The sequence below is a fragment of the Cinclus cinclus genome, chromosome 8 (assembly GCF_963662255.1).
Source record: "Cinclus cinclus chromosome 8, bCinCin1.1, whole genome shotgun sequence".
NCBI classification, from domain to species: domain Eukaryota; kingdom Metazoa; phylum Chordata; class Aves; order Passeriformes; family Cinclidae; genus Cinclus; species Cinclus cinclus.
Genome location: NC_085053.1, coordinates 4,015,715 through 4,148,886, shown reverse-complemented (window position 1 = coordinate 4,148,886; position 133,172 = coordinate 4,015,715). Strand labels below are relative to the sequence as shown.

Here is a 133,172-nt window from a genome sequence, read left to right as displayed (position 1 = left end):
GAAAGATGTCTGGTGATGAGTGAACAGCTTTTCTCAGGTTTGAGCTGGTGCTCTTCTGCTTGGATGGGTGAGAATCCTAATGGTGAGGACAACAGCCTTTTGGGTTCCTGTTTCCCAACAGCAGGCCTGAGATTTACAGAGCAAGGGCAGACCAGTTTCTGCACAAGTTTTTTAGTAAAATGTTGATAAAGGATGCCCCAAAGATGTTTTGGGTGTTATGAGAAATGTTGCCCCCAGACACAGCCTTTTGCAAGCCAAACAAAGTTCATGAAGCTCAGCACTTGTCAACTCCTTGGCTTGGCCAGAAGTACTGTGGAGGGATACCTTCTGTTCCCTTTCATTTTTCTTTCAACAGCCTATGCAAACATATTGCCTCCTTTGCATTGAGTAACTGTATTATCTGCAGTCAGCTTTACTTGTCTAGAGTTGAGGAGGCAGCTGGTGAAACACTAGGGCATTCCCTGAGGAGAGTAATCCTAAACCCAGTTATGAGAACACACCCAAAAAGATCAGCGCTGCTGCTGCAGCACTCCTCCCAGTAGGGACAGCAGAGTAGCCGTAAAACCAGTATGGGAGCTGGTAAAACTGGTCTGAGAGAAAAAAAAAAGGTGCTTCAGGTAGGCAGTATTGGTCAGGAGACCTCCCAGGCATGCAGCAGGCTGGCAGGGATGCTGGATGATAAAGGTCCCAAAGGCAACACTGCAAAACACAGCTCTGGATTTACCCTGGAGATGCAACTGAAAGGGTGGAGGTTTGGAGTGCTCCTTCTGATCTCCTCTCTCAGAGGTGCTGGAATACCATTGGGTATTTGCCTCTGTATGTTTACCCCTCATGTTAGGAAAAATTGCCAAGGCAGTCAGCAAAACCAAAATGTCTCTGAGAAATTGGATTCAAGCCAGGAAATTCAAAGGCAGAGTCCTTGTGAGATCCAGGCCATCAGTCTCACCTTTTACAAGGTGACATCTGCCATTAGAGTCACTCCCAGGATTTAACTCTTTGTTGCTGTTATTGAAAACATTTTTTAATATAGTTTTGGAGGCTCTTTTTGATATTTACTTTTGGGTTTGGATTTTTGTTTTTTTAGCCATTGGGTTCCCCTGCTTTCTGTAAATAGCTTTCTGACTAGCAGGTCTCAAGACTATCTCCATAAAGTCATTGAAATGTAGTGATTCCCATTGTTTTCAGTGGTAGCAACAGAATTGCTGTTGTTTAGAGCTTTCTTTCAGCCTGGCCATTGTGTCTGTGTGCATCTTATTTTCTATTGCTAAGGGAAAGGGAAGTCTCATTTCCTTTTCTTCCAGAGGGATCAAAAGCTTTATGGGTGAGTGTCTACAATGGACTTTCAGAAGTAGTAAGCCATAATACTGTCAATAGCACAACCCCATGCTTCACACTGAAGTACTGACTGATCCTTGAAAAGTCTTGCTGATGCCATTACTGACTGCTCCAGGGAGGAAAGAATTACACAGGCAAAAACTACTAAAGATCATGACTACTTATATGACCACTTATGTCTGTACATAATTGCCTTCACCACATCCCCTACACCTGCAGCCCTTGCAATGAGTGTGACACCCAGCACTTCAATACCTAGGGAAGATCTCCCTGATTTCTGAACTTTAGGATACCATTATGAGCTCTTGGAGACCCTCTGAGTGAATACCCTCTTTTCACTGCCCGGGTACATCCGGAACAGCCTCTGGCTCTTGAAGACACTCCTTTCCTGGGTCTACCTTGCATTATTAGTTCCACAATCCATGTATGCAGCCTAAGGGAAGGTTAGATGCTACTTACAGCAGATACCTACCTGTGTGTTGTATCAGGAAAAAGGACATGGAAAAAGTTTTCCAGTTCTAAAGTTCACTGCAGCTGGAACAGTGAACTTAGTTATCTTCTAGTTCTTGTTAGCACAAGATGTGCTCTAAAAATTAGTTTGATTTAGCCCAGGGATCAACAACACTGTGATTACTCTCAGTGGCCAGGGTGCAAGGGTGAAACAGGATAGATCAGCTGTGAGAGGTTTCTCTGTCTCCTCCAGTCAGCAGTGAGCCTTTGCACTGCCTGCAGGCCAAAATCCTGCAGTGAAGCAAAACTGATGATGGGTTCAGGACAGAGGGGAAAGTCTTGGTGTGGGGACATCTGCACCCTCATGTATCACACTCTTCATACCTGCTTCTAGAGGATTGCCGGTGTTTCCTCACTTAGTCTTAATGGAGATACGTCTGTCTGCCTTCAAAGGTACGTGGATCAAGCATGGAAAGCAAATATGACTGTCCTGGTTTGAAAGACATGTGTTTGCTAAGAAAGGCAGGAGGCTCTCTTTGGAATGGAGATTATTAAATTATTGTAACTTTGGAATTAAGTGAGTTCTCAGGCAAAGATATGGGGATAGGAATAACAGTTCTTTACCAATATATCTAACAAGACAAACAAAAACAAAAACAGCAGCTATGAGATTAACCACAAACAGAACAGTAACTCAGTCCCAGTCCTTTTTTGGCCACAGGCACCCTCTCCCTGAGCTGCAGGTACCAGTGGTGAACAGGGGCAGGTCCTGCAGAGCTGCAGGAGGGCTGGGGGTGATGGCAGCGCTGTCCCAGGGGGAGAGAGAGATGGAGGAGAGACCCCTCCACTCACGGTGTCGGTCCTGGTGCTCAGCAGAGTGCTGGATGATGGCAGGTTAAAGCGAGAAGGCAGCAGGGCAGGGTCCCACAGCAGGGGAAAATTCCACAGAGAGAAAAGGGAAAAAAACCAACCTCCAACATTATCCACCCCAAGTTGTTCCCATACGAACATGCTACATCAAATTAAAACCTTTAAATTATAGACATACATGTAGTTACAAATACAGGCACAATATCATAGATAGTTCACCCTAAAACAAGGTCTCCTTGGGGTATGCATCGGGTCTCACCATCCCTTTACATCACCCACCAGGTACAACCTGGTCCTTGAGTAAAATCAACCCCATGGATCGGATTATCTTTGGTGGAGGCAGAGCTCACCCATACAGTTTATCTTAGCATACCTCTCATGTGCACCATTGGAACCTCATCTCCATCTCAAGGGCTCAGACTGGGCAGGGCCTGCTCGATTAGTGGAACCTTGGGTGTTCACTAACCATGTGGCCTTTGGTAGATTAATCTCCCAGTTTTTGAAAGTCCCCCCACCCAGTGCCTTCAAGGTGGTTTTAAGCAGCCCATTGCACTGTTCCACTTTCCCAGCGGCTGGTGCGTGATAAGGAATGTGGTACACCCACTCAATGCCGTGTTCTCTGGCCCAGGTGTTTATGAGGCTGTTCTTGAAATGAGTCCCATTGTCTCACTCAATTCTCTCAGGGGTACCATGTCTCCAAAGGACTTGTTTTTCCAGGCCCAGGATGGTGTTGCGGGCAGTGGCATGAGGCCCAGGGTAGGTCTCCAACCATCCAGTGGTGGCTTCCACCATGGTCAGCACGTAGCGCTTGCCTTGGCGTGTCTGAGGCAGTGTGATGTAGTCAATCTGCCAGGCCTCCCCATACTTATATTTGGACCACCGCCCCCCATACCAGAGGGGCTTCACTCGCTTGGCTTGCTTGATGGCAGCACACATCTCACAGTCATGGATAACCTGGGAAATACTGTCCATGGTGAGATCCACCCCTCGGTCTCGTGCCCACTTATAGGTAGCATCTCTGCCTTGGTGACCTGAGGCATCGTGGGCCCATTGAGCCAGGAACAACTCTCCCTTGTGTTGCCAGTCTAAGTCTATCTGTGACACCTCTATCTTTGCAGCCTGATCTACTTGCTCATTGTGTCAGTGCTCCTCATTAGCCCGACTCTTGGGGACATGGGCATCTACATGACGGATCTTTACGGGTAGCTTCTCTACCCAACTGGCAATGTCTTTCCACTCATCAGCAGTCCAGATTGGTCTTCCCCTATGTTGTCAGTTAGCTTTTCTCCATCTTTCCAGCCAGCCCCACAGAGCATTGGCTACCATCCATGAATCAGTGTAAAGGTAAAGCTTTGGCCACTTCTCTCTTTCAGCAATGTCCAGGGCCAGCTGAACGGCTTTGAGTTCAGCAAGTTGACTTGATTCACTTTCTCCTTTGGTAGCTTGTGCAACCTGTTGTGTGGGGCTTCATACGGCTGCTTTCCACTTCCGGTTCATCCCCACGATGCGACAGGAACCGTCAGTGAAAAGAGCGTAGCGAGTTTCATCTGCTGGCAGTTGGTTGTATGGCGGGGCTTCATGAGCCCGGGTCACTTGTTCTTGCTTCTTTTCATCAGTGAGTCCAAAATTTTCACCTTCTGGCCAGTTTGTAATTATTTCCAAAATCCCAGGGCGATTTGGGTTTCCGATACGGGCGCGCTGTGTGATGAGGGCAATCCACTTGCTCCATGTGGCATCGGTGGCGTGGTGGGTAGAGGGGACCTTCCCTTTAAACATCCACCCCAGCACTGGTAGTCGGGGTGCCAGGAGAAGCTGTGCTTCTGTGCCAGTCACCTCTGAGGCAGCTTGAACTCCTTCATAAGCACCCAAGATCTCCTTCTCTGTTGGGGTGTAGTTGGCTTCAGACCCTCTGTAACTTCGGCTCCAGAATCCCAGAGGTTGGCCTCGGGTCTCACCAGGTACCTTCTGCCAAAGGCTCCAGAACAAGCCCTTGTTCCCGGCTGCAGAGTAGAGCACATTCCTCACATTTGGTCCTGTCCTGACTGAGCCAAGGGCTATGGCATGAGCAATCTCCTGCTTGATCTGGGCAAAGGCTTGCTGCTGCTCAGGGCCCCAGTGGAAATCATTCTTCTTCTGGGTGACCAGGTAGAGAGGGCTCACGATCTGGCTGTACTCAGGAATGTGCATTCTCCAAAAGCCTATGACACTTAGGAAAGCTTGTGTTTCTTTTTTGTTCGTTGGTGGAGACATTGCGGTGATCTTATTGATGACCTCAGTGGGGATTTGGCGCCGCCCGTCTTGCCACTTTACTCCCAGGAACTGGATCTCTTGGGCAGGACCTTTGACTTTGCTCCTCTTGATGGTGAAACCGGCTCCCAGCAGAATTTGGATGATCTTCTCTCCTTTCTCTAATACTTCCATTGCCGTGTTCCCGCACACAATGATGTCATTGATGTATTGCAGATGTTCTGGAGCTTCACCCTTTTCCAGTGCAGCCTGGATCAGTCCATGGCAGATGGTGGGGCTGTGTTTCCACCCCTGGGGCAGTCGGTTCCAGATGTACTGCACGCCCCTCCAGGTGAAAGCAAACTGAGGCCTGCACTCTGCTGCCAGAGGAATGGAGAAAAATGCATTGGCAATGTCAATGGTGGCGTACCACTTTGCTGCCTTGGACTCCAGCTCGTACTGGAGTTCCAGCATGTCCGGCACGGCAGCGCTCAGCGGTGGAGTCACTTCATTCAATGCACGATAGTCCACAGTCAATCTCCATTCTCCATCAGACTTGCGCACAGGCCAGATGGGGCTGTTGAAGGGTGAGTGGGTTTTGCTGACCACCCCTTGGCCCTCCAGCTCACGGATCATCTTGTGGATGGGGATCACGGCATCTCGATTTGTCCTGTACTGCCGGTGGTGCACTGTGGAGGTGGCAATTGGCACTTGCTGCTCCTTCACCTTCAGGAGTCCCACTGCAGATGGGTTCTCTGACAGTCCAAGCAAGGTGTTCAACTGCTTAATGCCTTCTGCCTCTACAGCAGCTATTCCAAAAGCCCACCTGAGTCCCTTTGGGTCTTTGTAATAGCCATTCCTGAGGAAGTCTATGCCTAGAATACACGGTGCCTCTGGGCCAGTCACAATTGGATGCTTCTGCCACTCTTTCCCAGTCAGGCTCACCTCAGCCTCCAGCAAAGTCAATTCCTGTGATCCCCCCGTCACCCCAGCAATAGAAACGGGTTCTTCCCCCACATGTTCTGATGGTATTAGGGTGACCTGTGAACCAGTGTCAACTAATGCCCTATGTTTTTGTGTCTCTGATGTGCCAGGCCATCGGATCCACACCGTCCAAAAGACCCAGTTTTCCTGTGCCTCTCCCTGGCTAGAGGCAGGGCCCCTCTAACCCGGGTTATTATTTCCTTCCTAGGCATACATACGAGAGGTTCCTTCAAGGGGATCTGACAAATCATCCTCCCTTCTGTAATACCCTGCATCTTTGTTATGGGAAGTTGAGGCTACCTTCACTTTAGTGGAGCTCCCTTGGTTAGTGTTTCCCTCCCTGAGTTGACGCACCCGCGCTGCCAGGGCAGAAGTGGGTTTCCCATCCCACCTTCTCATGTCTTCCCCATGGTCACACAGAAAGAACCACAGGTCAGCTCGTGGGGTGTACCCTCTCTCCCTTGCTGGGGAACGTTGGGCTCTAACTTTGGGACCAGTGACTTGCACTGGTACTGCAGGGGAATTGTTCCTCCTCACCTCCTCCCTCATCTCCCTCAGCTCCTCTTGGAGGCTCTTAATTACAGCAGAAACATGGGCCTGCATCAGGCTGTTGATCATGCTCAAAATTTCTAAGCTTGTTAGCAGCAGAACCCACTGTTTCTTGGTTGTCAACATTAATTGTTGCAATAAAGGTGGTGTATTGAGATGGTCCTAGGTTTGCCAGATTCCACAACATCTGCCCTATGCACCTGACCTTGTCAGGGTCATTGTCATGTTGTCCACCCCTCCCAAAGAGTACTTCCAGTATTGCTACTTCTCTCAGCTGTTGGATCCCCTCCTCAAGGGTCTTCCAGCGCATTCTATGGTGGTGCTCCTGCATTCTCTCTCTATGGACAAACTTCTCTCTTACACTCATTAAAAGCTGCTCCCAGAGGGAAAGGAGGCCTGGCTCCCTTACAGATACCTGATCCACGCCTGAGTCCTGGGTCAAGGGTCCCAAATTCCTTGCCTCTGTACCATCCAGCTGCACACCTGTACCCATAAGGTCCCAGACCCGCAGTAACCAAGCTATAAAAGCCTCATGTCCCCATTGCACAATGTCTTTCCACAGATTATGGAGACTTTCATACAACAGGGACTCAGTGATGATCTCAACCTTTGGCTCCCCCACTGGTTGTGAGGGCCCTGCTTTCTGATCCTTATTATCTAGGTGCTTTATTTTCATCTTAGACTTTCTAGTTTCCACAGGGATGACTGCTGCTGGCTGTGAGTACCCTTGCAGTTCAGCTGGAACCTGGGCAGATAGAATGTTTGTGGGTTCCACTGCTGTACCATCAGACTATTTAAGGCAGGGAAAGGGCTTCTCACCAGCTGGGGAAAGGGACTCCTTCAGCATCTGGCCCATGTCCTTCACTAGAACCCCCACCCATTCTGTGTGGTTCCTTTCTGAGGTGGGCTCTGGGGCAGGGTCAGTCTCTGGGGCAGGATCCCTATTTCCTGGGGTAGGTATCAGGGTTGTCATCCAAGTCCATCTCCCCATATCTCTGAATGCTAAATAGAACAGGCCTATCAGCAACACCAGCCACTGTATGGTATCATTAGCATTTAGAGATGATTTGAACCCTTCAAAAACTGGTGGAGTAGACCCAAAGAACTGGGTAAAGGGTTGGGAGAAAATTTTCCCTGGTGTCATTCCCTCATGGTATGTACCACTATTAAAGCAACCCCAAAAACATACAGTTAGAGTGTGATAGCCCTGAATCCATGCACCCGCCTTCCAGAGGAAGTTAAAAATCCATTAATTCCTCACCTTATCAACCCACAAAATGAAATGGATAATAGCCACAGTAGCCTTAGTTATAGAACCCATGTTCAAATACGGGATTGCAAATGGGAAAGATAAAGGTGTGACCACATGGAGCATGAACCAGGGTAAGCTGGACAACGTGATGCTGCCTAACACAGAAAAACTGAGGTAACTCAAGAACTGTTATTCCTTTTCCACCCTTTCCTCTCAATGCCCCCAGGCCCCACATTGGGCACCAAAATTTGTCCTGCTTTGAAAGACAGGTATTTGCTAAGAAAGGCAGAAGCCTCTCTTTGAAATGGAGAGTGTAAACCCCCCTCCCTCCAAATTATTATAACTTTGGAATTAAGGGAGCTCTCAGGAAAAGATACAGGGGTAGGAATAACAGTTCTTTACCAATATATCTAACAAGACAAACAAAAACAGCAGCTATGAGATTAACCACAAACAGAACAGTAACTCAGCCCCAGTCCTTTTTTGGCCACAGGCACCCTCTCCCTGAGCTGCAGGTACCGGTGGTGAACAGGGGCAGGAGGGCTGGGGGTGATGGCAGCGCTGTCCCAGGGGGAGAGAGAGAGATGGAGAGAGCTCTCCGCTCACGGTGTGGGTCCCAGTGCTCAGCAGAGTGCTGGATGAGGGCAGGTTACAGCGAGAAGGCAGCAGGGCAGGGTCCCACAGCAGTGAGGATGGCTCCTGAGCTGGGATGGCAGACATGGGGTGAGCGGTCATGGTCATCCTCCTCCAACTCCATGGGAAAAATGGGGCAAGCCAGCTCCTCCCTTCTCCTCTTCTGGCTTTTTTGGATTTTGCAGTGTTTTCCCCTTCCACACTCCCCCCATTTTCCCACTGCCACTAGGGCCTGTCAACAAGTTTCTTAGCATGATAATGGGGAAAATTCTACAGAGAGGAAAGGGAAAAAAACAACCCCCAATAATCACCCATTTCTGAGTGGCCTGAAACTTAGGCTGCAAATGAATCAGTTTCTTTGAGATAAGCTGTCTCCACCTATAGTCCTTAGTGGTTACTTTACACAAAGAAACTGGTATTTCTGACAGATGTAAATTTTGTAAGACTGACTGGCGTAATCTGCTCTTACTTTTCTGTATTTTTTTGACTCTAAAGCCAGTCACTGACAACATCCCAGCAAAGTATCAGTGCTGATCCTGTGCAAAGAGAGAAGACACACTACCCGTGGCATTAAAGGAAGGAGAAGCCAAGTACTGTCTGTAGATGAATGAACTTTAATAATAATGTAAGTTTCTGCTCTTTTGGGTACCTAAACCCTACTTAATACAACTCCTGAGTTTGTGACATTTGCAGCTGCAGCTCCATTTACCTGTGCAACAAGATGCTGCAGCCATGGTGTCCAGTGGCAGCACAGTCACAGAAATCATTAAGGATACTCTGCATGGATCATCTTGCAGGGAGACTGAGACTTCTTCCACACAGAGTGATCCATGGACTGCATGTCTGGAGGAAGTGATAGTCACCTCCCAGGCTCCAGGCTCCTTTCTGGGACTGTTGATGACTCATTAGGAAAATTGCTTCTACTTCCTTTTCTGAGCCTGGTGCTGCCTAATTTCCATTGGGTCCGTTAGTTCATTCAGGAGCTCAGCAAACCCTGCTAGCAAACTGCCACTCTGGCTTGGGAATTGCTGCTCCAGAGGTTATTAGGGAACTTCTTAAATAATCATTGCATTAACCTCTCAGCTAGTCAGTGATAGAAATGCTATTTCCCCCATTTTATAGCTGAGAAAAATGAAGTGTAGACAGATTCATCACCTGGTTACAGAGTCAATGGGAATGCTTAATGCCCCATAGATCTGAAAATTAGGCTGTCAGCAACTTCTAGAGTGAACCTGCTGCAAAGCCATTGAGGAGACCTGGTTCCTACCCACCAGGTACCCTCTTCACCAGTTTACTGGGAGAAACCAGGACACATCTGAATTTCAATTCCTGCAGTCAGGCAGACATGGGGATCTGGAAGAGATGGAGGAACAGAGCTCAGTGCTCCCTGCCCACAGCAGACATCTCCTCCACAGTGAAGAGTCTTGAGGAGGGGGTATGATGTACTTGGTGACCATGCTTTGATACAGGGATAGGAACTAATTTGTCATATAGAAACTCAGGTATGTATCTGGTCACCACCTGAAACTTGACTCAGAAAGTTTATTTTGTTGTTAAAATACACAATTTAGGTTAACTCAGGCTGCTTGGGATATGAGAAGAGCAGGAACTGTTGAGGACTGAGCTGCTTGGTGTTTTATAAATTTGTTTTCTAGTTCAACAGTGCAAAAGCAAGTAGTGCTAGGAGGGAGGATGCTTAGAGACATCTACTCTATTTAAGATTATAGAGTTCTTAAAGATTTTTTTTTCAATGCTTTATAGCAACACCTTTGCGACTGACAAGATGAAATTTGATGCCTCAGCCTTAGGCTAGCTCCAAGCTGACATAGGGATTTTAAGCAAAAATGGTTTAACCTATTTCAGAAATCAACAATCAACAAAAAATAAAATATTTGAATTTATTGATGTATTTAAAAAGTCAGATCTTTTAAGGCAGAAAAAAAAGCAAGAGGTATATGGTAGAAGTGTCATCTTTGCGCAGCAAATAATTACATCATTCTGGTCTTCTGAAGAGATGCTTTCACTTGATTGAGCTAAAATGAGTTTAAAATAATTTGGTGATTCTTCTGTAATACTGAAATACTGTCTTCAAAGTTTTCAGGCTCTACAAAGGCCTGAAGAGAAATGTCCATGGAACCGCTGTTTTAACATGTGTGCGCTGAAGCAAAGCTACAGAAGAACCTGACCTACAGCAGCAGAAATACCTAATTCACTGCTCAAAATTATGGAATTCCCTTTACAGAGGAAAAAAATAATAACATCTTATTATTAGACACCACACTGTAATGGATGTGTTCAGGGTAGAGTGAAGGTTTCCTTATGGCATGCCCTTTTGCTCCAAGAGTGTTTGACCTCATATTAGGAGTAGGTTTTCTAGGCAAATATTAACTAAACCCTCTGCTCAGTATAAGCATGGATAGAGATGGTTTCTCACACACACAGGCTTGACCCAGATTAACTTGTGCAACCCCAGGTCTGTCTTGGGATGCTGAAGGTCTGCCAAACTCTCTGGTTCTCATGCAGTGCAGTGGCCAGGCTCAGCTGTTCCTTACATGCTCCCATTGACACCCCCCAAACCTGGCCAAACTCAGCCCCTCTTGTCACTCCACTCAGCTGGTACACCATGTCTAAATACAACCACGACCTAATTACCTTCTTGTCTAACTTTAATAATAATTTTAATAAAGATGATTTAGTGTCTATCTCTGTCTAGGTTGATTTCTCTCCCACAAAATATGATGGTATTGATAACAGTAGTTATGTGTCCTTATAATATGAAACAAGTTTATTTAGTGGACTGCATTTGGGTCTTTGAACATGAGCACATGTTGCTATCTCTGAAAGCTCCCTTCTTTATTATTAAGGAAGTCAAAAGTCATAGAACCACAGAATGGTTTGTGTTGGAAGGGACTTTAATGATCATCCAGTCCCCCTTTCCATGGGCAGAGACACTTCCACTAGACGAGGTTGCTTCCAGCTCCATCCAGTCTGGCCTTGAACACTCCCAAGCTTGGGGCAACCACAGCTTCTCTGTTTCAGCAGAGAAGTAGAGGAGAGGCGGCATCATGCCAGGTGTCAAGACCTTGCAGGCACAAGAAGTGTTGCTTGCCTTGATCAGCCTCATCTGGGACCTCCACACACACATCCTCTGGCAGCTGGCCCGGGCACTATGTTTAAGGTCATTCCAGAACTTCGCTCCTCCCGAGGATGTAGAGTGATGATGCCTAACCCTCTTAGTGAGTGGGACCTGATGCCTCTGCTGTTAGTAGCTAGTTTCCACTTCTGCCTCATCTGCTGCTGCTTCTGGATGGGCCTAGGACCTGACTCTCTGCTGTGTCTGAGAGCTGGTGGACCCTGTTACCAGACTCCAACCCTCCCTGCTGTGCTGTGCTCTGGACCCCTTTTCCATGAGTCCCCTGCTGTGGGGTTACCCTGTGCTTCTGGCTCGTCCCCTGCATGGAGCAGTCCTCAGCTCCTTGGCTGCTTCCCCTGCTTGCTGTCTCTTTGCTAGGCTGGGTGGATGGCAGGTGTCAGGGGTTAGGGCTGCAAGAACCGCCCCCACAGGAGTCAGCTGTTGATTTGGAATAAGTTGTAGTTGGCTAATAGAAAGTCATAGAATCTTAGAATGGTTTGGGCTGAAGGGGACCTTAAAGATTATCTAGTTCTAACCCCCTGCCATAGGTAGGGACAACTTTCATTGGACCAGGTTCCTCCAAGCCTCGTCCAACCTGGCCTCGAACATTCCCAGGGATGGGGCATCCTCAGCTTTTCTGGGCAACCTGATCTAGTGTGTCACCATCCTCATAAGGAAGAATTTCTTCCTAATATCCCATTTAAATCTGCCCTCTGCCAATGTGATGCCATTCCGCCTTGTCCTGCCACTCCAGACTCTTTTCCAAAGTTCCTCTTCAGTTCTCCTGGAGCCCCTTTAGACTCTGGAAGAGGCTCTAGGGTCTTTCTGAAGTCTACTCTTCTTCAGGCTGAACACTCACAGTTTTCACAGCCTGTCTTCACAGGAGTTGATTTTCCTTTGTTTCTCTGTTTCTTTTTTAAACTAGTCCATAAAAAAAAAAAAACAAAACCTTTCTGTAGCCTTGTTACCCCCTCTGAGCTGCTGTAGCATCCCTGCATTGCCTCAGTTGGCCACTGGCACCCCGTCCCCTCCAGCCCTGTGTGAGGCAGGACACAATTTAGGCTGTCATGGCCAAGGAGAAGCTGGCCTCATCGGGAAAAACTTCAGCCCAGGAGCTGAGAGTGCCTTCACGGTAGCAGCACTCTAACATGCTGCTTTAGCATCGAGGCGATTAGCTGGAGAAGACATGGTTTTGAGAGCTGCTTCTTCTCAGTACCAGCGCTTGCCATCAGAGGGCAAACTCAGCCCAGGTGAAGATGCTCCGGACCCGGTTACTGCAGCCTGCTGCATCTCAGACTCATCTCTGCGAGGTAGTGACAAAGGCAAGAGGCCATTTACCGTCCTTCTCACAGAGGACAGATGCAGCTTCTCATCTCTGCCTGCTGCCGGGAAAGGCTCTGCTTCCCGGTTCCCTCGAGAGCAAATCTGGCTTTGCAGGAGCATCCCAGCCAGCAGCAAGAGGCAAGGATGGTGCTGTGATCTTCGAGTCAGAGCAGTGTAACACAGAAGGGATTCCCAGAAAGCAGCAGGTCTGGGCTTTAACATACCAAATAGGGTATAACCTTCTTGCTCCAGCCGAATTTGCATTTATGGCTGAGTATAGACTTTGAGCAGCGCTCAAAAAAATGTACTGGTTGGTGCTTGCTTTCTATCCAGCTTCTTGCTATTCTCCAGAGCCACTGGTGAGCATGGCTCTACAGCCCCAGCAAAACCAGTGGCATTAAAGTAACCTCTGTGGGAGTGGTGCCCCTCAGATATATCCTAGAGGAGCAAAGTGTTCTGTGCTGCGGCAGCTCTGACGTCTCCCAGGAGCCCTGTCTCCTGGCATGTGGGCCCAGCTGCCAGCCCAAAAGCCTCCATACTTCTCAAGGCATATGGGGAGGATTTACATCTTACCAGCTCTCCCCTTCGCCTCTTCCAATGAATCTCAGTCTTAATCCACACCCCCCTCATAGCCAAAGACTTCATTTAAAAAGCTGGAGGGCTTTTCAGAAGGGAATAATGAACCAGACGCTTTCCCAGTGTCTCTCTTTGTTTTTACAGCCCTGGATCTCCCCTGAGGACAGAGAGTCCTTTGTACTGCATGAGGTCTCCTTACAAAAAAAGGAGCCTGTGAGCAGAGCATCCTCCCATTGGGTACCACACCACATGGATCTTTTTTCCACCTGTCCTCCTAGGCATAGCCAGAATCAAATCCCTTTCTGTATATGAGGGACTGAGCCAAAAGCTTTAACCTTGGGGATGCATGGTGGATGTATGCCAAATTGCTTAGTGCCATCCTGCTGCCCGCCCTAAGTCTAACTGGAAGGTAAACAAAGGGTTAACCTGGTTGTCATCATCTCCCCTGCCCAGCTGATATTTGGAGTGAAACCACATTCCAGTTTAAAGACAGCTGATAATTGAATAAACTCTGCATCTTGAGTTAATTTAAAACCAAGACAGGAGCTCTCCCCATCAGAAATCAGTATGTTTCCTCTTGCAGGGATTTTTGTCCAGAGTTCATGCCGCAGCTGCTGCTTCCAGGGGATGAGTACATGCTTAGGAACAGTCAATTTTTGCCTGCCTTAAGGCTTTAAATTTAGGTCTCTATGTGCATAAAGGAGATTCCTATTTCTTTTCCTTGCTAAAGGTGAAATCTATGGCTGTAACCTCAGATGCCCTTAAAACCATTAAGCTTTAAGTAACTCACTGATGGTGTGTTGTCCAGCATCCTTGTCCAGGTAACAAGGAAAGGAAGGCAGAGGGTTGCAAATAAAGCTCAGGTGCCTTATTATATTTAGATCATGGTGTGAATGGAGGAAACCAATGAGATGCAGCTAATTGACATCATGCTAATTAAATATTGGATACTCTGCATGTACCCTTGCAATAAATCACTCCTAGTTTCAGGTGGGAAATGTTCTCATTGTCAATATACAGATATATTGTGGACCTGAAGAAAGTTGTTTCCTGCAAAATTGAGGCTGGTAATTTGTTTAGCTCTGTAAAATATATTTGCTTTGGTTCTTCTTTGTATTCACTGTTCGATGATACTCAAACAAATGCCTTTGAGCCTGGGAACCAGCAGCTTTTTGGCACGTGTTCCTTTTGCAAATGGGGGCATTCACACCAGAAATGCGGTTCTACAATTTCATAGCCACGTGGTGGGTAGGCAGGGATATACCATGCAATCTGTGCCCCATCAGAAATACCTGGCACTACTTGTGTTTCAATCTTCACTAAGCAAAATAATTGCATGGAGCTGTTTACTATCAATCTGCTGCCTGTATGTTATTAATAGGAGAGATGGAGTGAATAACTAGGACTAATGATTAGAGAAAGTTGTCATCTGCTAATGAATAATTTGAAGAGAGGCGGTGTTCAACAATTAAACTTACTGGCAAAAAAAATATTTATTCTGTTTTGGAAATGTGTTCTCTATTATGCCAATACATTGGCACCCACACACTGGGCCAATGTTCAGACTTCAGCTTTCCCCAGCCCCGTTTTTGGTACTTAAGCTAGTGTGATGAGATTTCCAGAGATGCTGGGGATCCCCTGCCCCACTGAACTTCCCTACCAGGCTTTGGAGCTGTGTGTCTTTAGGGAAGCAGAGATACCTTTCTAAAGTCCAAATCATGGTCTGACGATCACAGAATGGTTCAGGTTGGAAGGGACCTTAAAGATCATATTTTTCCAAATGCTTGCCAGAAGGCTGGAACACCTTAGACTGGATTGTTCCAAGCCCCACACAGCCTGGCCTTGAACACTTGCAGGGATGGGGCATTAAATTCATGGCTTCTCTGGGCAACCTGTGTCAGGGCCTCATCACACTCATAGTGAAGAATTTCTTCCTAATATCTAATCAAACCTGCCCTCTGTCAGTTGGAAGCCATTCCCCCTTGCCAAGTTATTTCATGGTCTGGTAAAAAGTCTCAATTTCTTTTAAGTCTCCTTTAGATATTGAAAAGCTGAATAAAGGTCTTCCTGGAGTTTGTCAGGCTAAGCAATCCCAATTCTCTCAGTCTTTCCTGAAAGGGGAGGCTGTGAGCACACATCCCCCACTGCTATCCCCAAGTCCTTGTCTGCAAGGCTGCTCTCAATCTGACTTTGGGCTCCTCTGTTGGATGCTGACAATCAGCTTGTGGAGATGGGTGAATCTTGGTTTTCAGAGGCCTCACAAATATTGGAAACTTACTGTGTGAGTGTGGAAAAACTAGCCACCATGGGAAGGCCAGGGAGCTGGGGCAGTTTACCGAGAGTAGGGGCTGAGGAGAGAGCATAGAAACAGACTCCAAATATATCCAAAACCATCCCAAAAGGAAAAAAAGAAACTGCCTCATGAGAAAAAGGTGAGAAGTGATTGGTTTAAACTGCAGCAAAAGAGTTATGAAAAATGGAGGAAACATCTTTCTGCCAGTAAAATTGGTGAAGCACAATGAGATATTGTGGGAAGTGCCTGTTCCTGGCAGAAGGATCCTCTATGGGAAAGGCCAAATGAGGTTTGCCCTGTGAACTGGGGTACCCTGTCTGTTCCTCTCCCACTGCTGGCTGTGAAGGTGCAGCTTTCCTTATGCAGCAACTGTAGGGCATAATGTATGAAGTGGACTCTGAAGAATATTCAGACAGTGGAAGAGATCTGCAGAGGTGCAGGTGGGAACCAAGAGGTAGGATTCATTTTATCTAGCTTAGCTGTCCAAAAGCTAGTTATTGCAGCAAAATCTATTGCCCAGTATCCCTCAATGACCAAAAGATTGAATGAGCAGCTATGTGAGAGTTATTCATCCCATCTGTGCCAGTGGTCTTAAAAACCTGGGATAAATCAGTTCCTGGATTGAACTGTAGCTTGTCTTTTCACTCACCAGAGAGGGAGCCTGGATGATTTTTCTGGCTTTACACAACAAAGCAAACCAACCAATATTACAGACATGTGAGGTGTGTTCAACTTGACCATCACAAGGATTTTCCATTGAACCACTCAGGTGAGGTCCCAGCTCTGCTGAACTTGTAAAAGCCCTCTCTGGACTGCATCAGGCTGACTGATGTCAATACACCAACCCTATGCACCATTCCTTCTCCTCAACCACCCTCTGCCCACCAACACTTTTTTGTTGAGTCTGGTTCTCACCAAGTCTGAGGCCTGCTGAAAAAGATCATTCTACAAAAGTTCAAATGTTTAAATCCATTTGCTTCCAGACAGGAACCATACATGGGGTGCTCACTATCCCAAAAGCTGTAGAGCCAAATAATTTTGTGGTGGGAAAGCCTGCCAGCATGTTGAAGGCTAAAGGAATTCTGTGGAACACATTCAGAAAGCAAATGATTGATTCATCATCAGTGGTGGAGAACTGATTCCAGGAATTATGCGTGTACCAAGCTGAAGCCTGTGGAGGCCAGGGGAAAGGCATCCTTGAATCCAGGTCATCAGTCAGGGCTGGGAAATGCATGGAGGCCCTGGTACAGGAAAACTTCCAGTGCGTGCTCATGCCTAACTAACCTCCGTTAACGTCAACGGTGATAAAATTAAACATGAGGTCAAGATTTTGGATAAGAGTAGTTTATGGCCTGGAGGCTTACATGGATGAGAAGGTCAGGCCAGCAAGCCAGGGCGTTTGATATTGATCAGTCTAATCAAGGAAATCCTGCGTAAGCTGCCACGTGAATCAGAGAATAATTGGGGATAACAGACACATCTGAGTAATTCGTGACCTACTGGCAGATGATTCATGCAGACAGGCAACATCCATCAGATGGATTATTCCTCACAAAGGTCTTCTTGGAAGGCTTGTGGGTCTGTGTGGGTGGCCTCACCTCCTCAAGGGGCTCATCAAGGGAGAAGCTGGGAGCAGGTGGGATTGTGGGGGTACCCCAGCACCCACTGCTGCATGGGGCAGAGCTTGTCGTTCACCCATCAGCAGCCCAAGAGCTTTGGGCAAAGAGAAATCTTCTGGATTTTCAAGCTGTCTTTGAGAAGAAATGGATTGAGATGAAGGGGTTGTAACTGTAGACACTACATCCTGTCCCTGTTCTGCCACGTATCTCCCATGTAACCTTGTCTGGACATTCTTTATACCTTACTTTCTCACCTGAAGCATCAGTGATGTCTCTGCTTTCTGTTCCCAGTGTAGACTGCAAGATCCATCAACTACATCCTAATGTTCACCAAGAGTCATCATGAAACAATACTGCAATACTGCAAAAAGCCTGGTTTGGACCCCTGAAACTGGGAGTTAAAGTATAAGACTCAAAACCTGGAGAAAACTAAGCACAGTCATCTCTGTTCACCACCAATCAACTAGTTTTTGAGTAGGGAATTTCCTACTCTAGGGACACGTTGCCATGGGATAAAACAGGTGCCTTGCCTCTCCAGCCTGGACACACAACAATGCTTTGGCATTACAGCTGTATCTGTGTTAGGGCTGTGGTTTGCCATACTGTATCTGAGATTCTACATAAGACAGGGAAGAGTTTGAGCCTGACACGATCAAATTCCTGTTTGACAGTGAATCAGCAGTGCCTTTTAAGAGCTTCCTTTGGGTGCACTGTACCTTTGCACCTCTTCATGGACCAGGTGATGCCAGGCAGTGACAAGTGTTCCAGAAACAGAAAGTTCCCATTCCCCTTAGGAAATAGAATCCAACCGTTTCACCTTGCTTGAAACCACAAAAGGGAGAGAGGACGGCCCCAAGGCATTGGCAGATGGGGCAGCAAGTGTTATGGGGTGACAGGGCTTGGATGCAGCTGAAGAATCGGGGAAGAGTCAAGGGACAAAGCTTCCTGAGATCCCATCAGGACACCTGCACTGGCTCCAAATGTCCAGGAAAATGGGCTCCAAAGCAATAATCTGTGGGAATGGTTCTTTGCCAGAAAGTCTTAAAATAATTGCAAGTGTAGCTGCAACCAGAATCAATAAAAGACCAGGAGAGAGAAGGAGTGTCTGCACTGTGTTTGCATGATCAGCATCAGGCCTGGAGATGCTAGAACAATGAAGAGAGGAAAAAAAGTCTGTTTTCTGCCATGTAATAGTAAGGGGAGACAGCATGTCAGGTTCCTGATGGAGTTTGGCTGAGGCCTCACTGTGCCAGGCTCTTGAAGAAGGTGCAAAAGGACTTGTAGGCATCCTGCTCATGCTCTTCTTCTGTGGGATGCCCCAGCACAGCCCTCAGATGAGGGTGATGGTACCAGCAGGATGAGCACCCTTCTTTTTCCCAAAGGGCTCCTGCTCTGCCTCGGAGATGGGAAGCAGCTCAGAGCAGTATGGAACTCTCCATCCTCACCCCAGCACATGAGCATGGACCTGACTTTTGTTAATTTCTCATAATTTTTGTGAATTGTTTGTATCATCATTGGTGCTCTGGACCCTCCTGCATGGGGACTGCACCCTGTCCTTGTTATGTGGCCTCTGTCTGCACACTCCAGCATGGCAGGTAACCTTCTAGTGGCTCCCACTTAGCTTTAAGAGTGGCTGTAAAAAGAGCTTGACAAGATCAAATACTAATATAAACGTTTTCTGAAGGTTGAAACTGATCTGCTCGAGGGCATTTGTGACTAGGAGATGCCAGAAGAAACCAAGTAACCAGTTCATTGTGGAGTAAATAACTGGATTTTAAATTCTCTCTGGGAAGGAATTCTGGGCAAGATGGGGAGTGGGGGGAATACTGGGTTAAGTGCTTGGGAAGCTGTTGCTCTCCTAAATCTTCACTTTGCTGCAACATATATTCAAAGCTGATGACAGATGACAAACAGGGGACCTTCTTTCCTGAATTTGTCTGAGGTGTGTGAAGCTTCAGCATCTACAGCATCCAGCACCCATGGTGTCCATGGATGGTGTAGAAAGTTTTGTCCCACTACTCATATCCTTTGTTGCCCCTTTTTTTGTATTTGGAGGGGCAGCAAGCAATTCCTTGGACCCTCAATGGCTGGAGGTGCTTTGGTCACAACCCTGAGTGTTGTCTCTTCCCACACTGGAAGAAAGGTCCTACCAGTAGAGCTACAGCTCCCTCCCACCCAGCTGCAGCATGGAACAATGCCTATCTCCTGGCATGGAGTAGCTGTATGTCAGTATGGACTTCTGGAGCTCAGTGCAATTCCACCCAAAACATGACTTCTGCCTCCTTCTGAAATGGGAAGGAGGATGTCAGGATTGTTCTTCCAGGTCAGGGATAGAGAGCTGTAGCATCAGCAACAACTTCTTAGTACCCAAATGGCTCATTCAAGCTCTTCCAGCATCCACATCCTCACCCTGACTGATGTTGGCTGTTCATGGGAACAGCAGTCACGTGATTGGGTCTTGAGGGCTTTATCCCTGTGAGCACCTGGGCCCAACTATCCCAATTTTCAGTCCACGCTGGTGGACAAAGGCTCCCTCTTCAGCAGCTTCTTTTTGCAGAATAGATCCTGAACCAAAAATGGTCTCAGCCCTGCTGACATCCACTGCAGCTGATGCATCCTGTTTTGAAGTGAGTCTGCCTGTGGGAACAGAGGACCACACAATCACCATCACACAGCTCTTGGACCAGGGCTGAATCCATTGACCAGCCATGTTTGAGCACAAATGTGGGCCTTGCCCCAAAGAAAGCCACGCAGTCGTGCTTTTGGGAAGAGTTGGCTCAGATCCTGCAGCCAAGCATCCTCAGGCTGCCTTGGGACCAGAAATCTCCAGCTGTCCTGTGTGTGATCCCCATCTTTGTGCTCCCACTCCTTCTCCCCCCACTCCTTCTCCCCCCACTCCTTCTCTCCACCATTCTCTCTCCACTGATGCATCCAGCATATAAAGCTGAGGTTTCTGAAAGATCTCTGAACCCAAAGAGACATTGAGGAGATGGAAAGAGAGGGAAAGAGAAAGAGGCTTTTTGAATATTGAATTAAGTCTGTCTCCAGTATTATTGGATTCCCATAAGAAGGCAGCCAGGGAGCCCACTGCTTTAATGTCCTACAAATATTTCATTGCTTGACTTAAACTTGGTGAAGGATGTTTCTCTGCACAAAACCAACTTTTTGGCTTGTGGGTTTCTCTCCAAGCATGTGGTTATTGTCCCTGCTCTTATTGAGGCTATGAAATCAACCTGGCTTGTGGACAGAGTCATCTGACACTACAGCAAGCTAAATTTGTCAAACCTAGATGGTCTTTTGGCATAATCTATCCAGGAATTTCCAGAAGACAGCCAGACATGACTCAAAATATCTTGGTGGCTCACTGGGTCAGACTGCATGAGTGCAGCAGCACTGATGCTCAGTACCTCTTCCCATCCAACCACGCTGATGTCAAAGAAGGTGTGTGGTCAGGGGGATCATTTCACCCCACTTCAACCTACCAAGTCGGCTGCAGAAGTGGGGAAACAAGTTGTGCTACCTGGTACCCAGTTGTAGGCACTGGCTTGAAGGGTCTGGGTTTGCCTTGGTTCCCCAAATTTTAGGTGCTTACCTAGAGCTTCTCTAGGTATTCCAAAGCACAAATTCCTCGGGCTGGAAATCTTTCCAAAATGAGTATTTTCGCAAAAATTTGTGGGTGTCCTGCTTTCAGGCAGGCTGCAAACCACATTCATCAATGCAATGGAGGATCCTGACGCGAGCATCGGTTGCCCACTCTGCACAGATGGAAATGGTCTCAAACACTGTGAAAACACTTGATTTTCTCTCTCCAGGATTGCTTTTAGGAACTGCTGCTCCCCTACTCCTACCACCCCATGCTTGGAACTTCCTCTTATATTACCCAACTCTTCAAGGTCCTGCTCAGAGATGGCGGTGGCAGGAACTTTCCCCTTGTTTATTAGATGAGCTCAGAGGTCTCCTATCCACGGCCTTTAACATCTCTCCTTGCTCTGCCTGGTGCTGTCTCACAGATCTAGAGTGATTTAAGTCTGGAGGAGGTTGGCTAATTCCATTGCTTTCTTCTCTTTTTTTGTCTTCTCTCTCTTCTGTGTCCCCCAGTCTAGAAATACTCTTCAAAGGCAAAGAGGGTAAATTAATGATAATTAATTGTTTTATTGTAGACAGGGCAGATAACACTGATAGATACTGAGATTGCCCAATACGTCCCATTGTGGAGCTGTGTTTCCCATTACTTAGAACAATGCCAAAACACAGACATTTAGGCAGAAATTGTCTCCCAGGGATTTGCCTCAACCTGAATTCCTGTTAAAGATTTCAGCCAAACTAGGTCAGTTTTTTTTCCAAGAGAGAAGACATGGGAAAGCCATTTGGTTTGCCTGTGGCCAAACACTCTTCCTGAATTTCCTTGGGAAAACTCTTTCAGCCTGTGCTTCACCTGAAGAGGCGAAATTAGGAGAGAGAGGACTCTCTTGATGGGGAGCTGCAAACCCTTCCTGGTTTCCTTTGAGGGACACTATGCCTTGTGCAGCTTATTTAAACTTCTAGAATTACTTTTCTTACTTTATATTTTCAGCAGTGGTCACACAACCCACTGACCAAGAGGTGCCCACCACATGGTGTGCAGGCTCATGCCGTGTCATCCTCCCTGAGTCATGTCTTCTGCAGGGTGGAGATCCTCCATGTCTCCTCCATGACTGAGTCTCAGCACTCTCCAGTCCATGGCTGTGGGATTGAACAGTCCCTACAGAACCCAGGATGGCAACAGACAGTGGGACAGAGAGCATGAATCCTACTTCTCCTTGCTTGGCACCTGCCTGCTACAATAGCTTATCCCAACAGTTTGTCTCTGGGGAAAGATGAGAAGGGAGGTGACAATACATTTTATGAGCAAATTTCTGATGACCATAGATCATAGAATTACAGACTGGTTTGGTTTTGAAGGGACCTTTAAAGACCATCTTGTTGCAATGCCCCTGTCATGGGCAGGGACCCTTTCCTCTAGACCCAGTTGTTCCAAGCTCAGTCCAACCTGACCTTCAACACTTCCAGAGCTGTAACATCCTCATGGGTGCTACACTTCCTACAAGGTGTGGAACCTCTCTTCCCCATGAGGCAGGAGGGCAGCACCCTGCTATTACCTGAGACAACCCCTGAGCCCCTCTGCAACATCCCAGGCAGAGACGGGGGGAGCCCGGGCACAGCTACCACTGTTGGTTAACCATGTGGCACAGGAGCAGTTTGATCTTTTCATCACAGATGACTATTGATGCCACTGGTCCCCTTTTGCAATTTAATCAGGAGAATCAAGAAGTTCTCTGGGTCAACTGGGCTCTTTGCACACTGAGGGAACAAGGTCCGCACGCTCCATGGCAAGCCTGGTGGCACATCCGGTCCTGATTACAACTGCAAATCCCTTCGGTGCCCACCTTGATTCTGCCCATCCTAGGCTTTAATTTTCTAGGAGAGTGACAACAGGTGGCTCCGGTTGACGTCAATGGAATTGCGTTAATGCTGCTGAAAACCAGGCCCGCGCCGTCTGCTCCAGCAGAGCCCTCTTGGAGTGGCAGCACACGGAGCCTTTTGGCATATATTAGGGTGGGTAAGATGGATTGCTCAGTTCCTAACTAGGACAGATAGATAAGGGTAATGGATGGATGCTCAAAGAGCAACCATGCTCTAGGCAGATGAATAAATCACTTTGATTATTCGTATATAAACGGGAGGTACCAGGAAGACTCAGCTTTCAGAACAGAGTATGTCCAATTTAAGCCCTATGATTGTGTTTAAGGATCTAAAAAACATTAAAAATGTACTTTGTTAACAGAGGAAACCCCACATATAGTGCTCCTGGGACAGAGCCATTGTCACTCAAGGCTTGGCTGAGAGCCCCAGTCCCTCTGGTCCTTTGGGAACCTCCATCCTGAGATACCCTGTGATACCTTTCCTAGGGAAGAGGAGGTTCCCAGGAAAGGGAGAGGGACAGTGCCTTCCTGCTGAGAGAGACTGACTGCAAGACCCGACTTCCAGCTGCCTACCTGTCTGCACCAGCCACAGACCCCCAGCTATCCTGGAAACAGGAGGGGTCTTCAAGACTTTGCAGTGCATGAAGTGCCCTTAATTTCAAAGGATGCTCAGCTCCGACATCTCCAGCATCTTGGTATGGGGTGGTGGGGGTGATATGGGTCAGTATGAGGGGCATACTCCAGCACCTGGAGATTGGGAAGTGGTTTGTTACAGGGCCACTACCAGGGCCACTACGTCTCCAGCCTGGCCTCTTCATGGTGCTGAGCAATTCATTTACAGCAGCCCACATGTTCAGTGGGGTGGCTACCACTAGCCTCTCAGGCTGAGACATGGGGACATCTTTCCTACCTAGAGCAGTGGACAGTGTGTACCTGGTTTCAGTATTTTTGGTACAGGAGTTGCAACTGTTTTCATGGGTGTCTGATCATGTTGGGATCCATGCTGAGCACTTGTGGAAATGCTACAGTGGCTGCAGATCAGACAAGAGGCTGCAGATCGTACTTCCAGCCTGTGTAGGAGTGGGGCAAGCTCCCAGGGTCCATACAGGGCCAGGGCCAGCCTTTCCTGCTGTAAGAGGAGCTCCTGGTTTGTTGCCACTGCAAGGCTGTGCCCACACTGAGAAGCTGCAAATATCTTTGCATGCCCTACACTAGGTTGAGAAAATCTTTTGGTATCTGTTGACACCCCACTCATCTCTGTCTTCCTTGCATATGCCCAAGTGAGTATGGCTTTATTGGAAGCTCCCTCTGAGCCTCCACCCACAAGTAACTGAGATGTAGGTCTGGTTTATGGGTCTCGGCTGTCCTAAGCAAACCACAAGGGCCAGCAATTTGACTCATCTCAATTACGCTTCCCTCACAGCACCAGCTGCCAGCTCGTCCTCAGCACCCAGCTCCAGAGATGCTTCTCAGCTCCCTCTGAGGGCTGAAGAAAGCCCTGAAAGACTCCAGGAACCAACCAGCGGTGTCTATCTTTCGATCCATCATTCTCACCATCCCTTTTGTTTGCCCTTAGCAACACAGCAAGCCAGATTGATGCTTCAGCCATTGCCTCCCAGAGCAGTTGGGGTCCTGGATGCAATTCTGCTCCTCTACCAAAAGCTGATTCAATCCCCTCCCACCAGGCAACCCCTCTTTCTCTGTCTGCTTGATGCCTTAATGTCCCTCTGATCAGAAGGATTCAGTAACATGGAATGGCAGATGGGGAACCAAGCATGAATATTAATTAACAACGAATTCCAAACAGAGGACCTTAATTACATTAAGAGTGCAGGCTCAGAGGCAGTGACTTATTTCCTGCTGAAAATCTGTTGACAGGTCATTTGCCACAGTGGTGTCAGTGCTCCTTAATGAATGAATACATACATTTCTAGTGCTGGTGTATGGGGGAAATAGGACCTTGTTTCCAAAAGTGGCAACACAAGCCTGCACACCAGCGAGAGGATTTCGCTCATGGTGAGGATGCCGGGAAATAGTGATTAGTATAATTACCTGGTAATCATACACCAGGAGCTCTCTCTGCTCGCGGAGTTGGAAATCCCCCGCATGAGCCAGACCTGCTGCTTTGTCATATGTGTTCTGGTCACTGGGGGGAGACCAAGAACCGCAGCACCTTCGCCGGGACCGGTGGGTACCGGGTCCCCGGCACGCTGGAACGCCCGGTGGGAGGGATGCGCCCTGTGCGAGGGATGAGCCCGGTGCGAGGGATGAGCCCGGTGTGAGGGATGAGCCCGGTGGGAGGGATGCGCCCGGTGCGAGGGATGCGCCCGGTGCGAGGGATGAGCCCGGTGGGAGGGATGAGCCCGGTGCGAGGGATGCGCCCGGTGCGAGGGATGAGCCCGGTGGGAGGGATGCGCCCGGTGCGAGGGATGAGCCCGGTGGGAGGGATGCGCCCGGTGCGAGGGATGAGCCCGGTGGGAGGGATGCGCCCGGTGCGAGGGATGCGCCCGGTGCGAGGGATGCGCCCTGTGCGAGGGATGAGCCCGGTGAGAGCGATGAGCCCGGTGGGAGGGATGAGCCCGGTGCGAGGGATGAGCCCGGTGCGAGGGATGAGCCCGGTGGGAGGGATGAGCCCGGTGCGAGGGATGCGCCCTGTGCGAGGGATGAGCCCGGTGAGAGCGATGAGCCCGGTGCGAGGGACGAGCCCGGTGGGAGCGACGAGCCCGGTGCGAGGGACGAGCCCGGTGAGAGCGATGAGCCCGGTGCGAGGGATGAGCCCGGTGTGAGGGACGAGCCCGGTGCGAGGGACGAGCCCGGTGAGAGCGATGAGCCCGGTGCGAGGGATGAGCCCGGTGGGAGGGACGAGCCCGGTGAGAGCGACGAGCCCGGTGTGAGGGATGAGGCCACACCGCTGCCCGCCTCGCTCGGAGCTGTTCCCTCCATGCGGCGTTTCACCAGCTCCCACGGGGCTCACGGAGGCCTCGTGGTGGTGTGCCGACACGTCTCAGCCTCCAGTGGTGCTGGTGCTTTGACGGCCTGGCAGGGGAAATGAGTCCTGTGAGGGCAGGAGGGTAGCTGGAAAACCCGTGTAGCCAAGATCCCCTTTCAGCCCAGGGGCAGCGGCAAGTTTGAAAAGCACGTTTTCCCCAGCGTGGTTTAATCCCAGGAAAAATACAGCCAATGCTGAAGACCTTCTTTACCAGCAAAAGGGTCTTTTTGTTTTAATCCCTCAAACTGGCCTGGGACAGCTGCCAAATAGCCTCTGACAGGGATAACTCTTTCCGTACTCAGGGATTTTGCTGGATGAGTTTGGTCTGAGGTTTACTGCACAGAAAACCAGCTTGAACTAAGAGGGTTGTGTAAGTGCCAGTGTGCCAGTATCCCAGCAAAACGAAGCTTCAGCTTTATCTTTCTTCTCAGCTGCCTTCAGTCTGTGGAGCAGCATGTTCCTCTACAGTTCCCGGTGGCAATGCTGGAGAGCTGTGCTCTGGCTAGGAGCAGCACTTAGGCACAGACCCTGTTGGGCAATGGGTAATGCTCAAGGGACTGCTGCATCCTTGGAGCTCCTCCTGCTTGGCCTAGTGCCCCCAGGCCTACTGAGGAGAAGTGTGGGGACATGGCATGTTCCCAGGGCCCTAGAGAAGGCAAGGAGGGAAAGGATCACTATAGGTATGGTGGTAGAGCTGCAGCAATAGGCACAGTGCTGTGGGCTGCAAGAAGGAGACAATGTGGGATCTTGACTGTGTGGCCACACTGAGCTCCAGGGGATTCTCCAGCAGCAGATTCAGTGGCTGGAGGCTTGCACAGGGAGGACATAGCATGAACAGCCTCTCCTCTTCATGTTTAACTGGAAAGACCTTGCCCAGTAGGTTTGCATCCAAAGGAATGGATTACTGATTTTACTGGCTCCCCACAGACTGGGATTCCTGCATTTTTCCTGTGCTCCTTGCTAGTACAGTGAGGATGGCAGAAGCTGGAAGTGCTACTGGCCAGCTCTGCCAGTGGCATGAAAGGGAGGTCAGAGATGGCTTTGAGTAACCCTTCTCAACCAGGGATCACTCATGCATCTACAGCTCCAAGTCATAGAAATAGCTGAGGGGAAAACCTGAGCTAGGGATAAAGATAAAACAGCTAATTAGTTCTTACTGAGCTGAGGTGAAGACTATGAGAGCAGGCAACAAAGATCCAATGGGTTGTAGCACCGAGGAAGATCCTGATTTGGAAGGGGTGGTCCTTGCCAGCAAGACCTTGTCCTGATGAAGGCTTTCACACTCATGCTTTGCCCTCTTCTGCTCAACAGCTGTGGTGAGCACTCTTGATTGAGAAAGTTTTATGGTGGCACCGGGGTTAAGATTGGGTAAAAAATGCTGCAAACATCTCAGGAGCAAAGCACCAAACATCCTTAGAAGGTGTCTCTGTGTTTGAGGTGGGCCACAGCGGTGGACCATCATCGCAGCATCATTGACAGAGACGCTGAAGTGCTCAGGAGTATGAAATCAAAGGTTCAAGGGCTTCAGCTAACTGGCTCAGCAGGCATAATGTGGCAGGACACATCCCAGTGCAAGTCCTACAGGAAATTGAGGTACCCACTCTGGTTGGAAAGGCTGTGTGCTTGGTGCCTCCAGCTCCTGCTTCATGTGTGGACTCACAGGTACCAGGATACCACTGGCCTGGGGGTGCATACCTGGAGGCACTTCCTACAACACATGTGCAAAACCACACTGAGGGCAACATCCAACAAACAAACTAAAAAGCAACTGAAAACTTGCTGGATAGTGGGTGGTGCCAGAGTTCATCTCTTGGTCTTTTTCCTTGTCCAGTGAAAAATAGTAGGTGTCATTTCCCCAGCCTGGGATAATCACTTTTTTCTCTTGCGTGAAAAGAATGTGTGTGTGGTGTGTATGTGCTCATCCTTTCTTCTACATTTTAACCAGGGTTCCAACCTGTCCCAAGGTGGGACACATGAATGACCTGGGTGGTGCAGATTCACAGCACTGTTGTGATCTAGGGGCTGTGAGCTTCCTTGGCAGCTGGCACGTGGCTCCATCCCTATCACTCCCCTATGGCTCCTCTGGAAAGTCTATTTTAATTTGTGTCTTCTAAAAATGAATGGGGAAAGCAGAGGTGTTTCCTTATTGTGATGAACTTGTCCAACCCCCAAATACTTGAAACCCTGCTGGCCAGCTTTTAAGAGCTGAGTCCGACTCTTTCATGCTTCTTTTTATTGGTCACTGCCAAATGACAAAGCAGGTTCTCTGCAAGGATAGAGGATGTCCCAATGACAGTGAGTTTTGGATCAACAATAAGGTGGCACCTCTAATTCACAGTAGCATAAATCCTGCTTTACCTTGAGGTAAAAGTTAAAGGCAGCCCATTGCCTCCACCCCAGCCACTGAGCTTATTTACTTCTGCTCCTTTTCTTCTTGCTGCAGCTGTTCCCTGGCTGGGGTCAGATGAAAGATCTTAAAATGTGAACTTAGAGGAACTGCTGAGCTTTGCATCTGTGCTGAGGTGGCACAAGCCATTTCTCCCTTCCCTTGTCCTTCAGATACCAGTGCCAGATTAAGTGTTCACTTCATGTCTTATCAGCTGGCTCTAGCAAATGGCTTTTCTGTCTGGGTGACACATGGAAAGTGTCTAAAAATGCAGGAGCAGTGTTATCAGGAAATGGTGGAGCTTTGTGCAGGTAATTGCTCTGACCCTCGTGCAAGGGAAGTCGTGCTCGATTAAGAAAGTGATGCTATCATGTGAGCAGCATTTCCAGCAGAGATTAACAAACAGGTGTTGGTGCGGGCACATGGATGATGAAAATGCAGCAAGATTGTGTCATTATTCCACCTGGCCACCAGAGCTGCCATGAGTGTAGCAGTGCTCTCCTGGAGCTCCCACCAGCAGATTTGGCTCTGCTGGGGTGGGATTTTGAAAGTCTGAGCAGGTTCCTGCTGTGTTTGTACCAACATGCTCCTCCCTTTGGTGCCTGCACAGCTCCTGTGGGATCCTGCCTCTGCTGCAGGCACAGGAGCTGCGTGGCATCCCTTGGTAAGTGCTTCCCACGGAGCTGGGATAGAGCTATGCTTGGACCATCCTGACTTAATGGGGCTGAAACTCCCCAGTGCCAGTACCAGAATGGAAGTGAGAAGCTAGATTCCATTTCCCGCCTGCTTTTTCATGTATGCTTTTCCTCCTTGGCTGCTAGAAGAGCTACATTACATAAAGGCAGATAACTCCCTGCTTTTTGTCAGCAGTTTGAATAATTTTCAATATCTGAGACACCCTGTCTGGCAAAGGTCACGCCCTGTTCTCTGGCAGGTTCTTAATTTAGCACCTGTAAATTCTTGGTGAAGTGTGAAACTCTGGGATGCAGGAAGAACCTTGGAGGTTGTTGTGTAGGGAATGTCTCCCTTATATAGAGATGTGACTGAACTGCTGAGCATCTTCACCATCATCACCTCCCAACTGGAAGTAAATGGTTTTTACTGGAAGCTTGCAAGAGCCATCCAAAGCACAGCTCTGCTGCAGCTCAGGGCTCAGCATGGTGTCCAAGGCTGCTCTGAAATAGCTGCATCTGATGGTGGTGCACTGAACTGGCTTCTAAGTACCTTAGTTGATGCCCCAATGACTGCCTGGCTAGTTGGCTTCCTCCATGGACTCCCTGCATTCCTGCTCCCCTGGACAATCTACAGGCTTCATGGCTTGGAGCACAGGGAGGGGGGAGGAGGGGGGAGCAGGTGTGAGGTGTGAGGATGATGCAGCAGACATATCCTTTGCTGTTATTTAAATTCATTCCTTGGCTCCATTGCCAAATGAGTTGAGGTCATGTACATGGCTTGTTAAAATCTTGAGGCATCAACAGCTGAATTCAACAGAGAAATTGTTGTCACCAAACTCATGAGACTGAACAGCACAGGGAAACCTTATTGGGTGTTGCAGGGTGATGGGAACCCAGTCTCCCAGGCTGTGGGGAATCAAGGGCAATGCCCATGGGAGGTCTCCATGATTGTGTCTCATCACTTACAATATGTGTCCATCTGCAAGGCACAAACACACAGGGGACAGGACTTTGGACAAGGGCATGTAGTGATAGGACAAGGGGAGATGACTTTTAAATGAAAGAGAGTAGGTTTTGATTTAGGTATTAGGAAGAAATCCTTCCCTGTGAGTGTGGTGAGGCCATGGCACAGGGTGCCCAGAGAAGCTGTGGCTGCCCCAACCCTAGAAGTGTCCAAAGCAAGGTCAGACAGGGCTTGGAGCAACCTGGGATAGTGGAAGGTGTCCCTGCCCATGGCAAGAGGGTGGAACTAAATTATGTTTACAGTCTCTTCCAAACCATTCTGTGACCCTTTGATTCTATGGCACTGGAGTTTTGCTGCAGGATTTTCCGTGTGCGAATGTGGACTCCTACCGGCACTGGCACCAGACAGCGGCTGCACACCAGGGCTTATCTCCAGACCTACCAGAAGCAGGAAACTCAGAAAGTTCCCAAACAAACCTCTGGTGCGGGAGGCCAGTGTCTCTGACCTCTGGGGGTCCCGAGTGTTTGAACAGGCTCCTAATCTGCTTGGGAAAAGCAGGAGAGCTGGGGAGGGAGAGGAGGGAGGGCTGGGGCTGTGCCCTGAGTGGGTCGGCTGTTGCTCGTGGCTTTGATTGCTGAGGCTTGCTGTCTCACGCTTGCAGGATTTGGCTGCCTGGCCGTGAACAAAAAAGCTGGATTCTCCCAGAGCCTTTATTCCCATGTCAAGATCACTGGTGGTTTCCCGAGGAGGAGTGGAGGGAGAGGAAGGCTTTTGTTGATGGCTTTTGACAGGCGTGGGGAAAAGCAAGGCTCGGCCTCTGCTCCAGTTAAATCCTAGAATCATAGAATAGTTTGGGCTGGAAGGGTCCTTTAAAGGTCATCTTGTCCATTCCCCCTATAGTGCACCCCACAGCTGCTCCTAACCTTCCCCCAGTGTGGACCGAACCAGCCCTGGGTAACCTCACTCTTGTGTTGTGACCGTCACAGAGCCTTCACTCAGCATCTCACTTTGATGGGGCTCCCCCTTTCCCCTGCCTCCTTCCAGAGGCTCCTGGCCCCCTGCTCCTTCCCAGCATCGGCAGCCTGTCCTATCCAATCCTCACCCAAAATAACCCTGACTGCAGAGACTGATGGCCCAGAGGGTCCAAAGAGCAGGGACATGCCAGGAAGGATGAGTGGGGAGTGGTTGAGGAATAACCCACCAAACTGACCCTCTCACACCCCTCTGCCCTCCTCCTTCCTCCCACCCAGCATCCTTTTACTTGCCCCTGAACATCATTAGCAGATCTGAACTGCAGTGGCACCCTGCCTGCGAGGATCATCTCCATGGAAGATCACAGGGCTATTGCATTCCTTAGCCAAGATTAAGCTATTCCTTAGCCAAGGCTAAGGCTATTGCATACCTTAGCATTGGCTCTGAGCTGGGATCTCTAACAGATGCCCACTCTGCTTCTCTGAGAGACAGAAAACATGCTGAGGGCACACTGCCACTAGTCAGTCACCCTGGAATCCCCACCTTATCCACAGAACTTTTCTCTTCACAGGTTCACAGGCAATGAAATAATCACAGTTAATTACTTTTTTTTTTAGAAAAAAAAATTACCCAAATGAAAGGGATTTGCTCAGTAGCCCACAGTGGTGCTGGGACGGGAACAGCATCCCAGCATGTCTCTTCCCCAGATGCTGAGCCAGCCCAGTGATGTGCCCCCATTGTCCTGCCATCCTCATCCTCACCAGCCCCACATTGGCAGGGATTGCCAGGGGAACCTGCCTGGGTGGAGAGTGCTCAGGAGCCAACATGGAATAATGATTCATAGTCTCAGCTTCCTGCTCCCGTAGTTCCTAAATCTGGACAGACTCAGGCTTGGACAGGCAGAGCAGGGGAAGACAGAGGCTTGGCATGGCAGAGAGCCTTCCTCTTCTGTTGCCCATCTTGCCCTGAGGAAGTGGGCTCCTTGGTGGACTTTGCAGATCCTGGTGCATCCCAACCCTGCAGACAGCAGAGCTATTTGTTTGTGTCATTCTGTCAAGGGAGCAGCTTAGCCCAGGCCAGAGCCTACATATAGAGTCCCTGCCTAGGTGCATTTCTAGAGGGTTTTGTTGCTTTGATGCTGGATTCATCCCAGCTAGGCTGTCCCTGAGGAGGCAGTGCTGCTGAACCTCTTGATACATTGCTGAGGGTCTTGCTTATTTGAAGTACCTGGGGAAGAATGTGTGGCAAGATGATAAACAGCCTCTTAATAAAGTCACCACCATTCAAAATTGGCCATCCCATGGGATCTTCTCTTATCAGGCCCTGGTAGACAGAGCTATCAGGAGCCCGGTTCATTCCTGAATGAATATGCACTGTAAGCAGCGGTTGCTGGCGTTGGCCCCAGGACAACACTTGCTGGGCCACCTCACCAGTGCCAAGTCCTGAGTTGGGTTGTCTCTATGCCCCCACTGCCATGGTTGGGCACTGGGTCAGTTGGTGCAGGCAGGAGAGCTGCAGACCTCACCACCGCCCCACAAGCAATGGGTGTTGGTGTTGTGCTTGGATGTGGTTCATGCCACAGATGTCCTTGGGAGTTGCTTGAACAACTCTGCATGAGCCATCCTTTCTCTGCCTGGCCTTGTTCGCTCCCTTGTGTCCTCCCTTCCTCTTCACACACTGCCAGCCCCGCCCTCACCTCTCTGTGTGCTCACACCCACGTTCCTCCTTCCCGGGCAGTAAGAGATGCACTGTGCTCACCCCTCCTAACCCTCAAATTTTCCAGCACTGTATTTTTCTATCTCCCCCTGACTAAAGGCAACAGTCCCCCACCCTTATTCCCATTACCCTCCCACCTTGAGAGGACAAAAAAACCGCCCAACCCCAACTCCAGACAGCCAGCTCCTGCCGTTTATTCTTAAAACCCTCCCTGCTGCATTGCTGGTTTGAAAGGCTGTACCCTGGAATGGGCCTCCCAGCTTTCGCTGGCAACCCGGCTTCAGACTGACCGCCACAGATAGCATTTGGGACTGAAAAAAAATAGTGAAAATGAAGCATTAAAAAGCTTTTCATCTCACTGAATCTACTTGCTGAAGTTTTCCTAGCCTCATATGCCATGTGCTGTTGTGAGGGAGTGCTGGGAACCAAGAGGAAACTTTGGAAGTTTATTTTCTCACCTGTATGCTTTAAGAAATTCTTTCCCGCAGTGCTGGTGCTGTACCCACTGGCAGAGGGTGGATGAGATACTTCTCACACTGCTGCCCACTCCCTTGGTGCATTCATAGGGGTTTTTTTGGCTTTTGGATGTGGTTTGCTCAGATAAGGCACCTCCACCACAACTTTCTGCGCGTCATTGTTTGGGAAAGGACAAAAATAAATAAAAGCAAGAAAAAGCAGAAAAATCTCTTGCCGAGAAGGGACTCTAAGACAACCTCTCCCCTTGCCTGGGGCAGGGTTGAGGGAGGGTGTCCCCTCCTTTCAGATTATTTTCCTCCCGTCTAGGTGATGGAGATGGAGGATGGAGGCGAGGTGGGAGCTACAACAGGAGAAAACATGGGCAGGGACACGACAGGTGCTGTCCCAAAATCCCGAGGGTGGGAAGGAGTGCCGAGGGGATCCAAAGCCCGGAGGGTTGTGTCTGCTCCGCATCCCCTCCCCGCCAGCATCCTGGGCAGCGCCCGGGAGGGCGGAGGGAAGGGAGGGCGATGCTCCGCTCGGGGTTTATTAGATTGGACATAATCATCTTTAAATAAGGGCAGCCCCCCCTCCACACCCCTCCTTGAGGTGGGGGGGGGGGGGGGGGAGCGGAGCGCCTCAGGGCTTTCTAGATAAGGGCGACTAACGCATCCCCCGCTCCCGCAGGCAGAGCCGGGCAGCGCCGGGAGCCGCGAAGGGTTCGCCGTGCCCCGGGAACCCCGGCTCCAGGCAGAAGGGGGGTCCCCGCCGCGGTGCTCTCGCCTTCCTTCTTCTCCTCCTCTTCCTCCTCCTCCTCCTCTCACAGGAGCAGAAGGGAGGAGAGCGGTGCCGGGGAAAAGTTGGGGGCAGCGGCTGCGGCGGGGGCGGGGGACTGTGCCCCGGCGCTGCCGCCCGCCGCCCCCCTGAACACCCTATTTCCCCCGCGGCCACTCTCCCCTCACCTCCCAGCCCCCAAACTTCGTTCCCAAGGAGGATGCTGCGCGGCGGAGCCCCCCTGGCCGCGCTGCTGCTGGCGGCGCTCAGCCTGGCCCGCGGGGAGACCCCGCCTGTCTCAGGGTGCGGGATGAAGGCTCCGAGCCGCCGCGCCGCCCCTCCGCATCACCCGTACGGGCTGTACCCGCAGGGTCCCGCCGCGCACGGGGCGCTCGGAGCCGCATCCTCGCGGGGCCGGAGACCGCGGGGAGCCAGGGGAGGAGAAGAGCCGGAGGGCGAGGAGGACGGTCGGGGCCGGGGCCGGAGCCGCGGGGAGAGGCGGCGGGACCGGGAGCCGCAGGTGCCGGACCCTCCCCGGGAGCGGCCGCTGCCCGCCCTGTACTTCTCGGGCGGCCGGGAGCAACTGGCGGCGCGGGCGGAGGCGCTGCCCGCAGTCCCGCGGGAGGAGTTCACCCTGGAGCTGTGGGTGAAGGCGGAGGGCGGACAGAACAACCCGGCCATTATCGCAGGTAAACCCCGGCAGGGAGGGATGGGGTCCCGACACCTCGCGACCCTCCTCAAACGTCCGCACGGGGGGACTCCCTGACTTCCCCGCTCTGGCAGTTTACACCCCGCGCCCACACCCGTGTTCTCAGCACCGCGGGCGTGGAATATTCCTCCTTCCCTTGAGACCAAGCCCTAAACCATCCCCTCCCCTCCGTTTCCACCCGCTCCGTCCTCCCAGCCCGTCCCCCTCCTCCCCCCCCCCCATCCCTATCTGGTTTTTCCGTCTTCCCTCGCCGGGAGCTGGAAGGTCCCTCTGGGGGATAGGCTCCCCCCTATCCTCCTCCCCTCCCTCCTCAGCCCACCAGGTCCCCCTGCTCGGGGCTCCGGGCACACCGAAGCTTTCCGGGGCTCCCGGCGGGTCCCCGGGGCGGTGGCCGCACGGTGGCAGCCGCGCCGCACTCAGCGCCCGGCCCCGCTCCGATCCCCCGGGCTGCGGCCCCGAGGGCTCTGCGGGACGGCTGTGGGGAGGGGGGTCGGCCCCAGGGGCTTATTCTACCCATAACTGCCCCCTCAAGAGCTTGCTAAGGAACAGGCGAGGGATGAGCGAGTCCTGTGAAGGGCAGCTGAGGGAGCTGAGAGGGTCTCTGCCCGGAGAAAAGGAGGCTCTGTGGGGACCTTATTGCTCTTCACAACCACCTGGAAGGAGAGTGTAGTTGTCAGTCTCTTCTCTTGAGCAAAACTAACAAACTACCTCAAATTGTGCCAAGAGACTTTCATATTTGATACTAAGAAAAATTCCTTCTCTGAAGAGCTGTCATGCACTGGAACAGGCTGCCCGGGGAAGTGGTGGAATCACCATCCCTGGAAGTGTTAAAAAATGCACAGATGTGGTGCTTAGGGACATGGTTTATCTGTGGGCCTGGCAGTGCTGGGTTAGCTGTTGGACTTGACCTTAAGGGCTTTTGTACAACCTTAATGATCCTGTGATGGAGAAGCTGAGGAGAAGGAGAAGATTGGCACACTGGCAGAGATGTCACCTCCTGCAGTGGTGCTTCATTCAGCTATGAAGTGTTTGTGTCTGGGTACCAGCTCGGCAGGGCAGTGCAGGGATGCTAGGAAGGGCTGGGAACAGATGGCAGTGCCAGGACATTTGAGGTCACCTCAGTGGGAGCTCCTGTGTTTCTGTGCTGCCCCAGCCAAGCTGACTGGGGAATCCCTCTCTCTATTCTTACTCTCCCTTGGCCGGTGACCATTCCACTGAACCTCCCTCTGCTTTGCCTGGTCCCTTTCACTGATTTTTCTCCTTGGTTATAGGGCAATAACCACATCTGTGCTGTGGAAGAGGTAGGAGGGACGGGCTGGAGTCTCTGGCAGAGGGGAAAACCAGCCATGTACAAGGCTGGTACAAGGCTGTACAAGGAAACTACCAAACTTCCTAGCACCCACCTTGCTTTCCATCAGCATCCTCAATGCCTCCCTGCTGGCAGGAAGCACCCTGGGATGCATGGAACACAGTTCCTGGTCATCACATCAGCAACACATCTGGAGGTCTGGCCTGCAGGTGCTGGGTTTTGAATTTCCCAGCTAGCCAGCAGAGTTTTTTTATTATTATTTTATTCTTTATTTTTTAATTTCCTTCTGAAGGGTGGGAGAGTTGTTAGTGCTGAAAGCACCACCCGTGAGTGCTGGCATTCACTCGAGTAATATCCTCCAGGATTTGAGTCAGCCCCAGGAACCTCTGGCTGTCTGAGTCACTGTTCACTTCCCACTGTCTCCCTGCATTCGGGACTGAAGGGCCTGGGTGTGGGTGGCCGAAGGGGGCCAGCCCAGTGCTGCTGGCATTTTGTGTGAGCAGGTGACAGAAGCAGCTGCCAGTCCTCGGCAGGTGCCGAGTCTGCTCCTGATCTGCTGCTCCTGCTCTGCTGAAAGAAAGGCAACTGAGCATGAGGTCATCCAGAGGTGTAGAAGAGCTGGAGTTGCTCCAAGTGTCCATGTGTGAGGAAAGGCAGGAGGAAAGCAGGGCAGAGCTGAGCTCTCCCAGCATTAGTGCTGGGAAGTAAGGGCAGGCTGGCCACTCTGATTATGGAAAGCAAGCTGTCCCAGCTGTGAGCTGGTGTGGCTGATGCTTGGATTTAAGGCTCGGGAGTTGGGGTTTTTTCCCCTAGGTGCCACATTTTGCCTCAGGGCCACCTTGGATGGAGCTGTTCATCCTTCTTAGTCACTCCTTTGTGGGGGGATTTCTGCTGGGGTATAACCTGCCACAGCCACTGTTAGGGAAGGAAAATTCTTCCTTGGTCCTTCTTCCTTGTCCTTCTCATTTTGGGCAGCAGATGAGAGTCCTTTCATGTGATGCTGTTTCCCTTTCCACCTTTTTTGTCTCCCATCTATGCCTTCTCTGCTTCTGGTGAACCCCAAGGAATTTCCCTTTGTGCCAGGCTGAGGTTGGTTTTTACTCAGATTGTAGGTGATTTTGTTGGGTCAGATCCCTCACCAGAGATCATCCCAAACACCTGCTGTGTCTAAATCCAGATGTCCTCCTCGGGTGCCTGAGCTGGTTCCCACTGCATAACTTGAGGGGTGACCATGGCTAGAGGCTCCCAACCTTTGTCAGACACTCTGGAGCTTTAGCAGCCGATTTCCCCCAGTATCTGGGTCCCAAAGCATGACTGGAAACCTTTCCTTGTGCTGCAAAACTTCTGGTTCCAGTGGGAGAGGCTGCTTGCAGTGTGGTCCTTACAAAGGGGCACACTTTGTCTCTTTGTGGGCTTTTTCTCCATGACCTTCCATCACAGGTACCTTCCTCTTCAAATTTCTTTGCACTGTTGCCAACAACTCTTGTTTCAATCCCCGGAGGCATTCCTCTAAGGCACAGGTAAACAGCATAAACCAGGCTAGAGCTCCTCTTTCTTGCCTGAGGGATCAGAGGCAGAGTTGTATTTAGAGCTGCTGAGGAGATACCTCACACTTCTACAAACAGCTTCCCCTTCTGGTGGGTTACCTCAGGACAAAATACCAAGCTCCTTGGCAAACTGTGGGGTCTTAAAACTGCTTCCCTGATTAATTCTCATGAAAGCCCTTGAGATATGTCAGGACCTGATGCTAGACCTTTTTTGTGACACTGTTCTGCAGTGGTTGCCAGCTGTGGGACATACTGCTCTGCCTGCAGAACCTTTGGTGCTGCTGATGTGGAGATGTTAACCCTGGCCACATCTAGGATGCACCAGCTGCTGCTTTTCTGATTTTCCTCCCCTGTTGTAGAGCTGGCCTTGGCCTTACTTACATACCTCTGAGGACTTTATTGAAGTCCTTATAGCTGGTTCTGGCTCACTTAAATTTCTTTTGGCCAGTGTTGAACTTGGCTCCAGCATGGGTTTGCGAGGACGATAGCTTACACTTACTCCAGGGGCTGTTCCACCCTTGATGTTGCTTTTCCCATTGTCATCTTGGGGTTTAATCTAATATGGGGCACTTGGAATAATTTCAAGGTAAACTACATGAGTTTTCCCAGGAGAGAAGGTATCAAGCCCTGTTTCCTCATCCCCAGTGAGGACCAAAAGATGGCTTTTGAGTGTGCAGGTCTCAGCATGTTTCAGCCAGCACCCAGCCCAAAAGTACTCTCCAACTTTGCCTTCTCACTTCTGCAAGGCTCCTTTGCTCGCCTCCTGCTTTTTGGCTTCTTCCTGTCTCAGCTTTCCCTGGTCTTTCTGTTTCCCTTTCACAATCCACAGAAAACAAGAGCTGGCCAAAGCCCATCCGCCCACGGAGGCTTTGTGCGTGGCTGCTTTTGTAGTGAGCAGTGACAGGGATCCATGCCCAGGGTGGTTACAGCTGTGGGATGGTTTAGAGGCCACCACCCATCTTGCCCTTGGTGATGGATGGAGGGAGGGATGCTGCTTCTTGGGGTGGCCTTTGCCAGCTGTGTTTATAAGGGGGAAATGTGGGGTCATGGCAACCTGGCTTCTGACACGTCCCCTGGATAAGAGCCAGGAGATCCTACTCCTCCTGGAGCTCCTTCTGTTCTACACCTCTGCTTTTCTCTACTGGCCTCTTCGCAATTCTGGCAGCAGGTGGGGTATCCCCAGGGACAGGCAAAACAGTGGCACAGGAAGGAGTGCTTTGTTTTGGACCACAAGGTCCTGATGCCATGAAGATGGGAAGGCAGTGTATGTCATGGGAATGGCACAGTGAGGGGCAGGAGCAGCAGGAAAAGCAGAATGGAGAATAAGAAATACCGCAGCAGGAGTGCAGCAGAAAAAGAGTCTCTGGGCACGGCAGCAGGTTTTGTCAGCACTGGGACACGTTTTGTTGGGATGATGAATGAGAGAGCAGGGTGCCCCCAGAAGACACCACTGGTTGCTCAAAGAGTGACTTCAAACTCATTCACCTCGGCCAGTGACCTGCATGAATGTCCTGGCTGTGGTTATTAAGAGTCCAGAGATGTTTATTTCAAGCAGCAGGTCCCTTTATCCTTGTCAGCATTTAAGTGCCTTATGGCCACTGATTCCCAAGGGCATTCCGTGCCTGCAAGCCTCTGGTTCTTTGCCGTGGGCACTTAGCAGTCTGGGAGAAAGTCAGCGCAGCTCCAGGTCTTGCCCAGCCTAAAAGAGGTTTGCAACATGCTTGGGTGCAGAGGGAGAGGCTGTTCCTGGGAATGGATTTACGTTCAGGTGACCTTAGGGGCTGAGGAGGGCACTCGCCAGGCTGGAGGCAGCGTAGCCCTCTCCAACCCTCTCCCGCCAGCACTGGATGCATGACCGGGAGGGAAACTGGAGCATAAATGAGAGCTGTAAATCTGCCTGGAAGCTGTGGGGGAAGCAGTCCCTGGAGGAGCCTGCATTGCTTTGGGTTGCTGTGCTCTAACCCTTAAAAGCTTTGGCTCACAGATAAAAAGCTTAGCCTCTAATCCCATCCCGCTGGAGCACTCCTACAGAGAGCAACTCAGAAACACCTCGCTCTTCAGCCTCTGCTCCCATCCACTCTCTTCCTCCTTTCTCCATCCTGCCTCTCTGGCTCTGCCAATTCTTCCTGGCTACTCCACCTGCTCACGCAAACGATTTTAAATGGGGGCTAGCGTGTCACTCCTGGTGGGTGACACCGCCCAGCCTCTGGGCACCTTCCTTTACCTGCTGCCGAGGACCCAGCTTGTGCTCCAGGGAGGAGTGGTGATGCTGCCTGGTCCTTAACAGCTCTCCTCTCTCTCTCTCTCCATCCCTGTCCCCGACCTGCTGCAGGTGTCTTCAACAACTGCTCGCACTCAGCCAGCGACAAGGGCTGGGCGCTGGGTATCCGTGCCCTTCAGCTCAGCGGCAAGAAGGATGCCCGCTTCTTCTTCTCCCTCCGCACGGACCGGGCAGCCACTGTCACTGAGGTGACCTCCCACCACCGCTACCGCCCCGAGGCATGGACACACCTGGCTGCCAGCTACGACGGGCGGTGGATGGCCCTCTATGTCGATGGGGTACGGGTCGGCCGTTCCAGCGGGCAGGAGGGAGCCCTGCACAGTGCCTTCATGTCCTCCTGCCGCACGCTGCTGCTGGGAGGGGATGCCTGGGGGACCACCCACACTTTCCGGGGACACCTGGCTGGGCTGGCTCTGTGGCACGGTGCCCTGTCCCAATCCCGTCTCCAGCGTTCCTTTCTAGAGGAGGTGGCTGAGGAGACGGCAGGGCTGGCTCTGGCTGCCGGCTTTGCCACGCCGGAGGAATGCTGGGTGCCTTTTCGGGAGGGTGCCTTCCCCCAGCAGTGGGTGTTGCTGTCCCCACCATCCCCCATCCTGCGGCCGCTGGGCCCCCCTGCCTGCGGGCAGACCGCGTGCGATAACGTGGAGCTGGTGTCCCAGTACAACCAGCACTGGCCGCTGCGGAGCTGGAAGGTGGTGCGGTACCGCGTGGTGAACCTGGCGGACGATGATGGCGGCCGGCCCACAGTCAGCTGGGAGCAGATCTGGCGTCAGCACCGGGCTCTGAGTGAAGCTTTCTGGCCCTACAACATCTCCTGGCAGCTCAGCTTGCTGGAGGTACACAACTCCTCTCTGCGCCGCCGCGCTGTCCTCCTGGGCTGCGAGCCCAGCAAGGTGGGGAACGAGCGCTGTGACCCTGAGTGCGAACATCCCCTCACGGGCTACGATGGCGGCGACTGCCGAAGGCCCGGCCGCTGTTTCTCCTGGAAGCGCCGTGACGGCGTCTGTCACATGGAGTGCAACAACATGTTGGACGACTTCGATGATGGCGACTGCTGCGACCCGCGGGCCACCGACGTGGCCAGGACCTGCTTCGACCCTGACTCACCCCAGCGGTAGGTGTGGGGCTTGTGGGGGGTGGTGCGTCAAGGCATGGGATGCACCCGCTCCCCAACACCTGTTCTGCACCTCGGTATTGCTTCTGACCAGGGGCTTCCCATCCAAAGAAATAAATCCTGCGGTGTGATGTAGCACCCTTCTGTGAAGCCCTGCCGGCAAGTGTTTTTTCCCCCCAGGGGGATCCCCAGTGCAGAGCTGCCAGCCTCTGGTTACGTGCCAGTGGGAATGTGGGCATCCCTGGGGTGGGTAGAGAGCCCCTGCAAAGGATATTGCTTACCCTGATCCCCTGCAGGGCATGTAGTTGGGGAATTGCTGCCCTTTCCTACCTTCCCTGGATGTGTCTAAAGTCTGATTTCTTAATTTGTGCTCAAAATACCTTGAGTGCTGGAGTGGGGAGAAGGAGGCAACTCAGCAGTGCTAGATATGAGGTGCAAGGTTTGGAAAGGTATGGGTGGGTGTACGTAAGCCTTGCTGAATCTTGCCCTAGGGAGTGATGCCCTCAAGGAGATTCTCTTGTTTGGAAGAGGACGTGTGCCTTCACTGTTTGCTGCAGGTGCAAATTGCCTTGATAGTCCACATGGACTAAAACCCATGGAGCATCAACATGCTGTGTCTGGGGACCCTTGCTCTCCCCAGAGATCTTTGGAGTCAGCAGTGTGGGGGGGGGGGGGGGGGTGGGAGTGGATGAAGAATGGACAGGAAGACCCGTTCACATGATGGGGAACCTTGGGTTTTTGGGAACATTGTCCTCGGTGCAGTCAGTGGCTTGCACCCACCCGCCCTGCTTGCTGGAGCCTCTAAATTGCTGACAGCCCTGTTGATGGCTTCCAGCACTTGGGGCTCTGTTAAATATACTTTCTGGATGGAGATGGGGAAGGGAGGAAAAAAAGTCACGGCTTTTCCTTTTTTTGTTTTACTGAAAGCCCTTTCTGTCTCAATGTCAGAGAAAATTAATTCCCTGCTGTTGGCTCCAGGTAACAGGCAGAGGTGCCCACTGGAGCAGGAGCAGTACAGCACACATGGCAGCATCTGTTGAGAAAAGTTGCAAGGGAGAGTTTTAGGGACACATCTTCCTTTGATCTTCTTCTTTGATTTTCTTTCCCTGGGCTGTGGGCGCAGATAGACTGTAACTATAAATCCCCTTTTCCCAAGTCTGCTTCTTCTCTCTGCTCCTTCCCAGGTGGGACAGGGAGGAAGGAGGGAAGCAGGTGTCTCTGTTTGTGCAGTGGTGATAGAGAGGAGCAGCAGTTTCCCTCCTCCCTTCCTGAGTCTTTCTCACCCATCCTGAGAAAACACAGGAGGAGGATGGGGAGCCTTTATTCCAATGCATCCCAGTGACCGTGAGAGGCATCACATCATGTCCCTGCCCAAGCAACCCTCCCCAGGTGTTTTCCCACCTCTGAAAGTCTCTTTGGTGACAGCCACCATTGTCACCCTGTGGCCACCTGTCCCCTTATTTCCCATGCCGTGAATCAGAGTGGCAGTGCTTTCCTGATTGTGGAGCAGATGAAAAGCCTGCACAACAACTCTCTACTTGTGGTGGCCATCAGCACCCAACACCACTGGCTTTGGCAGGGCAAAGGCTCTGTCCTTGCCTCTGTGTGTAGTTAGAGAAATGTTTTCGTCCTCAGACAAGAAGGGCTCCACCTTAAATTGAAAAAGGCCAAATTTTTGCTGGTATGAATCAGGGCTTCCATTTGTCAGGATTTTCCCCTTAAAGTTGGGAAACAAAACAAAAAAAACAAAAAAAACCCCTTGCTTCTGTGGGAAAGGAATGGGAAAATGGGAACACTAGGGAAATAACAAATCTTTTGCAATTTTCTTTCTGAAGAACTCATTGGTCTGTGCAGAGGACAAGAATGATTGATTGTAAGCTAAACTCAGAAAAATTAAATCCAGTGGGCCTGGCATTTGGGAAATGAGGGGGCATGGGTTGAATCCTGCTGCCACTGAGGTTGTCTGAGCTGCTTTTGGCTGGCTTCTTCAGAGATCACAGGAAAAAGTAGTCATTGAATGATTTGGGTGGGAAGGACTTTTAAGTGCATCCAGTTCCACCCCTCCTGCTATGGGCAGGGACACCTTTCACTAGACCAGATTGCTCAAAGCCACATCCAATCGGGTGATGCTGGTGGACATCCACTATCCCTGTGCTCATCCCTACTGAGGATGGTTTCTGGGGAAGAATATAGATGTTTGTGGGAAAACCGCTGGGAAACTAGTAGTGTGTGCTTGGGAAAAACTGAGGTGAACTTGTGCTTGCTGAAAAGCATGGCTGGGTTTGTGGCATTCCCCCAAAATTGGTGGGTGAACCCCAAGACAGAGAAGCTGGGGACCTCAGCCTGAGGGGTTTTGATCAGGCAGAGCTCCTGCTGAGTGCTGCTGCATTTGCTGTAAGGTATTATACTTCAAATGAGCAGGGCAGCTGGCAACCTTACAGAAGGATTTTTAGGAAGCCAAAACAGGAGAAATAACGTGAAATAAAATTTAACAAACTGCAGAAAGTCGGCACAATAGGAGCCAGGTGCTTTGATGCAAACAACAGCTTTGGATCTGTAAGTGAAAGAGAGCAAGCTGGCTGCTGCTCACCCAGACCTCTCTGCTTCCTCATACCAGTGCCAGACCCAGGAGGGAGCTGTGGCTTTGGGACAACCGGAGAGAGGGAACCCCCACTGCTGGTGATCTCTGCATCTCCTTTTAGATCAAGATGGCAAGACAAAAATCTTAGAACCTTTTTTTATAGATTAAATAATCTCCATTTCAAGGCTTTGACAAAGAGTGGTTTGGACGTGAATGTTTCTTACTACAGCCAAAAATAATTGAATTGAGAAAGAGCAAGATGCTGGGCAATTTCTTACCAGCATTGTAGAGGATTCAATATATTTTGGTGAAGAGTCTCAACACCATGTCTTGTTCTTCACAATTCTAAGCACACAAGCAAAAGCTTTTTCCATCTTAACAAATTCCCGATTTAAAATTCCCTCTTGGGCTGTATCTTAGAGAGAGGTAAATTAGAGGAAAAAGCTGAGGAACAGTGGTGGCTTTGGTGCTTCTTAGCTGGTGAACATCTCATTATACTTCCAGGGCTACAGCTGATGCCATCTTATACCCTCACCCAGGGGAGGGAAGTGAGAACTGGAAAGAAGGATTATTAATTATTTTTTTTTTTACAAGGGTGTGTAGTGACAGGACAAGGAGGAATGGTTTTCAGCTGAAGGAGGTCAGGTTTAGATTAGATATTCGGAGGAAATTCTTCCCTGTGAGGATGGTGAGGCCCTGGCACAGGTTGCCCAGAGAAGCTGTGGCTGTCCCATCCCTGGGAGTGTCCAAGACCAGGGCTTTGAGCAACCTGAGATAGTGGAAGGTGTCCCTGCCTTTGGGACGCCTCCCAATGCCTTTAGAAGGGCATTGGAATGAGTTATCTATAAGAACTTTTTCAGCCCACACCTTGCCAGGGTTCTGTGAAAACTCTGGTGGGAATGGAGCCAACTGTGGCCGAGGCAAAAGCTGGGGTAAGGGTTGATGCTGAAATGATATCAGTGGCACTGAAACACCTGGCTGAGTCCCTCCTGCACCTCCTCTGGTAACACATGGAACAAGACAAGTCCTGCTGTGCTATGAGCCAGCTGGGCCCCCACACACAGGTGAAACCCACCAGTGGGACTGTGCATTTGTGGCTGGAGGAGACTTGAGCAAGAGCTCAGGTAGAGAGCTGTGTGTAGACATTCCTGCAAGGCACCCCAACAGGAGACATGGGAAACAAGTCACAGACTTCTCATGCACCCCTGGTCCACCTTATGAGGAACAAGGGGACAGGTAGCATCAGGAGAATTACTGACTATCATCTTTCACCCAGTTTTATTCCAGCTTCAGTCATTTTCCAGGAGTTGCTGGGAAGTCCAATGTCAGGGTCTAGATCAAAATTTGCCTTAATTTTCTGCAGGCTCCCATCTTCTTGCAGAGTTTGAGTGCTGCTGTAATTGGTGCTCTTGGAAGGAAAGCAGCAACAGCTCATTAGCAGCAATTAACACTCAGCGAGGGTCCCCTCGGGCACTCAGTCAATGGGAATCTGGTGTGTGACACAGTTAATGTGAAAAGAAAAACCGGAGGGGAGTCTGGAGAGCAAAGTGGGTAAGGGTAGAGCTGTCGGGCCTTTCATCTTGCTGCCCAAAGTAAAGGCAGAAATAACCAAAGTGACAAAAGGAAGTGAAACATTCCTGGTGTCTCCAAGCTTGATGACCAAAGCTGTGGTGTTAAAATGTACCTGATGAACTGGACACGTGATGGGCTTTAAGGCAAGCTTAGGTGGCCTCCCTCCTAAGGGACTGGTGCTTAATTGGCTAAGGCTGCTGGGGAGCCTCCTGCGGTTTAAGCCTTGCCTTCAAAAGCTGATCCACATTAACCTCACTAAAAGTCTTTGGTAGATAACCATGAGGAAGCAGGAATCACTCGGAGCTCTCCTGAGGCACCTGATCAGCCCCTTGTCGGAAGATGTTCAGCTGAATGTGGTTGGACCTGAGAGCATAAAGGGTGTCAAATTGAGAGCAGGTGAGGCAATGAGGTATCTTGGGGCCAGAGCTGACCTGCCTGGGCCTTAATCCCAGCCAGATGGTAAAACAGCATTAAAATTAACTACTCCCTTCCCCTTCTTCTTTTGCTACAGGAAATCTTAGTAGGCCTTTCTTACTGTGAAAGAGGGCAGATATAGGCAAAGTTATTGCAGAAGTAAATTCCTTGTGTACAGCCTTAGGCTGCTGGGGCTGTTACAGAGAACAGATTCATCTGAAGATGATAGGTGTCTGCTGCTTGTGGTTGGTTGGCTGCTTGAAGGGTGGATGGGAGAGGGTATTTTCAGTGACTTTCACTGCCTGTGGAGTGGCAGAGACTATGTTTGTCTCGTGAGGAGTGTATGGCTAGGAGGTTCTCTGCTCAGAACCTGGGCTCTGGCTGTTTTATGAGCTCCCTCTGGCAGCTCTTGGAGTCCTACTGGCATGTGTCCAAATACTGTCTTGGTGCATCTGAAGAGCCAAGTCTCAAGTGCTGGGCTTGGGGCTTTAAAGTGGTGAGGAGAGGAGTGCTTTGGAGACACCAAAAGTGGCAGTGATGGGTTCACTGGCTTCTGAGCTTGTTGCTTCTACTCTCTATTACACCTGCTGGGGCTGTGGGGGTGAAGTAGTAAACAGGACTTGTTTCTAGAGCCTGATGATTTGTTGGATGCTTTAAAGTTTTGTGAGTGCTTGGACTTGAGCTCATTGGAAAACTTCTCCTTCCCTTGTAGGAAAGTTCCTTCTCTCAGAGCTTTCTTATGGATTAACAGTTTTAAAACTTAGCAAAAAATAGGAGGGAATATTTTTGATAGAGCCCGTTATATCAAGTGGGCAGGATATCCCAAACTGCTTGCTTGTGATGGGATTTGGAGGCTACACCCACGTGAAAGTGCCTCAGCCCACCCTGAACCCTAGCTTTAGGGGTGAAGACCCCAGATTTTGCTTTTGATCTTCTCAAAGTGTTGGACAGTATGGAGATAGATAATCTCTGATTGGAGAGTATTTGGCATGTTACCACTGCTAAGCTGCAGGAGCCCAGCAGTGGGATTTTGCTCCCAAGTGGAAGGACTTGGGAGACTTGGGATGGTAAGAGACTGTATTGCTGTGGCAGAGGAGGTGGTGGTGGGGGGCTCCAGCATGGAGACTCCCTCTAAAGCACAGGTGGCATACCAGGGTCTGACTCAGCCCATCCAGCAGCTGGAGGGAGGGCAGTGGGACTGCAGAAGTTACTTCTTGCCAGGGGTAAATAACTAAGCACGAGGGTGCTGCTGCCCAAGGACCCGTGCAGGCTCTTAGGAGCACCTTCCAAAGGCAGAGGGCTCCGTGTGATACCCCCTTCTGGTGGGACCAGAGCTCTGTTGTAACCCCATGGATCTGGAAGAGCAGCATGAGTGTAGAAGTGTCTAGCTCCAAGGGGTGGTTCCCAGTCCCATCTTGTTGATGTACACAAATCTTCTCTGCCTTGTTTTTTTGGGTGCTAAATTAGGAAATAAAATCACAGTAATGCTGCACTTCTTTTCTTGCCAAGGTAGAGAGCTCAGGGGTTAATATCTAATGAGCCTCTACGGGAGGATGAGTCTCACTCACTCCCATCAACCTTCCTGTGGGCATAGAGCTGCCAGGCAGTGCATTCCTGGAGGAACCTGCTCGGTTCCCCCCAGGGGTGACCACATCTCTATGGGAGAGGCAGAACATGATCTGCGTGAGAGCGAGGGCACAGCACCCCTGCCCAGTGGCTGCAGGCAGCCTGGGTGCTTTTGGGGAAAACAGCTGTGCCAGATGTGAGCTATTGTTCTCAAAAACACCAACTTGGGGACTCACTTGAGGGGGGGGGGCGGCGATTGTGTTGGGATTGCAATTGTGAAGGAACAGCATGTGTCTGATGGCTCGGAGGGGTCAGTCTTTGTTAGGTCTCCCCAGGGCTCCTCCTCATCCTACTGTACCCATGCCTGTGGGTGGAGGACACCAGCTGAGACCCTGGCCAGGCCCGTGAGACCCCAGGAACTGAGGTGGCAGCAGCTTGGCAGCCATCTGGAGGGACATCCCATCAGCTGGCACTGACACAAGGTCTCTGGGATGATTTAATCTATGTTGAGCTGGCAGCCTGAACTATGGCCCGGGGAGTCCTTAAGTGAACATACTCCTTTTAGTTTTCCTTGGCTCAGCCACTACTGTTATTTAGGAAATCAAACTGCCCCTTTCCAGAGGACAGTGGGGTGAGAGGGAGTGAATCCAGCATCGCCCAAGCCCACTGAGATGGTGTGAAGCAGAGGACTTGTTTTGGAGGCTTTAAGAAGGATGAGGATGCTGAATGTTTGTGACTGTCACCTCACAAGGGCTATGCTGGGGATGAGAGGCAGCCTTAGTTTTTGGTTGTTTTTTTTTTTTTTTTTTTTCTCTGTTAATGTATGATTGTTGCACTACAGAATTTCCCCAAGGAATTATCTCATGGTCCTTTTTATATCTGTGAAGAAGGCATTTTTAGAATACTGGCTTGTGCACTTTTTGTTCTGGCTGGGACACCCAGTTGCCTTGTTCTAAAAATAAGCTGGAGGCTTGGGACTTGGTTTTACCCTAAAAAAATAAAATAAATATATATATATATATGCATCTAAAAAGCAAGTTGAAGATGTTTGGCTTGAGCAGATTTCTTTTCCTCTTTCTCAATCCCTTTCCTGACCAATATCATGGTTGCAAGTTTTTGCCCTTCAGTGAGAAGTTTAGGGTGAATGTTACAAAATTTTGGGAAGACTAGACATTGCCATCACGGTGAAGAGTGCACAAGGAGGGGCTTATTGACCACAGGGTTGTGTGGTTCCTCTCGAGCAGTTAGCTTAATGGCCTGGGAGCATCATCCTTGCTCAGTAAATTGATCCACTGCTGTCAGGCCTGTTAAAGCATCCTTATCCTGCCAGTGCCCAGGAATCTGAACAGAAGTCACAGGCCAGGGACTGGAAGGGTGGCACCCTGCTCTTCTGCCGCCCTTTCATTGCCTGTGCTGCACTGCTGATGGATGGGGATGCCCATGCAGCTGGCTGCAGGCTTGTCTGGCACCAGCAGAAATCCTTCCCCAGCCTTGCAGTGTCTGTGGTGCCTTTCCTGCTGCCCTGTTTGTCAGGGAGGCTGGATGGAAAACAGAGACTGATTTTTCTTTTTTTTCTTATCACTTTGGCTGTTCTTGGAGATGGCCTCAAGATCGGTGTTCCTCCTTTTGCATCCATACAGAAACAAGTTTGTGGGCTGGGCCCTCTTTTCCAGCCAAGCCTTCTGTCAGGAGATGACCAAGCTGCCTCCTGATACACATCAGTCCATGTTTCTCTCCACGCACTCCCTCTGCTGAGACCTGGTGCTGAAGGTGATGTACATCAGTCCCAGCTTTTTGTCTTTAGGCAGCGTGTGACAGATCCTCTCTGCCACATGTGCTGAATGTCACCTTCACCATTTCACCCAGTCCACTGGTCCTCTTCTTTCCCAGTAGCTGAGATCTGTCCTGTGGAACAGGGTGCTTTGAGAGAGGAGGAAACACTTGGGAAGAGCAGGACGCTTGCTTTCCCTTGAACAGTGGTGAGATATGGGTGCCTCACTTCTCTGAGCTCCTGTGAAAACCCTGCACAGCAGAGGTCACATCTTCCAAGATTCTTGCAAACACCTGCCTGTGCTGTGGGTAAAGATAATCATCAGCCAGGGAAAGTGAGGCACAGCAGTCTTGGATATCTTTCCCCCACTCATGCAGCAATGAGGTGCTGCCATTAATGCTGGCCTCTGGCCCTTCTGCCTCCCAGTTCCTGGACAGGAAAGAGATGCATTTAATGAAAGGAGATGAAGCTGCTCTGTCCTGGCTAAATGCAAGGAAAAAAGTTGCACAGTTGCCCTGTCTGGAGGGCTTTAATGAACCTCCTGGCACTGAGACACTGCTCAGCCATGTGAAGCCAATGCAGTGGTGGGGCAGACCAGGAAAACTACACCCACTGGTGTTATCCCCTCTCCCTTACCTAAACAGATTGTGAATTGCACTATAAAAATTGATAGAGAAGTTTGGGTTCCTGGTGACCCTGAGTTGTGTTCAAGAGCCATGAGGCTTCCCTAAGCTTGGAACATTGCTTTATGTTTTTGTTTTAGGCAAAAAGCAATATAACTGATTTACAGGTCTGTTCTTGTAGCTTAGGTGGGACAAGGCTGATCTGTGCAACCTTAGGCAAAAAAGACCTGTAAAACATTGTCCTGGCCTGGATGGTTTTTCTTACTTTACTTTGAAACAAACAATCCAGACAGAAAGGGAATAATCCCTGACTTGTTTAGCTTGGAACTGGCTCTAGAATAACTTGCCACTGTTGAGTTCTGCCTCCCAAAACCGCACAGGACTGCAAACATGTTTCTTCATTTCCCCTGCTGCTTCTTGCTTGCCCTCTCTCCCACACCCTGTGTAACTCCAGGCAGCATTGGCATTGCAGAAGGAAGGCGAGTGCTCACCCTGTGCTGTGGATAGCAAGTCTCTCCAAAGTAGTTGGTGGGTGCTGGAGCTGGGATGCTGCTTATGCTGGGCTTTGGATTGCAAGGCTGGACTCCCCTCCTTCCCTCAGCTGCTGCTACACTGCCTTTCTCCCAGACAGAGCTCTTTTCCTTCCCCTCAGTGCTTCCGAACTGGATCTTTAACTCTTTCTTTTGATTTTTTTTTTTAATAACTCCCTGCAACTACAGCTCTTTTCACATTTTCAAGGATGATGTCTCAGAGAAGTTGTGGCTGCCCCATTCCTGGAAGTGTTTAAGGCCTGGTTGGACAGGGCTTGGAGCACTTGTTCTAATGGAAAGCGTCCCTGCCAATGGCAGAAGGATGGAATGAGATAGTCTTTCAGGTCATTTCCAACCTAAACCAACCCATGATACTTGAACATGGAAGTGGGAGATGCGTTACTGGGGTGGAAGCAGGTGGGGAGCTGCAGTGTTTGTCTCCTTTGCTTATTCCACTGATGAGAACAAGAGGCAACAGTCTGAAGCTCTGAACTCTCTAATTGCTGCTTCACTGGATTTTTGAAAGGGAAGGTTTTGAGGGATCATGAAAACAGATGTCCCTTTGAAATTTGGGAGTTTTCAGGTCCTTGGGTTTTGTTTTCTGCTTTGTTCTTAGGGATTATTCTATGGAATCTCACCCAGCCCTGCTGTTCTGCATGCATGTCCTTGGATCTCATCTTTGCAGTGGCTGAACCCACAGTTTGGTTTCAAACAGGTAAAAATCTTGGGCCTCTGTGTGCCTGCAGCCTCACAAAAAAGGCAGCCAGAAAAGAGCCACTCCAGTGATGAGAAAAATGGGGAATAATTGCAACCTTGTGCTGAGCCTTGGTAGGCCTTGGAGGGCTTTTGGGGGTGATAACTGTAAATTCATGCCCTAGTTGGAGCAGGGGTCTTCACTCAGTGCTCACAGGCTCTGTGAAATAAATATCAGAGTTTAGTCTGTCCATTGCTTCCAAGGTTACTTCTTAGCAATTCGTGCATTCCTTTGGAGTTCACTCTTATTGATGTCTTTGATATGTGTCAACCCCAGACAAACCAAGATTTCTGCCTGGGAATTTCCCTTTCAGCTGGGAACCTGTAGGTTGAGTTTAAATCCATGAGTCTGAGGCACGCATTTCTTTTCAGCTCCCAAGGAGCTGTCCTGTGAGCAATGGGTGCATCATCCATGAGAGATGGTCCGTGCATGCTATGTTCCCAATGTGGAAGCATCTGGGAGCCCAGCTGTTCTGAGAGACCAGCTCTGCATCATTGCTGCTCTAATGAAAGACATCCCTAGACCCTCCTGGGGCTCTGATGGGCTGTGTCCTTTAGGATGATCTCAGCTGTGAGGAAATGGTGAGCCTCTCCGAGGAAGAGACGGCCATGATTCACTCAGATAGAAATAGAAAAGCCAAACAAGCAAATGGAAACTCCCTATTGACCAGGTTCCTGCAATTTAAATGGGTTTTTACTACCTATTCCAGTATTCATTTGAAAATCATACGCATTTACTCATACACACTATAATCAGATGTTTTTTTAAGCCATTAAGGCCCATTGGGTCAATAACCAGCATTTTCAAAAATCTATTAAATTCTCATTTCCGTGGAAATAGAGCTTTTACAATTGATCATGGCTACTGACTCCATTAAAATAAACCCTAAATGCTATCAACTCCCCCAAGATGTAGAGCACTAAAAGACAGTTTGCCAGGCCAAATTTATCCCAGGGGAAAGTTGATGGCCCATTATGCTTAAGCAACATGAGAATTGTCATATAAGTCAGGAAGTTTATGGGACTTGCATGGATTTGTCTTCCCTGAGGGGGTGAAAATAGAGGTTCATGGGTTGAATCACTACTGCTAACACAAGCGCAAAGCCAGACTCCTGCAGGAGCTTTTTGGAAACATTTAGCTTATTTTGTATTAAATTTCAAGCCTGTGTAGAGTTTGGTTGTTTGGCAGAAAAAAAAATGTGCTTTAGGGCTGAAGTGGTGTAAGAAATGCTAAATTTGTAGATCAGTTCTTGGTGGCACAGGGTTTCCTGTGTTGCCTAGGTCTGCACAGCAGAGGTGCTCCAGCCCTCTGATCATCTCTGTGGCCTCCTCTGGGCTCAGCCTGACAGGTCCACATTTTTCTTATGCTGGCAGCCCCAAATGCTGCAGCTCTGGGACCCCCAGCTCTGGACCCCACTCTGAAGGTGGTGTCTCACAAGAACAGAGTAGAGGGGAAGAATCCCCTCCCTTGTCCTGCTGGCACACTTCTTACCATGCATGGGAGGCAAGACCTGTGTCAATCCTAAAACTGGAGTGGAGCAACCCTGTTTCCCTGCTGAGCATTGAGGGTGGAGGGTTACAGCCCTGGTATGCCCATCCCTGGAAGTCACCCATCGATGTGCCCGTTGTCCCCTCTGAGGATGGGTAGTGGTTCAGGACATGCACCAAGGCTGGGGGAAGAGCAATGCAGAAGGAAGGGGTCCCAGCCCTGGCTCCCACATCTTGGCTTGTCAGAGAAGCATGGGGAGCTTTGTGATCCAGCTGTCCTTTCAGATTAGGGCTTTGCTCCTTGCCATCTCTGCCGGACAGCCGCAGCTCTTGGGATGCAGGCTCGCTGCCGGCGTCGGCCCAAAGCTGTTGTGCCCCTTGGTGGAGAGGCCTCGCTTCCCTTGCTTATCTCCCTTCATGCTTCCTTCAGTCAGCTTCACTACAGCCCTCTGCTCCTTCCCACAGCCCGGGATTTCTCTGCTGTGTGTGCCTGATCCAGCACTCCTTCCTGTTGTTGTGTCCCCAAGACATCTCTTGCTGGGGATGATGTCTGTGCTATGGGGCCATGTCTAGATGTCTCCATAAGGCCATTCATGGAAAAGACACCTCTTCCCCTCCAACAATGTAGTGATGTTGGATGGTAGTTGTGATGGGAGTGGAGGAGGCAACATAATGAATTGGTCCTTTCCTTCCTAAGAGAGTTTAATTTGAGGCAGGTGGAGAGGAGCATGTGAGCTCCTGTTCCTGCATGGAGTGTAGACATCTATCCCTAGAACAAGTGGTGTGGGACTTTCTTTTACAATGGGTTCTGTGTCAGGTAGCAGGACCCCATGGCCACTTGGGTGGTTGGCCTTAGTGCTCTTTGCAGTGCAGGACTGACTCCTCCAGGAGCTCAGGAGAGAATGAATACAGGTCTACCAAATAGCCACAACCATCAGCATTTTTTTTTTTTTTAAGAGACTGAAAAGCAGCTTGAACAGAATGCTGAGAATGTTGGTATCTGAGTCCCAATGAGTATTTCTTAAAAAGCTTATTTCTTATTTCCTCCAAAGGTATGCTAGGGCTGGTGGTACCTCAGATCTGTCCAGGAAGCCTACACAGACACATGGACATGTGCTGGGATTCCCATCACAGCCATCCCAAGAGGCCCTTGAACAGGCTGTGGTGCCCAATATGTGCATGGCAGCAAGTAGTTGAGTGAGGCAGTGAGGCAGCCCTGCCCTCAGGGTGCAAATATCACAAAACCAGTGTTTTTCTGTGATCCAAGTATTCAGTGCACATGTGCACCCCATTGGTACTGTGTCCTGAGGGTGCCCACCATGTTGTGAGAGCACAGCTGGGGGTTAAACTCTCCTGAGGCTTATTCTCCTGTATTCAGCACAAGTGGGGGAATGTCCTCAGTTCAGCCCCCAAAAAACATGAATACCACATGCAACCAGCCTTAAAATTGGTCTCTGCCCTCTTGCCCTGCATGTAAGCTGTTAACAGAGCTGTAACAAGATCCAGAGAGGAAAGCAGCGTGTGGCAGAAAAGCAGTCTCTGGGCAGGCTGATAGGGAGAAATTAACACAGATTTCCTAAAGTCAGGTATCCTGTTGTGATGGCAGAGGCAAAGATGACTCCTTGATGCCTGACTGTGGCTCGGCTAGTGGTACTCTTGTCTGCAGTGATCACAATATTGTGGATTTTGGATCCTGTTATGGTGCTGGTGGGTAGTGCTAAGACAAAGGTTTTAGATTTTTGAAGGGTAAATGGCAGCTTGCTCAAAGCTCAACTGGGAGGGATTCACTTCCATACAGGCTAAAGAGTGAGTGCTGGCAGTTTTCAATAACACTCTCCTAGAACCACAAAAACAGTTCATCCCCTTTAAAGAGAGCCAGCTGGGAACAGGTCTTTAGAGAGAGGACAACCCAATTAGCCTGTCTCATTGTCATCCTTATTCACCCTCTCGGACATCTCTGCATGTACCACATCAACTTTTCTCCAGTCTTGTGTTCTCTGGTCAGTCCTTCTGGATCCAAGGTGGCATTTCCCCTGCAAATGTGTTACATCCACTGAATTTTTTTTTAATCTATGAATGTTTGTATTTCTGCACTCCTTCCTTTTGCTTTTTGCCCCCCTGCTCTATATTCCTACATCCCACACATCTGGAGTTGGGACTTGCTACCTTCCCCAGTGGTCCGTCTTCCACCCAGTCCCACTGACACTTCAGCCCCCATCCAACTGCTGCCACCTTTTTATTTTTTTGTCTTTATCTTGAGCTCTGCTCCATACCATGTGTTTAAACTTGAATAAAGATGGGGACCTTACTGTAGTTTAGTCCAGGGAAGCATCTCAATGACACTGAGCTTCAGCTCCTCAGCAGATCTGCTTCTTCCTTCTTTTTTCCTTATTTCTGAAAGTATCTTTTTGTTTTCACTGGAGTCACCTTGATTTCAGGGAATTCCATTTCACCCCATTTTCCCGGACAGCTCTGATACAGTAATATCTGCTGGTCAGTCCTGATTTTCAATTCATTCAAGACCTGTGTTCATCCCCCCATTTAAGTTGATCAGAATCAACTCGTTACAAGTTGAGGCCAAATTTTCTTTCTCTCATCTGCTCTTTCATAATTTCTGCACTGCTTACCAAAACCAGGTCTAAAATAGCATTGCCTTTGGCTGATCAGTGATGATTTAGTGAATAACTTTTTAGCCAACACTTCCAGGAATATCTGGGCCATGCCATTGTTAGCAGCGCTTTTTTTCAGCCTATCTCAGGGCAAAATGCCCTGCAGGCTTTCTGGTCTAACACTATCGTTAATGTCTTTCTTTCCCAAATCTGACCTCAGAAGTTGTGTAATGATGTAACAGAGCTGTGTGCTAGCAATCTTCAGCCTTCTAGCTCCCTTTCTCCCATAAATCTGTGTGGAAGGGTCACAGCCTTGAGCTACTTTCAGTATCTGCTACTGCTTCAGTCCCATGCTCACACATGGAGATGGAAAGTTAACTCTGAATCTAACAGGAATTGCTCATTCATAAGGGAACCTCCTGATCATGAAAGATCCTGTTTTCCCTCTCATTCTCTTCGGCATCTTGATACTCTGCCTCCCATGCAAAACTTAAACTGTCCTGCCAATGATGGCTACTTCCTAGGCTGCTCTTCTACTTGTGCTGTCAGTGCCTCAGAGGTGGATTTTTCCAGGCATGTCCAAGAACTGTGTGATGTCCTCATCCCTTGTGGACTCAAATACTCTTTGGCTGTGGTCCAGCATCCAGTGAAGTTGATGAAAGACTCCTGAGCACTACAGAGGGTATTATTCCAGCAGTGTTGTGCTTCCTGTGATCCCAGGGGAACGTCTGGCTCTTTCTCGGTCTTCCCTTCCCATCTTGCATGTGTTTTGTATCTGGCTGTGTTACCAAAGCCTGTCCAGATGAGAGTCATTGGGATGTTGCTGCCTTGTCAAGTTGTCATGATGCTGGCAGAGGATGTTTGTGGCGTACCAGCAGAGTGCTGGACTGGAGTCAGAGCTCCCAGATGTGGTCATGGGGATGCAAATAGTCCTAGTAAGTACAGAAGGACTTAAAAACACAGCATCCCCAAAGCTGCATTAATGCCAGAAATTTTGGGGCAGATAAACCCAGAGTGTGAGGCAGCTGCAGTTACAAGAATGCCCATCAGCCTTGTCTGGAAGCAGACCAGGTAACTAGTCTGGGCTTATCTGCTGTGGCAAGGTGGCACCGTATTTACGCTGGGGTGGTGGGCTTTGTCTGCCTGTGCTAGGGAGGGAGGGAAGCAAGGCTGAGATGCGATGAGAGTAGGGTTGAGGGCTCCCAAATTCTAGCAAGGAAAATTCATCTGCAAGCAGAGAGCCCAGGCATGGAGGCCTACCTATGTAGACCCCCCGCTGAAGATTCACCATAGAGTCCTTTGGTAAGTCAGAACGGAAGATATCCACTTGGGCTCACCAACTGGAAGAGCATCTCCCTTGATGGATGAATTTTGAGAGTCTGCTCTCCCAAATTGTTCACACCATCTGGATCAGCACCTGTCTTCATGGACTGAGCTGTGACTCAGAGACAAGGTTGCTGTATTTGTCATTAACCCTTTGTAGTCTTGGAGAAATGCGTTATCCACACACTAAAAATGTTATTGGCAGACTGGTGCTCATTTCTGGGAAGTCTGAGGGATTCCTCATTTGTCAAGCAGAGGTTTGGGGGAAAAGGAGCCTCTCTGCTTGCAGGAAGTAGGAAGAGGAATTTCCTTGCAGTGGTTGAAAGACATAAAAGCAGAGCCAGGAGTCCCCTGTGACTTCTTCAGGCTGTATGGTTAGCTGGAGCTGGCTGGGTCTCAAGTATTTTCCAGTTGTCCTTGGAGGGCACTTGGACAGTGTCCACCCAACCCCACTCCCACATCCCCTCTGAAAGGTCTAGAGGGAAAAGACTCCTATTTTTGAATTACAGTGGAATTCCTGTGGCATTACATTTGCGGTACCCAGAAAATTCAGTTTGACTTATGGTACTGCAGGGGATACGTGCTGGCCTTGCTTTTCATTTGGAGGTGCCATCTTTTGTGTTTTGTTCGTCATGGCCACTTTGTGGCCCCAAGGTTTCCTGTTATGGTGTAGCTGTCAATAAAAATTGCCACTCTTGCCCCTCTTCTCTCATGTCAGGCTTGTTTTACAGCTTGAAAGTGTTTTCTACTTAGCAGATCCTCTCCTCTCTCCCACCTGCCCATCAGCAATGGTCCTGTTTTTGCTTCCAGAAGTTTGTGCTGGAAAACCTGCAACAGCTCTGTCTCTCCTGAGTATATCAAGTCTTCTCCTTTGACCAAGCCAGCTCAGAGTCTGACTTACAACCATGGTTAGGATGGTGCTGTCTCCACCGTGGTCAGGACAAAACTTTCCAAGGAAAAGCATGAAAAAAGAATGTGAGTTCTCCAGGGAGGTCTGGGATCATGGGTGGAGTGTGATTTTTCAACTGCTCAGAAAGGAAGCTTTGGTTCTTTAGACTTTAATAAGGTAAGGTCTAGTGCAGTAAGAGTTTACCATACAAATCTACAGTGGTTTGATGACTTTCCCCTTTGATATGATGGGGTGACACAGGGAAGATGGTGCAGGACTCCAAGAGGACAGTTGCTGGGAAGCAATGGACACAATTGTGAATGTGAGAAATTCTGATTAGACATCAGGATTTATTTTTAACTTGAGGATGCTAAAACACTAGAATAAGTTGCCCAGAAAGGGGGGGAAACCGCTGTCCTTGTGGCTATTCAATCCCCAGCTGGACATGACCTTGAACACTGTGATCTATTTGGACCTGATTTTGAACAAGGACGTCAGTGCCTGTGAAATGGCCAGTGGAGATCCTCTTGGTCTGCAGTGAAGTCTCTGATTCTACTGTTCTGTGGTGATAGTCACTGAAGCTGCTGCATTTTATTTTCCTTTTTTCAGTGGCAAGAAGCACCACAGGATGACAGCCCCTCGTTATGTCCCATACAAGTAGAACAGGATGCAGTGTGGTGCCTTAGTGTCAGGTCATCAGTGTCATTCAGCAGAACTTTGAGCCACTATCACCTGTTGTAAGAGAGTTCATAATTATGGGCTCATCCCTTCAAATACCATTGTTTTGGATGGTGCTCGTTCCCATATTCATCTCTAATAATGTAATTTTGTAGCCCTTCCATCCCTAATCTCTCTCTACTGTTGCACCTACTCTTCTTGCAAGCTCCGCTCTTTCGGGGCTGCAAGTGTTCCCCAGCTTCAGGTGGTATCACCACACAGCTGGCTGCTCTTGGATGCCCTAGGAAAAACATTGACTTTGAATCTGTCAAACCTGATGTCCCATCTCTGTCTCTTCTGTCCTCTACCCTTTTCTTTGGGGTTGGTTTGTGTTTTGCTCCTCAGCTGACAGCTGTACCTTCATGTATGCTTCTGTCCATCCTTTGTGCTTCCATGTTGGGCTGCAGTGCCCATCCTGCTGTAAATACCATCTAGTTTGGAATACTCTAGTCTTGTAGGTACTGGGAAACTCTTTGGGAAGCAGAGGAGAGTGCTGTCATTTAGGCTGTTTGTGGAAACCAAAGGCTGCTCTGCCTTTTCCTCAGTGAAAACCACAGAAGCACTGAAGAAGAGGGCAGGAACCCTGTCAGGAAACAAAAGGTTCAGGTGCCAGTTGGATGCTCCTTATCTAACCTAAGGATGCCAGCAGGAAATTTAGTTTGAGGGGAATTGGAGTTGCCCATTCTAGAATTGTTCTTCTTGCATCTTTGGGGACGTTAGTGGGATATTTGTGATTTCTGTGCCATAGGGGTTGAAATTAGGGTCCTTTCTTCTCCTTGCTTATCCAACCCATCTGAGCAGCTCTCTGTGCTGGAGCTGTTGTTCCCTCTAACCCTTTCACATTCCTGAACCATGCAGATCTCTCAATGGAGGAAATTACAGTTATTTATAATTAAGCTTTGACAAAAAATGTTGTTAATGTCAAGGGAGCAGCAGGCGACAGCCAGAAAAACATCATGTCTCCAGAAGAGGGGCTACAGGAATATCCCTCTGAATAGGGCTGACATCGGCACTTGGAATTTGGACAGCCTGGAAGGCTTTGGGGCTATTTTTCCAAGATATCATAGGTCAGGAATTGATGCTATTTTTAAGTCTGTGTCCCCCGAGCAGCTCTGATGAGTGAAGGAGACTTTCTCTCCCCCCCTCCCCCTCTTTATGCTCTATTTCTATGAAATTTTTGCTTCTATTCCTTCCGAGTCATGCCACAAGCATGTCCTTCAGGTTTGTTTATTCTTCTCACTATCTATTCCTCCCGACCTGCTCCCGTCTTGGTTGGGTTGAAGGGATGGCGTCAGCGTGGCGCATGTCTGGGATGCTCAGGCAAGACATCACAGGGAAGGGATCAAGTTCTCCTAATTTGTCCTTTCCGGTTGGGAGAGTTTTCTCTCCACAAGCTGATGTGGCTGGGGAAAGTGTTCTGGGAATGCTGCTTTGCGGTGGGAGATCTCGGGGCCTGGTGAAGACAAGCTGGTCATCTCATCTTGCCACATAGTCCAGCCAACATTTTTCTGAAGTAACTGAATCTTCAGAGTTCCTGGGAAGATGTGTAAGATGCCTTCAGCCTGGGATGGTCTTTTGGGACCGACTGGTAGGAGAGAGGCAGTCAGAAGAGCCTTATTACCTGACACCTCCCAAGTCAGCAGTGGTTTTTGAAAGCCCCTGCTATTTCAGGTCCAGGGGAATAGCCCTTGGGCTTACACAGCTCTGGTCCTTATGCCACCCTGCTCTAGTTTATTTCTGGAATCCTTTTCTTTCATTTTTTCCTCCTTCTCTTCAGTTTGCTGTAGCAACCTCTCTTTTTCTAAAGAAGCCTTTTGGTGTAACAGCTTGACCAGGAATCTTGCCATGTCAGAGTATTTGCACATCTCACTGGTTTCCTTTCTCACTCCACATCACAGATGAGAATGTGCCTTTTTCCCCTTAGCCCGTGCTCAGCTCCATCCTTCTGTCCATCATCCCATGTGGTGAGGAATACACTAATGGGCATCACTGCTAATGCACACCACCAGAGCAGCTTGTTCAGACAGAGCTGGTGTTCCTTCATGGTGAGCCTAGTGTGTAGAAATGATTGTGCTCCGTTCATAATCTATCCATGCAGCTCAAAGATGCCAATTGCTCCTGGAAGCATGGGAATAAGTGAAATGCGCTCTGCCACCTTAATGTTGCTGTTGGCCTCATGCTGCAGGTTTAGTCATTCTTATGACTTATTTCCACAATGGTGTGTTTCCATCATCGTTCCACAGTGATGTATTTAAAGCCTTTCCATGAGTTGTTTTTCTTCTTGCTCAGAATCTCTTAATGAATGGCTTCACGCACTGTGGCTCAGGGTCTTCAAGTTCTGAAGACCTAGAGACAAGTCATAGAAAAGTGGAGTCAATCTCTGCTACCTGTCCCAATCCTGTCTCAGCCCATGAGGTGAATGGCACAAATGGTGGAAATGGTAGTGCTTGATTTATAGAATCATAGCATGTATCCTGAGATGTAAGGGACCCACAAGGGTCACTGAAGTCCATTTAAAAGGGTACCTGGCATTTGCATCGCAGTCCAAGGCCTTATAATTCCATTGCTGTTATTACTGATGTTAGGTTAGACCTTGATTGTTTTGCATTGCTGAGTATATGAACTCCCTAAAGACCAATGCTGGGACTGTTGGTGTTCTGGTGAATGTGTTACAGTCTTTTGACCTGCGCAGAAACACTCACACAGAGGGAAGAGTGAAACCTAACTGTGGGTTTATTGTTTTGGTTTTTTTTAATCTGCACATCCTGAGATATGCCACATTGTGAGGATTACTTCATGACACTCGGGCATACCCATGGGTATTACTGCTCTGCTGCAATGCCCAGTGCCTATCCACCTCTCCCAGCCCATTATCTTCCTGTGGCCTTTAGAAATGGATGTCTTGGATATCCCATTCCAGTGTTTTTTCCGCTCCTGCAAGTCTTCATTCCCAGCTCTGAAGATGGGAGGAGAGACAACCAGCAGTGTTGACAGGAGATTTTCCCCATTAAACCTGCCCTTCAATGAATCTGGCTCCAGAGATTACCCTCTCCCCACTAAGCTTATTTTGAGAGCTTATTTTATCTTCTTTTTCCCCTGCTGGCTCCTGCAGACATCCCAGACCTTCTCTGAAAGATTCAGATCATGAACAGAGGGACAGATTGATGTGAAGAGGGCTTGGCTCGGTGCTAGGAGACCCAGGCAGAGGCTTCTCCAAGGTCCATTTTGAGAAGAGCTGCAAGTTTGGTTTTTTTTTTTTTGTTTTTGTTTGCTTGTTTTGTTTTGGGGTTTTCTTTGAGCAAATTCCAAGATAGTTTTTGCTCATGCTCTTCCTTGTGCAATTCCCTGGGATGTGTCTTGAGGAGAGATGTGCCTGTGCAGTGCCAGGACACCCTTGTTTTTGCCACGTACTGCCATGTCTGGCATACTGGTTTTCCTGGGGAAAGGGATGGAATAGAAGTCCAGATAGACTAGAGGAGCTGGAGAAGAGACTTCTCAGCCCCAGATGACAAACCCTCTCTGCTCCCAAGAGTAAGGTTTGACATCCATTCCTGTCTTGTCCCATATCAGGGGCAGCCCCTGAAAATCCCTTGTCAGAAACAGTTGGAGTTCTGGATTCATTCTTCTCTCCCTCCACCTCAAATTCTGCTTTCCTGGTGCCAAACCCCCTCTCTTTTCGCTAGCAGGACCAACCTCTTCATTTCCTTCCTTCTCTCATATTTTCTCCTCCTGTTTGTTCCCTACTGTCCTATTTTGTGGAGCTTCTTTTGTCCCCATGGTTGTAAAACCTTTTCTGAGAGTAGAACTCGCCAACAATCTACTGTAATTAGCAAAACTTCTTCAGGCTTGCATGAGTGCCTTCCACCCCCACCCAAACCCCTCACTAGCTGAACCTGCACCTTACAGAGCAGAGTTTGCAGTGTCACAACAAAGTGTCCTGTTGAAATGCTGAATTTTTCTGTGCTTTAAAACATTTTTGGTTTCACGGTTGAGGGTGTCTCCAGGTCTGCTGTACCCTTTGTATGATGTCTATGGATGGCTCCTGCTTTTCCTCCTCACTCTGTTGGAGTGTGTGCTGACTGTTTCCTCTTTTTTGTCCTTGCAGGGCGTACATGAGTGTGAAGGAGCTGAAGGAGGCTCTGCAGCTGAACAGCACCCATTTCCTCAATGTTTACTTCGCCAGTTCAGTGCGAGAAGAGCTGGCTGGTGCTGCCACTTGGCCTTGGGATAAAGAGGCCCTTAGTCACCTGGGTAAGTAACTTATCCTGTTCCTGGGGTCTCAGAATTATTGGTTTTCCTCTCTCTTCCTTGACTTGGCAAAAAAGGTAGATGTGCTGTGCCTCAGCACTGTGGATGTTTAATAAGAAGGTCATGATAACAAGGTTTGGGTGTTCCAACAGCTGCTGCTGTAAGGAAAAGAGCTGCCTGTTCCCTGAATACACGTGGGTAAGATGGTGAGGTTATGCACTGACAAGGGACTTCATTGTTATGAGAACATTGTTATGAGAAGCTTTTGATGGTGAAGGAAGTGAGGCAGTGGGACTACAGGTTTGCCATAAGTGCAAGCTCTGGAGAGAGTTCTAGACTCACATTTGGTTTCTCCTGGACCTTCCAGATCTATCTTTTAGGATTCTAGAGACAGTGAACTTACTCTGCAGCATGTAATAACCGATACAAATCAGGAGTGTCAGTGTTTTCAGAGCTGAGATAGCAGATTTCAGCAGCTCCAGGGCTGCCCAGGCAGCAGCCAGAACTGGCCACTTCCAAATCCAGCTGCAAGTGTGAGGATAACTATCAAATTTTGTCATGTTTTTTGTAAATTGGCCTACTACCTGCTGGGCCAAGGTTCTCCTTGGCCTCAGAGGATTCAGGGCAGACCCTTAAGGTCATCAGTCCTCATAGGCTGCAAAACAGCCAAAGTGGCAACTGGTTCTCTAGAATGTGGCTGTTTTGTGCATTTTCTGCTATTTCTGTTGTTTCTCTTTTTCCTGCCTCTCCTACCACCTCTTCAGTGCTGGAGTTTTCTGGCAAAGCCCTTTACACTTTGCAGTCAAAATGTCTAAAACGTTTCTCAATAAGTAACTGGAAATAATTACTCCTGACACCTGCACAGCAGAGCTAGACCTTCTGCTTTTACAAGTGTGTGATGTTCAGTTTTACACTGCTATTAAAGACCTGTTTCAAAGTTCCTTTTTGCCAGTTTCCCTGCCTCAATGAGTTTCAGGGCTGTTTTTTCAATAGCATATTGCTACAGCTGCTTCTTGAGGAAGGCAAATCTCCATGAAATTTATTCTCTCAGCTTCCAGAAATCACTTCCAAGGCTCAGCTTGACAATCAAATGACTGCAGCAAGTGCTTCAGCCACACATGTTCCCCTCTAGACCCCTCCCAATGGTTTGCAAGCAGTTGTACAGAGGGGTAATTGGGGTGACTGGTCTCATCTAAAGCTTGCATTTAGCTCGTCTCTGTGCTTGTGTCCAGCCAGGGACATGAGAAATGGCACCATCTGGAAATGTTGCATCAGGGTTTTAGTACGGAGGTTAAGGGGAAAAGGGCTGTTGTTTTGACTCTGGTGCCAGAGCTATGAAGTATGAAGCTGGATCCGAATTTCTTTGAGTCTCTGGCACAGACTGAAGACTTTGGTTCAAGACTCTCCTTGCTTTTAGATTTAATGAGCTCGGGAGGGTGGGTGGTGGACTCTGTTCTCCGTAAACAGTGAGCTTCACCGCATCATCATTTGCTTTGTACCATCTGTATTACTGTCCCACACTAAAGAAACTTAGGACTGAGGAGGCCGTGAATATGTGGCTTTTGACAAAAACTCTCACAAGAGGCTACTGGAGAATCTGAGTAGATGTGAAAGTAAAGCAGTGAGTAAAGAGAAAGAAAAACCTTGGGAAGAGTTAATGGCAGTTTGAGAAAAATTTCTGAGCTTAAGGACCTAGCTGTGGCACAGCTGGAGACAGGTCTATACACAACAGAGGGGTCTGTCTCAAAATAAAGACGGACTCCTTTCCTTGTGCTAAATCTTGCTAATCTCCTGTCTATACTAACCTTCAAATATTAGGGTCAGCACATGTGCACTCCTCACGTCCCTGTCTGCTCCCACGGAGCAGAAATGCCATGCTGATTTTTTCCTACACACATACAGACCCTTCATACTTTAGTTCTCTACATGAATCAAATTGGTTCCTTGACTTCTCTGAGAAGCCAAACTGCCTCTTGTCTCCAGAGAGTCTTGGTCAGATTTTTTTCTGTTTGTGTCTCTGAACTGGACTTTCTTAGATGTTTTCAGAAGCATCATCGTGTGGCTTTTTCTTCTCCAGCTGCCTTCCCTTCTTCATTTTTAATACTTTTACTCAGCCCAAAGATCACTAGATTTATTGTTCTCCATCAGTTCTTGTCTAGAAGTTGTTTAATCTGCCATCTGGATTTTGATCTCCTTATAGACCATTTTTTCATTATCTTTGAGTGTGTTTTTCAAGAGGGTCCTCCTCACCTTCCTTTTGGTGTCATAACCTTCTGGAAGTCTTCAGTGAACTTTGTTTTTCATCCCCTTCCCTTCACAGTGCTTCTTTGGAGCTACCAGAAATTGCATGACCATTCATATGCTGGTTACCTACAGTCCTATTGCTCTCCTCCACACTTCCTACCTGATGAAATTTAATTTTCAGGCATCCTTTCTGAAGCTTGGGGATAATTTACCAGTAATACAATCAACAACTACTACTTTCAGTGAAGCATAAAAGACAATTACTGCCTTGGAGAGGCTGAAGTGGTCTATGAAGTTTCTGTAGACTGTGTTTCAGCTGCTGTGGAGCTCCTAGGGAAAGACAGCTTGCTGTCAGCCAGCAGCAGAGGTAGAAGGTCTCAGGTCTGTTTCCACCACTCCCTGTGACTATACTGTCTGTCTCAATCTTTCCACCATAATCAGAGTGAGTTCCTCACAAATTCAGATTTCTTGGAGTCTGGAATGAGTTTTCTGAGAATTTAGAAGTAAATTTTTTTAACTACAAGGCAGAAGGAGTCGAAGAACTTTCTTTCAATAAAAACCCTTAGCTTTTTGTGGCGGCAAGCCTTGTTCAAAAAACCCAGTAATGTAATAATGCAGATGCTTTAAACTTCATGTGTAGCTGCATATGAACTGCATAAATGTGGTTGAAAGGCAAGGGAATTGTGAACATTTGATGTTATAAATACTTTCTGTAGTTATATAAGCTGAGGCCAGCTCAAATATCTGGCAGAGGTCAGTGGATCCTGAAGGAGGGCCAGCCCTTCCATCTGAGGTACCTTAGGCAATGGCCATCTTCCTGTCTGACTAACTGTCATGCATTTGTTCCATTAATTGCTCTGACTCAGTGTTTGGGGAAGACTGCCTCTGCAATGCAGGTTCAACTTTGTGGTTTACTGTTTAAAGGTCCTGTGGTTACTTGGAAATGTCCTCTGGGACAGCCCTGACCTAGGAACAGGTTGGCTTCTTTGGGACTGGCATGGGCAGGAGTCCTTCAGCATTGTCATTGATCCTGGCTAGTAGCAGAGAATGTCCTAGGAGCAGGAACTTCCAGGGCTGTGTGAGTAAAGGAGAGGCATGGTCTACACCAGAACAAATCTGGTGGGCTGGACATCTCGTTGCTTGATCAGGGTGGAGGTTTGGCCTTGGGGACATTGCCAGGTCTGCAGCTGGTAGGTCTGGCCTGGACAAGGTGTTGTGGGGCCAGACCTTAATCTTTCCTTAATCTTGCCTGGACTTAGTTGGGTGAGCAAGTCCAAAGAAGTCTGTGGTTCACCTGCCTTGGAGTGCTGCACTCCCTTGATATCACAGGGACATGGAAGTTTTTAGCTTTGTTGTGTAAATTCTGACCTTGTGAACCTCCTTGGGCCGGTTCTCAGGCACTGAAAGCCCAGTTTAGCCCTTTGCCCAGGGCAGGAGGAGGCAGAGGTGAGAAGGGAATGCCTGATCTGCTGTGGAGAGAGAGAGGAGGGTGGTACTGTGGGGATATTATGAACATTTCCACATCTTGCCTGGACAACCAGGATCCTGCAGAGGGGAAATAGAACTTCCTGGTCCAAAGCTGGGAGCACCCCCAACTCATCAGGGAGCAGTGGGAACAGGGAATGAAGGGACAGGGATGTTCTGGAAGGCAGAGTTCTTAGGCTGTTTCTAATTCTGCCATTTAATTAGTTGTTAAAATGAGTGCTAAAAATATGATCGTCCTTGTGGAGTGTGGGGGAGGAATGGAATAAGGGAAGCCAGCGGAGGGGAGGGGACAGGGTACCCTGGCCTTGGCATCCCTCACTTGTGACAATTTTCTGCCTCCCTGTACTGGAATCCCATTTATTCCACCACATGGGAAGAGCATTGGATTTCTGCAGGGAGGAGGGCTGGGCTGCTTGGTCCCAGGGTGTCCCGTGGCCCTGGTGCTCAGCCCCTTTCCCTGTGGTTACTGCTGCAGGATGCATGCAGGGCTTTCATGTCTCGTTTACTTGTTTATGAACCCTATTTTCTTTCTGTGTTCACATTCTGCCTTTCAGACCTTTGGGCAGGCAGCCCCCCTGCCTTGCTCAGGCATGGGTTTGGCTGTAGAGATGCCTTTTCTTTCTATTCTCTCTTCTCTCATGCCCTGTTTTGATTGAAATGAGAAGCAGCTTTTCTTTTATGTGCCCACTGGGTTTCCCATCAATGGGATGCCCTTCACTATCTATAGCGTTTACTGGGGTGGGAATTGAGGGTGATGGCTTCCAGAAACCTATGAGTTGACAGGACAGAACATGAAGGTCCCAAAAGGATTTTTCAGCTCCTGTGTCTTCTTGTGACCCATCTCCAGGCAACTAAAGGGTCAAGAGCTGACTGATGGGATGCAAAATCTTTTGCTCTCTTGTCTCACAACTAGGAAGAAAGGGAATGCAGCTACTTTGTGACCCATCCTTTGCCTCAAGCCTGGGCAGAAGATCCACACTGCGGGAAGGAAGAGTAATAAACATGTATTTTGAGCTAAGACATGGTGCCACTTGACAGGTCAGTGGTGCCTCTCAGCCCTTCCACGGGCCACACACACAGGATGTTCCATAGAAGATGCCACTCTCATTTCTTCACCCCTTGTTGGAAGAACTTGGGAGAATTGCTCAGGGCATCTCTGAAGGTCCCTTTCCAGCCCCCAGCTCAGTGTTCACCCAGCATGGCTCCCCCATAGGAGTCACAGTCACAGTGTCTTGCCAGGGACACTGTGATCTGAAGAAAGCCCTCTCTTGGAAGGAATGCCCTGTACTCGAAGACATGAGGTAGTCAGTGGTGCACGGAGCTGATCCAGGAGCAGATTTCAAGCAGTCTGTGTGGCTGGAGACAGGATCACACTGTGGCCACCTGCCAGCTCTAACTTTGCTGGCAGGGCAGTGATCATCAGCAGAGATGCAGTAGCAGAGGCTGTGCTGTGAGGTAGCTGGCACAGTAAATCCTCCAAGGCCCTGCAAAGGAGGGAGCAAGCTGTGCCAGAGCCAACTATTCACCACACGGCCATCCAAGCTGTCTGGGTTAAAAGTAGTTGTGTAAAAACAGCCTCCCGAGACTTGAAGGAGTTGCCTGGAGTCAGCCTGGGTACATGCTGGGGTCTGCTTTTGGCACGCCTGTCATGTTGATACTTCCCAGCCCTTGCTACTCCACTGTAAGGCAGCATGAAAAAGTGGATGTAGTGTGAAAATGAGTAGAGAAAAAGGGGGGAGATGGCCTGTGAAAAACCCCAGAACAGTGAGAAAAATGGAGAGATTCCAAAGAAATTTTAATCTGGACAAAATAAAGAAGGCAAATAAAAGGAGGCCTGTGAAGCAAATTTTTTTTGTTCTTGAGCATCTTCTTTGGACAGTTTCCTATCAGATGTGGCACAGAGCTATCAGTGTAGGGTGGGCATCCCAGGTCAGGAGCTGGAGATGCTGGCAGTGAGCAAAGGGAAGGCTCTGTTCCCCCTGGCTCTTGTCAGTATCCTTGATCCTTGTTCTTCCCATCACAGATGGGCTCACAGGAAAGGAAAAATCCACTTGCCCTGCAGCCACAGGTCAGTTCAGGGCAGGATGATCATGGGTTCTGTCCAGCTCCATGATGTTGCTATCAGTATGAGGTCACAGTTCTGGGGCAGTTTCTGGGAGATTTGGTCTGTGCCTGTGCTCCAACATCTTTGACAGCTGAACCTGCACCAAAGTGACAAACTGCCCCTCTGTGTTCCCTTGAGTTAGGGGTTGGGGTACCCCAGTGGAGTAGGTTTGTGATGGTTTGTGAGGATCTTGTTGGGTTCATTGGCACCCTGATCGCACACAGACCCCTCTGAAGGGGAGGAAGAGGTCTTCAGAAGCTGTCTTGGGAAATCCCACTCTAAATTGCACTGAATTTGGGTCAGGTTTGTGGTAGAAAGCTTAGTGGATTTCAACAGTACCTGGTGAGACATTTACTTTACCCCTCAGACACTGGTTCGGAGGTTGAAGAGCTCATGGGTGATTGCTCAGCAGGGGTCAGAGGTAGTGCACTTGAATCTCCATTTGGAGGATTTGTGCTGAAGCTGGCTTCTAATTGGCATAGCTGAGTGTGTCAGGACTTTGCTCAGCACCTCATTGTCCTCACCTGACATGGGATCTGGCATAGACACCTGTCTAGATCAGGGAAGGACTTCTGTCTTCTGGTTCAAAAGATGATCCCTGTAAAGTCACAGCATGGCTTGATTTGGTGCTCTGGCTCCAAACCTCCTTTGGAGTTGTGTGATCCAAAGCTGAATTACAACTGCACAAAAAGATGCAGAGGGCAACTTTAGCTGAAATGATTGAAGATGTTGAGGGGAGAATTAAGTGATAGGAGGTGAAGAAAAACAGCCCACCCTGCTCCAGTCCAAGGGGGCAAAGGAGCCTCCTCTTATCCTACAAGGGGCTGAATATGTCCATCTTTGGGTCTCCATCTGGCCCCTCATCTGTGGCCTGGAAGCACAATGAGAGGAGTTTTGCCTCTCGTAGGTGAGTAATGACTGATGTCCACTGTCCCTTTCTTGGAATGATACTCTCTGTACTTGCAATTCCAGGTGGAGTTGTCCTCAATCCTGCTTACTACGGCATGCACGGCCACACCAACACCATGATCCATGAAGTGGGACACGTCCTGGGGCTGTACCATGTCTTTAAGGGAGTGAGCGAGCGGGAATCTTGTGACGATCCCTGCAGGGAGACCACTCCATCCATGGAGACAGGAGACCTCTGTGCTGACACTGCCCCCACCCCAAAGAGTAAACTCTGTCGGGATCCAGACCCTACCAATGACACCTGTGGGCAGACACATTTCACAGGGACTCCCTTCAACAACTACATGAGTTACACAGGTAATGAGTAATCCTTGTTGGGAGTCACAAGGGGTCACCTTTCTTAAAACTTGGGTTTCCTCCCTTCTACCTCCTTCAGTAGTGCCTTACCTCATTCCCTAACCAACAGGGTCCCTGCTGGTGCTTTGGGATGTGTACTGCTTGCAGTAGCTGTTTAACCACTTTCTTCTCTCAGGCTATTTCTATCCATCCCTCTCTTCCTGCCAGTGGGTCCCTGGACTTACACCAAGGCTACTTTTGTCTGTGTGTACCTTTGTTCTCCAGTCCTGAAGCTGCTGCTATCATTATTGTTATTGTTGTTGTTATTATTATTATTGTTGTTGCTGTTGCTGTTAATGATTAACCTCCTGAACCCTTCTGGCTTGGTTTCCTGCGTGCCGCAGGGGCCGGTGTTTCTCCTGCCATGCCAGGAGGACCGAAGCTGGAGGAGCAGTTCCATGGCCCTGCCTGACCGGCCGTGCGGGCGGTGGCGTTGCCCTGGCGGTGGGCAGGTGCAGGGACGTGGAGCTGCTGAGGCAGTGCCATCTTGTGGCTTTGGGGACACACGACACCGGAGAGTCCCGGCGGCAGAGCCACCCAGCTGGTGCCTCCCAGCCCCTCCCTAGAAGTCCCTGGAAAAGTTTGGCCAGGAGGAAGGGTGCGTGCTGCTGTGCCCTAACCCTCAGCCCGGCCTCTCTTCTCGCCCAGATGATGACTGCACCAACAGCTTCACCCCCAACCAGGTGGCCCGGATGCATTGCTACCTGGACCTGGTGTACCAGCGCTGGGGACACAGCAAGAAGCCGGCGCCCATCCCGATCCCTCCCATGATCACGGGGCAGACACAGGATTCCCTCAGCATCTACTGGCTGCCTCCCGTCAGCGGTGTCATCCACGAGAGGTGAGGGAGCTGTGCTTGCCACGGTCCTGGGCTTGTACAGGAGCCTGCTGGAAGGGACAAGGGATCTCTGTGGCGTGGACCCCCAGTCCCCTTCCCCCCCTGGTGGTCTCCAGCAGAGCCCTCGGACACAAGAACCAGTCTGCTGCAATGGGCCCCTGGCAGATGGGCTTTCCTGCAAGCATCCCGCTCTCAGGGTGCTGGGAGGGGAATGCCAAAGAGCATCAGCAGGCGAAGCCAGCTCTTAAACCCCAGGGTGCAATCAGGGAATGAAGAATGAGCTTCATTTAGCACTTATTGTATAAAGTAGCTATTTACCAGGAGGAAATGCAGCCTTGTGGTTAAGGCAGGGAGCTCGAACCACAAGAGCTGGGTTTCGTTCCCAGCGCTGTCATGGACTTGCAAAGCAGCTAACTGGGGGTAGGTCAGGAAACTTTTCAAGCCAGAGAAATTATGCCAAGGAGCCGGAGTTGTTTGCCTGGTGAGCAGTGCAAGGCTATGAGTGTTGGGTGGATATGTCTTCCCCCCACTAAGGGAGCCACCAAGACCTGGATATGCTACCAGTGTCTCTATTCAGCAGTCTCTCTTACCCCTTACACCAGGTTTTAGGGGGTGAGACCTTTTCTTTTTTTTTTTTTTTTTTTTTTTTTGCTTATGTGGTCATAAGCGCATACACAAAGAGCTTTTGAACTTGTTTTGAAGCTGCTTCATAAAGCTGTCTGTTATAATTAAAAGGAAAATGCTGTTTGATGGCAGCTGGGGCACTCATGGGTCAGTGTTTGCTGAGTTTTCAAAGAATGAGTGCTCTCTACAATATGCCTTTTGCTCAGGACTAAGAGCAGATGCGTGTCACCCCAGACAGGAGAGGCTCTGAGCACTGGGTAGCCTTGAGTCATCTGAATAAACTGCTTTGTTGAGGAATGAAGTGATTTGGGAGCAGGAAAACATGGGACTAGAAGGGAGGCACTTTAGAACCATCCCAAGTGGTCACTCATAACTGTCTCAGGAGCTGATCCACTGTGGCAGTCCTGCATCCCCTGAGAAGAACTGATCCAGGAAAGAGGCTGAGGCTGGCCCTTATGATAGGGAAGTGCCTCTGTATTTTCTGGAGAGCACAGGAATTGACATCAGTGTGACTGGTTTGCATTTCAATAATGCTGAAAGCCAAAGCCTGACTCTGGGTTTAGCAGAGAGTGCCTTCATTGCACCCACTTTAGTCCAGAGGCATTGCCCTGGAACATGTGGGGTCTGTTAGCTCTGACTGGCAGGGACAGGACAGGCTGTTCATCCAAGAGTACCCAGAGAGCACGGAGAAGAGGAGAGATTAAATCCAACCTGTCCCATGGACTCTCATATTTCCCTGTCTTTGAAGGAGCTAATTTCAAACGGGATGATATACCCAGGGAGTTTCTGAGACCTTAGCTCTGCTTTTCCAACTTCCTGTCTGGTCCCACCTGCTCAGATATGGATGGGGAGTTAACTGGTGCTCCTTAGGCATGCCAGGGTGTGTGCTCTGTCAGCAGGGAGCAGGACACGCTCTGTGACAGCTGTGCTGAGGATGGCACCTTCCGTCAGTACGTGCACGAGGCCTCTTCCCCCCGGGTCTGCGATTCTTCTGGCTACTGGACCCCAGAAGAAGCAGAAGGTAAATGTCTCCTCTCTTTTCCTGTCTGTGAGTCCCCAGACAGAATCTTTCTGGTACAAGAAAAAGAATGTATTTTTTTTTTCTTTTAGTGAATCAGTTGCCTTCCCTTTGCGAGGGTTCTGTAGTGCAGGAAGGACTTCTTGATGCCCCAGGAAAAGCCTGGTAATGGCCAGGTGGCTTTGGACAAACTGACTGGCATGCCAATATTAACCCAAATCGTTGTTCAGACAGATGTTGTTGAGAGATACTGACCCAAGGGAGGAGCATTTAACTGAAATCAGTCTTAAAATATAGATCTTGGGGCCTCATTCAAAACGTCAGGGACATTCATAGACTTTCATGTATTCTTGTCCAAAGAAAGCAAGAAGAGCTCTGTGCTGAGTCCGTCTGAGACTATGCCAAGCCCTGGGCAGGCTATTGCTCCCTAGCATGGCCAACAGCAGCCAGGTGTTACAGCTTCTCTTGTGCAGAGACCCAGATATTGATTTAGAGACCCACCTTGTGAGTGGTGACTTTCAGGGTCACACAGTTGCCATAGAAGTTGTTGGGCTTTTCTTGCTGCCTCAGCTCTTCTAAGAGCAGGGTAGAGAGGAGACAGGAGACCAGGGGAGCTGGTCCTGGGAGCTGTGTGAAGTGCATGTGCTACTGCTGAACCATGCAGAGCCACAGGACATGGTTCTGTGTGTCTGTAGTTACCACAAGTGCTTGTTTACTCTGATAAAAAGAGAGAGTTTGTGGGTTTCAGAAACTTTTAGACTTGTCTTAAATGGGTGAAGGTTTTGAATTGGCGCTGGACCCTAAGAAATTATTCCAGTGGCTAATGAAGACAAGGGTATGTCTACTACAGATGGGTAAATTCCAGTGATTCTTTCTGGGTCTGAAAGGCCAGCACTCCATTTCTCTTACTAATCTGCCATCAGGGGAGGCAGGTGAGGGCTCTGAACCTGGGCACTGTCCAGGTTCTTCTGGAACAACAGCCTTCCAGACCTGCTTCCCTGCTTTGGACCTGGTCCCTTCCTGACTATGACCTGTCCCAGCATGCACTTGTACAAAGCTTCAATTGCTGCTCTGCTTGGAGCATTCAGGTGACCTTGGCAAAGTTTCTGCACCTGTGAGACTACAGAGCAGGGTTCTCATTCCTCAGCTATGTCTAGGCTGTCCCTAGATCTTTGCGCTGTGTCCAGCTGCAGTGTGGATACCATTGTTCCCATTTGAGAGGGCTGTGAGACACCAGGTCTGCTGAGCCTTGTGCATATGTGCAAGTACCCAGGAATTGGGGGACCAGTGGGTATTATTGCTTTCCAGGATGTTAGGTGACAGGAGCTACCAGGACTAGGACATGTCTGTAGTGGGTGCAAACCCAGAGGTGTGCAGTTACAGCCTTGAGATGCCTAAGCACCTACAGGGAAAAATCTCCCCTGTGGGTCCTCTGTGAAGCCAGCTGTCCCCTGGTTTTCACCAGCTTCCTCCTTGTCCCAGGTCCTCCAGATGTGGATCAGCCCTGTGAGCCCAGTCTGCAGGCCTGGAGTCCAGAGCTCCACTTATATGACATGAACATGACTGTGCCATGCCCCCAGCCGGATGGTTGTATCCTGGAGTTGCACTTCCTGCACCCCGTCTACCCCGATTCTCTCACCCTCTGGACCACATACCTCTCCATGGGCTCTCCCAAGGCACTGTCTGACATTGAAATCCTGACAGAGCAGGGGGAGTCCATCCATCTGGGCCCCCTGGACACCTTCTGTGATGTTCCCTTTACGGTGAAGCTCAATATCCCTAAAAAGATGTCTGGAGTTAAAATCTACACCTTTGACGAGAGGATGGAGATAGACACAGCCCTGCTGACCTCCAGGCCCCACAGCTCCCTGTGCTCAGCCTGCAGACTGATCCAGTACCGGGTGCTCCGTGACCCCCCATTTGCAGACGGGTCCCCTGCCACCCCTCTGCAGACACATCGCCAGTTCATCGACACGTGAGTTACGGACCTGCTCTGTCTTGGGCTGAAGGGGTGGCAGAGTCAGGTTTGATCACCTCCATGTGCCTTCTCTCTTTGAATCCCTGTATGGTTTTGCTTATATTTTGTTGTTCCTCCTGTCCCCCCTCTCTGGGAGTTGCTGCATCCAGTGCCATTGAGCAAGTGTGTGGCAGACCCACCGTGCTAGCATGACCCTTGTCTGCGAGCCCAGGTTAACTAGAAGGAGCTTATTAAACCCAGAAACATTTCCCCCATCAGTACAACCTGTAAAATTACATTTACGCCATCAATAGAATGAGTAAAATGATTACTTAAGCTAATGCCACATGTCCCCAGCTCAGACCCTTGGGAAATAAGCAGTGTGACCTAAAAAAGACTCTCTTCCCACAGGCTTTGTCTCTGGCAGAGTATGAAGGCACATCAGATTGTAATACTTCATGGATATATACACATGATGTCTGTAGTTGTGGTGAGCAAATCTCAGTGTTGCAGGTGTTGCTGTTCCCTCAAGTTCTCTCTGTTCCTGCAGGGAAGTCATACCTGGGCAGGTGTACCGCTACCAGGTGCAGGTAGTCTCTCACACAACCTCAGGAGAAGCCTCCCCACCGCTCGTCCATGTGCATGGAGCACCCTACTGTGGGGATGGGAAGGTGACCACGTAAGTTGAAAAATTCAAGCTCTCACCTGAGGTTCTTTAAGCTGTCAAGTCGTCCTGCCCCCAAGGGAAGCAGCAGGTGGGTCCTCCACGCATAGGTACGTGGCTGAAGATGCTGCACCAAATCCCGCCAGCAGACTGAGCTGTAGAGCTTGTGTTTTGTAAAATGCTATGTACATAAGGAGATGGAGATGGTCTTTTTGAGAGGCATGGTCTGCATGAGGGGTTCAACCTGAACATCCTCTGTTCTTGACTTCAGTGCTTGGATTCTGGCCCATCTCAGTGAAGTGTTGCAGAGTCCAGTCCAAAGGATTTGTCTTTGGAAGTGGGCAATACAACTTTTTGCACATGGCCTTGCAGGAGTATGTTCTGCAACTAGCACAGTCCCACACAGTGCAGTGTCTTTAGAGAGCTCTCCCTGAGCAGCTCTCTGCTCAGAGACCCCAAATAATGAGGCATGCACCAGCTCTACACTGAGAGAGCCCAATGCTTCAACTGCTCTTCCTGGGAGATCATTATTTCAGATTGCCATATTTGAGCTTTTTCAGACTTCATCTTCCAGGATACTCAGGATCACTTTCATTTGAAACCAGTTTTCTTAGCAGGGTAAGGAAAAGGAAAGGGAGAGGAACCTTCTGTCTCTCCATCCTCCTGCCTCCTTCTCCAGCTCCCATTGAAACCGCAGCCCCATTTCACAATCTTCTGCCTCCTCCAACACTTGCTTTCTCCAGCAACATGTTTTTACTGATGCTTAGTTCTGTACTTCTTCCATTCTCTCATAGTTCTTGCTTCAGTTTTTACAGCAAAGTTACAGTACGATCATGTCTGCTGCCAAATGCTGTGACTTTAATATCTTTTTATCCCCTGGCAAGGTGTTTTCTCTTTTTTATCTAATTCTATGTGTGATTCTTCCTTTTGAACTGGTTCTGTGGAAATAGAACCAAGATAAGGGGTCCTCACTCATGACTGGGCAGGAGCACAGTGGTGTTGAGTCAAAGGTAGAAATAATACATCTGGCTGTTGCCTTCTTAGGAGCCTGGAGGAAGAGTGTGATGATGGTGATTTGCTGGATGGAGATGGTTGTTCCAGGAAGTGTAAAAAGGAAAAAGGCTTCAACTGTGTTGGTGAGTCCAACTGGATTGAGTCAGGTCCAAATGGGTTGACTCCTTTTGAGGCAGGAGTCAAAACTGTACATTATTCACACTGCCCCTCAGAGCAGAGGGCCATGTACCTCATCTCAGCAAAACCTGGATTTGCAGCTGGAGTGATCCATGGATTGTGTCAGGCCCTTGTGGTGGGAAAACCCCAGACTAATGAGACAGTGAACCTCTTATAATGAGAGGAGGTGTTTGTACCTGGAGCCTGGTTTGTAAGCAGCTCATCCATGTTCTCCCTGCAGGAGAGCCGAGCCTGTGCTACATTCATGATGAGGATGGTGTGTGTGAGCCCTTTGAGAAGACAAGCAGCATGGTGGACTGTGGTCCACACACTCCTGAGGGATATGTGGATCTGTGGGCAGTGAAAGCCTATGCCTCCCAACAGGATGCAAAGTCCTGTCCTGCTTCCTTAGTCACTGGAGAGCCTGTTGTGAAGGTGAGTGAAGGCATGGACAAAAAAACCCAAAACAAAAAAAAACCAAAAAAAACCCAAAAAACAAAACAAAACAAAACAAAAAACAAACAAACAAAAAAACAAAAAAAAAAACAAAAAAAACAAAAAAAAAACCAAAACAACAACAACAAAAAACAAAACAAAAAAAACCAAAACAAAACAAAAAAAAACACCAACCCAAAGCAAACAAACAAAACCAAAAAAACACACAAAAAACAAAACAAAAAAAGCAACAACAACAAAAAAACCCCACAACTTTTCTAGCAAAGTCTGTGCTGGGGAAGGAACAAACAAAATCAGCTCTGTCAGAAATCATCCACTACCTTCCCAGCCAGGGACTGAGTGGAAGACCTGGGCATTTCTCACACTCCTCTTGCATCAGTCCTGAGTTCAGGAGCTGCAGTTCATGGAGAGGTGCTTCGTCCTGGCAGGGAGCATCTCCCCCAGCCATGCATTGCACTGAACAGTGACCACCCCATCCCACCAGCCCAAATGCTCAGCTTGGAGCATGTGACTTGTCCAACTGTTGGCTTAAAAAAATCCTGTAAGTCTAATACCTTATAAGGTCAGGGCCTGAAAGGATGAAATCACACACGTGTCAGCATCTGTACTGCTCCCAAGCCTTCTGATCTGAATCCAAGGAAAAATCAATGGGAGAATTCCCGTCTTTTGTATGGGCTTTGGAGCAGAGCCTAGAGGGGATTTTGCCTGATCGGTGTTAACGTGGTGTGTATGTTCTTTGCTAGCAAGCCGAAGAAAGGCAAGAAATATGTGAAGAGATCTTATTTAGCCCTTTTTACACATGTGTTTCTACTGACTTCATAGGAGGAATGATCCTCTTGAGACCTGCAACATGATTAAACTGCCCAGATGTATATGTCTAATGAGGTGCCTTGGGCTCAGGTGTCTGTTCCTTTGCTGTTATGCCTGTATCTCCCATGTTTTGTCTGCCAGGCCTCTGGGCATGTCTGGGATGCCACGGGGCATTGAATGGAACAGAAGTGTGTTATTCAGGCAAATGAATCACACCTTTGTATCTCATGAGCCCAGTCAAAACCAGGATGCTGTGGTCTCACCTACCCACTCACAGCTTGGCTCATTGTTACCCAGCCCCACAGACATCATGAGATGCTTAAACAACGTATTTATACCGCTCCAAAACGGCAAAGGTCTTCTGTGCATATGTGTGGGCAGTAAGATGTCACTGGGGAAGCCACATCCTAACTGTCCTCATGCTAGGAGCCACCTTGGGGTCCTTCTCAACACTTGTTTAATCTTCCTTAAAGTTTTATAGGTGCAGTTTTTCTCTCCTTTCCTTGCAACCTTCTAGGTTGAACTAAATCTCTCCTTTCAGGTATGTAAATCCCACCTCCATGAGGTGCCAAAAGACCTTTTGCAGGCTGCTTGGTTTCCCTGTGCTACCAGCCAAGAGAATGCTCAGAACCCATCTGAGAAGATGCCCTTGGGTGATGATGAGGGAATTTGGCTCAAGGTAAGTGAGGGTGTGTGGTCAGGCACAACGGATTTGTTTGTCTTTACCCAGCTCTGGTGACAAAACCTATCCTTTTCTGTCCTGTAGGAGCTGCAGCAACCTTTAAAACTACTCACATAGTACTCCACATGCTACTGCACTCTTTGTAAATCCCAAAATACCTGTGTGTGGATCTGGCATAGTTGCCCCATTCCCACTGTGAACAGCAAACCCAACCTGGGGCAGATTGCCAAGAGAAGGATGTTTGTGAAACCAAAATACCACAGAAATGCCTCGAGGCTGAGAAACAACTTGCTCCTGACTCTCCCCTGCAGTCAAGCTGTGCTTTAATACCCCCAAAGGGTAGGCACAGGCTGTGTTTAAAGTCCTAGTTGCCTTTGTTCCCTATGGCTGGGAAGAGCAGCAGAGGGCAGCTGGATATCCTCTGCTATGCTGAGGTGTCCTGAGCACCCCTGGGTGCTGCTGAGCACCCCAAGCCACAGCAAGCAGCTGTGGCACACAGCTTCTGGTGACTCCAGACCAGAGGTGGCACTTCTGTGCCCCAGAATGCTGGTCCTGAAGCTCAGCAGAGGCTCAGGGCTGCCCTGGGAGGGTGAAACCCCTCCATCCCAGCAGGTAGAGGACAGGGAGAGAGAAGGGCTGAGGGTTAGCCCACTGGGATTTTTACAGCATTCAGTTTCTGACCACAGGCATGGTTTAGAGGTTTTGTGGCTGTTGCCTGGTGTTGCTGGAAAGCTGGGCTCTGGCATGCTGCTCTCTCTGCACTCTGAGGGGCAGCTTGCCCTGTTTTGTTCGAGATTCTCCAGAGAAGGCCTATTTCCCCAGATGCTCAGATAACTTGGTGAATCATCAAACCTCAGTCAATAAACATGGGTACTGCTCCAAGGTCCTCTGTATCTCCAAAACAGCTTCCTTTAACCTTCTTCTAATTTTTCCTCTCTTCCTTGTCTGTGTGCTTGCAACCCACTTTGTGGCTTCAGTCTCTGGCCATGGCAAACTTGCCTCCTTTCTTCCCTTCCTAAGGAGAAAGCAGTAATTCTCCCCCTTGGTCTTACCTAGATGAATGCTTGCTTTCCACTTCTCAGCAGGGGTTAAAACATGTTACAGTTTTATTGGAGCCTGTGGTCAGTTCTCTTCCTCTATGGATGTTTGTACTAAAGACTTTCATTACTGGTTCTCCGTGCTCTCTCTAGGAGTGCTATTATTTTCCGCCCATAAAATTATTTATGGACTAGTAATAAAGATGCTTTTTTTCTCTGCCTTTTTTTTTTTTTGCCTTTTTTTAAAGAGTTGGCCTGATTGGTAGCATATTGGGTTAGGAAAGATGCCTTTTTGTTGACAATTTGCCTAGCACAGCTGCCTGCCCAGACAGGAACAGTGCTGTTGCTGCACATGCCTACCCATGTGCACGAGGTGTTTGGTGTCCACCATCTCCCAGGGCCATTTTAAAGCTGTTGCACCTGTGTCTCCTGAGTTAGAGCTGCACCACAAAACTCCTCAGATGGTAGGAATCACTTCTTACAGTGCTTCTGAAGATGTGGCACCAATGAACAAGGTAAACAGCTGGGTCAAAGTATCATGGAAAGGAACTTAAATGCCCTCTACTTCAAACCCCACTGCCAGAGACACCTTCCACTAGACCAGGTTGTTGAGAGCCCCAACAGACCTTAAATGTTTCCAGGGATCCGCGACTGCTCTGGAAAACCAGTGCCAGAGTTTCCCCATGCTCACTATCGTGCTGTATTTAGGTTGGGGGTAAGAGGTATGTGTGTCTGTGGCACTGAATGGAGCATCTGCCATGCCCCTTGGGTCTGTCTGCACATGAGAATCATTATTATTTGCAGATATCCAGCCATGCTTTGTTCTCAGGTTTTAATACACCTGATGAGGAAAGACATCAAAATCAATTGTAAGCAAGTCGGGATGTGTAATGCAGGAAATTAAATAAGAAAGGGGGGAGAGGGAGGGAGAAAAATTAAGAAGATAGCCTGCTGTGGCCAAGCACATAATATGTAATGAAAAGGATTGGGATGTTAATCAAGGCAGCTGCTATTGGCCTAAGTTGGGGCCAGTGCCTTTCACTTCGTGCAGATGCACTGTAGGAAGGGAAAGACTGAACTCTCCACCTCGAGATGTGTAGTCCAGTGAAAGCTTCACCTGAATTCTCCAACTGCCTCTCCTCCCCTGAAGAACCGCACTTGGAGGTTGGGTTAAAATCACCCAGGTGCATGGGACTTGACAGCTGTAGCTCTGTCCTGGGGGCTCCTTGTCTCTCTCTTCCTCCCTTCTTGCTTTCCTGTTTCCTTTCCTTCCACACCCACTTATCTCACCAAGGGAGACAGTGGGGATACACCAAATAAAAACATTTGAGCACTCTGCTCCACTTGTTGCAGCCAGGCAGCCCTGTAAATGAGCAAGCCCTGGCTAAGAGTGTAAGGAGACATCAGTGGGACCTTGCTCATGGGGCTTTTGCTGATGAGCAGCTCCCTGCAGGGTGGAACCCCTGGGCTGAAGCCCAAGGTTTTCTCCTGTTCCTGTGTGTGAACAGTGCCTGATGTGGCTTAATCCACCCTGAGGCTAGGCTGCCATCTCAGATTGCATGGTTGTCCCCTCCATTCCCACAGTCTGCTCCTTGTGTTGTGCCTGGCTGGCTGGGACTTGTCTTCTTTCCAAATACACCTTTGCCTCGAATTTCTGAGCTTCTTCCATGCCAGCATTCCACAAAAACACTGTATTGGGCAGATCTTGATCAAACCACATCTTGGCACTGGGGGGAAGAGGGGGTACGAGGGTGGGGGAGAAAAATATTTCTGTCTTCTTGCTTCCAAAGAACATCTGCTCTGCCATGCTTGATGCCATGAGTTTCCCAGCTACTTCCAGCTGCCTTCAGGCTTGTAGACAAGTGGCAAGTTGCTGGTTCTCCTAGTGGGGAGGGCTTCTTCCCACAAATCTTTCCCCATGTTGGCTGTGGACAGTTTGCTGTTGCAGTGGTTACTGGGGACATTCTTTGGGCTTGTTTTGTTTTTTGTCTTTTTTGAGAGCTTTTTAATTGGAAATATTTTGGTGGCAAGGCTGGTAGCTGTTTTCTCTGGGTGCCTCACTTGCCTGGCCAGCTCTGTGTGGGGTGGGAGTCCAAGCCTGGTGAAGGGGGAGCAGGTAGGAGGTTATCCAGGTCTTGCTCAATTTAAAGACTAGCAAATGCGGATTCTGTGAAGATGCTGTAAATTTATGTCAAGGTGGGACTGAATATTTGAGAAGAAGGCTAGTGAAAGGAAGAAGGGAAATTCAGAGGGAAAGGACTGTTTTGGCTCCCTTCCTTCCTCCTCCCTACCTTTGCACCCATTTGTGACCCTGCAAGGTCTCTGACCCCTTACGCCTGCTCCTGCTGTCCTACTGCTCCCTCTGTCTCTTGCCTATATGGGCTCTGAGAAGCTGTATTTGGTGTGCCTGCTCTCAGAGTGTCTCCTGTCCTCTTTTCTAGGTTTGCTTTGAGAGACCTGCAGTGCCCACCTCTCTGCTGCTCTTCCTGGCCTCCTCTGGCACTGTCCCAAGCCAGCAGCACAAGCCGGTGGTCACCGTCCAGCTGACTGGCACAGATGGACAGAACCTCTCTTTGGGTGAGCATCTTACAGGCTGGGACACCAACGGGGACACCTGGGGCCACCACCACGGCTGTGGTCTCTCACTGCTGTCCCCTGCCCCACCCCGCAGGGTCTTCTTCCTTCCAAGCTGGCCTGTTGGCATGTGAGGGGAGAATATGTAAGCCAAAAGCAAATCCCTGGAGCCAGACTAGTCACTTCTTTCTTTGCCTTATCCACAGGGATGTACGAGCTGTCGTGTCAGCACAACCCCATCATCATCAATGTGACCCGTAGCCAGGAAGATCCATTCCCCCAGGTTGCTTCAGTGCTTTTCAACTTCTCCTCTCCACTTGTGGGCATTGCAGCTGTGGCCTTGAGGACCTTGGTTCAGCCTGGCTCCTCTGACCCCCTCACCACCTGCCTCCTGCAGCACGAGGAGGGATGTGACCATCAGTGCTACAGGTATGGATAATCTCCTCAGGGCACATCCAGTGGCCACCCAGGGTTACTGCTCTCCTCTGGGAATTTTCTTTGAATTCTGGAGTTATCTTCTCATTGAGTGCTTTGTGGCTATCATCAGATGGTTTTTGAGGTGGTGTTGGAAGAGCTGCTGTAATGAGTCTTGATTTCCTTATTTTGCCGGAGGGAATGTGAAGGCAGAAACCAGATTCTGTGCATGGCCACTGCACCTTTACAAAACTGTGCTAGAGGACTGATTCCTGGTGGGAAAACCAAGAGAAGTCTGAAAATGGCTGAGAGGTTATCACTGAGAGTATTTGCTAAAGCTGAAACATTGGCTTCTTCAGTAGACTACAAGCTCCATCTCCATCCATTCTGGTCTTCCCCGTGCTGCGGAAGGTGGGGATAAAGCTCTCCTCATTCCCATCTCTCCAGGCCTCTCACGGAGTCTCACACTGCCCTGTTGAACTTGGTGATAATACTAACAGTGGCCTCAGCACTTTAAATCTGCCAAGTCTGGCTTTGCTTTTGGATCCCAGGCCCCCTGAAGTTACATGCATGTGCTGATCCAGGGCTCTAGTTCAGCCAGTTACTCAAACCACGCTACCAGGAATACCAATTTTTGAGCTGAGTTTTCCTGGAGCTTTGGGGTTCTTTAGTACAAAAGGGATTTGTCTGTGGTCATCTCATTGCTGTTCTTGTCATGTTCCTTCTATTGATGGCCTGGATGAGTGAACATCCCTGATAACAAATGAGTGTGTGCATGTGTTTGTCTTAAATCCTGTGGTACAATTGATTTATGTAGAGTTTTGGAAGCCATGAATATCCTGAAGTCGCTTTTTACTTTTTTTTTTTTTTTTTGTAAAGTGCATGTGTGATTTATACAGAAACATAAATCTTAACAAGTCAGTATATAAATATTATTCCCAACCTTATATTAAAAGATCAGTGTTCACCTGAAATGCAGCGTGTTTCCTCCTGGTAACTGTTACACCAGTGTACCCACATGCTTCTAAGACCCTGGCCAACTGATGTGGTTTTTCAATCACATTTTCTCATCCCTTAAAATAATCTTGCATTCTCATTGCTTGAGAGCTTCCCCCTTCCCCTGAGACATGACTGCAAGGAGGAAAAGACTCACTGGACGCAGCTGAGCATTGACTGGGGATGAGGAGATGCCCATATAGGGGCAAACAGAGAAAAAATAGATGTTTTCCTCATAAAAGTCTCATTATAGCTGAAGAAAAAGCCAGTTCCCATATTGCCAAGGCACATCAAGCTGTGTTCCTTTTCCAGGGGCACAGCAGGATCCTCGTGTTGCCTCTTCCTCTTGTTGCCCTCCCATGGGCTCCCCATGGCCTTGACTTCACATCAATATGCTAAATTGCAGTATATGTGTGTGCCCGTAGCAAATACTCAAAGAAATCAGATTCCCAGAGTTTTCAGAGTAGACTATTCTATTTAGGGTATTGATCTTCAGAATAAAGTCTTGAATATTTGGGGCAGGGGGTTAGGCTTACAGCCTTGAATAGCCCCACTAATAATAAAGGATCTTCCTCTCTTAAGTCAGGAAACATTCAAGTATGCTCCCTTTGTTATATTTTTAAAATCTGTTCTATCTCCTAAAGTATTTTTAAAAATTAACAATTTATTTCATATAAGGTAGGTGGACTCTGGCTGTGGGCAGGGGGGGAAGTCCCCTGTAAAAATCCAAGAATAGAAGAATCTTCAGAGGCTGAGAGACAGTTGACTGTAAAAGATCACAGGGCATCCATGTTCTTCCTGGAGAGAGTTGAACTGACAGTATGCACGCACTCGGCCTCACGTATACAATATGTGCGTGTGAGGGCTTCCCTAAAATAACCTGAGAAAGGACAGTAACAAAAGCAACAAAGAAATGAGGTTTCCAGCCTTCAGAAATGCTCATTGCCAAAATAATAAATATATGACAGGTTGGTATTTCTGTAGCATCTTTCATCTTGAAGGATCTCGCAATGCTTTGCAGGCTGGGGAAAACATAGAGATTATGTTCATGCTGATGAAATGCAGCTTTCTCAAGGTCAGGATGGAACAGGTGTTTGACTCTAGAAAAATGCATTCTTGTTTTGAAGGAAGTGTCACCTTTTGCTTTTGGCCCCACTCAAGGTGCTGAAGGTTGGCAGAGCACTTGCAGACCAAAGCAGTGCAGTGTCCTCATTGCCATCACCAGGAACCCCTTACTGCTGTCTCTGCCAGCAGATCAGGGGCTGTCTGTGCATTCTGCTCCCAATCACAGCCTGATGAGGTCAAGCAGAAATCAGACTTTTAACATGTTTCCACCCAGGAGACCCAAAGTCTCCCAGCTTTCATCCTTTTTTGTGGATTTTTTAGCTGAGCCACAGTCCCTCCTGTTTAACTTGCTACAGGCTATACACTGAACCAGGGGAACATTTTTCATTTCCTCTGCTATGTTTATTTTTAGCTTGCTTTAATTTTTAGTGTGTTTTATTTTATGTTCACATATGCTGGGAAATGTCTGGGTGGGTTCACAGAAAAGGTGCTACAAAAGGCAATCTGCTTTGTGTTTGTATTTCCTGTGTGAAATCCTGCCTCTGCTTCCCCAAAAGGATGTGTAAGGCATCGAGGGGAGTCTGGTTTGGATTCCTTTTGTGTGGAAAGTGGATATGAGGGAGAGAAAATTAGATGGAGGAGGGAGTTGTTTACATTGATAAACTTTATTCAGGAAAGAGGGCTGTTTCCCAAACAGGTTTTGTTTGGTTTATTTTCTTTCTTCCAGGCACCAAATTTATGCAGGGTCAATTTATGAGCTGCATGCGTGATGGCATGAAGATTTATGGGCACCCTGGGTAGACATGCTGGTGTCTTATTTCACAGAAATGTAGAATAGTTTGGGTTGGAAGGGACCATAAAATCCTGATTCTTTGCCTCTGGCTTACAGTGCCCTGTGGATGGAGTCCCCATCTTGGAAGGGATTTAAAACATATGTAAACGTGGCACTTGGGGACATAGGTTAATGGTGGCCTTGTCACTGCTGGGTTAATGGTTGGACTTAATTTTACAAGGCTTCTCCAGCCTAAACAATTCTGTGTTTCCAGGGTCCTGATGACCACGTTTCCTGGGGAGTGGGCTCACCTCTGCCTTTCAGACCTCTAGAGGTGCTTCTTCTCCAGCATCAAAGCCTGTTAACCTCTGGCACTTCTCCTGTGGGTTGCTGACTGGCTGATGGGCAACAGTGGCCAAGACTGTGCTGTAAAATGTGTTCTTAATTTTAATTTAAATCAAAATTTGATTTAATGTCCAGCTGGAAGATGTCACAGGTAACCCTTGGAGGGCCAGACACCATTTCATGGACTGCCCCATCCTATTCAGCCTAATAGGCTTATTGACATTAGTGGTCTCTATATGGGGTTTTTTTTTAGGGGGATGATCAAGATGTCTTCTGCCTTTCCTTGACACTAGCCAGTCTTGCCTGCAGAAAAAATAACTCCCAGCACAAGTTTTTCACCAATTTGGTTTTGAGTCAAACACAGTAACTGAACAGCTTTCAAACAGGGTGCTCAGTCTCAAAAGGGCCTGATGCACTTGTTCTAAGCAGACCTGACCCCTGGTACATGTGAGTGTACCTGTGAGTTGCAACACTATGACTTCCCATGGCCAGCAAAGAAGGGAGCAAGCACTGGGAGACCCCAGGTTTGCCAGCAGAGCCCTCGGTTTTCTGCAGCCAGTCTCCCCCATTTTGCCCTGCCCTTCCTGATGTCAGGCACAGGGATTTTTCACAGGGACTGGATTAAATGCATCCTTCAGAAGGTTCTCTTATCTCCTGTCACAAGCTGCAGGAGGTGATGAGTCCACCATCTCCCCTGCTGAGCTATTCTCATATCCAGTAACCCTCTCTGCTGAGAAGGTGCCTCTGATTTCAAGATGAAAGTTGCTGCTTTTGCTCCATCCCTGTCAGAAATGTCTGAATGCCTCCTGCCAGCAGGCAACTTTTCTGTGTCTGTGTGTCTGTACAGAGCCATCAGATCCTCTCGCTATCTCCTCTCTGTCATGATAAATATTTTTTCCTCCTTAAATCTTACAGCATAAGTCTTGCAGGCCAGCTATGGCTTTTGCTTGCAGCTCCCTTTTGAAATCCCTCTGCTATTTTTATGTCTTTCATGGTGATGGATGTGGTTAAGAAATTAATTCCCCTGGACAAGATGAGAAAATGAGGTAGAGTGTGGTCCTGTGGAGATTGGCTATGGATAAAGATGTTCTTCGGGTACGGTCTGTCCTGGCTTAGGTTGGGAAGGTGACTAGACTGAACCTGACATCCCATTCAGCATCATTTTCTGCGCTTCTGTGCAACTATTTTAGTGTAGTCAACAACAACAACAACAAAAAAAAAAACATGGGAAGGAACTGTCTGGAAGTACATTATGTACCCTTGCTTCTTTTTTCCCCTTTGCCATTATGGCTATGGAGGGGCCAACAGGTCATTTGATGTCTTACTGGTGCCTTTTCTCTGTCTCTGAGGCAGATGACAGCAGATGACTCACAGGGATGTTATTTTTTGCCAAGTTTCTTTCGGAGTCACGTACAGAAGTAAGCACCTTTTCTTGAGATGGCAACCTCAGTGCAGATAGTAATCAAGAAGCGTCACCACCGTTGGGTCTGTACACGCAGCCTGCTCCCACAAGGATGGTTGTCATCAGATTTACTGGAAAAGTGAGACCTTTCACCTTCACGGGAAACATGCCTGAAGGGAGACATTCCCAAGTATTTCCAAAACACCTTTTCTCATTTCCTAGCAATTCTCTTTTGCTAGACCACACTGGGGTAAACACCTTTTATCTCACCAATGTTGAGTGTTACAGTCCAGACTCCACCAGAGTATGTGCAGTTATGACTTTTAACCTCAGGAGATTTGGCCAAAGCCTTTACTTTTCTGTCAACATCTCCTATAACCCCCACTCCCAAAAAAGTTGCACCATGAGAAGAACTTACACATTTCTGCTGTTAAGAACTGGAGCTCAATGATAAGAGATGTTTCAGCAGCAATCTTGAGAGTTGAAAGCTTGACTAGGCACCACAGCAATGTATAGATGATTTATTATAATTTAGGCAGCTTCACCACATTTGACTTGGCTTAGTTTGATATGGGTAAGTCCATCAGTATTTTCTGTGCTGCATTAAGTAATTTCTGTAAAACATGAAATTTCAGATTTTCAGAATTTGGGATTTGTCGCAGCAAAGTAATGATACCATACTAGCTTTGCTACCATTGGCTTAACATGCTCTAGTGCTGGTAGTGGCTGCCTGCTTTTATTCTAGAAGGATGAAGGATCTCAAAGGAAAATTTTGCTTCAGTTTATAGAATTGTTTCCATTTCAGAGCAAAGCTCTAACCATTTCGGCCATCACTAGGCAGAATTTCACAGATTTCCAGACCTGAAACTTTCTTTGATGTATAAGTTATGGGACTTGGTGAGCCCAGAGCATCATGCAGGCTTGTGCTGACATGAAATAAGTTAGGAGAAAAACCTTGGTATTTTGTAAAAATGTTGTTGACAAATCATTAGTTTGAGCTTCAAAAGATGCTGGGATAGAAGTGGAAATTTTTTTTTTTGATGTCTCGGTCAGAAAAAAAGTAAAAAATATTGGCTTGTCCCACATCTTATATGGCCTGAATCAGAAATGGGCAGAAGTCAGGAGTTTGCAGCTGTGATACAGGAATTTTATTTATCATCAAAAACAGAAAGAGCTCCTTCATGCTGAGATCAGAACTGGGCTAACTGCACCATTTCCTTGTCCAACCTTTCTTAGGGTGTTCCAGGGTCTAGGAGCTATGATTTATTCCATCACTTTACCCGAGCCCTGGGATAGCATGCAGATCATGATGGGGCCAGGTCACAGGGCTTTTTTCTCTTTTGACCTGCCTTTATTCACCATCAGGTTCAAAAGTGTCATGGCCCCAAGTACAGAAGTGATAGTAGTGATGATGCTGATAAAGGAAGCAATCAAGGTAATGTTTGTTGGTAGGATTGATATATATTTTTTGAGGTTATTGATATATTTGAGAAAATTAGACAGCTTTCAGTGATATGAGCTCCTCTTCAGGTCTGGAATAGCAGCAGACTTCAAAGCAAGGTGTAGGATGAGCACAGCTTCTTAGAACTTGAGCTGATTAGTCTCAGATAATTTCCAAAATAAAATCTAGTGGGTATTTGTAGGATTGTCCTACAAATCCTTATTTGTAGGACAGAGAAAACAGTGCTAAGTTAGTCATTGTCAGGGACAAAGAGAAAGGTAACTATTCTAACCCTAACTTTTCTATTATTTCTAAAATGTATCTACATGCACATGCAGAACATGTGCATGAGTATATATATGTGATGTAAATAAAAATATTTTGTTATGACCTGTAATTATCAGTCTCTTATGCATAACTACCCTATATAACATTTTGTATTTATCATACATAAGAAACCTGCTGATATCTCGATCTAGTTCCTACCACATTGCTGGTTTTTTTTTCTGAACTGGTGGAGAACGAAAACGTCCCTGGTAGCACTCAGAAGGATTAACGCTTCATTTAACTGTTATTTAATAACAGCATTGTCCCAACTGCCAAGGCTGCACCAACCTGCTGTCTCTCCATCAGCACAGCAGAGCTGCTCCAGCCAAGCACTTGGCCTGGATGCACCTGGAGGGTGCCATGGCACATTCTCAAACCAGTGCTGTGATGGGCTCGTGCTCCAAAGCTTACCACCAGCTGCGAGCGTGGGGAGGAACTGTGCCTGCCCCATTCCTTGAAGTGTTCCAGGCCAGTCTGGGGGGAGGGGGGGTGGTGCTTGGAGCAACCTGGTCTAGTGGAAAGGTGCATCTCCATATTGTACCCATGACTGGTGAGGAAGGGGATGGAATGGAGAAGCAAGGCTGGAAAGAGGACACGTGTGTCCAGAGGCAAACAAATTGGAAGTTTAGGACAATGGCTCCATCAGTGTGCTGTGGAACTAGGGACAGGAGGAAGTATGAGCCAGGGGCACAGGCAGGGAGCAGAGCAACTGCCCAGAGAAGGTGACTGCAGGAGGGGAGGGGAGAGGGCTACAATTGGTAACAGATGCCCTCAGAAGCTAATGACCTGACAAATGCTGCACTCATAAAACAAATTCTTCAAAAAGGAAGCAAATGGAAATATAAGCTAGTGAAAGAATTTGCAGCAGCTGCCCTGAAACCATTTCTCACTTCATAAACAGGTCTGCATTGAAAAAACAGCCCCTTTCTTCTTGTTCTCCTTTGTGGTCCCCTCCTGTGCCCACCGGCTCTTTCAGGGCTGTGGACTGCAGGTTTCCACCATGTCTTTGGCTCGGTGGACTTGTCCAGAGTCAACAGCACATTGTGTTCTCTTAACGTCTGCGTCGGCACCGATTTGGGATTTTTAGGGGTTTGTTGTTTCTTTGTTTTTAGTTGGGTTTTTTGTGTCTGTGTCTTTTGTGGTATTTCTAGCTCTGTGCATCCTTGGCTGGAAACATTGAGTAAAGGCAAGAGGCAGAGGCCTCTGCCTCACTGGGAGAAAGGCAGTGCCTGAAAATGGCAGCCCTGTGCCAAACAGGGAGCAGAGGAGAGCAAAGCATTCAGGTACAGCTCCCTTCCTTCTCTTACCAGTTATTGCCTGAAGCTGCAGCACCTCTGTCCCTGGCTGAGGAGGGCTGAGTTCAGGTGTTGCACTTATATCACTTGATAACAGATAAAGCCAGACTGATGAATAGCCAGGGTGTGGGAGCTGTTGTATTGCCCTGCATCTTGTCCCAGTTCCATCACAGGTAATAAATTGACTGGTTGCATTTTACTAATGGAGACCTTTGACCAACGCTGGTTGTCATTATGGAATTGTGATGCTCAAATAGTCAGTAACTAGTGGCTGCTCCTCAGTGGGAAGCTGCCGCAGTGAGGAGGAGGAGGCGTGGATGATGCATTGCAAACCAAGGAATGGGTGATGCATTTCAAACTTTCCTGGGTCCTCTTGTAACTTGCAGTGGTGCCAAGGGGAAGGTTACTCCTCCCTTTAACTGCATCTCACCTTGGTGGCCACAGTTGAGGCTGTAGAGCTGGACAAGTGTGTGTTGAGATGGTCTTGATCCTAAAGAGGCTGGTGTCAGCATGCACAGGCTTGGAGTGCTGTGTTGTCCTATGGGAAGAGTAGAGGTGCTGAGGACTATCAGGGCAGAGGGGGAAGGTGACAGGAGTGGGGTTGAGGAGCCAGTTGTATATCCAACTCCTCTCTTCCACCACTGTGTGGTGTATGGATACACCATATATGGTGTGGCTGTATAGATATGAAGGGGGACTGCACAGGATCTGAAGAACATCTCATGGATGATTCCCTAATATTTGCAGAGGTTTTCTCTTAGCTTTTCTTGCAGTTGGGAAACCATCTGTAGATTCTCCAGTGTCCTATACAGAGTTTGACATATATGATTTGAAAGTTATACAAAGATACACCTTCTGCCTCCCCTCTCCTTGTCACCTCTCTCCTTTCGTCCTCTTGGTCTACCTGTAATGAGCCCCTTTGGTGCCAGCCTGTGAGCATACTCTGAGCCTGTGTGCGGGCAGCACAAATTTTGGAACGTTGTTGAGCTGTGCCTCCTTTCATCAGCTTGAAAGAAAGTGGTGGTTGGTGGGAAGGCATGGGCTGGGGTTGGGATGAAGTTCAGCTAAGACAGAGCTGGGATAAAGTACTCTGCAGGCATCGTTGTCAGGAGACTTCAAGCCTGGAAAAAGCTGAAGCTGAGAGGGATAGGTGTTCATCTCTAGGCATCTGTGACCTGCTGAGCATTCATTCCACGCCAAGTGCCACCTGGAGAGAGCCCTTCCTTGCTGAAGTGGTCCTGGGACCCACTGGTTGATCCCTTCTCTGTTCTCATCCACAGCTGTGCCCATGGGGCCTGCGTGGGATCAGGAACCTGCACACAGCCACTGCTTGCTCACGCTGCCACCCTCAACTGTAGCTCTGATGGCCCAAGGCACATGGTGTGTGCTGTTTCCTGTGAAAAGGGCTTCGTCCTCCACTCCAGTGGTGGGAAGAGGCTGGGCTCCATTGAGGTGAGTGGGCCTCAGGATGGCCCATGGGACCAAGACCTAGATAAAAAAGATTTAACCACCCTGAAGTGATTGGAGAGAACACAGACCACTTCTTTCCTCCAGGCCCAACCTTCTTGCTGCTTTCCCAACACATCCCAGCTCAGTGAAGTTTCAGTGTTGGATCCCTGTGCTCATGGCTGGTGTTTCTGCTCTGGACATCCCTCTCTTTCTTTTGCTGCAGTCCTAGTTCTCCCAGTCCAGTGTTGTCTGCAGAGCACAGCTCTGCCAGGCTGAAAGCTGCTGCAGGGCACGGCACAAGTCAAGGTGATGCACTCTAGCAGAGGCAGAGGTTGATATTTCTGCTCTCCAGATGGGCATTTTGTGGAGGGTAAAACATCCCTGGGATGTTTTATTTTTTAAAGCTGAAGTTAGTGGCTCAGGAAAAAATGAAGTCATTGCACAGCAACTATATTTAGAGGCAGCTGAGAGCATGGAGAGCTTTTCTTCCTTTGTGTTGTGTTGCAATAATGGCACAGAGGTCACCGTGAAAGAGTTTGTCCCACTTTCCAGAGAGTTGGGGGTTACCTCATAAAAGCCAGGAGCCAGCACAACTCTTAGATCTTGACTGAGGAGGCCTGGGATGATGTGTCCTTGGGAACTGAACTTGGTCCAGGCAGTCACCTTGGCAGGGCTGTAGGCACACAGTGTCCTGTCCTTAGGCTGTTTCTGGATGGGGGAACAAGAGTCTCTGGGGCTGAGCTCGTCTACATGCCAGACTGAGTGAGAGTGTGAACTCACTTGGGGCAGACAGACAGAAGTGAGTTGGGCCATGTCAGCAGGGTGACATTTCCTCTCCTTGGAGATCTGCTTGTGACACCTGGCAGGCAGGTTTTCTGTGCTGCAGTGTTGGCCAAAAGAGAGGTGGGCACTGGGAAGTGCAGTAGGGCAGCTGGAGATGCACTGCTCATCACTGGGAGATTGTTAATTACGTGGCCTCTGGGTCTGTGGGCCAAGGCGTGCCCAGGAAAAACAAAATGTTCCCATTCTCCGAAATGAAACCACACAAAATTAGTCTGCCTGGGGTGACAGTTTTCCTGTGTTTAGCAGTGAGATGAGAAACTCTTGAACAGAGCTTTACCAAGTGGCTGTCACAGCAGAGAGCAGCTTGCAAGTGCCTTGCCCTGAGCCCTCCAGTGATACTGCAGTGATGTTTGGCTTGTAGCCCTATTCATGAAAATGCACACAGCTCTTCTCCTGAGCATCCTCTCCACCTAGTTCAGCTACACTATGACCCTGCTGCACACTTGGTTGTGTCAGACTCAAATTTAGTGACATCCTTCAGAGCTCCCACATCCAGGTTCAATCAAAACATGCTGGTTTTGGAGGACAGATCCATGGCTGAGGGCTGCTGGGCTGGGGTTAGCAGTTTGCGAATGGAAATCACAGAACGATTGGAGTTGGAAGGGACCTTTAAAAGAGCACTTGAGTCCACCCCCAACCCCCCCCTACTGTTGTGGCTAGGAGCACCTTCCACCAGACCAGGTTGTTCATAGCAAACTATCATCCACCACTCAGTTTTGATGAAGTCTGTAGGACATGTTGACCATATTTAGTGGTGGGGCCATTGTGGTTTTGGATCTCAGGCACTTCCCCAGCTGAGTAAGAAGGGGTGTATAACTGGGATTTGTAAATTAGATAATATGACTTCAGTGAGGTCTGTGGGCTGAGGGAATTGGTACATTAAGGGAAAAACAATCAACAGAAGAGCTCTCTGACAACACTTGAAGTAAGACTTGATCTTTTAGGGAGAAAATTGCAGCACATAGTGCTGGGAGTAGCTTAGCTCAAGAGGTTTCTGTGGATCCTGAAGGGACTTTCCTTTTTTCCTTATTGTGGACTGGTACTGCCCAAACAATGTAGCATGCACAATAGCTGGATTGTTACCTCAAGGCACGTTTTCTGCTCTCACACCCCACACATCTCCCTGTGAACAGGTCAGGCCTTTGCAATTTGTTGTTCTAGAGCAGGGAGAAAGGGCACACTGGGGGAGGAAAATTGTTGGAGAGCTCTCCTCATCCTGAAACCTGGGTCAGACCTTTCTGCTGTGGTGGCACACCTGTAGACCAAAGCTCTCTTCAGGAGTCTGATGGAGCTTTGCTTTTTCTGCAGCAGGAGGTGGTGCTGACGTGCAGTTTGGGACAGTGGGACAGATCTGTGACTTGTGACCCTGTTGACTGCCGTGTCCCTGACCAGTCCCATGTGTACTATGCCGAGTTCTCCTGCCCTGTGGGGACCACCTACCTTCAGAGATGCTCCTTCTCCTGCATCCCCCCAGCCAAGCTTCAAGGTACGGTCTGGAGTGTCAAGACATTTAATCACCCTTTTTGATGCTGCCTTTCTGTGCCTGTCCCAAGCAATTCGAACAGAGCATTGCTACTTGGAATTTCTCACTTATCCTGTATTTGTCAGCTGGATGGGCTCTTGAGATACTTCCTGAAATGATGGGTATGCCTCCCTCTGGAGCGGAGACATCCTGGTGTGGGAATAATTCCCTCTGACTCCCATCCCCTGGCAGGCAGCCCTTATCCATCGTCCTCAGGGTGTAGTGATGTCCTCTCCTGATAACTGGTCCAGCCTCCAGTATTACAATGATGGAGACAAGAAACATGCAGGCAGACAGAGGACTCCAGAGAGCCAGAAGTGGCTCTGTACCTGGTGGGTGTGGGAAAACCTGTGGTTCAGGGGCCTGGGAATGTATAAAGCATAGAGACTGATGCCCACAGCTATAGAGCAGTCTAGGAGATGTTCACCACCCAGACATACCATGGCCTGGCTTTCATTCTGCCGACTCCATCGGTAGCCGCAGGAATTTTTTAAGCCAAGTCAGAGAAAGAGAGCTACTGTTCTGTCTATGCAAGGGCTGAACTGGATGGGATTTCAGGGGTAATTGCCTTGACAGCTTCAAGCATTGGGACTTTGTGAGTTTCCACCAGTGACTTTGCTCGGAAAAATCACATACAACAAATCATTTTAATGGGTGACCTATTTTATGGAGACATTTACAGCTGAAATGTGTGAGAATTGTTTACTTCTTAAAAAAAAAAGAAAAAAAGTTAAATTTAAGGAGCAAAAACTGCAGAGAATTAACATCTCATTTCATGACAGGGAGGATGGTGGCAGATCCCCAGAGTGAGCTGATCAATGGGTACCATGTGAATGTCATCTCAACAACACAAATTCTGCATGAGCTGACACCCATTGCCTTGAGTTGGTCAACTGAGGGCAGAGCTTTGATCTTTCACTCACAGCTGCCTCTTGGTCCCGCTGCAGTCACTGGGAGGTTTGCCATGGGCTCCCTCAGTGGGAAGGCAAACCCTCCATGGGCCCTGGGTGACTTCCAGCATGATGGCTGGAGGTGCTTGGCCAAGGCTGCCAAGCCACGTGGGTAAACTCTTAGAGTCCAGCTGACACAACTAAGCCACTGAGGCAGGGATATGCTCCATGCTTGTTCCCCTCAAGGACTTGCATCCTTACAGTGCTAGTAAATGCTAACAGTAGGCAATGAAAGGATTACATGGCTGTGTGGCACTTGGAGGTGGGAGACAACCCCTGGCAGCCTTGACCCATCAGGAACACAGGTGCTGAGTAGAGATGGGATCCTGTCTCTGGCCCAAAAGTGTTTCTGTGAAAAGAAAGTGATGTTTGAAGGAACTGTAGAGCAGCCTGGCTGTACCACAAACATGATGATCCAAACCTCTCACTAAAAAGAGACCCATCCACTCCAGTCCAGCTTTTTTTCCCTTGCTCATCAGTTCCCAATGAACTATCCATCATCCACACGATATGGGTGATGTAGTCCTGGGCACTCCCCACAGGCATCCAGAGAGAGCTGTGCAGTTCTGGCCACCCATTTAGCTTGGTCTGTCAGGGACAACAAGGAGCTGGGCTGTAATACTCAACCAAAACCTCTAATGATGGGTGGTTGGAATTCCCAGTCACAGCAGTGAAGCCTCCCACATTTGTCCTTGTGGCATTTTCCATCTTCCTGACTCTCAGGTTGCCCAGAGAGGTGGTGCATTCCCCATCCCTGGAAACACTGAAAGCCAGGTTGGGCAGGGCTCTGAGCTACCTGAGCTGGTAGAAGATGTCCCTGCCCATGGCAGAGGGAGGTGGAACTAGATGGCCTTTAAAGGTCCTTTCCAGCCCAAACCATTCCATGATTCTATGATCTTACACTGCGTCTGTAGTAGGGATCAGCATAGGTGAGGACAAGCTGCAAAAAGCCCTTGGGGAGAATGAAGATGGGCTGAACTGAATATGACAGAAAGTTGTCTTACACAAAGGCCCCTGGCTGTCCTGCACCATGAAAGAGGGCAAGTTTAAGGGAAAGATTTGGGGAGATTTGCAGGACCAAGATCCTTTCTCCAGGCTCTAGAAGCTCACCTTACCTTACCTTTGCATTCAAGTATTTTCTGCTACAGCCTGAGCAAGCAGGTGATGCAGTTCATGTCTTAGTGTTTGTTGCCCTCTTTGGTGTCAGTATCCACTCTAACAAGCAGACTTCTGCCGGTTGCTCTGAGCTCCCCTCAGCAGGACTCCATTCCTGGCTCAGCTGTAACCCCACACGCTGCTTCTCTTTTGGGCTCAGGAACAAACCAGTGGCTCACCTGCCTGGAGGATGGTCTCTGGTCCCTGCCCGAAGCCTACTGCAAGCTGGAGTGTGACTCACCTCCCGCCGTGGCCAATGCCAAGCTTCTGGTGCCTCGGTGCCTGCAGGGGAACCACGATGTGGGCTCAGTCTGTCGCTACAAGTGCAAGCCTGGATACCACGTGGCTGAGAACACAGCAGACAAGCCTAAGAAGTAAGTCAGTGGCAGGTCTGTTATCACCATTTCTTTCCTCCTCCCAGTGTGTGCAAGGAGCGGAGGTGAAAGGACAATGGCAGTCTCAAAAACCTGGCTTGATAGGTAGAAGGCAAAGCAGCTTGCCTGCTCACACAGATCTGTGATCTGATTACACAGATTTCTTGAAATACAAGAGGCATTCCCTGGTCTAGGTGAACCTGGTGGAAACAAGGAGCTGTTTCAAACACAACCGTGTTAAGTACTTTAACCTGAAACAAGCAGATCTTCCTGTGCACCTCAACATATTTGTCACTCTGTGAAAGTTAAGCACCAAATTAAGTGTTTGCAGACTCACAGGTAATTAGACATTTACAAGATATTGGCAGATTCTTGGAGCTTCTGTCTTTTCTAAAAGCAATAAAACATAGATCAGAGGCACTGTAAGAATGAATGGCTGCCTTCTGTCAGGGTTAACATCTCACCCGCTGTGCCTCTTGGCTAAATTTAATTTCTAGCAGTGGCATTTCAGTGGGAGAAGATTTTTCCTGATGCTTCAGGGAAAAATTCATGGTGGTTCACTAGCCCTGCTCTCAGCCAATATCACGATGCTGGGGGGTAAAGCAGTGTTTTGTCTGTGATGCCTCCAGCCAAAGTCCCCATTGAGTTTGGTCACTAAAGATTCCCTGGCACTGGCTGGGTCATCCCCAGAGTCTTGATTCTAGCTCAGATCAGGTAATTATGTGTTAATTGTTTAATGCCCCCTTCCAGTTTTAATTGGATGCAGACTTCATCTCTTCTTTGCTCAGGGGTAGAGTTGTTGTGCAGTGGGAAGCAGTTGCCAAATTTCTTGCCTAGTAATGAAGGAAGTGGTTTCTGTAAACAGCTTTTCACAGTGTTAGGAGTATTTCTTGGGCCAAAGGGAGCTGAGCAAATGATGATTATGGCAGTGATCACATGGACTGCTTTACAAACTCTAGAACAGCTTTTGTGCCTGTGGCACTTCAGGCACTGGGCATTCAAACAGATCCACTCAGCTTGTAAAGTTAGGCCCCCTCTGTCCTGCTGCAGCAACTGCTGGTAAAAACGATGACCCCTCGTGAGATCCCGAGGCTCCTCTGACGTGTGAGTAACTTCCATATGTGTCTGAACAGCCTGTGAGACAAGTCAAGGAAAATCATGCGAAGCGTTTTACTTTTTCATAGCAATGCATTTTGACATCACGTTTTTCCCTTTGCAACTGTCATTGCTGCTGTTTCATCAGACATCTCTGATGGTGGAATACAAAAAAACACATTAACAAAACCAGAAATAATATTGCTTTCCTATCACGCAGATTAACTCCTATGTGAGTGGCCCACCCCAAGCAAAAATCTTTCCTCAGACTTCTAAGTGTCATTGTACCATCTTATCAGGAGTTCTTGGTGTACACTCAGCATGAGTACAAAGCCCTTGGCATGATGTAGTAGTTACTAGCTAGTAAGTCAGTTCCTGGATTGCTGGAAATCCTTGTGGTGTCACAGCCCTGGCAAGGAGAGGGTGGGAGCTGCCAGAGTGAGAGGTTGATCTCTTTGATCATGCCAGTTTTGGAGAAAGTGGTGGGGAGTTCTGGAAGCAACCAACACTGATGTGGTGCAGGTTCCTGATGTGCTGGTGTGAAAGTAGGGTCTGAGCTGATGATTTGGACCTCAGGTTTTTGGGGTCTTATGCAGTCTCTCTGGGTTCAGAAAACTGAGTTCTTGATCTGTTGTCTCCTTGTCCACCAACCCAGCAAGCGCAAGCCCTGCTAAAGGATTTAGTGCCATACAGGTGTCGGGGTATATAAGGAAACAAGACTCTCTGTGTGTACTATATACTGGACAAAAGTCAAGCATAATCTGTGACTGACACTGAAGATTCCTCATGCCCACTAACTAGCTCACCCTTGGAAATACAGTCAGGTTTCCTTTGAATTATTCTTCTAGCTCTAGCTTTGCTCCTTGTCTGGAGGTGCCCATCTTATGCAGGCCTGAGCCATGGTTGGGATCCAGCTGTCTCCATGCAGGTGAAGATAATCTTGGACACAGATGTTCATGTAATTACCTCACTTCTATTTTTTAGTTGAATTTTACTGCAGGAGCAGTGAGGATGCTTAGAAGGGGCTGAGATCATAGTTGAAATTCATTTCCCATAGTTTAAGTGGAAGGGAAGAGTGATGAAGAAATCAGTTGTCTTGGAGATGCTTTTGTCTATGAGCTTGGGTGAGGAAAGGCCCTTGGGAAATCACTACTTGTCAACAAGGGATCCTTGAGGATATCCTGATTGCGTAATCAAGATCCTGCCAGAAAGCTGCTGCATTCCTGCTGGCAGGTTCATCTTACTGACAGTGCTGACATGAAGGGTGAAGCTTATTTGACTCTTCCTAAAGGAGATCTGTTATCAGCCTGGAGAGACCATGTAACAGCCTGGCTTCCAGCTGCCAAGCTACTTCACTTCTAATTCCATAGTAAGGGTAACAAGGGGAACTTAACATATGTATTTGTGCTTTATGATGGGAACTTTCTGGGTTTAGGCAGAACCTGTTCCACAGCAGTACCAACCCACACCACCTGGATCACACAAATATATGAACTGTCAAGGAAAACCTCAGCATCACCCAGAGCTGTAGCATTGAAAAGTGCTAGCCTGAAAGTCAGGGGTCAGATACTCTGGGGGAAAGGGCATCACCCCCACAGTGCTTCTTGCTGTTGCTTCCAGCATGAAGTGCCATCTGAAACAGATCTCTGACAGGAATAGACAAGATCAGGTTGGATGAAGCTTGGAGAAACTTTGTCTAGTAGAAAGTGTCCCTGTCCATGGCAGGCAGGTTGGAACAATGTGATCTTTAAAGTCCCTTCCAACCCAAAACAATTATGTTGATTGTGTGATAGTAGCTAGGAGGTCCTTTAGAGGAGCACTCTAATGTTGAAAGGATGCTCTCAGTTTGGGGACCTGAAAGGTCAGACCTTTCAGGGCACTTGTTTCTCTTGCCTATTGTGGGATGATTCCTTGGAGAGAAGAGATTTGAGGATTTCAAAGCTGCCTTTGTGAGGGGTTGAGTTCCTTCTGCTGGCTTGAGGGAATGAAGCAAATAACCATGTTGGTATTTTCAGGCAGATTTGAAAGTCTCAGCCTGCATTTTGACCAGCACAGTCCCCAGTGAACTTTCATGGAGATGTTGGCTCCTCTTCCTTCTCTTCCTGTTCAAAATCAGCAGAAACTATGGAAAAAGGAGAGGAGGTGGGAGAATTTGGAGGAGAAAATGGGGACTGGAAGGAGTTAGCAGACTGGGGACTGGAAACAAAAAGGTCACAGTGGGTCAAGCAGAACTTGTCAAGCAGAATTGCCTAATGCAGGAGCACAGCAGTTTAGGAGGGCACCAGGCACATGTGTGGTGGGCACAAAAGCACACACTGCCTCTGCCTGTATCTTGCCCCTTCCAGATAAAAGGCAAACACACTATGGGAGCCAAAAATCCAGGTAAAGAAAACAGAGGCTGTCAACCAGGTTCCTGTCACTTCCACCTCTAAAGTCTCTGAGCATTTACAGCCCAGGTTGTCCAGGCTGTTTGGAGGAAGCACAGCAGTGGAGGGTCCTACACGCTGGTGCAGCTTTCTTTCAATTTATTGACAAATCTCTCTCCCCCTATTCTTTTTGAAGCCATCAGTCTCCTGACATAGGAGACGAGACTTTAGGATCATTTGTCACCATTCCTGCACAGCAAATCCACTCCCCCCCGCCAAGCTGGCTGCCTCAGATGATGGCTGGATCCCTGCTAGTGTCTGCATGTTCAGCTCCTGGAGCCGGGGAAGTGCTCGTGCCTTCACCTCAGATACAGCACTTGCTGGCCTCAGAAATCTCCCTTGCCTCCTCTGCCCATTAGGCTTTCCTGGCTTCCTTGTTAATCCTCAAGAAGTGTCACTAAACCAGATCAGAAGTTGGGGGGTGGGAGAGGTTTCCAGAAATTTCAAGTTCCTATGATGTTTTATGTATTTATGTATATGGTTTTGTGGGGGGGGGTTGGGTGTTTTTTTTTTTTTTGGTTTTTTAAGCCTCTCCCTTCCCTTCTCCATGCTTCCATATGAACTGCTTATTTCATATATGTGGGAGTGGTCCACACCCCACTCTCTACCCCGGGGTCAGCCTGGGCTAACTGTGTTTGAAATCCCTGGATAGATGCTGGGAGTGGGTTGAACCTCCAGAGCGAGGTGGTCTGGGGGGCTGCAGGTTTAGGGGAAAGGTGTGAGAGGCCATGCAGGGCGCTGGCTCTGACTGGGGTCACTCCAGCACCACATCAAAATGAGGAGCCCCTGTGAAGCTGATGGGGCTGCAAACCACAGCCTGCACCTGAGCAAACTGCAGCTGCCACAGTGTGTCCTCCCCATGCTTGACCCATCTCCCCAGGCCTTCCTGGGCACAGGGCCTCTGCCATGATTTGGAGAGCAACAGAGAGCTGCAGTGGCTGTGAAAAGTCATGCGTGGCTGGGATGCTCCTGGTCTTTAAAGGAGTTTGTTCAGTGCCTGTGGTATTGCTGTTGCAGTGGCTTCACACTACCAGTTTGTTTCTATCTCTATAACCCCCAGTGCTTTATCCCTTGCAAGTCCTGCAGATAGATCACACCCTGCGAGCCAGGAAGTTTAAGAAGGGGAAAATGCTGCTTGTGGAGCTGGGCATCCACATGGATTAGTACTTCTTGACACATGTATTTGCTTACCTTTAAACTTGGGCAGAGCAAAGCATCCAGTCAGATTTGGGAGAAAGCCAAGTCTGATGGGGACATCTTTGCAAGGCAGTGACTACCATAATTATGGAAAGGGCAGGCAAACAAAAAAGTTAAATGAGGAATGGAGTGAAACCACAGATGCCTACAATGGAATCCAGAGTCACTCTGCCTCACCAGCTTTCTAAAATACTTCATAGCTGCAGTTCTCTTAGTTAATTCAAGGCTGCTGCTGTAGGGGTGATATTGCAGCAGCCCTCACTACTCAGGTGCTAACACCACAGCCATCCTCACTTCTCAGGTGGGCTGGAGGGAAGATTTGTGCAGAGATCTGTGCTAGCAGACTTGCTGCATCCCATTCCCTATCCTGCCTGCCTCTGTGTTACCTGCTGGAGCCCACATTCACCTTGGCAGGAACCCACTGCCCCTTTATACAGTCTTGAGAAAACACAGATCCCTGATTTCTAAAGGGAGAAGGGGACTCTCCAAGAGCTGCAAATATTTAAAAATATGGGGATGCTGCAAAAATCTCTAAAATGTCTCATCCAGGAGTACCCAGCAGAAATCTGACAGGGAACACCCCTGGTCTGGCAGCGGGGTGCAAATGGGGTCCCCTTGCTTTTCCAGGCTGTGTGACCCTGCACCATGTTTGGAGTCACAGCTGGGTGGCACCACACAATGTCATGACCCTGCACCAGGTGTTAGGGGGCACATGCCCCACACTCTGTCTGCTGCCTCTCAGAACAAGGGGCAATTTAGTACCTTCCCCCACGTGCTTCTCTAACCTCTGGTGGCCCACCCCACATACCTGTGGCAGGCTATAAACACCCTAATGTGGTGCCTGAAGCCCTGCCTTCTGGCACCTGTGGTGCGAGAGGGTAGGGGCAGGCAGCTGGAATGTGCTGTCTAGTAAAGGAGGACAGGAGTGGGGGGAAAAGTCTCATTAAGAATGGAGCTGTCAACTTTGGCTCAGGTAAAGCCCATCAGGGCAGTGACATATCCTCTGCTGAGAGAGTAGTCCTTGGCCTGATACCTTATCAGTTTTGATGCCTCTATGTAAAAGATGTGGTGTCTCTATCACTGCCAGGGACAGGAGTCTGAAAAGTGGGTGGGCTCTGCTCCTGAACTCTTTCTTTCTTTCTCTCTTTCTCTCTTTCTTTCTCTCTTTCTCTCTTTCTTTCTCTCTTTCTCTCTTTCTCTCTTTCTCTCTTTCTCTCTTTCTCTCTTTCTCTCTTTCTCTCTTTCTCTCTTTCTCTCTTTCTCTCTTTCTCTCTTTCTCGCTCTCTTTCTTGCTCTCTCTCTTTCTCGCTCTCTTTCTCTCTTGTTTGTGTGTGGGCTGTTTTAGCAGCATAGGATGGTACTGGTCTGCTGTGGCATGGCAGGCCCTTGGCGAGAGCAGGATTGACAGATCTGGCTGGAGTACAAAGAGGAGCCTCAGGAGAAGCTGGGCACAGGCCAGAGGATTTACTGGTGGAGGCAAACCCCATCCAGCAAAGTATGCAGCTACTGGCAGGGGGACAAAGCAGACCAGGACCTGCAGGGACTGTGGAAGGAATGGCTTAGGGGCACCGCAAGAGCTGGGGAGCAGTGGGGCAGTGAGTGCAGGGGAAATGTATCCAGTGCTTCTAGATCAGTGCAATTTCCCCAGGGAGGAGAAGAAAAGGTCCTGGTTAACCATGGGGTGTCCCTTTGGAAGACTTGTCCATGGTGAGGGATTGTATGATATGGCAAAGTCCTACACATGAGGGGGCGTAATTGTGGTCCAGGAGAGATGTCTTCAGTCTGCTCCTGACATCTGTGGGATGCCTGGTGCAGCCAAGGTGCAGTGTATGGGGTTCTGCAGGCCATCCTGGTGTTTGTGTTTCCCCAGGAAGTTCCTGAAGATCCAATGCCTGGAGAATGGGCAGTGGGAAGAGGGACACTGTGTCCCTGTGGTTTGCAAGCCCCCACCCCCTGTCTTTGAGGGCATGTACAACTGCACCCAGGGCTTTGAGCTGGACAGCCAGTGTGTCCTCAACTGTGAGCAGCAGGGACAGCAGGTGAGTGTCTGGGGGAGGCAGACATTGACCACACCTTGTGTTTCAGAGCATCTGCTATGCAGAGGGGCCCTGCAACAGTTTCACCCATCTCCAAGGCCAAAAACCCTATTACCACCAAAGAGCAGACCCTTTACAAGCCTGAAGCTGTTCTGGCTGGGCACTATACATGGCACTAGCTGCACAACTTCCTGGGGATGCTCACCAGCTCCTTGGGGACCTTGTCTGGAAAAGTGGTCCTAAGCAAGCTGGCTTATCTGGGGTGAAAAGGGTCAGAAAGGATAAGTGGGGGGCTTTCAGTAGGTTTTGGGAGCTGCTGTGAAAGCATTCACTTGGTATGATGGACAAGCTTGCTGCAGCAGTTGTGCTCACCAAGGGGTTTCTCTGGGCGTGGAGTTTGCTGCCTGCTAGCTCTTCTACCCAGGTATCTTATCAGTGCTTGGAAAGGATCTTGTCAAAAGAAGTGTGGCTGATTCCCTCTGGTGAGATTCAGCAGCAGCTGGGAAACAATTGCCTTTCTGGTCAGTGCACACAGGCTGGACCAGACAGCTGCAAGCCAGCTGCCTTGGGGAACTTTTCTCTGGATGTGGCTGGTGGGAGGGGTGTGCTTGCACAGTGCTCCTATGGAGATGGGCACTGGCCAGGCAGGGTGAGTAATGCCAGCTGCTCTCCCTCTGCTTTGCAGGTTCCCATCATCTGCACTAAGGAGGGCTTGTGGACAGAGGAGTTCAAACTGTGTGAGAGCTTGCAGGGCACCTGCCCGTCACCCCCGGAGCTGAATTTCGTGGAGTACAAGTGTGAGCAGGGGCACGGCATAGGTGAGGGCAGATGGAAACCAAACAGGAACCCAAACTTTGTGTTGACTCAGTCATCCCAGAGAGCTGATAGTCAAAATAGACTATAGATAGACTCTTCCTGTACCAATCCCCACTAAACAGGAAAAATAAATCCTGTTTTGTCTTCCATGATCTTTGTAAACACAGAGCCAGGGGTGACTTTAGGCTCATGCTCACCCTGCTTGTACTCTGGGGCAAGACCAAAATCTGAAATTGTCTCCAGCACTAAGCATCTCTCTTTTCAGAAGCAGCAGGGATTGTCTTCAGGGCAAACCCAGCTTTTTGCACGTTTTCCTGATCTGTAGCCCTCCATCTTTCCTGAGGTCTCTGCACTTGCTACTGCTGTTTCTGTTTGTAGAGTTAATGTGACAAGTCCTAGATAAAAGCCATAAAAGCTGCAGCGATAATGGAGTGTAACAGGGCACTTTCACCAGATGAGGGGCCGCATCATCCGTTTCTGTCTGCAGGACTTGGTTCATTTTGCTTTTAGGAAAACCTTCAGCACTCAACCATGGTTTTTGCATCTGGTCTAGCATCCTGCTGGACAGAATGCTTGAGCACACCCTGTATTACTCTGAAGCAAATGCACCAGTCATCCCAGTCTGGTCAAACCAGGCTAAGGACAGTCTAATGACAGGGACTACTGAGGTTCAGCTCAGGGCAGATCTGATGTGAGGCTAGGATTACGGCTGGGATCCCACCTGTTTTTCTAAGATGGTTTTTGCAGCTTTTTTTCTTCCTGGGTTATGGGAAGGCAGTGGGAATTCTCTGGTATAAAAATTGTGAAAGATATTTCTTAGCATGTCAGCAAATATCATATCCAGGCCAGACTTATTTTCATGCTGGGTCCCATGTACTGCCATCAAGGTTGGAATCTTTCTCTTAGATTGAAAAGAATCATCTGGGAGAAAAGAATTGGGCACAACTCCTGTAGGCTCTAGGATAATTCAGGATTTGGGGAAGGAATTGCTATCCTAGGTTGGGAGGAAAAGGGTCCCCTCTACATCTGTCTCTACTACCAGTGGTGGCCCCCTACAAGACAATGATGCCTGGTTCCTGGTAAGGTCCTCAAGGCTTTCCCTCCTCCCGCAGGTGCTGTGTGCATTCCTTCCTGTATTATTCCTCCCAGTGACCCCGTCATACTGCCCAAAAATGTCACTGCTGAGACAATGGATCACCGGCTGCAACCCACCAGAGTCCAGGTAAAAGGGGAGATGGATTCTTCTAGCAGGGGGATTTCTGGCAGCACAGAGAGGGAACCTCCCTCCCTCTCCATCTGGTGTTTTAAACCAAAATCTCTCCCTCAGGTGAAGAAGGGTAAGACTTGTAAAGACAAGCAGTGGATGCTACTACGTGTCCTCTGGCTCTCCTATACCAAAGTTCAGCATAGTTATCAGTTCCCAGGCCACCTTTCAAGGAATTGCAGGATACCACAATATATGAAGTTTAATGCAAGAATCCTACTGATTTTTCAGGATGTGTTGTGTGCCTAAACCCATTAAGCTGCTGTTTATTGTCAGTCAGTGTATTGGGAGAGCAAAAGCCACCTCTGGCACAGTGTAAGCCTGGGTCCCCAGTCACCTGGCAGCAGAGATGCAATCCTAGGCAGGCATTTCCCTGCCAAGGAAGAGGCAGGGCACTGTCTGCTGAAAAGTTTCTCCAGCTGCCAGGACCCACTGGCCAGCTGGGTACCTCTGCTGCTGGAACAGGGGAGCCTTTCCCTCCCCACCTCTTACTCATTTTGTAGGCAAAGCAGTTCAAATAGCTCAAATAGTTTGGATCCTCGTGGCATGACTTTACCAAAAAGCAGCTCTGACGGGGTAATATTTCTTAAAATAAAAATGAGATGTATAAGGAAGGAGGTGGAACAAAGAAAAGCAAACAATCTTCCCAGGAGCCAGTGCTCCCATCCAAATGCTTTCCCCTCCTCCTGGAAACCCGCAGGAGGCCCAGCATCGTGCCTGTGGATACTACTGTGCATTGCCTTGAATCAGACCCATGGTGGACTGCTGCCGGGGTTGTGAGGATGCCTGGGGCATGTGGGATGGTTAAGCACGAGCCTTGGAAGGAGTCCTTGCCTTTGAGGAATCAGATGGCTTGGCCTGTTGAGGCAGTGGCATTCGGCTTCCCTTTCACCACCACTGCAGGCTTTCGTGCAAGGGAGGCATTTTGCAGAGAGGAGGAGGGAGAGGAGACACTATTTTAAGAAGGAGCTCTGTCCTCTGCCAGTAGATCTCTCCCTGGACCATCTTGTTTTGCTCTCTATCCTGGCTTCTGTCTCCTCTCCCCCTTGGCTCCCTCAAGCCTCCAACAGTTTGCTGTTCCCGGAAGCTGCCATGCTCCATGAGATGGAGAGGATGGGGCAAACAACACTGGGAACTGCAGAGGCCATTCAGAGAAGGCACAGTCCTGTTTTGTTTTCAGCTCTGATTCATTGCATTCCACAGGTTTGTCTCTTTGCCCTTATTTCATAGCCTGGAATATGAGTGTACTGATATGAGTATGCTAAAATGGCACTGAGTTGCACAACAACCACATGCAAAGTAACTCCATGGGGTTGGGATGCACACATCCTCTTGGCTGAGCAGGAATTGGCGGGCTCTGGAATTCCCTAGTCTTTGCCCCATTAGGCTGGCTGTCTCTGGGACTGCTCCTGCTGTGTTGGCTGAGAAGGGCCAGGACCTCATCCCCCTCCAGCTTCATCATGGTTTTGACCAAAGGTGCTGCAGAAGGACCTGCAGCTGGTCTGTGTGGGCAGAGCTGCCCCATCCCTAATTGCCATGCTACCTGAGAATGCTGGAGCTGGTCTTCCTGTCACTGAACATATCAAACAAGAGGCTGGGAGGAACTGCACCTATCCCTCTGTACAATTCCTGTGCTGTGAAGGGCATCCTAGGACATTTTCACAGGCCAGACGCTGTTTTATGGGGCCTCAGATTTCAAAGCCTGCCTGAGCTTTACAAGGAGGAAATTGCATGTGTGGTGGGGCTTTTCTTCCCCCTGTGTAATCATGAGTGTTCCCCACAAACCCCAGCTAAATGAGCAGGGTGGTGTGTTCCAGGGCCAGGAAACTGAGTCTTTCACATCTTGCTCTTGTGTCCATCTGGCTGCAACAGCTGAATTTGTGCCTTGTAAATACCAGTGAGAACCTCAGAGTGACCATGAGTCTGGTGTATCTACTGCAAGTCAGGTCTGGGGAGATGAGTCCCCCCAGGACGCAGTTTTCAGAGCCTGAGCAGGGTTCAGTGAGCCAATTGTTGTAGGCACTGAGTGATGACCAGCTGAGAATCTGGTGAATTCAGCATCACACAGATACATGATGGTAGATTCCAGCCTCTTGTGGCTTACCCCCAGCAGCAGCTCCTGGCCAAGTCAGGCATTATGGTGGCACTGCCAACAAGCCCGCTTCTCAAGTAGTCCCTGTCCTTTTCCTTTGTCCTCTTCCAGTTTTGTATCAATATAGAAACATAGAATCACTAAGGCTGGAAAAGACTTCCACGATCATTAAGTCCAACCAATCTATATCTACATACACACCCACATACACACAAGTGTGTGTATTCTGGCCTCTGCCTTGAACAACATAACCTGGTCTCCACGGGTTCCTGGGTGGAGCTGCCCTGGGTTTGTTTGGCCTCAAAGGGTGCAGGGAGGGCCCTGGGGGTGTCACTGCTGTTCTGCCTCACCCTGAGGAATGTAGTGTTGTAGGAGACCCTCTAGCTCCAGAAAGCACTGCTGGCAGCTTCCCTGCCTCATCCACCTCACCTAACTGTTGGCTTCTTCTCTCCCAGAACATTGTGTGCACGGGCAGGCTGCGGTGGTATCCGGACCCCTCTGACATTCACTGCATCCAGTCGTGCGAGGTAAGCCCTCCCTGTCTCCAGCATTAGCTGCCTGCTCCTTGCTGAAGAGCTCCTGGCAGTGAAGATCTGCTCCGGCACAAACCAGACTGCTTTGACCTTATGTTTGCTCCAAGCAGGGCCAGGGCTTGCTGGATGAGTGGAGATAGCAGAGGAAGCATCTTTGGGTTGAGTCCCTGCAGCCAGGATGATGCTGGGGAACAAGAGCTGCACAATAACCCATTTCCTTCCTTGCCTGCTTCATTTTGTCTAGCCCGGGCAGAATATTCTAGCAAAAAAGATTTCACTGGCAAGGGGTATCCCCCAAAAGCCTGAGCTGACTCCAAGCTGGAATATTTCCCTAACCAGAACCGCAGTTCTAGAGTAACATGGGTCCAGAAAAGCCCTGTGTGATTCACCTGTCCAAATCAAACAGTCAGGATTTCAAGCCTTGTATATACAAAACAAACTGCTCCTGAAGAATCTGCAGACAAAGAATTCCTTGCAGAAATTGGTTAGCCACTCATTTAACTTTGAATAATGACCAGGCAGGAGAAAATCATAGGCAGGCTGGAGTCAGTTCACAAAGAAAATTAAAAATAGGCAGTCTTTGTCAAGCACTGGTTGTTATTATGATTGAGGATAAAAGGAAAAGGGGGGGAAATTCTGGAATGTTGTATGCTGAAAATTTGGGATTTTTACCAAAAAGGAAAATGTAAATGGAATTTGCACACCAAAAATAGCTTTGGGGTTTGCTGATTGTATTTTCTTTCTTGTGCTCATTTCAATGCGGATAATTGCTTTTCCTCGCTGGTTCTGCTGAGCTCAGCTCTTTGTCTACTGAAGTGTGGGGGAAAGGGCAATGTTGCAGGGGGCACGTCCCCAGGAAGGAAACCTTATGGTCTACAGAAGGTGCAGCAGTTATTTCCCAAATTTGGTGTCTGTGTTGTGCGTGACACACACACACACACGGTGTCTGTGTCCACTGTGAGACACAGGCAGAAGGAGTAGGGGAATGAGGTGCTGTGTGCTGTAGAGGTGTTTGGTGATTGAGTACCAGAAGTTAGTGATCCTCTGACATTTTGGGAGCTCTGTGTCTTCTAAACCACATATTTTAGCACAAATCTGGTGTAATGTATTTGAAATGGGATGGCTTAAGTGGAAGAGCAGACCAGATGGTTGAGTGATTGTCTCTGTGGTGGTTCTGCTAGCCAGGGAGAATTTCTTGTGCTCTCTGGGAGTAAGTTCTTTCAAAAAAGAAGCTGATGGAGTTTGAGATGTTTCTTCTTCCTCTCCTGTGCAGCCCAGGTAACATAAAGCTGACACAATTGTGAGGCTTCTCTCTTAGGCTCAGGTACACCAGACTGACCCCAGTGTTTCCTTTTCTGTGGTTCCTGTGCTTCATCTTGGGTCTGTGTGTTCACTGAGAGATCCCATAGGGAATGATGAAAAATGCCACTTTATTTGTTTGTGTGTGTGTGTGTGAGAGAGAGAGAGAGAGAAACTGAGTACCTGAAGTCCCAGTGTAAGTCATTGTGCTGTCATCAACCACCCAAACATGTTCACAGTCAACATGAGCTCTTTCTGTTCCTATTTGTTTGTCACCCTCCTTTACTCTTAGAAAGCAGTTCCAGGCAGGACTCTTGGCTCACAGGAGATTAACCAAGCCAAAATCTTGCAGTGTCCCACCAGAAGATGGAGAGATTCCATGTTCTTCATCACCCTTGTAGACTTTTTAATGCTTTTTCTGCTTTCAGTTATTGTTTTATCAGGAATGACCAAACGGTCAGTGCATACTCTTCCATCAAAGGTCTCACCAAAGCCCTGCATAAAGCTTCCTTGTGCTGGAAATGTCTCTTTTGATGGGACACAGGGCTATCTATATCTGTTGTTTCTGCAGTTGCATCAGTCTGGCAGTTCAGATATCCTGAGGTCAGCAAGTACACCCAGATCTTTTTCTTCTTCCTTTGTTTCCATCTGATGAGCACCAAGCTAACAGCAGATGTTTTGTCATCAGTACAAGAGCTTGCCCTTTAATTTTATACAAGAGAATGTCATCTTGTTTCTCTCTCTCTAGTCCTTCAGGTCATCTAATTATTTGTTAAATATCTAATCCTCCTCTGTGGAACAGTGCCTTCTTTCTTGTTAGCACTTTCATCAGGGCAGGCCTATTTTTAAGGTCACAGTCACTCACTGTAACACTAATGAAGATTCATCCTTAGATAGTTTCTTTCACCCTTATGCTCTCCTTTTGGATACAGCTCCCAGTCTCCCCCTCATCCCCGTTTTCCTTCTCCTCACTTCTCATGTACATGTCTTGGTTTATTCTTTTCTGTGTGTTTCCTCCTACAGTGCTGCAAGCTGTTAAGGTTGGAACAATAATCCAAATTTTCCTAGAAAACTTTTTTCCCCAACATGAGTTTCATAGTAGCCATTGTCTTGCCATAAAGAATAACTCTTACTGAAAGTTCTTCATTCAAAATATTGCTCTGGGAGCTGCTGCTTGGCACTGGCAAGAAAGGAGATGTCACCAGTCTCCCCATTTGACCACAGAATGTACTGAATCATGTTTCTACCTCATCTCTGCTGACTTCCATCCTCATTCCTATTCCTCTCTGCCCTCCTCCTTGTAATGAAAAACTCTGCACTTCTCAGAGGCTGTTTCACTTCCCCCAATCCCGTGTGGATATGGAGGCATTACACAGCAGGAGCAGGGTAGAAAAAAGAATGTTCTATCCTCACTGCATGGTGGGCCCCCTCACACCCATGGTTCAGTTTCACTTGCCATGGCCATGGGTCATACTAGTCCCATGTTCCCTCTCATTTTATAGGAGCCCCTCAATGGAGACACCTCCTTTAAGAGCCCAGACTCTGCCATCATTGGGCAGTGAAATGCTGTTCCAGTGGACTGTCCATGTCACCTCAGGTCTGAGTCACCCCTTGGAGATTCCATTGTCTCTCCATTGACTGCCAAGTGTGTGTTGGATCAGGAAATTTTCTCTTCTGGATGCCTCAGTGCGGGAAGCAACCCTACATAACAGAAATCCAGGCCACCTGGCAGCTTGTACTGTCTCTCTCTCTGGTGGAGTCACTTCAGGCCGGGGCATGGGAGCAGTAGCCAAGGCTCAACCTTCCCTGCTCCATCTGGAGCTCTGCCTCATATTGGAAAGTCCAGGTCACCATGCAATGGCATTACAGGGACTCTCGCTCATCTTTATCCTATGCTGGCGCTGGATCAGTCTGCCTGCTCATCCCTCTCACTCCTCTCCCTACCTCCCTTCTCTTTCTGTTAATCTGGTCATCCATCTGCCTCCCGCTCTCTTGCTGTGCCTTGCCAAGTTCCCCAGTGCTGGAGCAGTGAGGCACGTACTTCATCGAGGGAGGGAGGGAGGGAGGGGTGCAAACCTTTCCAGGAGCCCGTCAGGAATACAAGTTAGCGCTGAGCACACTTTTGCCTTTTGAGCGGAACATCTTGTCCCCTGCCATCAGTAGAAAAACAGATGGCAGCACCAAGGGAGGGGGCTTGGGGCTGTCAGGAGAGGGGAATGGAGGAGGAGAAAAACCCCTCTTCCCCACCATGGGTTGTGAGGAGGTAGTTTTGGTCCTGGTGATGTGTTTGACCGCTGTGAGGGAGGTGTTTGCAGCATATGGGTCACATTCCCATCCCAAGGTGATCACCTCTTATGTACTCAAAAACAAGTGAGACTGTTGACTTCAGAGGAAGAGACGGCATGTACAGAGATCCAGCTGGTTCCCTTGGACTTTTCCTGCCATGGTCCAAAGTAGTCAGTGCATGAGTGTGGCTGCTATAGAGCACCTCCTAGTCTGTGCAGTGCCCTACATCTGCACCCTTCTGTCTCCCACCACAGGGGCTCCTGTGCTTCAAATTGTAGATGTGATTTAGGTGCAAAATTTCACTTATTTTAGCATCATCAGTGTTTACCCAATGTTATTCACAGGACAGGGTAACTACCACTGTCCTGTTCTAACACACTCAGAGAAAGCTAGGCTGCCCTTTCAGTGACCAGTGAACGTGGGCAGCTTTTTCTGGGAAGCCAGCACATTGTGCAATATGCTGGCCTCATTGTCACCTCCAGCTTCATGTCATTATGTGCAGGTAGCAAAGGGCTAATTGGAAGGGACTGTGACTTGAGGTCTGCTTCATGCCCTGGATGAAGATGGGCAGAGAACAGAACATTGTTGTGAGCATGAACTGCTGGGAATTTCTCAGGTTTTCCCTGCACGAGGACAAGGTCTTGCTGCCCTCTCATGCTGCTGGTCACGTTATCACAATCGTAAAACATTAATCTGTTCTCTGTTTTGTGGTTTTTCTGAGGTATTACAATGGAAATATTTAAGTAGGGACTGAAGTGTGTTTGTGTTGCAAGTTGTTCCTGAGTCTCTTGATCCAACAGGTAGTGAAAGACCCTTAAGGATCCTTAGCTCTTCCCACCAGCATGCACAAAACCCTCATTTGGCACACATCTGTGTCTTGTGTCCAGCATTTCTCAGAATTAACCCTTTGGAAGGCATATGTAATAAGGATGGTGGGAAGTATCACTAAAATCTGCTGTTCTTTCATGTGATGGGAGACAGGGTGAGACTTGTTCCTGGGACAGCCCTGCAGCTGAGGTCCAGCTGACTCTGCTCCTCCGTACCAGTGGGGCTGGGGACCCTTGGTTCTCACTTATCCCGGACTTATGGGTCTCTGATTTTGTACCATGCCAAAACTCATCACAGGAAACTGGTAAAAATGTGATGCTGATGGAATGCTCTGCTCCAGGAAAGATTGTTTTCTGTACTTCTGAGGCTTCAGGCCATGAAGACTACAGGCATCCCACCTGCACCAAGAAGACTGTCTAGAGCAGCTGGAGCAGCGTGGCCAGAATTTAGTCACCCTCTCATGATTCACACATCTTTTTCCTCTCTTGGACCAGGCAGTGCTGTACCTTCCACCCTGCTTAATGCAGCTTGTACAGATTGTGGGGGGAGTATGAGGAGCAAAGACTGCAGGTAGTGGTCCCTTCTGCATCAGACCTGACCTTTGACTGGTGAAGGCAAAGCCCTTCATGCTGGGGAGATGGAAGGCAAGGTGGGGAGCTCTTTACATACCTGCTGGGTATATTTTTTTGCTGCTTTTGGCATGGGTGGTGTGGGCTGCTCAGCATGGGATATAGCCTTCCAGGGGATGATTCCAAAGAAATCTATTTCTCTTCCAAAAATGCTTTTCTTAAACAGTGAAAAGATCTGTGTCCCCTGCACACTCATAGAGTGTGATTGTAGTGGCATAATTTTATTAAGAGACAAAGCAGAGGGAAATAAAATGTTCACACAGCAGCACGGTGCAAGGACAAGGGACAGATGCCCCTCCCCTACCTGCAGGAACATGCCAAAAAATGCAGGGTCTCTTGGCATGGGTAGGGCTTCAGCACCCAGACACACCACCAGTAGTGATGGAGCCCCAAAGAAGTGGGAACAGCCTCAACTTCTCCAAGCCACAGTGCCAGCAGCCCTGCACTTGGGATGTGCTAACCTATGGCTGCTCCTCTGCCCTCTCCAGTTCAGGTGTTTTCCCCTCATCCCTGTCCACATCCTGCTTTTCCCCCTCCCAGAAGTCACAGTCATGCAGCCAGTGGTATAGACAGAGTGGAAAACCACTGAAAGCACCCAGTGAAATAAAAATCAGTGAGTTGTTTCTGATAATAAACATCCCCAAGCGTAGCCCAGCCAACTGCTCTTCCAACACGAATATTCATTCTCCTTCAGCTCCTTCATCCCTTGTACATTGTTTTTCTTTCTGTTTAAGATCTGTAACAAGAACTTGGCAGAAACCAGATACAAGTGGGTCAGGAGGCCCTTGTGGTTTTCAAGGCTTGTTTTCCATAACCCGTTCTATCCTGTAACATATTTTGCACAAATGGCTTGGCAGGAGATCTAATCCATGCAGCAGGCGAGCTGCTGAGGGCAGGATGGCAGGCTGGTGCTCATGGCACGGGAAGTCCTGCCTTCTCTTGTGTGTCCCAGTGGTATCCCTGTGAATGGTGGGCCACCATGCTTGCCAGGAGCACTACTGACACACAGAAACTTCCTCTGCTCCTCTCTCTCTGTTCTTTCCTGCTTCTATTTATCTTCTCCTGTTAGCACTGAGATCAGGGTGTAAAAAAGGACAAGGCTGAGGAACTCACCATGAGTAGATAATATAGATAGATGTTTTGATAGAAGGAAAGATCTGCTCCTGTGTGGTGATCTACAGCAGCGTTCATCCCTTTCTTCCCTCTTGTCCCTTGGACTGTGCAAAGACCTTGCCAGATGGCTCTCTGCTGAAACATGAGGCCTCTGAGCAGCACAGTGCAGAGGGATGAAGAAACTCATCCTCATTCAGGGGTCCAAAGTTCCCTATGTTCATTTCTGCAGCAGAAGTATGTCTGAGCCAAATCCTGGCCTGGGACACAGAAGAACTTTCAGGCACCATAAAGGCAAGGACCTTCTCTCCTAGGATGGCCATTGACAGCAGCCTGTGGAGCCTCTATGCACTCCATCCCCCTTACAGACCCCAATCCTGCACATCCTCAGTGCAGATTGGTTCAAATGGGCTCAGCTGTTGGCAGAAAACCTGTGTCCAAGGGGCCCCATTGTCCTGAAGAACATCTAGAGCTCCACACCAGGACTGCTGAGAGGTGCTATGGTAGTACCAGTGAATGTCCATGAGCTGAAATGAGACAGCAGGGTGTCACAACCCTCTAGTCCACCACCTCTTCCTTGAAGTGTTCATTCAGGTATATGGAGAATGTTCTCAAGCAGCAAGCCTCTGTTTCTGTAGTGAGGCTTGGGGAGAAGACATTGGAGCTGGAGCACAGGTTTCTGGAGACCTGAGATGTGATATAAACAATCTGCATGCTTAGCTGATGAGTGGCTCAGGGACACCAGCAGGCTCAACAAGCAGTTGGAATTTCTCTATTTTGCTTTCTGTCTGTGTCTAAGGTGATGGGGCAGGTCCATGATGTCTCCAACAAGCCATGCACCAGGTATGTACCTCCAAGGGACAGCTGCCATGCTTCAAAAGGAACAGAGGGATGGCTTAGGGGGCAGAAACTGGAAGACATAAAAATGGGACAACGAAGCACTAAGTCTGTAGGATTTTGTTTCTCTTCTTCAGGCCACTTGGTCCCAGGTTCCTGTTTCTAGAGGTCTCTTCCTCTGGGTGGTGCTCACCATGCTTCCCTCTTTACAGTGGGCCAGGTAGACCTTGCTCACTGCTCAGGGTGGCTCAGGGCATTAAAACATCCCGAAAAACTGTCTGAACATAAGCCAGACCTGTTCCCTCTCCATCCCTCTGTTTTTCAGAGCCAATTTCCTCCTTGTGCCAGAGAGCCTCCAAAAAGACAGAAGGAAAGTGAATGTGCTGGGGGTGTCAAGGGGGGGAAGAAAAAATAAAATAAAAGACACTGCAACAGATAGAGGGCCAAGAAAAATATTTAATCCAAACAATGAACATTGTCATTTCCTCCCACAGTCTGCATTCCCAGTCAACTTCCCTAGGCAAGCAGGGAGAGCCAAGAATGACCGGGCTCTCTGCCTCACCAGCGTGAATGTGTGTAAGGAAAGGGATGAGTCCTGGGGACACGGTGCTTAGCATCACTTTAGCCAGCTCCTGTCACATCTCTGGCCTTAAGGATTGACAGTTTTCTGCAGGGGAACAGTGGTTTGGAAGGATGTTGGAGGGATTGGGAAGGAATGGGAGGGGGAATTTTCAGGGACCTAATCCGGGGAAGTGGATGTATTGGGGCTTTAAGTGAAACCCCAGTACAGATGTTTAACAGGCTTTGGGTACTCTTCAAGTCCTCCCAGGGACCTCCCAGAGATTTTAGAAAGATCTTGCTAGTGACTGAAGTGAGGAAGAAGGGAAGACATATGGCAGGGAGAAGCTGCCCTCTGCCTCTCCAAGGGCTACTGCAACCTGTCCATACTTCCCTCTTCCCACACATCCTGCCTGTTCCTCCCTGCCACAGACAGCACCTTCACCTGGGACACGGCTTCTCTTGCATGCCTAAGACCCCTGCAGCTCTAGCACTCTCCAGCCCTGGGGCAACTCATATTCATGTCCTGTGAAGTCTGGTTTGGGCTGACATCCCCCTGCCACCAAAGGGATGGCGTTTCCAACTCATCGTCCCACCACTGGTGACTCATGCGTCCCAGGGGCACAATTTCCAGTATTGAAACTGATGCACAAGGTGTGAGTCTGAGGGCAGCAGCAGCTTTTTCAGGGCTGGTCCCTGCCCAAATGGTGGTTCCCCTGTTTCTCTGGAGCTGCTTTCAAAGTGACAGCTGAAGAGAGCAAAAACACTTGCATCTTCTCAGCCACGTGGTTATATTAGTATGCAAACAGTCTGAGCTTGATGCCCAGAATACCAATTCCCAAATGGATAAATGGAAAGGACAGCAAAATTCATGCTGACTTAAAAGATCCATGAAAGCAAGCTATGCACCTTCCTTGTATGGATCAGCAGAGTCATAAAGCCCAGGACCAGTCTGGGAAAAAGCATTTTGCTTCTTAAGGCTGGGCTTGACTCCCTGAGACTGGAATCTGGCCTTTCAATGGCTGGGTGCAGATAGAAATGACAAGCACCTTCCATCTTAGTGGCAGATCAGGGGGGTCTTTCAGCTCCTTGGTTACACAGTTGTCCGGGTGAATGCTGTTTTTCTTTCTTTTTTCCACCTTCCTCCAAAGCATCTGGAAGGGGGCATGGCCAAAAGCAAGGTTCTTGCTTTTGTTTTCAAGGGGCCTTGAGGTATGCTCAACCAGAGCAAAACCTGCATTCCTGGAAAATGTTTGTCGAACACCAGCAGTGCAGCACTGAAATATGTCCAACATATTGTGATCTGTGATTGAGTCTTTGTGATCCACCTTTCCCTCACCATGTTGCACCCTTTTGTGCTCTTTCACACTGAATCAACCTAAGTGTAAGGTGGATTTGAAGAAAAATGCCTGGACCCCACCCAGATCACTGATGGCACTGGGGACTCCCTGCTGGGCAGGACAGCAGCCCCAGGAATGGAGCCAGCCTGGGGAATCTTCAAGGGTTGTGGAAAAATACTGTGCACAGGCACTGTTCCCTGCGTGACATCTCCCAGCATCCTTGAGAGAAACTCTTACCACTGAGCACTCGGATATGCTTCTGGCTGGGATGCATTGGGATCTGACCAGTCCTTTCTTGAGTCCTTCCTTTGCCTGCAATATTTTTCCCCCTTTCATTTTTTTTCCCCTTAAAATTTTTCTCTTTTCATCTGTGCCTCTCCCAACCTCGAGAGCCTGTATTTTTTTAGCCTATTTAAATTGCCAAGCGCTTGATTTGCCGTTACTATTTTTGTGCCGGCAGCACAGGGCTCTGGCCCGGCACTGCCAGATGCTGCACCTCCACGTGCTGGTACACGCCCCACTGAAGCTCCTGTCTGAACAAACAAGGAAGATGGATGGCCGAGCGGGATATCTGCTGACACAGCTCGTCTCCCTGGCTGCCTCGGTGGCACGCCGCCTGGCCCAGCAGCTCCCCACCACTCCACACAGTGTACAGCGGCTGCTGCAATTACCTTATTCATTTTTTCCCTGTTACGAGAGACATTTCAACAGGCCCACTACTCCCCCCTCCCCACTGGAGGATGCGTATTCTGGCAGCTGAGACCCAGCTGACCATTTCCCTGGATCACACCCATCGCCTTCATGTGGCACAGCTGGGCATTGGTGTTTTCCTTTTTCTTGCCAGCATCTTAAAACATCATCAGGAGTTTTTGCAAGTTGCAGATGTGAGCAAACTGCCTTCTCCCACCAGTGGCATTGCTTTCTGTAGAGCTACGCATCTCAAGCACAGGCTGGACAGAGTCTGTGTGGGTTCTGCTCTCTCACATCACCCACCCTTAGTAGATTGCATTGTCCGTGTCCTCCCTTGCCATGCAAGGCCAAAATTCCTGCAAGGCCAAAATGAGACTGATGCAAGTACAAGGGCTCCTGTGCTCTCAAAGGTAAGCAGAACCTTACTTTGTTCTTTCTTCTTGCGAAGACAAAACCATGTGGAGGTTCTCAGTGAGGCAAAGGCACAGGAGTCACTGTGTTCTCCAAACACTAGGCAAGGAACAGGGACAGAAATCCCCAAACACTGTGCCTGGCTCTCCTGAGCCTCAAGTCCAATTAGTCATTTTTTATTTTCCCTTCATATGTTTTTCCAGTGTAATTTGGAGCATGAGTTGTGAAGTTTCCCCAACAAGTGTTGCCATAGGAGCCTGTATTTGTTTAGGGTGGGGTGTGGGCTCCAGCTGGGTGAGAGGAGGGGGCAGTTAGCCATGATAGGTGTAGTGAGAGACTGGGAGCCTCTCCTTCCCCATCCTGTCCCTGCCTCTGTCCTCCCCCCACCTTGCACGAAAGATCTGGAAATCATTTCAGACCTGTGCAGCCAGGATGGGCAAACCTCCCCATAATTGTATGGAAACTACCAAAGCGACGGGTGTTGTTTTGCCAGTGAGTCATGATATATGGAGCAAAGCTCAAGGAAAAACTCCACTGTGTGGAAGGCTGCAAAAGCAAATCACACCCAGAAGAGCCTTCCCCTGCCAGTGGCCCTGGCCAATCCCAACTCCAACCTGGCACCTGCCAGCCCCAACATCCCTGCCCTGGCCCTCCCAGTGCTCTAAGCTGCTTTGAGACTAAGATACCTTCTTTGATCACAGTCATTTAAGACCTTCTTGATGCTTTTTAGTGGAAGAGGAGTGTTAGCACTGTTGCCTTGATAAAACTGCACCCTGGTCTCCTCTGGATGCTGTTTGTGACAGCAATGATTGGAGTCATATCCCTTCTTGTTTTTGAGTGAGCTACTGAACTTGGCTGTGCCTCAATTTCCCAGCTGTAAAAAGGTGTGCTCTTTCTTCTGTTCTTCCAAAATCTTCCAGGCTAATGCAATCTCTCTGTGGCTGCCTGAATTTGGCCTGTGGCCTGTGCTACTGATAGCAGAGACCAGACTTGGTGGTTTGCCATAATCCCTGCTGCTACTTCCTAAACTGTTATTAGCCTGTGTAGAGCCCATTTCTATTCCTTGTTGAGTCATAAGGACAAAAATCCACATGGGTTCTCTGGTTTTGGCATACTTTTTTTTTGGTGTGAAATACTGGTATTATCACTAGGCCCACATGTTGGCTTTGGCACAGTGGGTGCAGTGACATTTTTAAGCAGGCTCTCATTTAGTTTAAGGGTGCTACACGTGAGTGTCCATCATCAAAGGCTGAGTCTGGGAATTTTTGGAAGTTCAGTTGTTGTTTGGGGGCCAACCAGATCCAATGAAATAGGTTAGCTGCTTCCATGAACAAGAGGATAGCCCGGTTTCCACCAAGAGTCCTGTTCAGTCTGGAGAAGACTCTGGAGACCTTAAATCACCTTCCAGCACTAAAAGGGGCTACGCAAGGGTCAGGGAGGGACTTTTGACAAGGGCATGGAGTGATAGGATAAGGGATAGTGGTTTTAAACTGAGAGAGGGTGCGTTTAGACTAGATATTAGGAGGAAGTTTTTGACTCTGAGGGCGGTGGGACACAGGCACAGGTCATCCATCCCTGTAAATGTTCAAGACCAGATTGGACAGGACTTGGACACCTGGTCTAGTGGAAGACATCTCTGCCCATGGCAGGGGTCTTGGAATGAGATGGTCTTTAAGGCCCCTTCCAATCAAAACCATTCCATGATCCCACAATTCTGATGGAAAACGTCCTCCTGGAGGTCAGCCATGGTTGCTGGGCCAATAAGTACAATCACAGAGCTCAAAGTGAAAGAAGCATTTCATAACTAATCACTTTGTCAATTAATGGCTTCTCCATGCTGCAGCTAGTTCAGTGGCTGCTTGACAATGCTGGTGTGGATCTGTGATAAATAAACCTTGGCTGCTGACTGCTCCTGCTGCCTCCTTGCGAGTGCTTCCCATGCACATCGCTGGTCGCAGCTGTTGCATGGGATAGTTCTTCAGCCTTCACTGGCTGCTTCCCAGCCCCAGTTGCTTCTTCTCTGATCAGATGAGTCATATAGCTAAACAACAATAAACTGGTTTTCTGAATGGCTGCTCATGCCATTTAAAATTTGTCACACAATTCCACGATCCTCTAGCTGCTGCCCTTGGAACACCCACTGCTCCATGTACACCAGCTGGGATATCTGGTGCCCTTTGGCTTTGAAGAGGGGGTTGCATACGGTGGAAGTGGGCACAGGGGCCTTGCTGAGGACCTGGGGCCTCTACTTTTGTGGGCAGCCTTATGCTCTTGAGTGACCTTTCAGGAAGCCTTGTTCCTCTGCTTTAGCCCTTCCAAGCAGACGGCTGGTGTGACACCATCAACAACCGGGCATACTGCCAGTATGATGGCGGGGACTGCTGCTCCTCCACACTGTCCTCCAGGAAGGTAAGAGAGCACCTCCTGTGGCCTTGGCCAGGATCTATGGATTCAGGAGTGACTGTTATCTATGTTCTCTGGCTTTGCTGCCTGTGGAGCTGAGCCTGCAATGTAATTCTCCCATGAACGGAGAACAAATGCACGACTTTAAACCAAAGCCAGCTGAAGCTGATGGACATCATCCCACTGATTAAGAGCGGGATTTGGACTCAGGCCAGTGGGATTGAAACCTCAGCCCAGCTCCCACTGAGGTTCATGGGATTTCCTCTTGTTTTGGGAAATGTGTCCCAAAGAAATGACTTCCATAGGACATAGTGCTAGACATGATGAGTCAGAAGTCACCTTGTGCAATTGAGCTGTCTCAGGGGTTTTTTTGTATGGTCCACTGGCATCTTCTACAAGTGATGTTTTCCTTCCTTTCTGAGGAGGAAAGGGTAGAAGAATAGTATAGAGGGAGCAACTTGGCTTTGGGGTTGCACAGACCCTTCTTTGTCTCCCATCACCACCTTCCCTCCCACCTAACTTGCTATCCAGCACTCACAGCCCATTTTTCCTAATCATATCCAACAGCAAAACAAATCACAGGGCATGAAATAATTTCTCACTGCGAAAATATGTGAATTTGGATCTTCTCATCTTTGTTGTGGAGCTTGAATCATTTCTCCTTTCATCACACATACATACACAGAGAAAAGGAAAAATAAAATCCTGGGAAGATCCACTTGAGATAGGAAAGAAGAGGCTTTACACCCAAGTGATGAGTGAAGTGCCCACAACAGTATCATGACATCTCGGAGCAAGGCATGGCCAAAATAAAGGATGGGTTCAGAGTGGAAAGTGGGGTGCGGGGGGGGATTGGGGGGGGTTCAGTCCCATGGCTCTCAGGAGACCCAGACACAGCTTGATTCCCTCAGAGCTCCCAGATCTTCTGCTCAACAAACCTCCAGAACATCCCTGTTAAGGCAGATGGAGAAATGAAGGGTTTAAACATCAAAAAATCCCCAAAGAGCTTCAGCCCTTCCTTTGCTGATCCAGTCTGTGAAAAATCAAATGTGTTTTCACAGTAAGAAAAACTCCTGGCTCTGAGCCTGGTGTGTATAAAACCTCTGAAAGAAACTGTTTTCTCCGCTCCCATGACTCATTACCAGGCAACTGTCTACCACGAGTCAGATGCTCAGTGTATACCCTCCCTCCCTTCTCTGCTACCACCAGCTAAGGGGGCACAGTCTTGCTTGGTCACATGCAGCTGTTGTACAGAAAGTAATATGCAATGAGCCTCCCAACCTGCACGGGGTGTCTCAAAGCTCTACAGCTTGTGAGTAGCCCTAGATGAACCCACTGCCTGCCTCATGGAAGGCTGTTCCTGCTCACAGAGCTTCCATCCTGCCTGGCTTTCTTTAATCCAAAATGCACAAGGACAATGCACCTACCGTGGCTTTTATATCAGGCAGTGTGGAGGTCAGCTTTGCAGCTGGGAGCTCGGTTGAGTTCCTCTAAGAGCTGCAGAAGATGAGGCCATGTTATTTTCATGCTTTGCTGGAAGAGTCAGGAGTAGCTGACAGGTCCACAGGTTCAGACATGGATGAAGGGAAGCCAAGGTAAAACTTTATCTGGAGGTGCCTCACCACTTCCAGGCCTCGTCTGAATGTCTTACACCCATCAGGCAGGCGACAGTTCCTCCCAGGGTTTGACATGTGGGACACAAGATTCAACCTGACCTTTGGCTGCAAAATTCGAAACACATTAACAAAAAGGAAAAGGCTAAGAACAAAACTCAGCTGGGGACGGGTTGTATCAGAGCCCATTCCTCAGTGAGCGCAGAGCCTGGAGGTACCAACAACGGGGCACGTACCTTTGTCCATGCCGGGGCGGAGAGGCCTTGCGGGGCCATAGCTGTGATGTCCCTTTGTTCCCCTAGGTGATCCCGTTTGCTGCCGACTGTGACCAGGATGAGTGCACGTGCCGGGACCCGGCAGCTGAGGAGAACCAGTAGCGGCGCCATGAGGGGCCTCTCTCGGGCAGCGCCGGAGGAGCCAAGGGTCAGCAGCGGGGCCTTGGGAACGGCGGGGACAAGGGGGCAGGAGTGCGAGGGAGAGCCGGGCAGGGGGATGGCAGCTGCGCACGGAGGGGTTGGGTCCAGGCCACCGAGGAGCCCAGGAGGGCAGGCATGTGGTGCCCTCCCCGTCGCTGCTCCCTCCAGAACCCGCGCGAGGCGCTCAGCCAGGGGTCTGGTGCCACCTCAGCCACACGTTGGGCTAGGGTCCATCCGCGCTGTGAGCCCAGGGGCTGCCATGGATGTTTGTCCTGGTCCAGCTCCTGGGTATCTGTCTTTGCTCTGGATTTTGTCACTATTCACCCCCTCTCTGCTGTACAGACTTCTTTTAGCAAGGTCGAGGTAGTTGTGATCTCTCTGCAAATATTTAAACTTAATTATATCTATATACATATATATATATAATATATATATAAATATATATTATATTTTCTTTGCTCTTGATGAAGCTGAGAAAGGATACCTTTATCATGCACCCATGCTGCTGTGAAGTACAAACCATTGGGAAAAGCGCGGGTCAGAGCAGGAGGAGCAGGGATTTTCCCTTTCCTTGCTGAGGGGGAGCTGGAAGGAGGACAGAGAGAGAAGCCAAACATCCAGGCCATTCCAGGAGAGAGCTCCCCAGGCATGGAAGCTCCCACCTCAAGGTAATTTGGGCATCTTGCAGGGATCAAGTTTTGCCCTGGGTATCTGCCAGTGCTTTGCCTTATTCTGCTTAGGGTGTGGATCAAGATCAGGATTCTGGGGTTGAGAAAAAATGTTATTGTGCCCTTGCATCATCCCAGTGAGCACAACAGATTCCAAGGGCAGCACGGGCATCCATCACACATTATTTTAGAGCCCTTTGGGCAGGGTTATGTGTCCATGGGGATCTCTGCATGGTCAACAGGAGCAAAGACTCAGCATGCTCCCTCTGTCTCACTCCCCCGTCCACTGCACACCCAGCTGGACACAGAGGCTGAACCAGTGTAGCTGTGTGATGCTTGAATGAAGAATGCTGAGATAGTCCTCTTTCCCCCATGCCTGAGCTCCGAGTGGTACTGTCAGCAGCTCGCAGAGGAGACTAGACCCTGTAATGCCAAAGGGACCAAAAGAATCTGTCAGGAGACTTTGAGAATCATCTTTTCTCACTGAGATTTTCCTTAGTATTAATAGTATTTGTATCTCTGTCCCTCATGCTGAACATACAGTTGCTGACTTCCAAGAGGTTCTTTTTCCTGTAGGCACCAAGTGAAAATCTGCAGATTCAATTTTGGCCTCAAAGAAGCCCAGCAAGAAACTCTGCCCTCCATAATTGATTCCCAGAAGCTCAGCTTGGGCCCAGTCACATAAAGGCAGCAATAGGGAAGGTGCATGGCTCCAACTGGGATTATCGGTGATGGTTTTGTGCTGTAAAAAGGCAGAGAAAAGGGATAGAAAGAGGAGAACAGAGCAGAGAAGGGACCACAGAGTAGGAACTCATTGCAGTGTCCCCGGGTGAGCTGCAGGCTGGGACCAAATGACTCCAGGCTGCCCAACTGTGTCCTGCCTGCATGGCCTGTGCTGTTGGATACAGGCTTCGAGCCGGTTTGTCTGGTGAAGGAGTGGTGGAGAGAGGGTGACACGGTGTGGAGAGAACAGGAATTTTCAAGGCATCGTTTGGCTTTCACTAGCTCTACCCCATCCTATTTTGTCAGGAATTTCATACGGTTGTGTTTGACTGGAGGATCTGAGTAGGGGCAGAGGTGCTTGGACATCCTGCCAGCATCCCGGCAGGAGATGCCTTGTCTTCCTCCAAGCCCTTTCCTGACCGCAAGTGTCCCCACCCACCTGGCCTAGGCAGAGATTTGAAGAAAGGTGGGGGACAGTGAGCCCCATCTCCTCTTGGGACACTGACTTTATTTTTCTCATCATGCACAGGTGACACCACCCCAAAATTCACTGTCAGTTGGGCAGATAGCAGCAATATTTTGTCAGATATCCATTTTTTTTCAATAAAAAAACAACCCTCAAGCAATGCAAGGAAATTCAAATAATAGTTGGCCCAACACCCCCAGGATGTGCAGCTCGGGCAGCCTGTCGTGCTCCATCAGTGCAGGAAAGGGAAGATCCAGGGATTCCAACACAGCAGATGTGGGGTTCTGGCAGCCCCCACAGGTGGGAATACTGGGACATGGGATGAACATGACATGCAGAAGCAGAATTTCATGTCCCAGCATCTTGCCATGATAAACCCTTCCCTGCCTGGTGTCACCATTACCTGGATGCCTACATGTTTATATGCCAAATTTGTATCCTTTCAGCATGGAAATCCTGTTTTTTTTTCTCAGCTCACCTGTGTGTGCAGGGAAGGGATTGTGCCCCATGGACAAGGAACCTGGGGGGTTGGGACAGGAACTGCTGGCTTGGCTGGTAGACATTTGTGCTTCTCATGACCAGACAGCTTCTACATACTGCAATATTGTTCTTCTATAGCAACATTGAGCTGTTTTTGTCCCCTTTAGGGTTTTATTCACAATGGAGGCTGCTGCTATTTTTATTTTTTTGTATTTGATAATTATTTTTTATAAAAATCTATGAAAAATAAATAATCTTCTCACCCTCCATCTCTCTTGCCTCCTTGATTCACCCAAAAGTGGGCCAGGGAGGCAGTTTGCTTGTCCCAACACCTTCAGCCTGACATATTCTCCTCTTCCCAAACCACAGACTCTCCCAGAACAGTCACAGCCCAATTGGAGATTTCCCTTGGGTTTTGGGGTATGGGGAGACACTCCCTTCCAATGCCACCCCCTAATTCAAGGCTGCCACCCCCTAATTCAAGACTGCCACCCCGGCAGCTTTTGCTGTGCCACCAGCTACAAGAACACTTTTGCAGAAGGTTTTCTCCCGGTTATGTTACAAACTGGTCCAAGGCTAGTCACTTTTTGTAATTTGTAATCCACTTAACATGTAGGGAAATGTGTATATGTGTGTGTTTGTATGTTTGTGTGTGTTTGTATGTGTATGTCCACACCTCACCTCCCTGGGGATGGGGAGCGGAAGGTGGCCCACACTAGAGCCAGAGGACCATGTAGTATCCTGGCAAGAAAGTTAAAACCCAAGACAATAAAGTTGCTTTAAGATTTGGGGATTCTTTTCATTGCTTTTTTAAGTGACCAGGTAGATTTTGTACCTATGGACTGAGAAACACCAAAAAGCTCTTGCCCTGTGTTTAAACCCCACTCTTCTTCTTCCAGCCATCTCTGATGCTCTTCATAGGTCTTTTCTTCATGTCTGGTCTTTGCACAGGGACTCAGTCCCAGAGGAGGAACAGCATCTCCTGGTGACATCAAATGACCTCTCTAGGGCAAAGCTCCCCAAATCATGGACTCTGGAGAGGAGCCAATGGCAACCCTTCCAACACACAAACACACATTACCAAACCTTCCTAAACTACCAATGTGCTGGTGATTCCCCCCTTGCAGTCCACCCTTTTCGGGGGTGGCTTTCTCCAAACCCCCACGGACTGCAAGCTAGATGACCCCGAGAAGATTTTGTGATAAGCCAGCTGTGCTGAGATATGTACACAGCAGTTTAGGCTTGCAGCTGCATGCCCTGCTCCCACACAGACCCTCTCCTCTTCTTCCTCCTCTTCCTTCTCCTCCTCTTCCATCTCACTTCATAGCCACAGCTTATTGTGCAATGAGATGGTGATTAACTGCATAGGAAATAGGAGAAGGAAAGTATTTTTAGCTTATTCTCATGCAATTTAGTACTAGGAAAAAAAATAGAAAAAAAAAAATCAAGCTGTTCCATGAGACTTGATGAAGTCTGGTTTCCTATGGATTTGTGTGCTATAGCCCCTAAATCCCCCATGTCCTCCCAAGTTTCCTGTCTGTCTGCCTGTTTGTCTGCCCACGCTCTCCCTGGGTCTTCCACCTATCTGGCAGGGCAGGTGGCAGTATGCACTGGGATTGGCAGAGGGACCTGCCCTTGTAAATCCTGATGGCCTGGCCATTAGACACAACACAGCCATGTAAGTGGCATTCGGCATCTTTTGCAGATCTCACCTCTGTTCAGGCACTGTTTTTCACATTCTTTGTAGGATATTAATACTCATGTTGCTGCTAGTCCTCTCTCAAAAGCCTACCAGATGGACCAGGACATTCTCCAGGGGTTGTTGATCACCAGACAGCACGATCCCATCAACCTTATATGCTAAAAGATTGGCTAAAAGAAGCTTTTTTGGAGTCTGCTTCCAAGTTCTGAGCCTCTGCGGAGGTTTGCAAATCAAGGGCTGATTCTTCCTCTAAAGGTGACTGGAGACATCTTTACCTTCCCTACCTTGTCCAGCAGAGCAGGTGGGCAAAACATGGCTCCATCTGTGTGTGCAGAGTGATTTGGGACTTGGCTAACCCAGTGGGCAGACAGACTAATGCTAGATTTGTGTGAAGACTCACTTGAGTTCAAAGGCTGGGAGTGTTTCATCTGCAACCAAAGATGACATCAACTGAACCAAAACTATAAACAAACACTCCAGTTTGCCAGAGACAGGGATTACTAACAGCTCTGTTTAATAGTTAAATTATCATTTGGAGTTTTACATAGTGCTACAATTATTTTTGTTGCTGTTGTTTAAAACCTTTACTTTTAATTTTTTTAAGTAATCCAGAAGGGTTTTGTATTTCTTGCCACATGGCTATCTCACCGTAAAGCACCCTACTTTCAATCTACAGTAGTAAAACGTCACATTAGAGTTTTAATAGAACATCAAGGAACATGAATTGTAGCCATCTTTGTAAAGAAAAGGACCAAACAGTCTTTATATGTTAAATAACTCCACAACAAGGAAAAGGTAGTAATGCTATTACAGGGGTACGGACGCAGCAAAGAAAAGTTAACGACCCAGAGGTTCATCTCAGGTGAATGATTGCTCATTAATTCAGAAATAAAACAAAAAGACAGGGCAAGGGGGTGAAGGAGGTTGCAGAAATGGTTGGCAAACAGTTCTCATGTTGCTGGCAGCTTGGGAAGAATCAGAAGTCCAAGAGAGAAAGTACTGTAGAGGCCCAAAAGTAGGACCTGCAGCAGATGTGGATGGTGTCAGCTCTGCAGAGAATCACAGAGACATAGAATGGTTTAGGTTGGAAGGGACCTTAATGATCACCTGGTACCAACCCTGCTGCCGTGGACAGGGACACCTTCCACTAGACCAGGGCACACCTATTTTGGGTGAGCAAGCCCCACACAATACATCTCACCAAGGCCAGGTCTATAGCCATGGTGCAGCACCCATGGTGGACTGGTCTGGTTCCCAATGATGGCTGCTGGAATTTATCTGAGATGGACTCGTGTGGTAGCTGAGAGTCTTGGGCAAGAAAATCCAAGCTTGGGCAAGGTTCTGACTTGCAAAGCTAGAGTGAGGAAACCAAGAAGGAAGCCCTCACAAAGCCAGGGTCACTGTGAAAATGGCCCCACAGATGTGCCACACTGGCAGGCCCTGCCAGCAGCCTGCACAGTCTGTCATGGGGTGATGATGCTGAGCCTCATCCAGCTGTTGCTGCCAAAGGACTTTGGAGGGATGGCTTTCCCCTCACTCTGCAAAGCCCAGCCCATGGAGAAGCCAGGACCCAGGGAGCAGAGTCTGGCCCAGCTGGCTGATGATGCTGCAGGGCTTTGGTTGCCCATGCAGGGGCATTGAAATGTCAGCACAGATGCAGAAGAGAAATATCTGAAGAGCCTCAGCGTAAATCTCGGATTTAAAATGAGGATGAATAAGTAACCTAGGCAGGTGTGAATGCATGGAGTGTCCAGGGTTTTCCTGGCAGCCTCACAGCGAGTGGCTGGCAGACAGCACTGCTCCTGTCCTTACAGCTGCATCTAGTAAGCAATAAAAGAAAGGAGTCTGCTACCCAAAGGAGAACAGTCTGCATTTCACATAAAGGCCATGTACACGGTATTACTTGGCGAGAAACCAGCTGGCATCTGGGCCAGAGCAGCCTTCAAATATCCCTTAGAGGTGTTGAGCAGAGGTGCCCTTTGCCCATGCAGCCATGGTTGGATGGCTGCCTGGATGGAAGTTAAAAGTTGTCTCAGCATCTGCTGGGATAAGCAAAAGGATAAACAGAAGTGTCTTGGCCAAAAGTCTCGCTTAAAAGGAAAAGGAGCAACGACTCAGTACGGATCACCTGCCCATATATACCTGTGCATGGAGGTGGCACTGGTCTTGCTCTGAGCCCTAAGCCCTTGGCAGCATCAGGCATATCAAAATATAAGGACAAACACGTGAGAAAAAGCCTAAAAGGATCCAGGAAATTTTGTTCTTGCACAGACCAAACATTTGTCTGATGACCCCTGCTTGACACACTCATTTACAGCAATCACATGGGGATGCCCAGGTCATACTGACTGCTGGTGGCTGCTCCCAGCAGCTCCCCAGTCCAGGCCAGCTGCCCTTGGAGAGATGTCTGCCCATGAGAAGGAAAGAGCAAAGCACTGTGTGGTCCTGCAGGAAGATACTGAACTGCTCTTGAGAAAATACAGTGATGCAGCGCTGTTGGCAGTGACGGGGTGCAGAGGACAGCTGCCTCCCTCTCAAGCACCACGCAAATATTCAAGCCATGTCCTTGGCAGGTAGGAGGAGCAATGAGGCAGAAAATCATACGAGACAGGCTGAAGACTGTTTCTGCCAAGACTGAAAAAACTGAAAAGGAAATTTCTCTCTGGAGGCATCATAAAAACCGCACTCTAGGGTTCCAGTCTTGTCCAGATCAAAGGTGCACAGCTGGCAAGTCCAGAGCTGCCTTCTCTGCATATCAGGCAGGAAGCTGAAGCTAAAGGAACCTGTTTTCTGCCTCCAACATCATCAGCAGTGACAGGGATTTGGAGACTCATTTGCTCCAAACCAAACCAGTGTCCCAGTACAACCCCAGCTCTCTGGCTTCAAAAAATAAAAGTTACCAGAGGAATAGGCAGGTGTGATCCTGAACACTGGCAAGCAACCACCCCCCCCGCCCCCCCCCCCCCCCGTCCCCCATGACCTCTCTAGGACCAGAACCTTCAGGACCATCCTGTACCACAGCACTGGAGTACCTTGCATCCCTCTCCCCTCACCACACAGAGCTTGGGCTATACCACAGCTACAAACGTCTGGTGCATAACATCTTATCTGTGCCACCTGGCTGTTGCTCTCTTAGCTGGGTTCTCCTCAGCAGCAGCTTGATGCTGCTTCTAAGTTTTTTTATTATGGTGGGTAAAAAAAAATATAATAGAAAAGATTTTAACATTGCCTTCCTAGGAATGAGATCCCTCAAGAAGAAAGCTCACGATGTCCAGCTGACCATTGAGGCCAAGCTGCTTTTGTTCTGGAGGACTCTGCATCTTGGAGCACATGTGGATTTTGACCATGGCAGAAGAACCTGAGGAGATGGGGTCACAATGCCTGTCTCTTCACCCCAGCTGATGACAGACACCATGCCATCTCGGCCCATCAGCAGCACCATTGCTTGCTCAGGTCTCACCCAGACCTCATGCTTTACAATTGCAAAAAACCCCATCCCAACCCTGTTGGCCTTCCAGTGGCTGATTAGCTCAGCCATAACCATAAGCATCTCAATCTAACCTGCATGCCCTGCCTCCATTTTGCCTGCATCACCTGCTCTCCCATCCTGACTGCGTCACCATGTTTCTCCCACAAGTGGTGTCCCCCACCTTTGGAGACAGTCCCTACAGCCAGGGCAGGGATGGGGCAGAAGAAGAGGGCTGTGCCCTTCCAACTTGCCTTCTCCACCAATGCTGAGGAACCTCTTGGCAAAATGAATAAAACAAAACCAAGAAAACTGGGTCCCACAAGACTTCTAACTAGAAAGGCTTTTGGCCAAGTTGAAGAAGAAACTAAATACTGAGTCAGTTCCGCTCAGAGCAGCCGGTTTTGCTCCCCAGTCCAAATTCTTGCCTCCAGAAATATCAGTGACACCCTCCCCCGCCATGGGTCCATGTGTAAAATCCTCAAAAATGCCCATGGGAAGGCCAGCCTGAGAGCAGGTGCCCAGAATCCTCAGTAGTCCTTGTCACCATAGTCATTGTAAAGGACACTCAGCGTCTGCTCCTCGCACGTCTTCCTGAGGTCCCGGCTGAGCTCCGACCAGTCGAGCCCATAGGGCTTGATCTCGCTGTAGCGGCAGGCGAGGTACTTGAGGGACGAGCGCTGGAGGCTGATCTTGGGCTCCTGCAGGAGGCCATTGCACCAGCTGCTGAGGTCCCCCAGCTGCGAGAGGATGAGGCCAGCCTTCCTGCAGCGAGGGCGGGCAAGGGGAGATGCCAGGGGGGTGATGGATAGCAAGGGGTGGCAGGAGTGATGGAGACACCACAGAGAGAATGGCAGGAAGGGCGGGAGGAATGTATGAGGAGAGAAAAGTAAAGACAGTTAAGGACACCACGGGAGCTCCTCGAGGGAGAAGAGAAAATGCAAGAGCAGCTGTGTGGAGCCTGATGTTGCCAGGACAAGGAGGCTGTGGGGACACACCACCCCCAAGGCAGCACTGCAAACTAAATCCATGTGAGAATAGCCCCTGCCCATGTCAGAGATGCCCATGTCACCATGGCAGTGCTGGACCTGCTGTACTGGTCTTGGGACTCATACTGCCTTGTTCTGTCCACTCTTCTTCTTCCACCCTGTACCACTCACACAACAAGGCCAGGTTTTCTAAGAGTTTATTAAGGAGACAGTCACAGGTGTAGCTGTGAAACCCCCAGCACCCCTTGATGTGGACATCACCAAGGACTCAAGTGCCCCTACCTGTCACTGTTGCAACTACTGGACCCTAGATATAACAGGATGTGAAACCGGGATCCAGTAGCACTGTAGGCAGTGAGGATAAATGCTAAAAAGTGTCAGGCATGACTTACATGGCCAGCCCAGAACAGTGTCACCGTGGGTATCCTCTCCATTAAGTGTATGTGCTGCATATTCAGGAACCATACTGGTCATTCATGGCTTGGTGTAGGAATCATAGAATCACAGAATGGTTTGGTCAGAAGGGATCTTAAAGATCATTTTGTTCCACTCCCCCTGTCCCATGGCAGGGACACCTTCCACTTGACCAGGTTGCTTCAAGTCTCAACCTGGCCTTGAACATTTCCAAGAATGGGGCACCCTCAACTTCTCCAGTGTCAGAACTGCACAGTATTTGGAGCAACATCCCAGGATACCACTGAGGAGGGAGATTTAAAAAAAATAAATAAATCCAAACCCAAACGCCATGTCTGGCTTGTGAGGGTCTGTATGAAAGGATGAAGGTGATATTAAAAATTATGATCCACACAGGATGCAATATCACAAAACATGGGTACAGTGACTGACGCTCCTGCTTCATGACTTGCAATATTAGTAACAGCTTAGGAAACATGTCCTACAGGACACTGTGCAGACCAGAAGGGATACTGGGGCATACATCAAACACATCCAAAAAGCTCTGAGAGAGCAGGGGATGTGGCAGAACTCCCTGGTTCTTTGCCATATGCATTTTGTATCTTCCAGTTGTGGAGAACAAGATAAGGAAAGTCACTGCAGCAGCAGGTTGTAAAGAGCCACAACCCAGCCAAGAAGGCTTTGAGAGAAGGTCAGGTGACAGAGGCAGAGGAGGTCCAGCATTAGTCCATCTTCTGCATCAGACATACAGCACACCCAGGGCATCATAACCTCAGTGCAGGCTTGTCCTGGTAGTGAGGAACTGCTAAATTACCAACTGCTTGTATCAGATGAGATATTGGAAGAGCACAGAGGATCATGGCCAAACATTATCTAAGTTGTGTTCTTTTCAAATTTGTCCTCTTAAAATTGTGCTTCTAATGTTTTTATCAGGGAAATCAGTTTGTACAGATAAAACACATTGTGTTAATTTAAAATTTGTCTCACACTTTGGGTGATCTCCAGGGAATGTGGCCACTGTGGAGGCAATGGATTCAAATGAAACATCTTGAAGGTATCTCATGTCCCTGGACACCCAGACAAAAGTTAGTGTCTGATGAGCTGTGGTAAGTTTCCTACCCAGCTATAAAGTGAGTTGGTGGGTTAGAATAGTCAGGGAAAAGAAGATACATCCCCTCACTAGCTTTAGCTCAGCATTTGCTCAACCCAGAACAAGCAGCAGTCGCAAATCATTATTCTGAAGGAAAAAAATTACATTTTTACTGGACATTCTTATTTACGATAAACAGGGTGAACTGGTTTGACAGCTCCAGGAAAGAGCCATGAAGGAAAATCCACTGCCTCTCCATACCTCCCTCCAGGCCAGGCATACCATGGGAGACCTGCTTGAAGAGGAATTAATTTACCCCAAATCCAGTCAGAGCAAACATTAGCTTTCCTGGAGAGAAAACCTTGGATGTAACTGCAGTTCCAAGGGCCCAGTCTGGAACCACTGAAAGGTTGTCCAGCACTGCAGCCACATGGCAACTGCCACCCTAGAGCTCATGCCCAGGGCATGCCAGAGAGGCAAAGGTGGTTAGCATGGTTCTGGCTCTGGAGACAGCCACCCAAGCTGGCCAGCCATAAGAAAATAGCCAAGCTCTCACTTGTCTTGTTCTCTGCATCTGACACCTAAGCAAGGTGCCATGAGTGCCTCTTCCTCCAGCATCACAGGTACCCTCACAGGAATGCCTGATAGGATCCCACAGATTTTGGCTCAAAGCTGATAGGCACCACCAGACTTCAGTAGGCTTTGCATCAAATCCAACTTCCACTTATTTCTTGCTTTTTTCTCCATTTCCTTTCCTTATGTAAAGACCAGGACTCTCTGCACCCCTTCTCAGACTGTGAGGGAGTGACTTGCTTTCATAGCCTCAGACAAGTTATCTGTGCACTCACAAGTTATGCTTCTTCAGTCCAGCAGCCAGCACTGCCAAGAAGGGAGCCAAGTGTATCACAAATGAGCAGAGTAGGAGGTGCCCTGGACATGTGGAGAAGGGACATGGTAGAGTCAGTCGTGTGGGTCCACATCCACGACTTCAAAGGCACATCAGAAACAGTCAAACAAACAGTGTCTGCTGGCTAAATAATGTCATCTGCAAGTGATTTGTCCTGTCACCACCAGTCTGGATGCCTCGCTCTCACAAATGATCAAACAGGAGGTTTGCTTTCCAAGATTTGTCATCACCAGAACCCGCTGCAGCTGCCTAAAAGCCTCTTTCCAAGTAGTGCGAGCTGCAAACACTTCATCAGCAACTTGCATCATCCTATCCTAAGAGCTCCAGCATTTCCAGAGGGTGCAGTTAACCCTCTGGCTCATAGATTCACACAGAAAATTGTATCATTTGGGTAATTCAGTGGTATTTCTGGATGCTCCATGGCAATGTACCTCTGCCTCGTGGGACTCAAGGAGGCAGCTTCCACTCCGTGCTCTGGCTGGTCCTTGGTGTCCTCACTGGGGCAGAGAGAAGCAGTGGCAACACTCAGCCTCAGTGATGGTAGTGGCTCTGTGACGACTCCAGTCTGTCACGTCAGGAATTTTATGTGCTCCTCATGCAAATCACCACATCAGATGGTCTGTGAAAACTTGGGCTGGATTTCACATTTGGAAATGGAGACAGAGCAGCATTACCACAGCTGGGATTGAGACAAAAGTGAGACTAAAGTCCAAGCCTGCTGATCCCCCTTGGTGTCGGGGGAATAAGGCAACCTTGGGCAGAGGAGCTGCTGGGAGCCTCTGCCCTAAAAAGACTCCATGTGGTGCAATGTTGCTGCTGAACTTTGAGGTTTTGCCTCAAAGAGCATTTCTTAGGACATAAATGGGAAAAGGAGAAAGAGAAGAGACACCACCTCCACTCCAGGGCATGGAGGGCCTCCTCGGAGTTTCCCAACAAAGCTGTATCAGGAGACAAGTTCAAGGCACTAAGTGCAAGATAGGCACAAGCTATTTGCTGATTGTCTCTGACTGCCTACCAGAAGTTTGGAGGACAGAGAATGTACATGGAGAATCTCCCATCCTTTGCTAGAAGTACACAAGTGATCACCTGGAGAAGCAGGGCTGGAAGACAGACAGTGGTGAGACCAGCAGGAGGAACATGGGGCATGGTGTAAGGCAGGGGCCATGAATTTCATACATAGGAGCTCTTGTTGATGTACATTTGAAAGTAACCCTGATTTCCAGATGAGGTCACAGCTCTGGCTCTTTGGAGGCCAGATGCTATGAAACACCACTGCAGCCCACGCAGTCTCTCAGCCCAGCTTGCTAGACTGACTGGAAATATCTACATTACTGGGAAACTACGCAGACTAAAGCAGATGTTGAAGGACATGGGGAGAAGGGAACATCTG

At 48.9% G+C, this 133,172-nt stretch overlaps 1 protein-coding gene across 1 annotated transcript; it reads left to right on the top strand.

Annotated features, from left to right (window-relative positions):
- Positions 1 to 33,856: 33,856 nt before the first annotated feature.
- Positions 33,857 to 120,893, top strand: PAPPA2 (pappalysin 2). The gene is made up of 22 exons (XM_062497882.1): positions 33,857 to 34,325; positions 39,534 to 40,596; positions 61,538 to 61,683; positions 68,486 to 68,779; positions 69,467 to 69,659; positions 71,180 to 71,301; positions 72,781 to 73,273; positions 73,806 to 73,934; positions 74,964 to 75,055; positions 75,331 to 75,524; positions 76,897 to 77,034; positions 80,516 to 80,651; positions 80,855 to 81,077; positions 89,986 to 90,157; positions 92,306 to 92,483; positions 94,785 to 94,998; positions 101,587 to 101,755; positions 102,438 to 102,570; positions 103,681 to 103,790; positions 106,380 to 106,451; positions 118,756 to 118,854; positions 120,764 to 120,893. The coding sequence occupies exons 1-22, from the start codon at positions 33,857 to 33,859 to the stop codon at positions 120,836 to 120,838; spliced, it is 4,914 nt and encodes a 1,637-aa protein (XP_062353866.1). The 3' UTR covers positions 120,839 to 120,893.
- Positions 120,894 to 133,172: the final 12,279 nt, after the last annotated feature.

Coding starts and splice junctions, on each gene's coding strand:
- PAPPA2 (XM_062497882.1), top strand. CDS start 33,857: ATGCTGCGCGGCGGAGCCCCCCTGGCCGCGCTGCTGCTGGCGGCGCTC. Junction 40,597..61,537: donor GACCCTGACTCACCCCAGCG/GTAGGTGTGGGG, acceptor TTGTCCTTGCAG/GGCGTACATGAGTGTGAAGG. Junction 77,035..80,515: donor ATGAGGGAATTTGGCTCAAG/GTAAGTGAGGGT, acceptor CCTCTTTTCTAG/GTTTGCTTTGAGAGACCTGC.